This window comes from Rhamphochromis longiceps, linkage group LG22 (genome assembly GCF_057381845.1).
Source record: "Rhamphochromis longiceps isolate RC_006_pf linkage group LG22, R_longiceps_female_GT1.1, whole genome shotgun sequence".
Classification (NCBI taxonomy): Eukaryota; Metazoa; Chordata; class Actinopteri; order Cichliformes; family Cichlidae; genus Rhamphochromis; species Rhamphochromis longiceps.
This window is the reverse complement of record NC_140577.1, coordinates 13,819,150-13,955,699: the sequence shown is the minus strand read 5'-3', so window position 1 is coordinate 13,955,699 and position 136,550 is coordinate 13,819,150. Positions and strand designations below refer to the sequence as shown.

At 41.3% G+C, this 136,550-nt stretch overlaps 11 protein-coding genes across 17 annotated transcripts in view; 7 read left to right on the top strand and 4 right to left on the bottom strand.

The window, feature by feature from the left end:
- Positions 1–32,097, top strand: part of akap9 (A kinase (PRKA) anchor protein 9) — a 68,981-nt gene extending 36,884 nt beyond the window's left edge. For 2 of the 6 annotated variants that reach the window (XM_085397135.1, XM_085397131.1), the window contains 35 exons: positions 1,061–1,293; positions 6,598–6,760; positions 8,893–8,987; positions 10,614–10,731; positions 11,367–11,405; positions 12,185–12,417; positions 14,466–14,585; positions 18,465–18,641; positions 19,090–19,194; positions 20,069–20,221; positions 20,687–20,773; positions 21,196–22,221; positions 22,649–22,783; positions 22,871–22,915; positions 23,034–23,174; positions 23,600–23,644; positions 23,741–24,730; positions 24,890–24,947; positions 25,791–25,906; positions 26,200–26,388; positions 26,618–26,785; positions 26,968–27,073; positions 27,157–27,352; positions 27,524–27,674; positions 27,771–28,115; positions 28,224–28,514; positions 28,617–28,849; positions 28,964–29,069; positions 29,261–29,455; positions 29,760–29,960; positions 30,143–30,375; positions 30,463–30,557; positions 30,642–30,789; positions 31,122–31,252; positions 31,555–32,097. In XM_085397135.1, coding sequence (XP_085253261.1) covers positions 1,061–1,293; positions 6,598–6,760; positions 8,893–8,987; positions 10,614–10,731; positions 11,367–11,405; positions 12,185–12,417; positions 14,466–14,585; positions 18,465–18,641; positions 19,090–19,194; positions 20,069–20,221; positions 20,687–20,773; positions 21,196–22,221; positions 22,649–22,783; positions 22,871–22,915; positions 23,034–23,174; positions 23,600–23,644; positions 23,741–24,730; positions 24,890–24,947; positions 25,791–25,906; positions 26,200–26,388; positions 26,618–26,785; positions 26,968–27,073; positions 27,157–27,352; positions 27,524–27,674; positions 27,771–28,115; positions 28,224–28,514; positions 28,617–28,849; positions 28,964–29,069; positions 29,261–29,455; positions 29,760–29,960; positions 30,143–30,375; positions 30,463–30,557; positions 30,642–30,789; positions 31,122–31,252; positions 31,555–31,598 — 6,911 coding nt within the window. In that variant the 3' untranslated portion in view covers positions 31,599–32,097. The remainder of the gene's footprint in view (positions 1–1,060; positions 1,294–6,597; positions 6,761–8,892; positions 8,988–10,613; positions 10,732–11,366; positions 11,406–12,184; positions 12,418–14,465; positions 14,586–18,464; positions 18,642–19,089; positions 19,195–20,068; positions 20,222–20,686; positions 20,774–21,195; positions 22,222–22,648; positions 22,784–22,870; positions 22,916–23,033; positions 23,175–23,599; positions 23,645–23,740; positions 24,731–24,889; positions 24,948–25,790; positions 25,907–26,199; positions 26,389–26,617; positions 26,786–26,967; positions 27,074–27,156; positions 27,353–27,523; positions 27,675–27,770; positions 28,116–28,223; positions 28,515–28,616; positions 28,850–28,963; positions 29,070–29,260; positions 29,456–29,759; positions 29,961–30,142; positions 30,376–30,462; positions 30,558–30,641; positions 30,790–31,121; positions 31,253–31,554) is intronic. The other 4 variants (XM_085397133.1, XM_085397132.1, XM_085397134.1 and 1 more) reach the window with 4 other exon arrangements.
- A 788-nt stretch (positions 32,098–32,885) lies between these two features.
- Positions 32,886–38,611, bottom strand: cyp51a1 (cytochrome P450 family 51 subfamily A member 1). Its single transcript, XM_085396497.1, has 10 exons — positions 38,344–38,611; positions 38,143–38,241; positions 37,383–37,559; positions 37,141–37,267; positions 36,858–37,032; positions 36,508–36,627; positions 34,675–34,870; positions 34,248–34,343; positions 33,981–34,149; positions 32,886–33,857 (listed from the first exon to the last, which is right to left on the bottom strand). The coding sequence occupies exons 1-10, from the start codon at positions 38,503–38,505 to the stop codon at positions 33,679–33,681; spliced, it is 1,500 nt and encodes a 499-aa protein (XP_085252623.1). The 5' UTR covers positions 38,506–38,611; the 3' UTR covers positions 32,886–33,678.
- Positions 38,612–39,698: 1,087 nt separating this feature from the next.
- krit1 (KRIT1 ankyrin repeat containing) lies at positions 39,699–48,129 on the bottom strand. Its single transcript, XM_085396407.1, has 17 exons — positions 47,931–48,129; positions 45,489–45,658; positions 45,132–45,288; positions 44,942–45,034; positions 44,708–44,837; positions 44,376–44,619; positions 44,177–44,292; positions 43,879–44,022; positions 43,586–43,742; positions 43,265–43,372; positions 41,643–41,799; positions 41,347–41,498; positions 41,086–41,252; positions 40,897–40,984; positions 40,593–40,799; positions 40,087–40,203; positions 39,699–40,001 (listed from the first exon to the last, which is right to left on the bottom strand). Exons 2-17 carry the CDS (start codon positions 45,588–45,590, stop codon positions 39,912–39,914), a joined length of 2,229 nt encoding a protein of 742 aa, XP_085252533.1. The 5' UTR covers positions 45,591–45,658; positions 47,931–48,129; the 3' UTR covers positions 39,699–39,911.
- Positions 48,130–49,536: 1,407 nt separating this feature from the next.
- rpz2 (rapunzel 2) lies at positions 49,537–52,356 on the bottom strand. The gene is made up of 2 exons (XM_085396917.1): positions 52,247–52,356; positions 49,537–50,633 (listed from the first exon to the last, which is right to left on the bottom strand). The coding sequence occupies exon 2, from the start codon at positions 50,584–50,586 to the stop codon at positions 49,900–49,902; it is 687 nt and encodes a 228-aa protein (XP_085253043.1). The 5' UTR covers positions 50,587–50,633; positions 52,247–52,356; the 3' UTR covers positions 49,537–49,899.
- A 10,984-nt stretch (positions 52,357–63,340) lies between these two features.
- LOC146643695 (uncharacterized) lies at positions 63,341–69,620 on the top strand. The gene is made up of 4 exons (XM_085396055.1): positions 63,341–66,404; positions 67,026–67,109; positions 68,342–68,912; positions 69,044–69,620. Exons 2-4 carry the CDS (start codon positions 67,042–67,044, stop codon positions 69,338–69,340), a joined length of 936 nt encoding a protein of 311 aa, XP_085252181.1. The 5' UTR covers positions 63,341–66,404; positions 67,026–67,041; the 3' UTR covers positions 69,341–69,620.
- A 1,381-nt stretch (positions 69,621–71,001) lies between these two features.
- On the top strand, positions 71,002–76,345 carry LOC146643694 (transmembrane protein 272-like). Its single transcript, XM_085396283.1, has 6 exons — positions 71,002–71,122; positions 71,537–71,684; positions 71,767–71,809; positions 71,914–71,964; positions 72,067–72,258; positions 74,885–76,345. Exons 3-6 carry the CDS (start codon positions 71,767–71,769, stop codon positions 75,133–75,135), a joined length of 537 nt encoding a protein of 178 aa, XP_085252409.1. The 5' UTR covers positions 71,002–71,122; positions 71,537–71,684; the 3' UTR covers positions 75,136–76,345.
- A 1,537-nt stretch (positions 76,346–77,882) lies between these two features.
- Positions 77,883–80,634, top strand: mrpl9 (mitochondrial ribosomal protein L9). The gene is made up of 7 exons (XM_085395307.1): positions 77,883–78,079; positions 79,151–79,310; positions 79,407–79,531; positions 79,621–79,674; positions 79,760–79,861; positions 79,946–80,029; positions 80,269–80,634. Exons 1-7 carry the CDS (start codon positions 78,005–78,007, stop codon positions 80,542–80,544), a joined length of 876 nt encoding a protein of 291 aa, XP_085251433.1. The 5' UTR covers positions 77,883–78,004; the 3' UTR covers positions 80,545–80,634.
- A 1,221-nt stretch (positions 80,635–81,855) lies between these two features.
- prcc (proline rich mitotic checkpoint control factor) lies at positions 81,856–86,830 on the bottom strand. The gene is made up of 7 exons (XM_085395306.1): positions 85,542–86,830; positions 85,405–85,452; positions 84,043–84,528; positions 83,689–83,781; positions 83,363–83,509; positions 83,150–83,215; positions 81,856–82,665 (listed from the first exon to the last, which is right to left on the bottom strand). Exons 1-7 carry the CDS (start codon positions 85,845–85,847, stop codon positions 82,579–82,581), a joined length of 1,233 nt encoding a protein of 410 aa, XP_085251432.1. The 5' UTR covers positions 85,848–86,830; the 3' UTR covers positions 81,856–82,578.
- A 3,028-nt stretch (positions 86,831–89,858) lies between these two features.
- Positions 89,859–97,872, top strand: LOC146643691 (hepatoma-derived growth factor-like). The gene is made up of 6 exons (XM_085395308.1): positions 89,859–90,361; positions 92,136–92,212; positions 92,361–92,499; positions 93,646–93,804; positions 93,874–94,053; positions 95,248–97,872. Exons 1-6 carry the CDS (start codon positions 90,275–90,277, stop codon positions 95,266–95,268), a joined length of 663 nt encoding a protein of 220 aa, XP_085251434.1. The 5' UTR covers positions 89,859–90,274; the 3' UTR covers positions 95,269–97,872.
- Positions 97,873–99,622: 1,750 nt separating this feature from the next.
- mrpl24 (mitochondrial ribosomal protein L24) lies at positions 99,623–105,314 on the top strand. Of its 2 annotated transcripts, XM_085396285.1 has the most exons (6): positions 99,623–99,689; positions 99,937–100,123; positions 103,412–103,507; positions 103,938–104,041; positions 104,438–104,568; positions 104,910–105,314. In XM_085396285.1, the coding sequence occupies exons 2-6, from the start codon at positions 99,941–99,943 to the stop codon at positions 105,044–105,046; spliced, it is 651 nt and encodes a 216-aa protein (XP_085252411.1). In that variant the 5' UTR covers positions 99,623–99,689; positions 99,937–99,940; the 3' UTR covers positions 105,047–105,314. The 2 variants fall into 2 exon arrangements, with proteins under 2 accessions (XP_085252411.1, XP_085252410.1); XM_085396284.1 differs by lacking the exon at positions 99,623–99,689 and having other exon boundaries at positions 99,703–100,123.
- Positions 105,315–113,140: 7,826 nt separating this feature from the next.
- On the top strand, positions 113,141–136,259 carry LOC146643689 (brevican core protein-like). The gene is made up of 14 exons (XM_085396345.1): positions 113,141–113,393; positions 119,385–119,467; positions 119,582–119,959; positions 120,415–120,589; positions 121,684–121,811; positions 122,208–122,501; positions 124,579–125,430; positions 125,805–127,649; positions 133,456–133,563; positions 133,769–133,927; positions 134,017–134,099; positions 134,869–135,013; positions 135,148–135,330; positions 135,484–136,259. The coding sequence occupies exons 1-14, from the start codon at positions 113,374–113,376 to the stop codon at positions 135,585–135,587; spliced, it is 4,557 nt and encodes a 1,518-aa protein (XP_085252471.1). The 5' UTR covers positions 113,141–113,373; the 3' UTR covers positions 135,588–136,259.
- The last annotated feature ends 291 nt before the right edge of the window (positions 136,260–136,550 follow it).

Sequence of the window (136,550 nt, the reverse complement as noted above, 5' to 3'; positions counted from 1 at the left end):
GCAGGTCAAAGTGGAATAAAAAGCCAAATAGTATTTTTAAAAAGTATGGTTGTGCTTATCTGGGAGGCATTCAACGTAACACTTAAGTCTTTTTTTTTTTTATTGCACAAGTTTTCTCAAAAGCTTGTTGTCCCATGACTGATATCGGTCATAAAGTCCAGCCAGTCGTGTATGCACGGTAGATCGGGGTTGGTCTTATCACATACTTTCATGCAAAACAGTTGGAGCTGGTGAATCACCGACCTGTGTGACGTTTATATATGCAACCGTGACAGCACTTTATCTCATTTCCCCTTTTTAATGAAAACATATTTAAAACACAGTTGAGCAACAAATGCCTGTAAAAGTCACAAAACACCACACATAAGTGTGCCCGTGTTGCACAGCAACTACAGCGCGTTAAGTGTTTTTGTGCCACATCAATTCATTAACTTTTCTGTTAGTTTGTTTTGCATTACCCCCCACAGTGTGAACTCTTCCAAGTTTTGTTCCCAGGTTGCATAAGAAGTCTTTCATTTAGGAACAGAGCCAGTTGGGTTCCACACATTTTTTTTGTGGTTACAATTAGAGAAACCAGCGTCATAATAAAACCGGCTCGTGTCCTTCAGAAGCTGCTTTGTCCTGTTGTGCTGCATCTTTATGTCGCGCTGCCTTCTTCTTCTGCTGTCATGATACTGTGTGATTATGAGCTTAATAACATAATGTGAGTTACATAATCTGTCAGCTGTGTTACGGGCAGTTATGCGAGTGTGCTGGACCCGGTTTGAACTGGATGATGTGTGCACGCTCACCCTTATTTTGGTTATATATTTAGCACTCTTTGGCATATGACTAGCATTTTTAATGCTTACCAAACATGAAGCTTTAAACTGCTGCGTCCTTACTTAGCATCTGTGAGTCCATGTTGCTTCCCCGCAGTACTTTGGTTAATCTCAAATTAGGCACCACTCAGGCCCTAACTGAACTTTTAGATACAGACTATTAGATTTAACTTAAAATATGCACACGTTGAAACAAACATGATGCATTTCTGCCTTCTGTTGCTCTGGTTAAATTCCAGGTTATACTTCAGGACGTTTACAGGGCGGTGAGACTGGTGCAGACAATGTGAGCATGTGGTCCAGAGAGATGAAGACTCCTGAGGGTCTGGAAGTGTCCCAGCAGATGATGGACAGTCTGCTGCTCGGGCCAGGGCCTCAGCTCGAGAACGAGGAATATTTAATGGGAATCAGCAGCCGACTGCAGACAGCTCTGGAGAAAATGTTGATGGCCATCACTGATACCACTAACCAGGTATACCCCAAGCATTGTTGGTTGTTAATGATTTGAGTTGTCCCCTTCCATTCATTTATTAACTTTTTTATTGGGTAGCTCACCTGTGAGTCTTATCTTAATGGGCAGATTTAGTTATTTTTAACCCAATTATAATAAAAAAAATTATTTAAGCATGCATAATAATAATAAAAAAGCCCAAACAATGCTTGATCTTTTTAATATTTACTGGTACTCTCTGCATCCTGAGACTTGCAAAAGAAGACGAGTACTGCTCCCTAAATATGAGGGAAGAGCTGGCAGGAAGTTAGCTTACCATACAGGCTAGAAACAAGGGGAAACGGCTCATGTGGCTTGCTCCAAAGATCAAAAATCCCCCAAAAGTACCTCTTTAACTAACCGATTAACTCAGTACATTTCATTAATTAGCAAACCAACTCATAAAAACCATTTCCAGGGAACCAGAGGTATCATTCTCCTAATTAAGCCTTCATTAAGTGATAATAAATTAAAGTTTAGCAAGAGACCACAAGCTTTAATATTTGACATTTTTCTTGCTCTGACTCATTTTGACACCTTGCCCTAGCTTATTGTCCTCTGTCCAGTGAAACTGGTTCTCTGTGGGTTCAGGTTTCAGAACAATCCCTCATGAATCACCCTGTGTTTATGTCCCTAAAAGTTACCAATAAACAGAAAGCTCCAGTGACACATGTAGGCTTTGTCAAAGTATTTAAATGCACACACTCAACTCCGTCACCCCGCTCCCCTTCTCTCGTTCTACTCCTGTTCATGGAGACATAATAGGGATGAGGTGGCAGAATGTGACTGGCAACAAAGTTGTCCTGTCTAGAAACTCGTGCACACAAAAGAGCAGCCTCATTCCCAGCGGTTGCCTGTAGATACGAGGAGTATTTACACAGAGCTTTTGTCCGGCCTCCCAGCCTATCGTAGTCCAGTTCCACCAGAACAACTCCATCCCCCTCCCCTTAGGCCATCCATGTAGAGCATATCCTGTGACAACGCGCAGAGACGAGGCCAGTCTAACTAGGCCAGTGAGCGTGTTACAGTAACTGAATGCACAGTGTATCACCCCAGCGGCTGAAAATCATGTGTTATTCATGCTCGAGTGAGCTTTATCGTGGCAATCTAAAAATAGCTTTAAAGAAATTTCAGGCTGTTGTTTTAGCATCCATTTACACCACACTGTTATTTATGGAATCACTGGTTGTTAGGGGTTTTGGCGTGTTTGTTTGTTTTTTCAAAGGGTATATTCTCCAAATTTTGTTAAGAGTAATAATTTGGGTTACCAAATAATTTTAAGCAGCAATACCAGAACTCTTCTAACAGAGAAACATGTGCTCTAGTAATTTTAAATAGTTACTTTTAACCATTCTCTGGCATCATATAGACCAAATAATTTTATAAAGGTAGTTAAGAAACTGCTACAAGGTGAAAATGATCCTTATTTGTTCTCCGGTAAAGAAATACTGAAGTTTCTACAAGCTGCTTTTTAATTTGTGTGTACTTCTCCAAGTACATGCAATTAATCGCTCCCATAAACTTGTAATCAACAAAGCCCCTAATGGCGTCTCAGTGATTTTCCTGCTGCTATTGATCCTGTGTTCATTTGTCTTGTCTCTGGCTGGTGCTAAGTGATCATGTCTTGGATTGATGTAACAAGCCCGATCAGGAATGTTAACTGTCTGTTGAACAACTGCTGTAAATTATTTGCCTGGGGAAGGTGTTTGCGTGGTTATTGCCCACTCCCATTATACGTGGGCGAGATGTGGAAATTGCTCGTGTGCAGCAAATTCAAAAGTTGACTCTACAAATGGAGACTTTACTTTAGGTTTGACCAAGAGGCAGCGTGTCAAAAAGCCTTAATTGCTTTTTTTTTTTTTTCTGCTGTGCACAGGAAAAGGAATCTGGTTTGACAGCTTTCTGAAGGGAGTGTGTTTTGTCTGTGGTTATTTCTGTGTATAGGGAGTGTGTGTGTGTGAGATCTATTTGCAAGTCTACCTAGCCCTCTGGCTCTAAGGATTGAAGCCACACCTGCTTCCCTCCCACTTTTTTTCCCCCAGCAGTATCCTGCTCTCTGTAATGAATGTAGGAAGTGGAAAAAGTGCCCTCGTCTGTTGAAAATGCTTTTGGATGGTTTGGATTTGAATCTTTTTTTCTTTTTTCCCCCCCTGTGGCAGAAGCGTAGAGATGGGTAAAGGAAGTTTAGCAGTGTGAGAGTATCTCTCGCTGGTAGTAATTAAACCTCGCCTGACAGGAGAGTAGTGAGGGATATTATGGTAAGAGCACGGGAGCATGCGTGGAGCGGGAATGACAGCAACCCTAGAAGGAAGTAAGAAGGAAAGAGTGAGTGACTACAGATCTGAGCGCTGTCATTTCACCCTTGGCCGACTGCTGCTCGGACTAAACAATTAAAAAGGGGGCCAGTGGGAGGCTTCCCGGCAGGTTTGGGTTGCTACAGCGGCATAGTATTGTTAATGAATCTCCAGAGAGAGAAAGCGAGTGGAGGGAGAGGAGAGCAGGCGGGAGCAGATGTGGGGGTGTGAGCTTCACTGAGCGGTATGATATGGTTTCACTTCGAAGAAAAAGAAGAGCAGAGAGAAGGCTGGGGAGCTTTAAAGAAGGCATAGAGCAAAGAAATGCTTGTCTTTGTGTTTACATACCTCCTGCAGTCACGGTCAGGAATGCTCTTTAACCTGCTGGACCCAGAAATGACTTCCACCTGCTGCCGAGGATGACACTTTCTAGTAGGATCATAAAATCCTCACCCTCACCGGATGATTTTCTCTCTCAGCATTTACCTGGATTTCTTTCTACCTCAACCAGAAAGTATGTGATTGAGCTGACGTGAATGTCACCTCCAAAGATTGTTTACTCTTCTGCTGAGCGTACCAAACACATAGAAACTGTTGCTTGGAGCTATCCACAACACTATTCACGCCTTCATCCCCCGCTGGACTTCATTGTCATTCTCAGTTTGCCTAGCTCAGCCTGACGGATAACAGCACCTGGAAATCCTTTTTGATGACTTCAGATAAGATTCAAAGTGAGGTTCTCCCATCATCCGTACGTCGTCTACCATGGATTCATATCGCTCTTACTGGAACTCGAGTATGCAGAGCAGCACGTGGCTCGAAGGGGAGGACAAGGATGTGTACGAGGTGGAATCTCGCATACCCCTTCCTCGACCGTTCCCATTTTGCAGCACGCTGAACGAGAAAAACGCTGTGGTGGTGCAGACACAGATTTCACATGTCAATCACAGGACTAGCGGCCACCTTCTTAAAGTCGTCTCCAAAATCTCCCTGCCCACTCCCCCTTATACAGTAAGTTTACACCTGGTAACCCACAGATGGACTGTGTGTAAATTATACTTGTGGAGGTTGTTTGTGCTGCTCTTTACAGCTCAGTAGTTCAGATCTACATATTCAGGTGTGAGTTGAACCGTTCCACGTAGGCACACTTGGTAAACGATTATAACTTCTCTGTGGTAGGATCATGTTACCACTTCCCATAATTTTACAATCAGACCTTTGCTCAGGGAGATATGGAAATCTATGGAAAATGTAGTGTGGAATGAGGTAGTGTGCTCCTGGTTTATTGCGTTTTAATGATTTCATAGCTGTCCGCAAGAAAAATATGCCTTCTGTCACATGACCAGCAGGTCTTTGCACAAGAATGATATAATTATTGTATCACATCCTGCACACAACCACAGTTTATTACTCGCTTTAGCTGGCCCTTTACGCAATGCCAACACACATGTTGAAGTTTATCATAACAACATTGCACAAAGACACTGCTGAACGCTGTTGTCAAAGCATTTGTAATGGTTGTTATACTTACACAACACTTTTTTAATTTGAACATACTTAATTTGATTTGCCAGTTTTTGTTTCTGCTGTAAATCCTTTGAAAGATGGGCAGTGTAGTGGTATGGTGGTTAGCACTGTTGTGTGGTTGTTCTAAATTGGCTTCAGGTGTTTCTGAGGTCAGTAACAGCTGGGACAGCTTTCAGGACCCCTGTGGTGAAATTAAGTTGGACAAGTTGACAATCTTATTCTTAAATAGACTGATGGATACACTTCAAATCGATATCTGGATCTTCTTCTTCTTTCAGCTGCTCCAATTAGGGCAGGAATGTCAAATTCATTTTACTTTGTGAGCAATTTACAGCCCCTTGTAATTGGGCCACATAGGTGAAACTACCCTTTCTGTCTCAGAAAGGTTGGGGAAACCTGCAGGCAGCTGAGACTCAAGAAGTCTCTTGGATGAGTGACGAAACGTTTCTCCCATTGAAAATGCTACGTCCAGATGAACAAAATCAACCTTTTGGGATCCCCTTTCTGTCAGTGTAAAGAAATTTCACTACACATTTAATCCTCAAGATACCTTAATATAAGAAAAAGAAGTATAATTGTAAAGAAATGATGTTGTAATGAAATGAAAAACATCTTAAATTGTAAGAAATAAATATGTAAAATGACAGAAAGTGTATCCATGTGTACAATGAATAGTGTGTAATGGATACAGTGTAGCCCATCCTCCCATTATTAAAAAAAAGAAAAAAAAGAAGATGAATTATTGCCTAATTATTTTGGTGTCTAATTAATGCCCATGTGGGAAATCTTTTATCTGTAAACATAATGCTGTAAAACTTTTGAAAATATAGTTAAAAGTCCAAAATTTATGCCTTCTTTTACCTTCTCCAAAGTTGTTTATTGGGGGTGGATTGAAGTTTGCTGGGCTGATTCTGGCCCCCCGAGCCTTATGTTTCACACCCCTGCTTTAGAGGATCACCTGCCTCCGTCTCATCCTATCCTTAGCATCCTCCTCTGTCACACCAACCCTCTGCATGTCCTCCTTCACTCCATGCATGGATCTTCTCTGTGATCTTCATATTTTCCTCCTGCATGTTCAACATGATATGTCCAGTGTGTCCATTATCCCTCCTCTGCACGTCAGTTCTAATCAATATGTGCATATAGGTGGTTTATCACAATTTGACACCTGTGTAAAATGACACACACATCAGCAGTAAGAGGCTTAAAATGCTTTTATACGTGGGGTACAATTATAATATCACAATAAAAATAATCATCAAGCTGTCCAAACCAGAATTTAACTTTTTCATTTCAATGAGAGATGTCCTGGTCATCATCTTCTATTCACTGATGTAGAAAATTTAAAGTTGTATGTAAAATTAGTGGGCTTTAATGAAATAGTGCATTTTCACAGTAATGATTCGTTACTGTAAAGACGCCTTCATTCTTGTTAAAGATCATCTCTTTCCACTTCTCCTCTCAGGTCGAACATGCCCGGATGACCCAGACTGAGCTGATGCGGGAGTCTTTCCGCCACAACAAGGAGATGAACGAGCTCCTCCAGAAGCAGGAGGAGCTGCAGGAGAGGGTGATGGAGGAGGCTCGGGCACGGGAGCAGCTGGCTCTGGAACTTCACCGAGCGGAGGGTGAGGTTTTACTTTTATTTAGGAAAAATCTTCTAATTTATGTTGATTCTTACAAAGTGACTGAAGGAACTGAGCTATAGCTTCATTTTAATTTAAGTGCTGATCAATTTTAATGTGAGCCAGGGAAGCGTTCGTTCTTTGTGGGCCTTGTAAGGGACACTTCCTTTACAGTAGCCTCTTAGACTCTGATCGATGATGTGATAAAGTGAGTCTGACAAATGATTAGAGAAAATGGGGAGAGCTGCATTAAGTGGAAACACATGTGTGCATGGGGTTGGAGGCTGTCACGGGGAGTGATGGGATTAGCTGTTTGAGAGGCCATCTGTGGTGAGAACTCAGCAAATGGTAATTATTGTTTCTGAGCCTGTCTTTGGGTTTGTGTTTGAACATTTGATTGCATCTGTGTGACAACAACATTATGAAGGACTGTGAATGGTGGTGAGAGTAATCACGAGAGAACAAATTTAAATATTTAAGCTATTAAAGTCCAGTAGAGTAGTTTGAATGCTGCGATGGGCCTGGCTGTCCATGTCAGAGACAGCTGCCCTATGAGGGTCAGCTGTTGCACCCATATGCATGCTCACACCAGAAACTCACGGGACCCACTACATCCACTACACTGTCGTTTAAAGCCCAGTTTGGTAGCAGTAGAGTACAACAATTATTCCCTTCTGATTAGCTGTGTGGACGCTGTGAGCAGCGGTGAGTTTATCGCATTTTTAATCTCACTTTTTTTTTTTTTTTTTTTTTGAAGATCCTGTTGCAGTGTTTGTTTTCAGTAATCCTAGATGAGATGCAAATATTTGATGTCATAAAATAACTTCATACTTTTATAGGTAGGGCTGCAACAGTGATGATAAATTTGCAACTGTACATCACATGACACCTTCTGTCCTTTGACCCCTGATTTAGATGTGGAAAAACTCATTTAGAACTTTTTTTTTAGCAGCAGTAACTTCAAAGAAAATCAACTAATCCTCACTTTATACACACATAAAAGTCTCATTCATCAAAACAGCTGGGAGGTAATTTTCAGTCAATCATGTAAACAAGAGCAGCTGTTCCTTTCTGGTCGTGTCAGGTGCTTCTTCTGTAAGGGAGTGTTTGAAATTTGCTAAGCGTGTGTTTTTTGGACATCTTCTTGTTCACATACCAGTTAAGTGAAAGAGAAGAAAAATCTAATCCCCATTGTGTGGATAAACCATGAAGCTAAAACCTCAGGGCGTGGCCTTTTCAAACTGGTTTTGAATCAACCCAAGAGACAGGTTCAGCATTGACAAAAGGTACTTGACTTGATGGAACATATTAGATGTCAATGAAAACACAAACAGGTCCTGCTTTTGTTATGTTTGAATCAGGGGAAAAATGCTTTGTCAGATTAGCTGTAAGATCACGATGATGTGGTGCAGTAATTCTTTGCCACCTTAAATGTGGTTGCAGGTTCCCAAGACGCTTACGTTTATCTGGTTAATGATGTTTTTTGTTATTTTAAAGCAAGTAATCATGTGAGTTTGATTGCTGATCATGGAGAGATCCCTCCTTAGGCAAACTTTACACACACCTTAAGTTCAATTTGATATGTCTGAGATAAAATCACCTGACAGCACAGGTGACACTCGCCTACTGTCTCTCAGTGCTGTCATCAAGTCAGAAAATAGACTCGCGGAAGCTCTAGCAGGACAAAATAAACATTTCCTTATCAGTTTTGAGTGTGTGAATGCCTCCTTTTTTGCGTCTATGAAGTTGAATTGATTTCCTGGTGCATAATGCTTAGTGACCTGTAGATCATTTAGAGCATTTCATTGTGTTTTACAGCTCGGTCACATATTCATGTCGAGCAAAATGGGTCAGACATTCTCACTCGTGTTTTTGTGCCTCAGCGTGCACATATGCACATACAATGTGTTTTGTGTGCCGGTGTGCGTGCGTGCGTGTGTTGTTGGTAACCTGTAATTTTATTGCATCCTTCTTCTTAATGCTCATTCATCTGAATTGGTGCCAGTATTAAAACCCAAAGAAACTCCTTTAGAGTAGATCCGTCAATTCATCAGAGAGCAAAAAGCTGTGAATATGCATAAATAGCTCTTTCTGCAACCTTTATAACAGTTTTTGCTCACATTGTCCACTGTCAGGTCTGATTGATGGATACACGGGTGAACGGGCAGCGCTGGAGGAGCAGTTGCGTCACAAGGAAGAGCTCCAACTGAGTCTCGAGCAAGAGCTGCAGGTAAGGAGGAAAAATATTAATCCAATTACTAAGTACTTGACACCATGATTGTGTAATTCTGCCTCTGGCACATTAGTGGCTCAGATGTAAGCACAGTGACACGTGACGCAGAAGTTTGAATTCAGTTCAATTGTGGCCAAGTCATTTAATAGTACTGGTCTGCACTAGTGGCATATTCATGTTTTATGTTCAGGTTTCAGCCCCTGAAACTTGAGAGCGATGATAAACTAACTGTAAAAACTGATCCTCTTTGTGTGTTAAGTTAGCTTGTTTGTGTTTGTTAGTGCCATGGAGCCACAAAATGAAATGCATTAATGAGTGACATGTACTGTAGTTCATGCTGCGTCCACCACACTCCCAACAAAGTCAGGCTTTCCTGGAATTAGCTGGTTTTACAAAACCTAAAACTCAGTCACGACGGTGGTTATCAACTTTCTCTGCTAAGCGGGGATTTCTGCATCATGCTTTGTCTATACTCTCATAAAAAGAGGCGTTTTGTGTGTCACATGATTCTTCTGCACAAATTGATCCTATGAGTGCCACCTAGTCGAGTCACAGACATTATCTGATTAAAATGATGATAAAAAAAATCTGTAAAATGCAACACTGTTGCAAATAAAACATGAAATGAATGCTGCAGAAAATCGTTAATCTTGGGATTTAGTGCACAGAGCGGTGAAATAAACATTTCAATTCAAGCTCTGAAGCTTTAAACTTTTCACATTTAAGTATTAAAGGCTGCTGTCCTGTAGTCTAATGAAAGAGATGTGAAAATGTCTTTAGTTTGTCAGCAGATTAAAGTGAGATTAATTATTGATTGTTAGGTATTCTTTGTGTTTTTAGCAGCTGCAATTGTTGCAGTGTAACAGTGACTTATTAGCAAATCATAGTAACAGTGCCACTTGCAGTTTGTTCTGCTGTAACTTTGAAGCTGAGCTTGGTGATGTTAGTGAAAATGAGGCACTTGATTTTAAACTGAAACTCATAATCGTGATGTAACTAGCTAAAAAAGATATATAACTGTGTCATTTCCTTTTGTGTAAGTGAAAACTCCGACTTTAAGCTCGACACATTAATCCCGCTCTCGTAGTACAACCCTGTGTTGATGGAAACATGAGTGCAGCTGAAACAGATCATCTTGGGGTTACTCAGCATGTCTGTGAAGACTGATGATAGTTGTGGTGCAGACTTGAATAATACTTCACTCACTGTACACTAGTAATAATGGTCAATTTTGATTTCAATGTGTGTACCTTGTTTGCCAAGTCTGTTGTTTATTTTATCCCTTTATTGCTGATGTGTGAAAGAACTTTTTATCACCCCTGTGTTTATGCTGCTTCTGATTGTGTTTGTGTTGACCCAGGAAGATTACTTGTTACTGCTATAGTGACTAATATGAGCTCCAATTTAATTAAAAAACAAAGACTGATACAAAGACAGATTACAGCATCCACATCACCCAGTATTTTTAGACAAATACAATAATGGTTATTTTAAAATAAAATTGTAAATTTACATCCTTGAAATGAATCGTTGTCCATTGAACTCCAAAAGTTATGATGAATGAGGCAAATGTAGAATATCAAACGTAAAAAACAGCCCCACATTTTTTGTGTTTTCTTGTAGGTCACTAGTACTCGACTTCATGAGTTGGAGCAGGAGAAGTTTCAGATGCAGGAAGAGCGCGAGCTGCTGTCACGGCAACAAGACGCAATGAAGGAGGACGCCGGGCCCCGTGAGCTTCGTACGTATCCCGGCGTTCCCTTAATGATGACAAAGGAAGTATGTTTTTAAAATGACCCAAAGCAGCTGGAAATAAGTTAACATGGTCTGAACTTTAAACACCAGTTGGTCTGGAGGTCAAAAGGTTACTTGGTTATATTAAATCAATTTTTAATGAGCTGTAATTAGGTAGTGAAAACAATGACAGGAACAGAGATCAAAGATCAACAAGTCAATAAAATGTTTATTTGTTGAATGTTTGATTAAAGCTCCTGAGGATTTCTTAAACTCTTGCTACTGTTTCACGTCACACATTTTCAGGTATTTGCTGAAGAAGTGCTGAAGAAACGTCAATGTTGATAACCGTATTAGCTAATTTTTTGCACTGTATTGTCAAAAAAAGGTGTGCCGTGAGTGTATTCTTTCATAAAAACAAAAAACGTAAGTATTCTGTATTTTAGAAATTAAACAGGGGCTCTTTGAGGAACCTTTCCTTTCACAGCGCACTTTCCACAGCCTTAACCTACTACTGTGGCACAGGCAGATGAGCACTGCTATCCTGTCTCCACCTATTTCCATTCTTTATCTCAAGAGTTTTCCTGTTCATTACAAAAACAAGAGCATGTTAAACTCCTGTGCTTTCTCATTCTCCTGTAGGCCTAGTTGAAGCTGCAATGGTTGCAGCACCTGAAGCAGGTGTGTCCACTTTGAGCATGGCTCAGTCGTGTCTATATGTTCTCTTATTTGTCTAGCTGAGTCACGCTGTTTTACATCTCTAACCTTCCAATCCAGCAACTCACCAGCACAGCTTGGAGCTTGCTTGCTATGGGCTCATAAACTCACTCAGTCCAATCACTAACCCGTGCTTCGGCTGTTCACTTTGATTGATTTTTGTCCTGGTTTGTCATTTTTAAATGTCAATGATGGCACTCATGTTAGCATGATGAAATGGACGACATTTTTATGTAGGCATTGTTTCCTAATCGCCATTCATCTTTATAACTCTACATGGAGTACTTTCCCCCTGCCTGTAAATGCTTATTGGGCATGGATATTGCATTGTCTGGACTGTCCATGTGTTAGACCTGTCATTTGTACTTTTTCACCCTGTTACTTTTGCACTAATCTTCTGGGTTTTGGTACTGGGTGAACCGGTGTGGGTTGTTCACTGGTGGCAGCAGAAGGGCAAAGATGGGGGATCATGTTTGGTGACATGTTTGGAAGTGGATTGAAATGTTGGAAGAGTCTGATTCTAGCCTTTAATTCAGTTGTAAAGGTGACCACAGTGTAGAAAATTAAGACTGGGTTGTTCATTAGATTGTTAGTAGATTATTTTGGTACAAAGCAAGCAGCATTTAATTCACTCCCAAGGCTCTCAGACTTCAGACTCTTCATCTCAACTTCCTTCCATCACCAAAATCAAACCTGAACCAGCGATCATTAGATCCTAACTTTCCGTCCTTCCTTCGTCGCAGACCTGCTGGAGGAGACGGAGAAGCTGATGAAAGAGAAGGTGGACGTGCAGAGGCAGGCAGAGAAGGAGAACTCTGACCTCCTGAAACAGGTGAAGCTGCTGGAGGTGGAGCTGGAGGAGCAGGTCAACAGGGTGATGGAGCTGGAGAGCACTCGAACGACAGAGAGCGGGGACCTCCGACAGCAGATCCAGGCCCTGGAGAAACAGCTGGAGAAGAACAGGAAGTTTCTGGATGTAAGTGACGATGAGAAAAACCTCTAACCTCGTGTATCGTTTAATCGTGTATGTCATTGTTTCTAAAACAAAACAAAGCAAAAAAATTTCCAGCTTCTTAAAAGTGAACCTATGAGCCTGTGTGAACCACTTCTCTTTCTAGAGTAGGGGTCAGAATTTAGTAAAACTTACACACGTTGCCTACAACCAAGTGGTGTCAAGGTATTATTTGCAGTTTTACAGGACCTTTTCCATTTTCACAAGAATCAACACTCCTCCTGGTCAGATTTTAGTGTAACAGGATGAAATTGTCCTGGTTATGACCGTTTGTGAGCGCCATGACTTCTCAGTGGATTTTAACTCATTAGTTTGTGCAGTGCACCCAAACAATGACAACCAGACTACACATTACAATAACCTGTGATGTATCATAACCAGATAATCTACTGCAGTACATCACAGATGTTCTGGTTATGTAACATTTAACTAAATATATGTTGTTTCTGGACTTTTACTCACACAAATTAATCATTTTGAATATTTTAAATTTACCATGGCGTTATTTTACTACTTTTGGGGGCATAACAGACAAAAGAGCTCTATAAAATCCCCATCAGGGGATCAAATGCCCCCAGATTCCCCATCAGCATAGGAGTTTAAGAATTCAGGATTTTTCCTATAAATTGTCACTTGTCTATAGGTGACAGCTGACATTTAGCAGCACATTCATAGTCAAAATTTACATTTTTACAAAAGTAACCCATATTTTAGACACCTGTTCGTCAAATCATTTAAATGTTTCTGAATAGAGACTCATTTTTAATTCCAGGTGAAACACAGGAAGCAGCTGTAAAGATTAAAGCTTCCTGGTGAAAGTAATGCATGACTTTTCAGCTGCACGCCACACTAGATGGTTTAAAATCCAGCCTTAATGTTCTCATGATATTTTTGGCTGAGCGCTTATCATCTCTGATGATAATGAGTTGTGTTCCCATCACAACAATTGGGTCACTTGGCTGGGATTGAAATGTGGACCGAATGCAAATTCTTTCTATTCTGTGCTGCTGACGTTGGGTATTTAATAATCACGTGTTTGCAAAAAAAAATCATTTTCTGTTTTTTGGCAACCAGTAGCGTTTTTTTCTTCTTCTTTATTTTCTGTAAAAATGTTCTGGTGATTTTATTCTCATTTAAATATTTTACTGGAATTAAGTTTTTCCATGTTGCTGTTGTTCCTACATCGTCAAAATAATGCTGGTCCATGATCAACATTGCAAATGACCAATGACAGTGTCTAAGGAGCTTGGAAAGAACGATGACCTGGATGACTGAGAACCTTCACAGACATAGCCTTCATTTAGCATTAGCCAAGAAGTTTGCTAACACTTTCAAAAACTATCACTAACAAACCAACACGAGTAACCTAAATTTAACTAGCAACAGTATTGCTGTTATACTGTATAAATTAATAAAGAAATGCTTACTATTTGTTCCAGAAGAGAGTTTTATATAAACAAAAGCATCTTTTCTCTCGTCCCCGTACGTTGCAAAGCTGTGACATCACAACAGTGTCACTGGTCATTTGCAATGTTGTTTCTACACAATCATGATGTTGGTGCCATATATCTAAACTCAGACATTAATATGAAACATTCTTTCTGAAAGTGAACAAAGACACATCAGTGCTGTGTTTCAGTGCTTACCTTGCACACAAATTTAGCAAAATCCGTGGCAATTGTGCGCTGCCAACTACAGCGAGAACGTGTTGGACTTAAATGTGATAAACTCCTGATAGAAGATTATTAACAACAAGCAGTATGTGATTCAGAGTTAAACTCATCAAACTAGGCCACCAGCTGGCACCTTCCTTCAGCTCACACTTGTGTAATGCAGGACTGACGAGACAATAAAATCTTTAAAACATTTTTAACAAGTGGAAACGATAGAGGAAGCAAATAACACATTAAATACTTGTACTCACAAGTATCAGTGTAATGTGGTGTTGATCAGTATTGGTCTCCGTCTTCATTATTTGTTGATCTTTCTTTCATCTGTATTTTGGCATTTAGGAGCAAGCTGTAGACCGAGAACATGAGAGGGATTTCTTCCAGCAGGAGATCCAGAAACTGGAGCAACAACTGAAGAACCCACAGAAGCTTCAGGCCAGCTCTGAGCAAAGAAACCAAGAGGTAACAGGAGAAAGCTGCGCTTTCTGCCAGAGGACCAGGCTGCAAAAGAGACCTGTGGTTTTTTTTCTTAGCATAACACTGTTGTTGCACGGAGTCCAAGAGCAGAACAATGGAGCTGATAGAATTACCTGCCTGGCTTCGAAACTGACGCTAAAGACAAATGAATTACAGCAGTACTTTGTGTTTTGTAAGATGCGTAATCGGTCGGTTTCATTTCCGTCAGTCAGTCATGACGATGTAAAACTGAAGCTGTTGGAGGTTTTGGCTTAAACGCTAAACATTAACCTGTAGAGTCAGTTAGGCCTCTCTCAGACAGGCCTGCAGACCAGTTGGCAACCCGCTGGAAACCACTAGTGACTAGTTTATTCCCAGACTGGTTAGCAAGTGGTTGCTGGGGTAAAATGAGTCTGAAAGAGGATGCTGTCACTAGCAGGGTTCTGCGCTTGTCTGTATTCTGCATGGAAGGCGCTGACGTGTCTGCCAACACTTGCTAACTGCTCATGGAGAAATACTGAAACTTCAAAAGTGCAGCTGATCGTCCGCCTGCTAAGTAGAAGTAAAAAACAACACGTCAAAAGGTCCAGTTTTGCATTTTTCCCTAGCAACCTATGGTTGCCAGGGGCCATCACTGACCGATTTCTAGGTTGCATGACTGAGGCTTTACATCGTGTGACACTGAACCTGAGTGATTTGCTTAGCTCCAGCAACTTAAAGGCTAAATTCAAATGTCTATGCTAATCTACTTTCTTATAGTAACAGTGACCCTTACAGCTACCTGTTGCGTTAAGGTCAGTCATAAACCCTCACCTCGGTTCTGCTGGTTATTTTATTTTTTTAGCTTTATTGTATCATGGTAGTGCTCCCATCAGTCGTACTTTAAGACTCAAAAGTTGCCCATATCCAGGGAAAACGCTCTGCTGTGACGCCGCTCGCCCAGCACCAAACATCAGGCAGAGTTGGCAACAAACCTGAGAACAGTGAGCAACTGTTTGCTGACATATGTGCTATATAACCTTTAAAGGATATGCAGTAAGTCGGTGTTTCATTTACAGCAGCGGTCCCCAACCTTTTTTGCGCCACGGACCGGTTTATACCCGACGATATTTTCACGGACCAGCCTTTAAGGTGTTGCGGATAAATACAACAAAATAAAACTAGTACCAGTACCGAAAAAAATACGATTTATTCATAACACACTTGAAAAGACCCAGGAAAACCGAGTTAACGATAACAAAATAACGCTGAAAACCGATAAAAACCCTGAAAACTATACATTTCACACCTGAGCCTCAACTCTCGCGGCCCGGTACCAAACGACTCACAGACCGGTACCAGTCCGAGGCCTGGGGTTGGGGACCGCTGATTTACAGTCAGATCCACTGCCCCCAAGTTGCCAAAAATGGTCATTAAATTTTCAGAACACAGACCAACTCAGACTATGTCCACACAATGGAAAGTCTGGCACAGCATAATTTTTGGTGTTTCCTTTTATAGATTATTTTCCCAGATTAAAGTTGTATTTTGCATAACTTTGTGCATTTGGCCGTGTCTTTGTTGTTTAATCAATTTTTGTCATAAAATCTACTTGAGTATGGGAGGTATTGAATAGTAAAAAGCATTAAACAGCCTCCTTGTCAGCAGAAAATAGATTCAGCAGATTGTTTCGTGCAACTCACCACACTTTTTAATATCCAGCCATCATCTGACCTCCAGCTCACTGCTGGCAAGGAGAAATGTCATTTGGATCAACACTGTTGTCAGGACGGGGCAGACATTAGAATCAGTAATTAATGCCTCAAACCAGTCGACTGAGTTATCACACTCCTCAGACTACTTTGCCAGTAACAGTTTACAGTCCTGTTTCCTATGAAAGAACTTGTTTCTTCTAAAAACTCAAAGAAATAACACTGAGCTAACTTTCCATTAGAAAATGTAGAAGAATGGATTTAGGGACAGATCTGTCGGTTTCTTCTTTTGTGTCTCATGCAAGCTTCTCATACTTCATATGTTTTGACCTGAATAACCAGCTATGATCAGAGTAACCAGTTTTCCTAATTAATGACTGCTGCTTTCTCATTACCCAGCATATACAGTTTGAATTTGAAAGTTTACATACACTTATGGATGTAACAGCTGGTCTCTCTCTGTTCTTTTTAAATTTAAACTTTTGTATAAAATTGTTATTTTATTTTTAACTCTTAAAGATGCCTCATGTGCAATCACTCATCCATGAGGAGTGTGTGTAAACTTTACATCAGAGCTGTAGCTCAGGTTTCGGTTGCTCCTCACCCCAAACATGGCCTGCTTACATTATCTTCATAGACAGCTGTAGCATTTTTATCACTAAGTGCTTCTCTTCCTCTGCCTTCCTTTTGCCCTTGAACTCTCCACCCTGTGGCCCTTTACGCTTCTGCCTCCTCTGTCCCGTGGCTATTGCAGGTGGATGGAGTAACCGTTAAGGTATTGCTTTTAGCTACATGTAAAACAAAGTTATCCCAGAGAGCAGTTAGTGCATTTTAGTAACCTCGCCCAACCCTGTAGCAGTTCATCGCCTGTCTTATCTCCCCCCCCCCTCCTTTTCTTCCAGTTTGAGCTTCCTCTACTGTATGTGTCAGAAACCTTTCACTGCTCCACTGTCTTGTCTCTCAATCTGATATCCCACATGCACACTGTATAAAAAGGATGTACGTAGCTTTCAGTGCAAACAGTCAGAGATATAGCTGTGGCTATGTCTCTTTAGTAAATTTGCCTCTTAAAAGTTTTCTTTTAAAAATATATTTTTTGCTGTTGTAGCCTTTATTGACAATCATTTAATCTAAAATCAGAGCAGAGAAAAGGCACAGAAAACTCAAACCTGGGCTTCTACTGTAGCCCTACGCCATAATGGGTGGCCTGCTCAACCTGGTGAGCTATTAAATATCATCTTCAAGCTTCACAAAGTACCTTTAATTACATGTTGAATAATTTTAGGGAAAAAATTATCAGCTGCTCTCTTGCAAAGTTGTTCCAAGAATATAAAGCAAGAAATTTGCCCAGAAATCAGATTTGTTTTTCCCTCTTCTACTCATGAGCCACAAGAGACAGTGAGGCTCATTCTTGGCCCTTGTGATGTGCCTATTCTAGGGTCTAGTCATATAAATATTTAATGAAGGGAAGTCTATGAGAAGATGTGCTTGATCTGTTGAGTTTTGCTTCGATTTGGTTAGGATCTGTTTTTGTGGCATGCAGTGCTTAATTCTGCAAGGCCTGACCTATGAAATGATTGCCAGAAAACTCCAGTTTAGTTTATCTTAAACAGAAATGTATACAGAGGTTAGGGTTAAAATTATATAGATAGATTAAATCACACAGATTCTGTAGAGGTTTCCAAAACTCATCAAATACAACACGCTTGTCGTTACAGGCTTAAAAATGCCTTTTGAAAGTTGCTCAGTCTGTAATGGAAGTGACTGATTATTGTCTTTATTCAGCTAGAAAGGGAGAGCATTAATCTTCTCAGGTTTATCTCTTTCTAATGAAGATGTGTAGGTTTCCCAGTGCGTAGTTCATCCTAACTGACTGTTCCTCCCGTTGATGCCTCTTCCCCCTCTTCATTGATCTGCTGATGTTCTCCCATCTCACAGGTGGATCTCTTACCTGCCAGCTATCTTCTTGGTTTGTTCCCCCCACCCTCCCTCAGTAAAATCTCTATCTACCCTCTCTCTCTGTCCCTGCACCTCTTCTCGCTCCCGGCCCCCTCCTTTCTCAGGTGGATCAGCTGACCTCCCAGCTAGCTGTTCATGCACCAGCTATGCTGTAGCGAGTGGCTTCTGAGAGCAAATCTCACTAACTGATCCCCCCCCTTCTCCTCCTCCTCTCTCTCTCTTTTCTCACTACCAGGTGGACCGGCTGACCTCCCAGCTGAAGGAGAAGGCGGATTGGTGCAGTGAGCTGCTTCTCAGCTCGGAGCAGCTGCGTCGTGAGGTGGGAGAGCGCGACGAAGAGATTGACAAGCTGGAGAGCCGCATCCGTGAGCTGGAGCAGGCCCTGCTGGCCAGCGCTGAGTCTCTGGAGAAGGTTAGGAGGGAGAGGGAGAAGAAGGGTTCAAAACAGAGGCAGCAGCAGAGGAAAAAGCAGTCAGAACAATAGCTGTGGAGCGTGGCAGAGCGAGTGTGTGTGAGAGAAGAGAGAGCATGCAGATGAGGTGACAGCTAGAAGAGGAATGGGAGGAGGGCTGGGACGCTCCGAGAGCGAGAACAATGTGTGGGTGGGTCTACTTCAGCCGCCTACATTGAGATACAACTAGCAGCTGTCAAGTTTGCCCCCCAGTGTTCGTGGATGGCGGCTGCTCAGTTCACAAATTGCAGTGCAGGTTGCGTTACACACGATAACAGTACAGACAGCATGCAATAAGTCATTACAACAGTTCATTTAAAGAGGTTTCCCTTCATTTTCTTCTGCACACATTGCAAAAAAAACTGCTGAGCTAAACAGTTTTTTTGATGTGTGTCGTTTTCTGTCGCAGGTTGAACAAAAGAAGCAGCATGCATCCATCACAGAGACAAGACAGCCCACACTGGAAGCTCAGCTACAGACGGAGAGAGAAGCTCTGGAGCGGAAAGAGAAGGAGGTAGTGGAGAAATCGCCTTTTTTAAGGTTTTATCAGTTTTCAGTATATAAAATCAGATATTTGATGGGGAACACTTTCCTAGAGTCAGTTGCATTAAAAATAGACTTAATTCATTTATTAGTCCTGATAGTCCCACAAATGTGCTGTGTTCATTTTTACTGTCACAATTTCAATTCAATCTTTATTGGCAGACTACATGTCCATAAAAACAAGACAAGAAACACACACACACACAACTCCCCCCCCCCCCACACACACACAACACAAGGTATACCATTAAATATATATATGTATATAAATAAGTATATAAAGCATTTGTAAAAATATAAAACCATAATATACATAAAACACAATTACTTAAAATAAATCAATAAATACACAAACACTTTAACCAGTGCTTTCTGAGACTGGATGAGTAACGGGAACCACTCACTGTCGGATCTGTAAGTGCTAAAATTATACTGTTACTCGAACCATCCAGTCGTTCTCTAAAACTGAACATTAACTTTCTTAAAAGTGCTTTAAAAGTCCAGACACCCACAGCTACAAACATCTGACTGGCACTACCACTTCTAGGTATCCTGCAAAGGATTCTCATCAATATATTTATGTTCAGGGTTATTTGGTTGTGACGTTCAAAAAGGAAAAACTAGACAGAAGAACTATTCTGGACAGAAACATTTGCCATTTTCAGTCATACTGTGGAGTCTAGCGCTACGTATCTGTCAATCACTTTCATTGATTCACGTGCATCTTGTGCATAAACATTTAGTAGCTAACAATGAGCTGAACCAGTCTTTCAGTCCTGAGCAGTGAGATCCATACCTTGCACTGTGTCCTGGTGTTCTCCTCTGAAGATGATTTATCTCCTTAGATCCACAATCTGGAGGAGCAGCTGGAGCAGTTCAGAGAGGAGCTGGAGAACAAGAGCGAGGAGGTGCAGCAGCTTCACATGCAGCTGGAGATCCAGAGGAAGGAGATAAGCAGCCAGCAGCAGTACCTGGAAACAAGGGAGAGCATGCTCCAGGTAAACGGGCACCCAGCCCCCATACATCATCGAACAATGTTTTTACATCTGAGTTTATGCAAACTTTTAAGACGAAGCACTGCTTACTGGTGACATCATAAAAGGTTTATCACTGACGAGTGTGACGTGTGTGGCATCAGTAGATAAGCTTATATGTAACGTTTAGCTCACAGCTGTTAATAGTTCCAAAAATCCTTTTTATGCTTTTATTAGAACAATATTCACAATCTCTAAATAAAACCAATATTTCTGCTCACTAAACTTTTCTTTTATATAAACTTTTTAAATACTTGCTCTCTGTTGCTTATATAATTTTGCACATTTTTAGGCTTTTCCATCACCTCTTATTTTGCTGTGCAGGACTCACTTATTCTTCTTTTCTTAGTCAGTAAATTTTCATCAATCCTCCAAAAACACTTTTTTTTCCCCTAATAGCCATCACATTATAATCTCTGACTTTTAAAGGTGATGGAGGAGAAGGACAATGAAATAGCACTTCTTAATGAACAGATCACTAAGCTTCAACACATGGAAACAACCTCTGACAACAAGGTAATGCAAAATGCGTATGTGAAATAGAAACGGAGTCTATTTCAAGTACGCATACCTCCGTGGAAGTGCATCGGTGTGTTTGGTCTCTTCTCCCCCCTCTGTCTACTTTTATTTTAGTTGGCTCCATTTTGCTATGTTTTTTGTGTGTGTTTGCTTGTTTTGTCCCAGTAAGTAGTTCCACTCCACCATCATTTGTTGTGAGGTGGTCATTTGCTCGTGTGAGGTGGCTTTTTAAACCTCTGAGTCTCTGTTAAGTGCCTACAATCTGATCAAGGCCCGAAAATCAAAATGGCAATGAAAACTTGAAGTAGCTCTAAGCACACCAGGGGCTCAGATGTTTAATGAAATAGCGGCATAGCCATGGGATCCTCAAATCTATTTATTTGTTAATGGGGTCATAACATCTGGATTTTACTCTTTAGGAAATGGATGAGAGGGATGAGCTGATAAAAGACTTGGAGTCTCAGGTGGAGTGCCTTCGGAGTGAACAAGAGCGTCTGAAGAGGAAGAACGAGGAGGAGCTCGACCAACTGAATGAGGTCATAGAAAAACTTCAGCAGGAACTGGCCAATATCGAGCAAAAGCAGCCTACAGAGGAAGAGGAGGACACCAAGGCAGAGTCAGAGGGTGATGCTTGCGGGCCGAGTAAAGACGAGTTTGATAAAATGAAGCAGAGAATGGACTTGGCCACAAAAGAGCTCGAGGCACTGAAAAAAGAGCACAGCAAGCTGCTGGAGACCTATCTTCGCTTGAAAGAGAGCGCAGAAGCCTTGGCTGAAACGGAAAACCTGGAGAGCTCAGAGGGCGAGCTCGAGGAAGCTCTCAGGGAGAAAACTGCAGGGCTGGTTGTCTTACAGGCTCAAGTACAAGCTCTGGAGGAGAGTGCCTCATCCAGAGTGGAAGAGCTGGGCGTTCGAATTGAGGAGCTCGAAGGCTTGGTCAGTGAAAAAGACTCAGAGATAAGCCACTGTCGCTTCCTTCTGGAGCAGTCTCAAAGTCATGCAGAGGATCTCCAGAAGAAGATGTTGAACCTGGAGGAGCATCTAAGGGAAAAAGTGGCTGCAGCGTTGGTGAGCCAGGCCACTCTGGAGGCCTTCCAGCAGCAGTCAGTGGAAACGAGACAGGAGCAGGACCCACAGAAACCTCCAGAGCCACACGTTGAACCACAAAGCTATGAATTTGGTGATTTTGGCATCCCCCAAATGGATGTCAGCAGATTGTGTCAACAAACACAAGTGCCCACCGGGAAGGTGGTTCGTCTGACGCAGAAGCTTCGGGAGCTGGAGGTCGGACTAAGCGGGATGCAGAAAGACCAGGAGCTGCAGAAGCAGCTGCTTTCCAGCTCTGAGGAGGAGGTGTTCGAGTATGAAAGGAGGCTGACTGTGCTTGTAGATCTGCTCAGTCAGATGAAGGCAGGGACACTCCAGAGGACATCGTTGGCTGTGGAGGTGAGTACCATATATCATCTGCTCTAATCTATGTAAATGTTTCGTTATATTAATAAATAAATGGAAAATGCCCGGCAGGATTTCTGAAGCCAGCTCGCTCAGCTTCCAAAATGTGTTTATCTGTACAGTTAAAGTTATCTGGAATAATTCCTAAATACAGAGTGATAAAGTCATTAGATATTACCGATATTTTATTCCAAAAGTTCAAATAGAGGCACAAAACAATCACAAAATTGTGAATTTCTTTGTCCGTGAGTGAAAATCATACACCGTGAGCCCTAACTGCATAATGGATTCTGCATTATATGACTTCCCTGCACTGTAATTATTGATTAAAACAACAAAAATGCAAATGTAGTCCCTGTGATAAAGTCTCACATTGCGAATTGATCTAATAAGTCTGATGATTTGTGACCTTTTTTCACAGGCCTCCTCTGATGACCAGCAGAATGTGTCGCAGCTTCTTCAGCAGTTACAGGAGGTCAGAGATGAGACTTCAGCCACCAAAGAGCAGATGGAGAGCTACAAGGAGAGCTGCAGCAGACTTCAGGATGACCTCTGTGTATGTGCTTTTAAACGGCTTCTCTGGGTTAATTCATACTGAATGTCAAAGTGTTTTCTAGTGTGTGACAAAAGCTTTTCTCTCTAGGAAAAAACTGTAACGATAGAGAGGCTTCAGGAGCAGCTCCAAAAGGTAGGAAGAAAGAATTTTGATCCTTTCATGTTTACATTTTCCACAGCATAAAACAGTAATTTACTAAGAAACAACCATGCTTAGAGAAAAATTCAGAACTTCAACCTCGTTCTTTTAGACATCAGTTGGTGAGAGCGAAGAGATGAAGGTGTCGGAGCTTAAACGCCAACTAACAGAGGCTCAAAGTGAGGCAGCGACCACCAAAGAAGAGCTGAACAGCTGCAAGGAGAGCTTGGAGAAACTGCAAGAGCTGCTGCAGGTACAGAGCTTAGAAATCATGCTTTGTTGTAGCTGCTGAGTTCAGGGAAAACTGCCCAAACTGCACTGCTGCAGAATGATATTTCTTCATATCATAAAAACATATTATCACAGTACACACTTTTCTAGCTTGTGCTGCTCCTATGTATGCATAAAGATCAGGTTTATACTGTGGGACATAAACCTATTTGATATTCACAAACGCACAATAGCACTATTGTGTGTGATTCAATGCAAATGTACAAACGAGAGCCACTTGGATATCTCTCTCTATATTTTTTACATTGATTAATCAAACAGGATATAGATTTTTAATTTATAGGTGTTTGGGTGGGTTGTGTGACCTTTAGACGGAGCTAAATTTGCTGTTTCTACCCTGTTTTCAGTCTTTCTGCAAAGCTAAGCTAAATAATTTTTTTTATTCAGGAGCGGGAAATGACCATTGCTCACCTCAAGGGAGAACTTTTCCAAGTAAGGCGGAAATGTTTTGTCTCAGTTGTAATGTCCAGTATTATCAGCATCAGCATAAATCTATAGTGTTTGAACACCTGTCCAATCATCTTCCAGGTAAAAGCAGACGAAGACAGGGACAGGTGGTCAGAGCTCACCCAGGAGCTCGAGAAGGTCAAAAACAATGCGGCTTCCACCAAAGAAGAACTCAAGAGTTACATGGAGCGTAATGAGAAACTTCAAGAGGAACTTCAAGTGAGTGAAGGTTCTGTTTCTAAACTCAAGGAGGAGCTGCAGGAGGTGAGAAAGGACATGGATACCATCAAAGAAGAACTCAACAGTTACATGGAGCATAATGAGAAACTTCAAGAGGAACTTCAAGTGAGTGAAGGTTCTGTTTCTAAACTCAAGGAGGAGCTTCAGGAGGTGAGAAAGAGCATGGATACCACCAAAGAAGAACTCAACAGTTACAAGCGGCACAATGAGAACCTTCATAAGGAACTTCACACCCGTGAAATCTCAATTTCTAAGCTCCAAGGGGAGCTCCAGGAGGTACAAACAGTCTTGATGAAGACAGCAGAGTCTGGTCCTCCGTCCCCTTCTCCCTCTTCCTCTCCTTCTCCATCTCCCTCTTCTCCTCAGCCTATTTCCTCTACCACCACCTCCTCCTCCTCCACCACACAGCCCAAAAGGAAAGGAAGCAAACAGCCAGCTGGTAAAGGAAGCAGCACCAAAGACAAAGCATCTCTCTCCAGAAAAAACTCCACCCCTTCTAGCCAATCCTCCAACAAATCTTCCAGCCAACTGTTGAGCAGCAACTCAGAGCAGCAACATGCGACTGTAACAGACTCGTTCACGCAGACCGAACCTCTTCAGATGTCTGATCTTAGCCAAGAAAACAAATCTGCCACCAAAGAGGAGATGGAGGAAGTGATCGGAGAATACGAGGAGAAGATCGTACAGATGCAGGAGCTCCATGCAGCAGAAATCCTCGATATGGAGGCTCGGCACATTTCAGAGAGCGAGAACCTCCGCAGGGACACGCAGGCGCTGGAGGACGAATGCAAAGCTCTGAAGGCCGTCATAGAAAAACTGCGGTCTGCTGAGGTGAGGAAACGAGATGTTTTAGATGTCTGTTTGTTTGGATCCTTAGCTTGTTCTACATTTTTATCAGTGTAGTTTGATGCTTTTAAATGGCTTTCTTCTTTCTGCTTATCATAACACAGAAAGTCTGTGATTTTAATCTTTTTTTTTCATCCTCTCTAGGCTCCTACATCAAGACAAGACCGCCCTGCGTCTCAGTTCAAAGATGGCTACACCAGCGGTAAGTTTTAAGTGTTTTAAACAAAACTAGAGTAAATCGTTTTTCATTTCTCTTGTAGGAAAGTTGGTTTCTTAAGAGTGTATCTGTCAGTTTAATGTGAGGCTACAACCTGCTTAGCATGAATACTGAAAGCAGAGAGGCTGGAATTTTGTTTATCCTCAAGAGCTCTCTGAACCAAACCTTGGAGTGGATCTGTTATAATAATTTAATTGAAACAAACCTCACTAGGGTAGCTCTGTATGATCCACAGTATAAAATAAACGACACATATCTTAACTGAGCTTTGCTGGAGCCCTTCTGTTCATCCTGTCTGAACTTTTTTGCTCCTCTTCGTTCGAGCCAGCTTGCCTGTTATTGGCTGCACCTTTCAAACTGAAGGTTTGAACAGCATGTGGATGGGCCTTATCAATGATAGTTACAAAAAATGTCTAAAAACAGTCGTTTAAAGCCTGACATTTGATTCATAGGGATTACTTGCATATACTCTCGTTACCTGGTTTGAGTCCGGGAGGAGAGACAAATCCAGCCTCAGGGGGTCAATGTACTCCTAGTGTCAGTTTCAAGCCAGGATAAATGGGTAATGGGTTGCATCGAGAAGTCTCTATCCAAATTAAAACATGTTTCTCTGTGTCTAGAGACCCCCTTTGGCAAAAGGGAGCAGCTAAAAGTACTCTAACTTCAATTTATTAAAGTTTGGTCATATTTGTAACAGTATACAGAAATCGACTTTTCTTTTTTTACTTTGAGTGCCAAAAAGAGCTCATTTATCCTTAATTTTAGCTTGTTTAGCATTTGTTTTCTTTGTTGCGCTTCACTTTTGTGATTGTTTTTGTCATCATGCAGACAGCAGCTCAGACTACAGCCAGAGGACAGGATATGACCTCCCGAGCCTGCAACAGGAGTTCAGGACGACTCCAGAGGGAGCCAGGAGAGATGAACCACTGCCAGACCGGATCAAGGTACAGCTTTCACTTACTAATGAACCATGAGTGATGTCATAAAACTACAGGTACTGTGTAGTATGTTTCCCACCATGTGAAATGTATATAACAAAATCCAGAAGGTAATTGTTTTCATCTGGAGGCGGCGTTTTTATCACTCATCCAAGTGACTGAAAATGCTGCCTCCAGATGAACTTTCCCGAATGTCCTTGCCTGTATTTGTGAGCATGCAAAAATTTGAGCAATATTTTGTTTTCTATTCTTCAGAAACGTTGTAAAAGTTACACTTTTTCTGCATTGCTTGTCTCTAGACGTTGCTCCGTGAAGTGCACCAAGAAGGCATGCAGGTTCTTTCTCTGTCAGAGCTCCCACTTTCTGAAAGCGAGCCAGGCGACCGGTTCAACGTCCAGGGCTGGGTGAAGGAGCGAGACGCCCTGCTGGATACTATAGAGTCCCTAAAAAACTTCATCAGCCAGATGCAGACACACAGAGAATCACAGGTAAAGAAACCTCACCGCAAAACACTACAGCAGCCTAAAGAGTCAAAACCATTAAAGTTTAAAGCACCAGGGGGGTTTTGAAGATCCCGCTGTCGTCTGTTTGTCACATCAAAGTCAGTCAAGGGGCTTTACGGCATTGGCATCCTCTTCAAAATAACAACAACTGCCCTAAAATATAAGAAAGCCCTCTTCTGAATTTGCCTGAATTTGTGTGTTTGATTCACCGCAGATGTCCGGCAGTGTAGACTGGCGTGGAGAGCTCCTGGATGCAGTTCGGCAGGTGTTTATAAAGGAGCGCAACGTGCTGAAGAATGCCCTCTACAGCCAGCTGGACCTGCTGGACACCAGTGACGCCATCATTCACCTGAATCAGCTGGAGCGGAGACTGGCTGAGCAGGTCTGTAAAGAGTTCACCATAATGACTTCAAAAACTGTTGTAAATGTTCATCAGCTGCAAGAAAAAGATTGTAGAATTTTGTTAGCCTGAGTATAAGCTGCTCGTTAATTTGTTATAGTTTGGGTCTCTGTAGATAGTTATTTGAACCTATCATATGGCTGTGCTGTGTGTCTCAAATACAGGACGCCCAGCACAGAGAGGCGATGGGTTCACTCCGCACTGCAGAAAGGTCCAGTCTCATCTCTGAGATTCATCAGCTCCGTGGCCAACTAGAGCAACTCCACCAAGGTGATCCCAGTTCAGAGTTCATTTTGCTGAAAATAAGTCTTTTTGTATTTTATATCTGTTAAATGTCTGCCTTCGTCCTTCAGGTGCCCGGTCTGCTGTCTCATTGGCTGGTGAAGGTAGCATAAAGGAGCAGAGGGAACGAGTTGGAGCTGATGGAGCCGGGGGGGCTGACAGGCTGCTAGTGGAGGAGCTAAAGGGTGAACTGTCTCAGACTAAACTGGAGCTGGAGACAACCCTCAAAGCTCAACACAAACACCTCAAAGAGCTGGACACACTCAGGTTAGACCAGACATTAAAGTAACAAGCAACGCTGGAAAACGCAGAAAACATATTAAATGTTTAAGATAAAAATCACAGTTTTGGATATATTTGCATAATAAGTAAAGAGTTTAAAAAGATTTTATTTAAAAGTAGTACAGTGAAAATGTAGCCTTAAAATGATGTCAACAGGGCGGAGGTATCCCAGAAAGCCGCAGAGGTGGATGCACTAAATGATGAGCTGACAGAGGAGAGGAAGAAGAGCAGAGATCTTCAATGGGCCATGGAGAAGGAGAAGTGTCAAACTGGGAGGACCGAGGAGAGCAGACGAGAAGAGCTGGAGGTAAGATGGCAGGAGCATTCAAGCGTGACGTCAAAGTTTTTTCCCAAAGTTTGAGTATTTTTGAGAAGAAATTGTGTTTTTTAAATTTCCCACTAGGATCTTCAGCTTTCTCTGGAGGAGCAGAAGAACCACGTAGCACAGCTGAAACTGACTGTGGAGCAGGAGCGACAGGCCTCCTCTCAGCTCTCCCATCAAGCTGAAGAGGAGCGTCTCAGCCTCCACAGGCGCCTGCAGGAGCTCCAGGTCCAGCTTGAAACAGAGCGAGCTAAGGCCCAAGAGATGAGCACTGCTCTGGGGAGAGAGAGAGATCTGCGGACTGGCGTTTCCTCTGATGGTGGTCACCTCCATGAGGAGCAGGTTCAGAAGGATGGGAGAAGCTCTGAAGAGGGAGGAGGTCTTCTGGAAAGACTGCAAAGGGAGCTGGACGACAAGCACGCACAGGTTCGATGCTACAGTTGCTTTAACTGTCTAATGACACCAGACTTCAAGGCCTTTTATCAGTGGCTAGGATCTGACTGTATCATGATTAAACATGGTTTCCCTCTCCAGGTGGTGGATCTACTCAGTCAGGTTGAGGCCCAGAAGCTTGAGGTGGTACGAAAAGAGGAGGAGCTGACGCTGGTGAGTCAGAGATCCAGAAGAGACCAAGAGGCGCTGCTAGAGGCTCAGGCCAAGCTGGAGAGGCTGGAGGCAGAAATGGCAAAGGTCCAGGAGCAGCTGAGAAGAGAGCTGGAGAACAGACAGAGTCTGGAAGAAGAGAATGAGAGACTGGAAGGAAGACTGAACCAGTTAGGAGAGCAGAGGGAGGGGATGGGACCTGTGGAGGCTGATGGCCGGAGTGTGAGTGGCACAGATTTTACTTTAAAAAGACTTTTAGTAACATTTATTGTTTCTGATCATGTTATCAGGAGCATTGAAGCTCTGTTGTTTTTATCTTAACAGCAGGCTGTGTGGCACAGTGACTCCACGGACCGCACCAAAGACTGGGTGCTCCAGCAAAAGAGCGGAAACCTCCACACAGAAAGCTCCAGCGCGTCCCCTCACAAAGAGGTCTCTTCAACAGGCCACAGCAGTGGGCCGCATCATGGCCCGTGGCGCACGGTGGACAGGATTGTGAGCAAACTCCAAGTCATCTCCTCAAAGGTCCGCAGCATGCCGAGCAAAACCACTGGCAGGTAAACAAAACTGCTGTTTACTTTTTTCTTTTATATTTATTTCAGAAACTGTGCAGCACAATCACACCACACAGACCTCCTCTGTAACAGCTTTACTGCATTTCTTCTGTTCAGGCTTACTGCAGAGGTGGACAGTGAGGAGTTGTCCTGGGTCCAGTCCAGTCTCGATGAGGTCATCACCCTGCTGCAGCAGTCCCCTGGTCTACCCTCCGTCCCTGAGGTCAGCACACGGTCTCATTTTTGTTTTCCCTTCTACGCCGCATATTTCTGGATAAATAAAGAAATGTGAAAAGGAGAAACACCCACTCACTGCTAGTCTCCAGCCAGAATCAGCTGTTCGCGTCTGCGTTTACTAAACAACATCTGCTGAGCTTTACACGTGGTTGTGACTGCTTGTCTTGTTTCCCTCAGAGTGCGTCCCTGCTGGCAGGAGGCTCCTCCAGCTCCTCCAACACGCTGACTGAGCGGCTGCTGAGGCAGAACGCTGAGCTGACAGGTTTCGTCAGCCGTCTGACCGAAGAGAAGAATGATCTGAGGAACCACACGCTCCGCTTGGAAGAAGAACTGCGACGCTATCGGCAGGTTGGACTGGGGTCAGGCGACAGTGTGAGTACACCACAGAAAAACCTGCTGATTCTGAGATGGAGCACAATACTACAGTGCTATTTTTTCTGTAACAGTCGCGTGACCGTCCTGGTTGGTCTAAAAACGTAATATTACATACACATGACATGTGGTAGAGACAAATACCACAAAGATAATGACCAAGGTATTTTTATAATCCTATGTTTCCTTCATAATGCCATTCAGAACTTAAGTAAACGTTCAAACTGGCTCGCATAATGATACATATTATTGTTTCCACCGTCTGTCATTTGCCTCTGACTAAAGAGTGTTTTATCTTCTGCAGTCCAGCAGACGAGGAGCATCAAAGATGGACTCTGCAGGGTTGCTGCTTTCTCAGGAGCGGGAAGCTTGGGCTCGAGAGAAGATCCGTCTGGAGAAAGCTTTGCATTTAGCTCAGTCTCAGGTGGCTAGACTCAGGGGAGAGATCAGGTCCGAGAACCTGCGAGAGATTACCGGGCCTGATGCCGACAATGCTGCCCTCAAGGTCAGCAGATCACTGCTCATAAACTGCTTTGTATCTGAGTAATGAGTTAATTGTACTAACCCAAAGAAACGATGCAGAAGCATCGCCTAAATGCTGGAGTTCAGTGTTAAAAGACATTTGATGGCCTCTGAAGTTAAACTGCTGTCTTCTCTTCTCCCTTCATCTCTTTTTTTAACTTCCAGAGGATGTATGGGAAGTACCTGAGGTCAGAAAGCTTCCGTAAAGCACTGATCTACCAGAAGAAGTACCTGCTGTTACTGCTGGGTGGTTTCCAGGAGTGTGAGGAGGCCACGTTATCACTCCTGACCAGGATGGGCGGTCGGCCGTCGCTCTCCAGCCTGGAGTCCCTCAGTCAGCGGTGCAGGGGTGCGATGCGCTTCCGCTCTATCGCCAGAGTCTCTATCGCCCTCTCCAGGTGGGATCTGAAGCTTTGGGGTTTTTTTAAAAGGTTTTTTTTTTTTGTTAGTTTTTTGTCTAAAACCAATTATATTTGTTCATCTAGAATGCGTTTTCTCGTGAAGCGATGGCACAGGGCGACGGGAATGAGCTCCACGGCCTCCTGTGCTGTTAGTAAGAACGGAACAGGACAGATCTTAGGTAACCAAAGCATATAGCAGCTTGTAACCTCTCTATATTGTCATTTACATGTGATACTCATAATATTTTCTTAATTTCCGGCAGGTACAGAGGCGAGGGATTCCCCTTATCTTCACCCAGGTGGTCCGGAGATGTACAGAGATAGAGGAAGCAGCGGGGGAGGAATGTCTAGCAGCAGGGGGAGAAGTGGGCGGGAATCCCCTCGATTGGCTGTCTCCTCCACACATCACAGGTACAACTATCAATCAGGATGCTAACAATATTTATTATTAAACGGTTTTCCTTTTTTAATGTTTCCAGTCTACTTCTTATTTTATCTCCTGATTAAAGGAAAGAAAATACCAAAATTATTGAGAATAAAGCTTCAAACTTAGTCTGAGTAATTAAAATAATGAAACTGATTTGTAAAGTTATGATGAAGGATCACTTTGGACATCAGTTGTTTAGGCTAATGTATACTCATGAGTACTGTAGAGTAAACTGATTTTTTTTCTTTTCTCTTTTGCATTAATGTGGAGTTCAGATCCTTTCCGACTTTCTTAAATCTGTGTTTCTAACGTGCAGGTTTCACATGTCTGGAGACCACGGACCGCTCACCTGTTCCCACTTGCAGAACTACGACCCCGACCGAGCGCTCACCGACTACATCTCCAGGCTGGAGGCCCTGCAGAGGAGGCTGGGCAGCGTGACATCAGGTAACACGAGCAGCCCAGCTCACATGCATTACGTGTGATCGAGTTACAGCTTTCTTCGTCATCTCAAATTCTATTGGAGAAAAACACTTTCATCTATATGTGGAATATACATAATTACAAATTTGGTTATGTCTGCTTACAGTACAGTACGTGTTTGCCCTGTAAAGCTGAGAAGCAGTGAACTCACATATTCTGATTGTTGCACCCAAAGCAAGCGCTGTGAAATAAATGCATGTGTAAAGGTGTGATCCGTACCCTGGGTTTGGCATATTTACTCAACAACTCCTCTTTTCTCTCCCCAGGTGCTTCTTCATATGCTCAATTGCACTTTGGCTTGAGAAGATAGATGCTGACACGTTAACTTTGGCTTGAAGAAACTCAGTTGCCTTTTTCTCGTGCTGAGCGCTCTGCTGTTTTCTACCATTCTGGTGTGGACTGTATCTTTCCATGTGGACCAAAACACATTTTTTATCAGTGTACGACATGTTGTATTCAGGCTTTTTGTTGGTCGCCGGCACTTGGAAAAACAGCTACGTTTGTAATTTAATCTGCCTCTTTGTTGTGGATGATCTACAATCATGTATAATTTGTCTAATGCTAATTTAAGACTTTGTGATTAATTTATATGTTTGTGTTGTATGGGTGGAGCGTTATGTAGAGGATGTTTGGGTTTACTGTTAAGGAGGCTGCTGCTGGATATTCTACACTACACTGTGTTTTGTTTAGGCCGGACAGACTACAGAGGACATTTGTAGAGAACGTATTTTTGTAAACCGTTAGGAGCTTTGAATTTTCTGGGTATTTTGTCAAAAACTGAAATAAAGAGGACTACGTTATTTCAAAAAGGTTTGCTTCATTTCTTTTTTTCTTTTTGCATCTTTTTTGTTAAACTTTTTTTGTGGAAAAATTTAGCACCATCAAGCTTCATTCAGATAAACCAGCAATAGAAACAAAAACTCAGCTGAGGACATCTTTAGTCCTTTTGAAAGCGAATAATTATTTCTTTTAACACTAAACAAATGTTGCATAGGGAGCTGTTTAAAAAGCACAAGGGGGGGTCAAAGCTGTAAAAATGAGCTTAGCCTTCCCATGAACCCATTTAATGGTCTTCCTTTTTTCCTCCTGCCTGGGAGATTCATATTTAGTTATTATTAATATTTTAGTATCCTTTGTCCCAATCTCCTCCAAACCATCTTACAATCACTCACAATGAAAACCTTATTCTTCCTCTCTTCCACCTCCTCCCTACTCTCACTACAGATCAGTGTCATCTGCAAACATCACAGTCCACAGAGACTCCTGCCTGACCTCATCTGTCAGCCCGTCCATCACCACTGCAAGCAATAAGTGGCTCAGAGCAGATCCGTGATGTCATCTCAATTTAGGTGTCACCACAGTTATTCCCTATTCCCTAAATATAGTGAAGGAACCCAAAGTACTGGACAGTGCATGACTAAATGTACACGGCCAAGTCTATTTAACCAAAATGATGAAAAACAGCTGTGTTGGAAGATAAACTGTTCATCCTCTGGCATTAGCTGACACGAGGCTCAGTATAGATCTCATCATCAGTGAGGTTTGCTTGTAGGTGGGAGATCTCCCATCCTGACGCACACTCTGTAACACAGCAGGGTTCAGAGGCTCATTTTCATATTTTTATTGATTTTTCACCCAGTTTCACTTGTTTGTTTGTTTTTTCTTTTGTCTTCACAGCAGGAAAACTTTAACATACATCTCAGGAATAAAAGATTCCCCACAGATTTAGTAACCCACCCCAGAGCTTTTAATTAAATCACATGGTCTTCCTCAGCAGATTATTCAGATAGCACAGGGTTGTTTTCTCTCTTCTCAAGTTTAAACCCTCATACTGAGTAATGCTCAGGACAAGGAAAAATATATACTGTATATACACAACTGGTCACAACTCATCTGCAGATGAAGATCATGTGACTAACCTTATAGCTCCAAACATCAGAGAGCTGTAAATGAACCTCGTGGTTTTAACCAAGTTTCCAGTGTTCAGAACTTTTAGCTACAGGATTTTAAAGTTTGCTGCAAAATCGATGATTAACTCTGGAAAACAAAAGTAAATACGTCTTCCCGGGTTGACTCAAAGGCTTCATTCAGTCTAAAGACGTCATAAGGCGCTAGTTATTTCTCCATTTGTATTGTTTTTAAAGAATTCACATTGTGAATAAGAGCATCAGCTTTCACGCTGGAGTCTCACAGCCCCTGTTTTTCTCTGCAGAAAGTCACACTTATCTACAAACATTCATTCATGAAGAGAGCCGGACTCTAGACGAAATACAGGAAGAATAAAAGCACAGCTTGGGCATTAAGAGCAAAGTGCACTGATGTCAATTTTCCTCGATTCAAGTCCCCACAAGGTTCGAGCTTTACTTCCGATGCTCGGATGTCTCCGTCTCTCACTGCTTCCTCCTCTTGTATCTGATGACGGGGTTGTGAGGCGTGTGGATCATCGTGGTGTAGTTGATTGTGGGGAAATATCCGTCCACCATGTCAAAGTCGTACATGCGGAGCAAAGTGGACCAGATGGTTTTGATCTGGACGTAGGCAAAGTTTTCCCCAATGCAGCGATGACGGCCTGCAGGCGGAAAACAGGATGGATTTGATTTCATTGAACTCAGTTTGACTGATGTCTGGTTTGGCTTTGAGGTGTTTTATGTTTACTTTATTTTACAGCAAACAAAAAAGCGCTTCTTCATACCGGCTCCAAAGGGCACATAGGCGAACTTCTCCCCTGCGGCAGGATTATCGTTGAGGTAGCGATCAGGTTTGAACTCCATCCTGTCCACCCAGGTGTCATGGAGCCGGTGGTTAACAGTCGGGGAGACGCACACCTGGTGGCCCACAGGGATGGTGTATCCTGCTGCAGTCTGAGAAAGCAGAAGAGAGAGCAGGTACAGCAGTCAGCTGAGGTTGTCTGCGCGTATACATGACATCATAAAATCCAGTGCTGAGGAATGACCCATACCTGAGGAGAGCGAGCCATCCTCATCATCGTCATGATGGGTGGGCGGAGCCGCAGGGTTTCCTTTAAACAGCGCTCCAGCAAGCTGAGATCCTTCAGCTAAAGATGGCGACATGAAAGTTTAGAAAATATCTGGAGCATCAGTCTGGTTTTGAGGAATAAAATAACCTCTTTCAGCTTTTTTTTTTAAATTTATGTAGACCTCCACCTGAATGCAGCAGCAAGGGGGCGCTAAAAACATCTTTACTCCTGTTACCGCAATAATTTTCTACAGCCAGCAGGGGGAGTATCTCTCACAAATCAGAGGTAACATCTGAGGGAGAATACTTACATTTCACATTTAAACCCTGCACATTTTTTTTTTTTTACTCTTCACTATTATTAGCAGTAATGAACCTCATTTTTATCACAGTCCACGGGCGACTTTTACCTGATCGAAGTTGAGTGGAGGCAGGTTTTCCCCGCACACAGCCTTCTGCTCTGCGTAGCAGCGCTCCTGCAGGGCCTTGTCTTTGGCCAGGAAGAAGCCCAGCCAGGCGCTGGTGGTGGAGGATGTGTGCTGACCCGCCAGGAGGAGGCCGATCAGCATCCCTGCAATTTCGTCATCGGTCAGCGGCCGTCCATCTCTGAGGAATGAGAAAGTTTTTTTAGTTCTCAATCCTTCATAGAGTTAATTGTGATTTTTATTTCTTTTTGATAATAAGATCTGAATATTCTGGGTTAAACCAAGTCTCCTTTGAGTCTTTCAGGGCTGGACCATGACATTAAACATAAAACTGTTTCTTTGCATGTTGACTTGCACTGTCATTATGTAATCGCAGGTACATCAGTTCAGTAAGAGTTGGGCAGTAAGTGTGTTACCTCATTTGACAGAAATTTATGGATTTTTCTCTTATGCTCACAGACCTGCAGACAAACCTGCTGCTCTCTGTTTGTATCAAGGAAGAGGCTCATTAGCAGTAATATCTGACACACAGGTTGATTCCTCGCTTATAAACACAGTATGTAAGTCTATAGTGGCAACTAGGGCTGGGTATCGTCACTGATTTCTAGAATCGATTCAATTCCGATTCACAAGGTCCCGAATCGATTTGATCCACGATTCGATTTAATTCGATTTGATTCGATTCGATTCTGGGAAATTTTGACAGTCAGAAATATTATAATTCAGATCAGTACATTTACATATTTTTGTATCTATTAAAAGGAAGCTGACACACGCAAGACTTTATCAAAGGTGTGAGCATCACAGCAGATGCCTTTGTGTCAAAGTAGCTGAAGATAAAACACAGAAAAACATGAAGGTGATTTTCCTGTTCTGGGATTTTATAAAAATATTCTGCAGTACATCAAAAACGAAAGAAAACCATTAATCAACATATGAACATCACCTCTGAAGTTACAGCGGTTTTATTAGAGACACGGCTAAGCGTTTTGCATTTTGCTTAATTTTAAAAAGTTTAAATTTGTTCAATATTGAACGGCAGAAATTAGGTTTACTTTTCGGAAGTAAGTAAAAGGGAAAAAAAAATGTCGGCCGACAGCGCTGTAAACAACGGTAGACTTGTGTGTAACAAGCAAGCGAATAATGCAGAAAAGAGAGAGAGAGAGAGAGAGAGAGAGCTGTGCATGAAGTGTGATTTTTATCCTGAAAAGTCAGCAAAAGTCAGAGGGAATTCATGACGATGTTTATGTGAAGCGTGGTTTGGATCTTCTTTTGCTGCTGGTTCGGTCAATATTGTTTGGAGAGAGATAAAACTAACAGCCATATGATCAGCGCAAAAAGGGCGTAAACACACAGCGCGGACCCGCGGATCAGAATCAGCGAGCTGTCGGCTTTCAGCCCCGACCGTCAGCTGAGAAAAGCGACATCTAACTGATCCTGATCCGTCGGCGCTGTGTGTTTACGTCTTTGTGCAGAAGCCGTGCACCTGCTCTCATTTACTGTCTTAGCTGTTTGGTGGTTGTTGAAATTTTGTGATCTTTCACCTGAGATTCTGGCATTTCGGGCAAAATAAATTAATATTAAAAAATCGATTCAGGATTTTAATGAATCGATTTTACGTTATCCAAGCCAGAATCGATTTTAATCGATAAATCGATTATAAAAACCCACCCCTAGTGGCAACTGTGCTTTCTCCTCCAGCTCTTTGTTTACTTATACAGCAAATGTCCACACCTGTGGTCTGGTTTTGTCCTACTCTTTGACCCTGGGCTGTTTTGTTGTTTTAGCGCTTGTTCTGAGCCGCTGATGTCACCTTACTTGTATGTGGAGTCCATGAAGGTCTGCAGGATGTCATCTGCTTTCTCTTCAGAGCTCCTCCGTTTCTGAATCACTTTGTAGAAGATGTTCTTGATCTCTCTGTGAGCTCTGTCCCTCTTCCTAAACAACAAACAAACAAAAAAACAGAGGTAAATATTTCCAAACAGTATTGTGCTGTTTGCATCATATCACATTGAATCCCTCTGGTATTTCTTTTGCCTGTGTGATGCCATCTTTTTTTTCCAGTTTTGTTTTTTTTTAAATCTGTCTAGTCAAATTAAATCCAGTGTTGTCTTCACCCTGTGTGCAGACGCAGCACTGTACTGCATGAAGATGTGTGAGAGACCTACCTGAAGCTGGGCAGGGGCAGCCAGCCCGGCAGGAGCCACGCAGCGTGGGTAAATCCTCCGTCCAAGTCGGCGTAAAGCTGGGCCACGCGTTCATCCAGCATGCTGCGGATCTCTTTCCCGTGCAGGCAGCTGCTGGCTGTGAGGATAATCAGCTCGGACAGAGCCTCGAACAGGTCTGAAACAGGTCAAAGTTCATTGACAAACGTTTGGTTTTTGATCTAATCTGTATCAAGTTTTATGGTTAACTGTTTTGGACTCAGCGTTGCAAATATCGGTGTCTTACTTCTCTCCCCGCTGTCTCCCCATTTCTGAAAATACTCGATCGTCTCTCTCTCAATGATCTCGATGTGTTCCCTAAAACGAGCAATGTTCAGCCCCGTCTTAAACATCTTCTTCTGCTCCAGAAAAATCTGCAGCAGATTAAAAGGAAACATGCATCTCAGCTGATCTTAGCATGCAGAAACTCTTTAATACATTTCCACCTTCCTTCTGAGGCGTGAACTTCTCAGGTTCTGGGATACTCACGTGGTTCGGCACGTCGTAGGCGACTCCTTTGCCGAACACCGGAGTGGTCAGTCTCGAGTAGACGTCCTCTGCGTTCAGGTCTTCGTTCTTGCTGTTGAACATCAGCGCGGCTGCGTCGCTGCCCAGCAGGTAGGTGAATGTTTTGCCCACCATAGTGAAGCTGAATACAGGGCCGTACTGTGGGGGGAACAGCAGACACGCAGGAGTTCAGACCGCAGGGGTCAAAGTAAAATAAATCTCTGACAACTGAGTTAAAAAAAACTAAATAATATATATACAGATTAAACTCTAGATCAGTGGTCCCCAACCCCCTAAATATATGATATGATAAGATATGGAACCTAAATCAGATTAGGGATATTGTACTGTATTTAGCTTTATTTTGTATCGTGCTTTTTCTTTTTCTCGCTCTCATTTTTCATAAATGACTTATACTGTTTACAAATACCAAAACTAGAGCAAAATCAGTCAGGAGCTACAAGGAGAGAGCCAGAGTTGCCTTGGCCTGTTGTCGCTTTCATTTGCACCACAGGAGCTGAAATGGACTCACGATGGTTTAAAAGCATTTCCTCATTTTTAAAGCAGTTTATCTTCATGATCATCTGCTTTGTTCAAACTTTGAACCGCTGTCAATGTTTAGAGTTAATAACTTAAAGTAATTGGAGGGGGGGGCTAATCTTCATATTTTAGGACTGATTATTAAACTGTTTCATTTCTTCTGATTGAAAACAGTCGCAGGTTCATTTTTCAAAACACTTACTTTGTTATAGGCATTTTCCAGAAACTCAATGGGGCTCTTTCCAAAAGCGACGGCATGTCCCAGAAAGGGGATGCTGGAGGGTATGTAGGGTGGATGTTTCTGCGCAGAGAGACATAAATAAATAACAATAAAAAAAAAATAACAGTGACTTGAAACTAAAGCTTAGATAACGGTAACTGTTTTTCGTCTGAGCACACTCACCACGTCCACGTCTGTGGACTGTTTGAGCAGCAGTTTGGAGATGTATCCCAGAGTGAGGGTGAAGACGGACGCTGCTAACACCACGGAGGTCAGGTTCTCGTTCATTTTCCCCATAGTGTCCCCGAGCAGTTTAGCGCTCATCTGATAAATGTGCATCGACATTTTTCCTGATAGCCCCCGAAAACAAAACCTTTAAAAACTTAACCCCGAAACGGCCCCGGTCACCGTCCACCTGCTGAAAGGCTCTCGGTCGAGAACAGTTGGTGATATTTCCCCAAAGTCTCGACCTGTCAACACTCGTCCTGCCCCCGCCTGACCAATGCTGGATTTTGATTGGTTGCTGACCACGTGTCAGTCAAGCAGCTCTCGCTGTGAATGGTTGAGGCTACCTGAACCGATGTCTTGCTACATGATGTCACACCAGCAGGGCGACCATCGATTTTAAGACCTTTTTTTTTTTTTTAATTTAAACTTTTTCATGTACCTCCAGAATTCAACAATACGGGACGTTAAAGTCCTGCAAAGATAACGAAATATATTATAATGTTTAATATTATATTATTATATAAACGTTTACAGCAATTCAATTCAATTTTATTTATATAGCGCCAAATCACAACATAAGTCGCCTCAACAGCAATAAATGAGCTGGTTTGCAGTTTGTTGTGGGTGTGTCGGATCATTAATGATTGTGACTGCTATCATGAAATTAGCAATACATGAGCGTGCACAATAGCAACATTTTCCTTTCAGTAAAAGCATAAAATCAATTGCGGAACCTTAAATAAATAAGTAACTAATAACCACTTCAAAATCCTGTGATGGAGTGCAACTAGTACAGGAGCTGGGCTACAAATATGTTTTAAATGAGGTTTATTTTCATCAGTAGCCTTGAAAACCTCATAAGTTCAGTTCTTTAATATACATTATTTTAAAATATATATATGCCAAGAAAATATCCTCCATAGCTTTACACCACCAGGTGAGACCAGGAAATGTTTGGTGATGATGCACAAACTGTAGGTTTCCTGTTCTTAACTGGCAAGAGAAGACCACCCAGTATGGTCTTCTGCTTTAATGTTTGATGTAGTGTGCATTGAGAGATGCTCTTCTGCATATCTTGGTTGCAGCCAGCTGTTATTTGAGTAACTGTTGCCTTCCTTTCAGCTAAAACAGCCCAGCCACTATTCTCCAACTTCTGGCATCAACAGGGCATTTTCACCCAGTGAAGAGAGAAGAGAGAGTGCTCCCCATTTATAATAAAGCAAATATTGATTTTCAGCCTCCATCGAATGAATTCCTCTAAAAAAATAACATTGTCATTTCTGCCTAAATATGAAAAACACATCTGATCATACAATCAATCACTTTATTAAATAATAAACATATTTACATGCCATCAAAATCCAGGAAACATTAAAATAGAGAATGTGAAGTATATCACTAAGCCAGTTGTACAAAATGAGGCTCTTGTGGAAAGGCTTTCCAGAGTTACTGCAGTCAGATGATGGTCGGAACAAACAACCCGAACTGGGAATTTTTTTGGCAGGTAGTTTCTTCAACAGTTTTCAGCCATAGGCGTATTTGTCTGTGATGCCTTTCTCATTTGGAGTTATCTGCCCACTCAGTTTCATTAAGAGCTTCACAATAAGGCCAGCCTGAAGGGAAAGAATAGACCTTAAAGGTTAACAACCATATATATTTCAATAAATATTATTTGGATTTCAAGAAAAGCTTTATTACCTGTTTTGTGTGCACGATGAAGTTCATTTTGTTGTCACCACTGTGTATCTGGAAATACTGGTCTGCATGTCCAAGCTGCCATATAAACGTGCTATACTCTAAACTGATGAGAAGGACCTGCAAGAGAAGAAGTGTAATAAAATGTCACATCAAGCTTCTTCAACTAAAACTTAAAAACCAACAAAAATACAGCATTATCGTTTAATCTATCCTATGGTAATCCCAGAGGGAATATTTAAGTAAAAATCTAACTAATCTAAGAATGCAAGTTCAAATACATTCTGTAGATGCAAACGGCTTTGTGCTATTGTGCTTCAATCGAGCACGTATTGCATATGCTTTAAAAACAGGCAAATTCGTGTGGGAGGGCCCATGCTCATAGTCATCTATCCATTTGCTCCACCAAGCTGAAGAATAAGTAGCTTTGTAGCTTTACATTCACAAACTAGAGCTTAAAACATAAAAAAAAAATAAAAATTTAAAAACCCAGCAAAACGGCATTTTACCTTAGTTTCCATGTTCATGAGATGCAGTCCCTTTGTGTTCACCCCCACGTAGACACGGATGACTTTGTGGTTGCTTGCGCTGGCCTTGGTGTAGACCTGGCCTGTGAAGAAAGCTGCTCCGTAGGTCGGGATGTCCCAGCAGTTCTGCAAGAAGAGCCGCTGCAGGTGGTGCATCTCTTTACTGACCCCCTCGCTGGTGCTCAGAGCCTGTTGGTGAGAGAGGGACAGGACCTGATGTCACCTCAGGGAACACTGAAATGTATTTATAAGATAAAAAGCAATTAAAATAAAAACACAAGTGTACTTTATACTCATGAAGAATCCTGTTGGTCCAGTGGTATGCTTTGCTTTTCACCTTGGATATCGGCACGATTGATTTGAGGTTTTCCTCACTGTTTACATAAAGCACAGATTTTATCCGAATGCAAATAAATCAGTTTGTTAGAGCAGATATTAAAAGTGATTTAAACACAAAATATGATTCGTCTCTTACTTGAGGAACCCTTGCTTGTGCTTCTTACTCTCATAGTTGCCATAGATGATTTGCAGGAGGAGGCTGGCCAGCGTGATCAGCTTGTTGTCTGGAGCAGGGAAGAAGCCCTTGAGAAGGCAGTGCCGGGCCTCGTCAAACAGGATAAGGATGGCCAGCGGATCCTCCACCTGAAACAAAGCCACCAGCAGGAAGCTGATGAAGAGCTCTCAAAACATTTCGAGTTGAGCTGTCACTGATGCTTAGGTGGTGAAAGTGACCTACCTTTTTCTCAATTTCAAGGGGCAGTCGGACATCCCTGCGGAGGAAGAGCTGTGGCGTTTCCCTTTGAGGATCCAGCACTGTGAGATCTGTCACAATCTCAGTCCAGATCCGGAGGTGCTGCAGGGGTTTGTGGTACGGCTTCAGCTGCAGGTCTAACACACAAAACCACACGCACACAAATCTTTCTGGGATCTTGCAGTGACACCACTAACTACAGCTTTTGGTCTTTATTGCATTGATGTTACTAAATTAAATAAATAAATACATTTGGAAAAAAAAGAAACGAGTGGACTCACGGAGGTTCTCTGAGCAGATCCAGATGGTGAAGTATTGCTGGGTCTCCTGAGACAGACGCATCCCCTCCATGATCTGCTGCACAGTTGTGTTGTTGCCATGCTTGAGCTCTACAGAGCGATACGAGCCGTCCATGCGGTAGATGCGCACCTTCTCGTACTGTGGATCACAAACAGCACAAATGGTGGATTTCTTAATATTAAGTTTAAAGTCAAAAGACACGACGCTTTATTCTTTATGCCATCTTACACCCCGTACACACCAACAAAAACTCGCGGGCAACAGTACTCTCGCGATATAACAGAAAACAAGTTAACAATCTTTCTCTTAAAAATAAAAGTATAAACCTCTCTTTAAAACATTTGTATACATATATATGTAAACAAAAAAACTTGTCAACATTGTTGAACATTCAGGAAATATTTCAATACACTTCGCTTTACTTAAAGCATACTATAACACTAAAAAGTGTTATATCAGAAGGAAGCTGTCATGTCTGCTCTGTGTTGTTATAACTGCACATGTGCATGTGTTTTACTGGATACCCCTTTTCTTCAAACAAGGAAAAAAAATATCAAAATGAGTGAACGCATCTATGCCAGACTCAATATCAACAACATATAAGGTTAATTAAACATGGCACGAGCAAACAAACTAAACAATGACTAGCTCATTATGAAAAAGCATGAAAAACACAGCTACAAAAATCCACAAGCTTTGCTGCTATAATCCCAGAGCTTTCATGACTCAACCCCTCAGGGCCATTCCTTTGCCCAATATCAGAAACATAATTCTTTATGGAGTGCTGGTTTCTATTTAAGGAAAAGACAATAATGACATGCAAAATAAGAGTGAAACATGGCTTAGTCCTGGGAATGTCTGACACCTTTGACTGTTCTTGAAGGAATATCACCAACAGGCGATCAAAAAAAAAACAAACAAAAAAAACAAAACAAAAAAAAACAAAAAAAAAAAAAAAACTTAACTGCCAGGGAATTACATTCACAAGTCACTTTAGGTACAACTTTCCAATTGCTTATCAACACAACCCATTACATGGGAACAAGTCATTGCATTAAGACAAGTAGACATGGTCAAGATGACCTGCTGTAGTTAAAACGGGGAAGAATTGTGATAAAGGTGACTTTGAACGTGGCATCAGAGATCAACTTGGTTATTATCTTGCCCAAGGATCCTCTGGCACGCAGACTGGAGCAACCAGGGATCAACCCAGCAACCTTCCAATTGGTGCACGACGTGCTCCTGAGCTACAGCCACCTCATCTGGATTAGGATCTAAAGCAGCATTTATATTCTCATCAAACTCCTCAATTATGTTTTATTGTTTATTATTTTTGTTATTACCATTTTATGTACTGTGATGCCTTTAGGATGCCATATTTGTTTAACAACTATTATGTTACATTAAAATACAACAACAACAACAACAACAACAACGCCTGCAAATCAATCAGCAAAAATATATGCATTGGGAAGTCTATACTTATGGGCTTAAGTATGCTGAAGTGTATTTAGAAATAATTGCAAACTTTATCTCGATAACATCCTGAAAAGGCTGTTGTTCCACACAAAGGAATAACAAATAGTGTAACTGTGTGACTCACTGGTTTGCTGTTGGCTTGCTGCAGAAGTTTCACAGTCTCCTCCCACTCGTTCTGTTTGTTCTCCTCGCACACTTGGAACGGCGATCTCTTCTGCTGGTCTTCTATGTGCTATTGGTGGAGGAGTCAGTATCATGACATAGTGATTAATGTTTACCACTTTATTATGTAGTATGTGGATACTGATAAAAGACAAATCAGCAATTATTATTATTATTATTATTACTACAAACCAATAAAAAAAAAAGTTACATTTAGCTGCAACAGGATTTCTTTGAAGTAATAATAAAAAAAAAGAAAAAGAAAAAAGTGTTAAATTTGTACCCGGTCGATCTCAGGGTGCTGCAGCAGCAGTTGGACGATCTCTGCGTGGCCTCCTCGGGCTGCAAAGTGCAGGGGGGAGCTGAGCTGGCCGTTCAGCAGGTTGGGATTACAGTTACCCTTCTCCAGCAGCAGCTTGGTTGCCTCAACTTTACCGTGCCTGGATAGAACCACATAAATATCAAACTTAAACATAAGTAATGGGAAAAAAAAGAAGAAGAAAAAAGACCAGGAAAATAAGAAATTTTGGATACTTTTAAGCCTTTCTTGAGCTGTCAGATGAGCAGGAGACTCACCAGCAGGCATAGTGTATGGGAGCCCAGTGATCGTTGTCCAGCTGCTTGACTGAGAAACCGCTGTCCAGAAGCTTAGAGATCAGCTCAGTGTCTCCTTCCAGGGCACTGCGGTGGAGAGGAAAGTCGTCCACCCACTGGTGATCCCTGTGGAGACAGGAATTTATGCTGAAGAGAACAGTGACTAAACATGACTTCAGTTCAAGGCATCCACGTTGTTAATCAAGACTGTCCAGTGCGCCCCAAAAAGAGACAAAGTTAGACACAAAGTCGATAGCAGTTAACCAAAACAAGCCCTCACTTGTCTTCTGTCACACAGTTGGGTCCATGCTGCCATTTCTCCCTCTTGGGGATCTGGATCTTGGAATAGTCTGGTGCCCCAAGCCCAAAGTATGGGTTGATGATAACTTTGTCCACCTGCAGACAAAACGAAAGGAGGGCGATTTAAGTTTCCAAATCCACCAGAAGAATTATGTTTCTTTGCATATATAAAGCCTTACCCTGTTGGTGTACTGCAGATCTGAGCCGTAGAGTGGATTCAGGATGCACATGTCAGCCTTCTCCAGGGACATCATCTTGCTCTTGATCTCCAGAGCAGTGTAGCCCATGTGCAGACCCTCATCACTCAGTTTGCCCTCGCTGCTGTAAGCCGGATTGCTTACGTTGGTCTTCACCCGCTCCACGGGTGCTGGTCTGAATAAAGCAGGGATGGCATGAGGCACAGTGTGCTGCTCTGCTAACCATCTGCGGAGGGGAAAGAAGCAAAGGGAAGGGGCGTTTACCTCTGACAAAATCGCAGAGCTAAAGAGCACATTTACAGACTTCTCTTTACTTGTCTAAAGCCAGGAGCATCTTGGAGGTGACGGAGCAGAAGTGAGTGCTGGTCTCACTGCACACCCGCATTATGTCGTGGAAGCAGTAAAAGCTGGGGCTCCCGGGGCTGTGGACAGGCTTGCTGTTGTCTGTATAGAAGGACTCATTAATCTACTGCATGCACAGCTTAAACTTTGTTAAACGTTAAATAAAATTAGCTAGATCAGTTCAGGATGAGATATAGTTTACTTACCTTTAACACTGACTGGTACAACAAAAAGTGAGGCTTCTTTCCCTTCATTGTCACCTTCAAGAATAAATTTCTTCATGTGCACCACACGCTTTCCTGCACAGCAAAAACACTGGTTAGATCAGTGGTTCCTAACTCTCCCCCCAAACAACAGTTTAATAAATCAGCTTGTGCACAAATGCGTCAGCCTCACCAGCGCAGCTTTGGTTACTGGAGAGCGGTTTGATCGTTTCATCAACATAATCCAATATGGATTTGGATTTGTCTCCTCCTGCTTTGAGCTTTGTTGCCAGAAGGACTTTCTTTCTTTTCTTCTCCTTCCCTTCTAAAGGCACTTCTTTTAAAAGGATCTACCCAGACGCCAGAGGAAAAACATGCAAACAGAGGCTCAGTTAGAAACTCCAGTGGGTCTGAATTCACTGAAGGGTGTTTATTATTCATGCATACAGCAGTGATATGCCCAAACCAACAATACATTACAGGACATCAGTGTTCTTTCCACCTCACTGTAAGACGTCGAGGACAGTGTGTTAACTGATTGTCTGCCTACCTCATAGGCTTTGGCTCTGTATTCTTTCGAGCTCAGGCTGACTTGATTCTTCGGACGAAGCACAGCAACAAACACATCCTCGAGGGTGTCCTTGTTGCCCATCGTGGCGTCTTTTCCTCAGACCTGAGAAAATATGCTACATGGGGGCCAAATGCCGTGGAGAGACATGCCTAAAACATGGGGGAAAAAATATCAAAAAAGGTGAAGGTTGCTAAGAAAAGTAATTCAGTGTTTGAGCAGTGACACTCAGTCTATACACAGGTTTAACTGATCACAGAGCGCCTACACTTTAGAAACTTTGGATTCCAACACCAAAGCAAGTGACCGACCTGGAGCCCCACAGCTCTCACTGCCAAAACCAATCACCCATTCACACAATTTTATAATGTCCAACGTTGTTTAATGCTGTCACCACGTGGACAGAGAAAGTGAACACACCCATGTGGGAGTTTGCAGTTACATGCAAACTAAATGTGCTTAACACAGAAGATCAAAAACATAAAACCTGTGGCAGTGAAAACAGCAAAATACAGCAACCCACCCCCATCACCACCTATTTAGTGATTAAAAAGGGTCAAGTCTGTTTTTAAATTTATGCACAGTTGTAACTGATCTCAGGTAAGCTTGTTCCAAAGAACTGGACCACAATAACTGCAAGCACCTTCAACACACTTGGATCTAATTCTGGGAATCTGGACCTGGATCTGGACCAGGTCAGATAGGGTTGTAAACAGTGTGTCTGTGAAGGTTCTCAGTCATCCAGTAAACAGTGGGCAAGTCAGAGATATACCGGGTGTGTTGAGGGCAAACCATTAAAATACTTTTATTAGTTAATAAAGCTTTCAAAGGCAATTTTATAATTTTAATGGGAACAAATTAAGTTCCTTCAATACTGAGGCAATATGCTCAAACTTTCATGTGCCTGTAAGGACTGTGTGCCATGTTGTGATCTTAAGTCATCCTACTGATGAGTTGGGTAATCCAGTGAATAGAGCGTTACAATAATCTAACCTGCTTGATGTGATTGCATGAACCAATTTCCCAGTCAGTTTGAGATAAGGATTTTCTAACGTCAGATATATTTTAAGGGATAGAAAGCACTTCTAGTAACCTTATTGATGTCATAATCCAACCTGGGATCAATGTCCAGAACTGCTGATTTGTTAACTTGCTCACTGTGTATCTGTGTAGGGCTGATGCATATGAACACATTTTCTGTTTCCGTCGTTGTCTCTGGCTGTCTTCTAGCACTTGCGGGTGTAGCACTTATGCTGCACCCAAAGTAAGTGTGGTAAGAACTGCTGCAAACTTCACTCTCAAGTTTGACTTAACAGCTGTGGAGTTGTGAAGCATAGCGGTGCACCATAGAGAACCTTTTAACCCCGTCCTCCTCGATGCCTTTTGTCTTGTACAACATAAAATATTCACAAAGACCACGTTTACCACACTGAGGTAGTACCCCCCTCCCCCAAACCAATCACACAATTTAATGAACACCTCGTAAACACACGAAGTGTAAGATTAGACCTGCTGCCAAATTTACACAGAAATCAGAAAAAGAGAAAATATCCAGTGACCGGCAGTTCTAAGGTGACAATGCCCTGCTGATGCCATAGCAAGGCAACAACAACTCAAATAGGTAAACGGTATGCAGAAGAGCACCCTGACGCAGAAGACCACACCAAGTACCACAGCTGTCAGCTAAGAACAGAACAATTCACAGGGGCTCACCATAATTGGACAACAGAAGAATGGAAAAGCATTTCTGCTGCTACGATCAAATGGTAGCGTCAGAATAATCCACAGTTCAGCCTGCCGCTGGTGGTGTAACAGTGTGGGAGATATTTTACTGGCATACTTTGGCCTCTTTAGTACCATCAGAGCCTCATTTACACTGCACAGCCCACCTGAGTATTTTTGTTGACCATGTCCATCTCTTTACGACTACGGTGCAGGATAACACACCATGTAACAAGCTCAAATATTCTCAAACTGCTTTAAAATATACCTCTACATATATATTCTTTTATTATTTCATATTGTATACCTACTATTTTTAATTTTGTAGTGTATTTACACCGTTTTATTTATTGTATCTTATTTTTAGTCACTTTTGAACTGCATATAAATAAGTAAAATATAATTTAACACACAGTAAAACTAGTAAGAGTCATCTCAGAGACAAACTTGTTGAGTTCAAAGACAGGTCACGCCCCGGAAACCAGGCTCGGCTGTCTTTCAACTGTTATTACACGGACACCTTTACATGTTGTATTTTATACACACACACGGTATACACTGTCGTATTCAACCAGTTGTCATACATTTCCTTGTCCACGTTAAACGACAGAACTTTTAGAGGGGAGTCAGCAGCAGTAGCTGGGATGCTACATTCATCTTCATCAATGTTTTTTTCCGCTTTTCCGAGCAGCTGAAACTTACCGAAAGCGACGTGACTTTCTTTCAAAACCACCAAACGGAGCTTTCCTCGGCTCTCCGCTCGTCTTAATTGGGTTAAATTAGCGGTCTGAAGCCGGGAGGTTGCCCCAGCACCGCTTCCAGGAGCAGTTATTTTTGGGTTGAGGTAGTTGCAGGCCTTTTTAAGACGGGGCAGGGCTGCAGAGAAACAGAGGAATCACGTTACGTTTGAGTGCAGCAGCTGCGGCAGGACGACAGAGGACTCTGCTGGTGAGGGGGACCACGTACACTCAATAACAAAGCATGAGCGTCAGGTAGCGTCTGCTGTGCTCCGTAAGACTTATTTATGGATATATTTAAAAAAAAAAAAATCAAGTCTATCTCTAATTTTGTGAGTTTTTCAGAATTTCAATATGATTTATTGTCCTCTTAAAAGACCGCCTCCCCCGAAAAATCTATGGAAGCTTGTTTAAATATTTTTTTTGAATTGTCATCCATAAGTCAAAATTTCAGGTCATTAGCTCAAATTTTGACTTACAGGCTTTGAAATGTTGAGATATTTTGACATAATAACATAATAATCATTCAGAAGTTTTACAAGTAGTAGTACGAGTTTCGCTTGCTATGAAGGCTATATGCAATTTTTAGGATAATAAAAAATACATTTTGAATTGAATATTATAGCCAACAGCTAATATAGATAGATAGATAGATAGATAGATAGATAGATAGATAGATAGATATTTTAGATGTTTCTCCGCTAGAGGGGTGTATAAAGCAAATAAACGTATGTATTAATTGGATCAGTTGTATAACTTAAGCTAGCGATGTCTTTTATTAACCATAATGAATTAGCAAATTTAACAGATAAATGTGTGTTAAATATATCCTGATCATTGATATTCCTCACATTAGTTCCCACACTTTCTCACAGTCTTCAACCCTGACTGATAAAAAGGGAAAAAATTTTATGTATATATTTGAAGAACTGGTGAAACTCACTGTCAAAAGCGACCTCCCAAATCACTTCGACTTGAAATTTCAAGTTAATTTTTCAGAGGTTTGTGTTATTAAGCTGAAATTTTGAGGAAATCTGAAACTATGTGTTTTGTTTTTTTAATTTTTTTACAGGCAGACTCAAATTTCCATATAGGAAAATCGAAAGCTGACAGGAACTCTGGGAAAGAGTGTGGGGGAATAACACACTGGGGGTGGTTTTGGGGCAACCTTGAACCCATACCTCTACATATGGGTTTTGCATATGGGTCACCTGCTCAACCAAGTGAGCTGCACAGTAGATTCACCCCAGTGCTATTTATGCTTAAAGCGTAATCATAATTCATGAATTATGTAGTCTGTACTCTAACAGGCTTCTTTAAACCCAGAATAATTACTACATTGTTGAACTCAGTGAAAGAAAGGAATGTATTAAATAGACATCAAGTTCTCATGAAGTCAAGTCAATTGTTTTGCTGGTATTATGATAGCAGTTTCTGTTTCAGAGAGCCACTTTTCAAAAGGAACTGAAGTATGGATATAAATAAAATTCTTGTGAGTTTATTAACTGTGTAGTGGGGTTTGGTTTCTAGCAGCTCAGCAGACTGAGTTATTAGAGAAGTTCCAGACTTGCCCCTCATGAATTGACTTTATTTTTTTTGCTGCAGCTTTATTTCACAAATATACAACTTGACTGTATAATAATTCATACATTTTATTGTATAAAATTTCAGCATCTATTGAGGCGCAGCACAAAGCAGCTGAACATTATAGTGGTAACTCTGAAAGCAGTATACATTGTCAAGACAACAAGTAAGATGCTGCAGTACAACCATCCAGTGCAGCTCAAGTGCTCAAATGAAAACATGGCTTTGGTCTTACATATATTTTTATATAATAGCATAATTTATTTTTTTTAAATCCACAGCTGAGAGTCCTGATTGGTCCCCTTGTTAGTACCACCAGACTCAAAGGATGTCCTCTCTCCTTGTGGGGCTTAGGATGCTTGGGGTTTGCACTCGCTGAGCACCTCCTGCATCTTCTCCTGGATGTCCTGCACCCTGCCAGTCCACTTCTCGCGCACTTCATCTTCATCGTCCTCTGTAACAGCTGTGTAGCCCATGAGGGCGATGAGGCCCATGTGGAAGAGGTGGGTGATGTGTGAACAGCGGCGCTCCATGATTTCTCGGTCGCCTTCACAGTGTTCAAAGTACACTTTTAGCAGCGGTTTTCCGAATAGCGTTTGTGTACCCACCACACCACGATAATACACATCCAGGCTCATGTCAGACTTGTCCCTCTCATAAATCTTCTCAAAGGTCTCCATGTGGCGCGTGGCGTTGCCTGGATCTTTCTTCACCAGTGCCACCATGTTGTTGAAGGCATTGTACTGGTGCTTGATGTACTCCTCGTACTTGCCGTAGGTTTCGTTCACCTCGTCAATGTGGATCTTCTTCAGGCATTCCTGGTTCTTCTGAGAGATGCTCTGTAGTTTGGTGTGGATCGCTTGAAAGTCCTTCTCCAGAGGATGATCCTCTTCATCCATCAGGCCCTTGCGAGCCACTCCAACCAGGGAAGAGACAACACCAAAGATGGGGTCAATGGAGGAGGCGAAGGAGGAAACCTTCTCCACACAGCACAACACTTTGGCTGCGGTCTTCTTGATTTGTGCTGAATCAGCCATCACTGCTGTTTTTCTTCTGCCAAGTTAAAAGTGCACACAGAGTGAATCTGGAGAGACAGAACAAAAGATTTTAAGGTTAAACAGACTAATACTTATACAGCACCTTTCTGCTCTATTTGAGCACTCAAAGTGCTTTCTTCTTAAAAGCTTCATTCACCTAATATTCACACACTGACACTGGATCGAAAACATCTGGAGCAATTAAGGGTTTAGTATACTCCCCAAGGTTGCTTTGATATCCAGACTAGAGGAGTCAGGGATTGAACCACCGATCTTTCAACTGGTAGATAGCCCTCTCTACTTACTGGCCCTTTAAAACTGCATCCACACTGTGCTAGATATAGCATATGACCACACCAGCTTTAACTCTGAACTGGGTCGCAAATCCCTCTTTTTCTTATGGCTGCTCCCGTCACTCATCCAAGTGACCTCTTCAGAAGTCATCTAAGTGCTACATCAAGATGAACAGAATCCACTTTTTGACATGTTTTGTTAACTATTTTATCATTTGTTTGCCACTACAATTAAATACCCTTCCAAAAAAATTCCCCGCTGGAATGAAAGCCTGCCCACGTTTTGCACCTAACAGGTGTGTTAAGTCACAAACGTTTCCCCCCTTTTCACAGGCCAACTAAAAGCAAGCTAACTGCTGGCATACACACATGTCACCAGCTGCTGCCTATGCACCGTATCGTGTAGAGTAATACTTAAAGGTGTCATCTTACACTTAATGTTATGGGCAACATGTGACAGGGAAGGCATGTGTCATTACTGATAAACCTTTTGGTGTTTTCTAAGTTTTTCATGTAAAAACACAAGGAAGAATTTTGTTAACAAAGTAAAAGTCCAGTTCAGTGATACTTCATATGTGACAGAGCACAAAAAAGACCCACAAATAATCACGTCTATGATACGTGAGCAAACTTTTGTCATTTTATGTCAAAAAAAGTTAGTAATTCTTAGAAAACTTGTAACAACATATAGTTTAAGTTTAAAGAGAAGTATTCAGCTAAAATGAAACAAGCATGGTTTTATAATTTCAATCACTGGCATTTTGTTTGCAGTAAAGCACAAAAAATACATTTTTATGCAAAATAATATGTTAAAGACTCAAAGATGATCAATTCTTAATGACGTAAAGAAGGATATAAGCGAATCCTTTCATTTAGGAAGCATAAACCGAGACAATTTACTGAATGATTACTTACCACATCAGTGTAAATGTTCATCTGTGAAACTATGCATCCACATCTAATAGCAGTGCATCTTTGTCATACTTCTAGCATTAATCATCAATCTCAATGTTGTCGTGCTGGAAAAATAACTCAGGGATAACAGTAGGTGTGTCTATTTGTAGTAACACTAGAAAGACTGGAAACAAAGAAATGGCTCCAGGTTGTGAACTTCAGTAGATCATCTACTGAGCACTTTCAATCCCAGAAGCTATTTCTTTTGGCAGCTTCAACCTAAACCCAGTCTCGGGATTGTGTTGCTGTTTGTTTCCAAGCTTGTTTCTCTCATTTCCTGATTCTCTGCCTCTCCTACATGAATCACCCTAGCATGCTGCTACCAGTCCCCCCTATCAAACTCGCTTTCAAATAGACTCTAAACACCCTTCAGATCAGAGACTGTGAAGCACAGAAGGCAGATGTTTACTCACCAAAGATAAAACTGCTGGTTATCCTCAGTCTACTGCAGCCGTCTGGCTTTGCCTTCCACCATTTTCCACCCTATAGTCAAATAAGGACAACCCCTTCCTGCCAAATAAGGGAGCAGATACAAGGAAGTGAGTCATGCGTGCTCTGTGCTGATTGGCTGAGAGAGTCCATCTAGAAACACTGTGGCTGAAGCTCCAACCACATGCTGGAATACCAGCCCTTGTTGCCTTTTGTCATTGTTTTAATCATATGGTCACACACCTTCCCAACCAGTTTGGGTGACGAGATACTACAGAAATTATCAGTAAAATGAAGTGAAATGCATCATCGCGCCTAATGAGCAGAAACAAATGTCTCCCTATTGTCTTTGCTGCTTATGTGTGTTAGTATCAGTATCGTCATGAAAGAAATATTTATTCATTGTCTTTGCATTTATTCGTTCATTCATTTTTCAGGATGTGAGTTGAGACGAATAACAAAAGAAAACCTGTGTTTCTGGAAATGGCTTTGTTTACTAGTGAAAAAGAACATTTCAAGATACAGTATCACTGCCTGCTGACAGCAGCTTTCATTTGAATATTTTTCATACTAGTCACATAAAACTTACGTACACACTTTTATTTTTTTGGTATGTTTTCTTTTTAGCATTTCACGACATTTGAGACACAAAAATATAAAAATAAATGAATAAATATTGGCGCACTAAGAGTTTAGCAAGAGGAAATGTTATTTAAACCTAAGAGTTTTATGTTTATTTAAAATTACATCTGTTCACGAGGAAGTCAAATGGAGGAAGTCAAACAAAGTGTTACTTTTTGACCACCAGAATTGAGTCTAAGCTTTCGCCTCCTCTCTTATTTACAAAGGTCTCTCCATATTTTTGATTTGGTTGACTTTTTACACTGGAAATTCAGATACAACCCCAAAGGGAAGAGAAAATATAATTTTTTACAACTTGGGTAAAGTGACCCTCTAATTATCCTAAAAAGTCTACACAGACTGAGTGCGCTTTTAGGAACAAGGTGACACACATACAGAAGGATCTTGAGTTTTACCAACATAAACAAATAAGGAAAATGTCTGCCTTAAACAAGAGGCTGGTCTAGGTTCAGTTTCAAAACTTGCCTTGCAAAGCCTGATTTTCCTGGTACGATGTCTGCTGGGAAAAACAGCCAATGACAGCAACAGGACTGGCAGATTTAAGAGCGTGATGAAACTGATTTCATTCATAATGAAGAAGATAATGTTAAAAAAAATAGTGTCAGATATGTACAGATCGTGTAAGAGAAGCCATTCTGATAATCAGAGTCATTGGATCAAAGTCTCAAGTATCCAGAGGATTCCTGAGGTCATTATGCTGTCATTAAATATTAACCACTTTTTGAATTTGGACATCTGCCCTTATAGAAAACTTTATTTTTAATAGACCGTCTGTAGGTCCCAAGAGTACAAAGACCCAAGGCTACGCATCTCACGGTGAGATGAGGGAAAAGATAGGTCCAGATGAAGTGCCTACAGCCAAAGGCCAAGAGCCCTACACAACCAGAGGCAGTGGGCAGACTTCTCTGCTATTAGCTACAAAGATCCACTCGTAAATTATTCTTTTTTTTCCTTTGGTATATAAAATAAAACACTGACACTAGAGTGTGTGTGTGTGTGTGTGTGGCCCCTCGTCATACCATACAAGGCATAACTTCTTATCAACCTCTCCAGTCACCCCATACAGGATGCGACCTTTCAACGAACTAAGGTGTGTAAAAAGCAGAAGTGAGCAGTCCTGCACCTCAGATGAACAGAACCTTGTGGTTTCTAAATGTGTAAGGAAAAATTACAGCAACAAAGCTGCTTCTTCCATCATAGAAGGAGAAACATTTTATCAGCACACACACACAAGCAGTGGTTATATATATCTTAGCACAAATGACAATCTCAAAAGCATCAACTCTAACAGATACAACAGTCAGGAGCTCAACAAACAAGTCCAAGTGTAACCCACATCAGATTTGTGGGTTGTGCTGCTGCATAAGGTTGGAGGTGTAATTTTCCCTCCCCGCCGCTAGGAGGCGAGTATGCCTTGAGATGACTTTCTGTTAGTCAACATTTCCTGTTGTGGAAGCCATTACTCACGAGGCAACCGCTACTCACGAGGCAACCGCCAAATTAGCTGAAAGATCCTGGATCTGAGATCTGTGAAATACGGCCGTGGGAAGCTGCGTCAGCTGGACGAGCTATCTCACCACGAGCTCCGATTGGTTTTTGACCAGGACTGGATCATTTGAGATCTGAACCCTGTGGGTTCAGTGGCGAGCCAATCCCGAGAGAGTGACTGTCGACGGACCCGAGTGCGGTGTGGCCAGCCGTGGGATCCATCTTCAGCGAACCTCAGGACTATTACTACCTTCCTTGATACAGATAAGACTAACACTTTAAAAATCTACCCGGGTAGTGTTCGAACCAATGGACAGAAACACACACACAAGGAACTCTAATTTCTCTTTCTAAAGAGAAGTGGACTGAGCAACGGGAGCGGAAGCTCTTTAATTGAAACTCTTTGGAGAATTTCCTTAAAGAGGATGTTGTTTTGATTTTATTTTTGGGCCCTTTAATGTGCGTTTGTGCACTGTAGGAAGCCGGCTTTAGACAGGCAGGGTTTGTAAACTTTACAACTTTCAATACAGTTTCTACTCAAATCACATCTATTCTATCATTGTGTGGTTCCTTCTCTGCTGATCCTTTCAAGGCTCCATAGTCTTACCTAGAACTTTCTGATACTGGTCCAAAGTCGTCGAGACAATAATTTAATGCATATCTCATGTTGTTTAATTGTAATACCTGTTACAAAAGTGGCGAGCCAGCCAGGAGCCTAGTTAAGTGTCAGCAGTGAAACATATCTCAAGTTTGGGGAATTGTATAAAAAAAAAAGTTGTTTAAAAGTTGTTTGTCATTGCCAAAGATGGAGTTCATAGCTAACTCAGGTATCAAAGTCCCTAATGCAGTGATTGTAAGTGGGTTGCTTGAATCGCCAGAAGATGAGGAGATTATAGACTTTCTGAAGAAATTTGGTTCTTTTAGGCTTGTTTCAGTAACTGATGCTGAATCAGAGTTTTATAAAAACCTGATTATTGAATATCAAGATGGTACCGCCATTGAAGCCTTATCTTCTCTTTTGCCTTACACACATGAACTCAAAGAGAACCCAAGTGTCAGGTATCTCGTTCAAGCTTTGGCTAGCATTTACACTACGAAGGTTGGCTGCAATGTTACCAAAACCTACCTCAATGAGATAAAGAAATTGGCAAAATTAAGTGGGAAAGACTACGAAGAAGTGCTGAGAGACATGATGTCAGAGATCAGTGAGGCAATTGGAACTGACAGCATTGATGAGGCATCTGTAGCCAAACCGTTCGACACATCTCTTGAAACAGTTGAAACCTCAGAGCACCGGATGTTCAGAAGTCCCTCCTTAACAGATTCCGGTCAAGATTGCCCCAAACCAAAGCCACCCACCATCCTGAGGCAAAATCTACCCATCAGGGAGAGTGACCTCCATCCACCTGAAGTTCAAAAGGTCATCGTTGAACACATTGTAAGGAAAAGTGACTGTAACACATATCCACATTTTCCCATCAAGCTTCACCCATTTTCAGGAAAAACCCCAAGACCCAGTAATGAGACCGACTACGACACATGGCGATCACATGCTGAGCTTCTCAGGAAAGATCCCACTCTGTCCAATCTTCAGAAGTCTCGGAAAATGGTTGAAAGCTTGCTCTCCCCTGCAGCAGATATTGTTAAAAGGCTAAGTCCTGAAGCTACCCCTGAAACTTACCTTCAACTGCTGGATGCAGCCTTTGGGACTGTTGAAGATGGCGAAGAACTTTTCGCCCAGTTTATGAACACTCTTCAGGATCCTGGTGAAAAGGCTTCGTCTTACCTCTGCCGCCTCCAGGCTGTTCTAAACCTTGCTGTTAAGAGGGGAGGAATTGCTGCTGAAGAAGCAGACAAATATATTCTCAAACAATTCTGCCGCGGTTGTTGGGACAACATCTTGCTCTCTGACCTCAACCTAGAAGAAAAGAAAAGTCACCCTCCAGCGTTTGCAGAGCTCCTGTTACAGATCCGTACTGAAGAGGATAGACATGCAGCCAAAGTCACACGCATGAAGAAGCACCTCGGCTCAAATCGACAGCGGGCCATTACTAGCTCGCAAAGCACATGTGCCTGCAGCCAGCAAGTAGTGATCCCACCCGAGTCCAACACGTTGGCGGAACTCAAACAGCAGGTCGCATCTCTTCAGAGCCAGCTTACCGCATTGATGTCAAAGAAACCCCAAAAGACCTCGAAACCCAAGGGGAGCGCTGAGCACACATCCAGCCAACCACTACCACCTAAACTTAACCCTAGAGCACCAAGCTGGAAGCCCTCCAACCCAAAACAGAATGCAAGGCCAAAGGCTTGGTATTGTTTCAAGTGTGGTCAGGATGGCCACATTTCCTCAACTTGCACTAACGAACCAAACCCCACTCTCGTTGATGAAAAAAGAAGTCAGCTAAGAGAAAAGCAGCGTCTTTGGGATGCAACCGACCATCTAACTCCCAATGAAAATTTTTAGATGTAGCCTCAGTTGTAGGGCAAACTGAGGCTGTAGCAGCTCACCAGCGCCCTGTTAATAAAGACGCTACACCTAAATTAAGTGCTGCTTTGAATCAGTGTAATGTAAGGAAACACCTTTCGAAGGTTTCCCCAAAACTGATAGGTACAAAGAGTACATGCCAAGTGATGATCCAAGATAAACAGTTTAACTGTCTGATGGACACAGGTTCACAAGTGACTACGGTTACCAAGTCCTTCTTTGATCAACATCTGTTCAAAACACAGATAGAGCCACTGTATGATCTATTGGAAGTTGAAGGTGCCAATGGGTTACCCGTGCCTTATTTGGGCTACATTAAAATCACCATCACCTTCCCAGAACAATTCCTGGGGAAGGAGTGTGATGTCCCAACCTTGGCCTTAGTGGTCCCAGACAGTGGAACATCTGGCTTTCATGTACTGATTGGTACTAACACCCTTGATGTGGCATATAACATGCACAAAGAGAAAGGTCCAGTGATCCACCACACTTCAGCAGATGGCTACAAGACTGTGCTGAAAGTATTACAACTGCGACATGAACAATGTCATGACAGTAACATTGGAGTGGTGAGGATGCATGGGAAAGACAAGAAGGTTGTTCCGGCTGGAGAAACTGTTGTTTTAGAGGGAACTGTAGCAGTCAAGGGACTCCAATCGGAGAAGTGTGCCATTGTGGAGTACCCTACATCATCTCTGCCTGGAGGACTTCTAGTAAAGACCTGCCTCCTTAACATACCGACCAGATCCCCATGCAGGCTACCAGTTGTGATTTCTAATGCGTCTGAGCACGACATCACTATTCCGGCCAAGAGCGTGATTGCTGAGCTCAATGCAATCCAGGCTATTCTACCGCACAAACAGAGTGCGACGGAGGGTCAGGAGCCAACCAAGCTACCTGGATCCAAGTCCCCTGATCAACCTAAGCTGGTCTTTGACTTTGGGGAATCTCACATTTCTCCAGAGTGGAGAGACAGAATTGTGGAAAAGCTAAATGGCATGCCTGAAGTCTTTGCCATGAATGATATTGACTTTGGGAGGACAGATAAAGTAAAGCATCACATCAAGCTGTCTGACCAAACACCATTCAAGCACAGGGCCCGGCCAATCCACCCAAACGATGTGGAAGCCGTCAGAAAACATCTTCAAGAACTTCTTGATGCTGGAGTGATTCGTGAGAGCGAGTCTCCATTTTCATCTCCTATTGTTGTGGTCAGGAAGAAAAATGGTCAAGTTCGCCTCTGTATTGATTACAGGAAGTTGAACCTGCAGACAGTGAAGGATGCGTACGCACTCCCAAGGATGGACGACACTTTCACAGCACTCTCTGGTTCCAGATGGTTCAGTGTTCTCGACCTCAAGTCTGGTTATTACCAGATTGAGGTTGATGAAGCTGATAAGCCCAAGACTGCCTTTGTCTGCCCGCTTGGTTTTTGGGAGTTTAATCGCATGCCTCAAGGAGTGACGAACGCCCCAAGTACCTTCCAGAGGCTGATGGAAAAGTGCATGGGCGACATGAACCTGAAGGAGGTTGTAGTTTTTCTGGATGACCTGATAGTCTTTTCAAAGACTTTAGAAGAACACGAAGCCAGACTCATCAAGGTTCTCAACCGGTTGAAGGAGTACGGGCTGAAGCTGTCTCCAGAAAAATGCAAGTTCTTCCAGTCTTCGGTTCGTTATCTGGGACATGTGGTGTCGGAGCGGGGAGTGGAAACAGACCCAGAGAAGATAGCAGCATTAAGGACCTGGCCAGTTCCTCACCGCCTAAAAGAGCTGAGAGCCTTCTTGGGATTCTGCGGGTACTATAGGAAGTTCATCAAAGGCTATTCAAGCATAGTAAAGCCTCTGAATGACCTGACATCGGGGTACCCACCTGTTCAGAAGCATCCCAAGTCAAAAGACAAGAGTGGGCAGTACTACCACCCAAAAGAACCATTTCTGGACCGTTGGACACCCGCTTGCCAGCAGGCCTTCGAAATGATTATAGACAAACTGACAACATCCCCAGTTCTAGCCTTTGCAGATCCCACGTTGCCCTACATCCTACACACGGATGCAAGCTCCACCGGCCTCGGAGCGGCCTTGTATCAGGAGCAGGAGGGGCAGCTGCGTGTTGTTGCCTACGCTAGCAGAGGGTTATCACGTAGTGAATCCCGCTACCCGGCTCACAAGCTTGAGTTCCTGGCATTGAAGTGGTCTGTGACAGAGAAGTTCAGTGACTATCTGTATGGCAATCAGTTTACGGTGGTCACTGACAGCAATCCTCTCACTTATATACTTACTTCTGCCAAGCTCGATGCAACCAGCTATAGGTGGCTGGCTGCACTCTCCACCTTCTCTTTTAAGCTCCAGTACCGCCCTGGGAAACAAAATGGAGATGCTGACGCATTGTCGAGACGCCCTCACGGCAATCTGCGTGATGACCTACCATCTCAGAAAGAGTGGGACAGGATACGTCGTTTCACTCAACATCACCTATCTGACCCAGGAGACATTGAAGTGGTTAATCCAGAGGTCGTTCAAGCCATTTGTGAGAGACAACTTATCTATTGCACCGACAATGCAATGGACTGCGATGGTAGTATCTCCCTGGTTGAAAGCCTGGCCATTTCTGCAGATGCGGTGCCTGACAGTTTTGGTCATGAGGACGGGCTTGGAGGACTACCCATCATCCCAAACCTTTCAGAAGAGGACCTCAGAGACAAGCAACGAGCTGATCAGTGCATTAAGCATGTCATTTCCCAGATTGAGCACGGAGTGAAACCACCATCTAGTCTAAGAACCGAGCTTCCAGATCTGCCTCTCTTGTTGAGAGAATTGAACAAGTTTGAGCTCCGAAATGGCATCCTCTATAGAACACGCCTAGAAGAGGGAAACCCCCAACATCAGTTAGTCTTGCCTGAGGAACTTCGGGACGTGGTATTGACCAGTCTGCACGACGACATGGGTCACACGGGAAAGGAACGCACAGTGGATCTAGTCAGAGCTAGATTCTACTGGCCAAGAATGGCTTTGGACATTGAGAAGAAAATAAGGATGTGTACCAGGTGTGTGTGCAGGAAAGCTCTACCCGAGAGAGCTGCACCTCTGGTGAATATAACAACGACGCGACCACTCGAATTAGTATGTATGGACTTTTTGTCTGTTGAACCAGACAGAAGCAACACAAAGGACATCCTCGTGATCACTGATCACTTCACCAAGTATGCTGTAGTTGGACCGACACAAAATCAAAAGGCTCGAACAGTTGCAAAGTGGTTGTGGGACAATTTCATCATCCATTATGGATTCCCAGAGAAGCTGCACAGTGACCAAGGTCCTGATTTTGAGTCGCGGTTGATCAAGGAACTCTGTCAGATTGCGGGCATCCGCAAAACGCGAACAACACCATACCACCCGAGGGGCAACCCAGTGGAACGCTTCAACCGCACTCTATTAGACATGCTTGGCACTCTGGGAAGTCAAGAAAAATCTCACTGGAAGGACTTTGTAAAGCCGTTGGTCCACGCGTACAACTGTACCAGAAGTGAGGTGACTGGGTTCACACCATATGAACTAATGTTTGGACGCCAGCCAAGGTTGCCTGTCGACCTCGCATTTGGGTTACCAGTGAAAGAACAGCGACACAAGTCACATTCCCAATACGTACAAGACCTTAAATCTCGCCTTGAGCAGAGCTACAAAGTTGCCACAAGAACTGCTGCCAAGGTAGCTGAGAGGAATAAGATTCGGTTTGATAAGCGAGTGAGTCCTTCTGCTTTAGGCGTTGGCGACAGAGTACTCGTCAGAAACGTGCGTATCCGAGGAAAGCACAAGCTCGCTGATAAGTGGGAGTCCACAGTCCATGTGGTAGTAAAGAAAGCTGGAGACCTCCCAGTCTATACAGTTAGACCAGAGAACGGCGAGGGTCCCAAGCGCACGCTGCATCGTGACCTCTTACTCCCATGCGGATTTCTTGCCGCACCAACGGAGGAGCGTGCTCAGCCCAAACGAGCTAGAAAGCCTAGGACACGTCAGAATACTCCCAACAGGACAACGGAGCTTGACCAGTCTTCAGACGAGGAGGACATTGTTCCCATTGCCTGGTTCGAAACACAGCCAGTCTCTGAGACGACTGGGGGTGCTGCAAGGCAAAATGCCCCAAGAGACCTAGGTTCCAGTCACGCCAAGAATAACCTGACATCAATCTCCACTGAGTCAACGGATGTTCCGGAAGGTGCCAATGTTATGCCTGATGCCACATCAATTTACCATGAAACAGATCAATGTGGCGATGAGCAGACTCCAGATGATGGTCAGACCTCACCTCCTGCTGCGGACGTACCAGCACCTGAACTCCATGAATCTGTGGGAGAAGCAAAGATGGATGATAGTGCATCCACTGAATCTGAGGGACAAAGGATGCTGCTGGATAGCAGTTCAGGAGAAGATGAGTTGTTTAACGAGGTCAAGGATTTGAGTGAGGACCAACCTAAAGAGATCCCAGTCCTCCCGGACAGGTTGGAGGATGTGATGAATGATCCTGGAACTGAAGGACAAGAGGAGAGTGGTGAAGTAGAGGAACGAGCTAACGCTGATATCCATGTCAGGAGGTCTGAGCGGGATCGTCAACCACCAATGAGGCTCGACTACACTGAATTGGGGAAACCAATTGTCACCGTGGTGAAGTCTTTCTTCCAAGGGTTGACCGATGTGTGGAATGACATGGTAAATGAAGGTGAAGCACCTGCTTCTTCCCTTGCCTTTCCCCCCAAGAAACATTTGTGTGAACCTTGTCATGCACAGGGACGTGCAAGAGTTCAGGAGGGGAGAGTGTAACCCACATCAGATTTGTGGGTTGTGCTGCTGCATAAGGTTGGAGGTGTAATTTTCCCTCCCCGCCGCTAGGAGGCGAGTATGCCTTGAGATGACTTTCTGTTAGTCAACATTTCCTGTTGTGGAAGCCATTACTCACGAGGCAACCGCTACTCACGAGGCAACCGCCAAATTAGCTGAAAGATCCTGGATCTGAGATCTGTGAAATACGGCCGTGGGAAGCTGCGTCAGCTGGACGAGCTATCTCACCACGAGCTCCGATTGGTTTTTGACCAGGACTGGATCATTTGAGATCTGAACCCTGTGGGTTCAGTGGCGAGCCAATCCCGAGAGAGTGACTGTCGACGGACCCGAGTGCGGTGTGGCCAGCCGTGGGATCCATCTTCAGCGAACCTCAGGACTATTACTACCTTCCTTGATACAGATAAGACTAACACTTTAAAAATCTACCCGGGTAGTGTTCGAACCAATGGACAGAAACACACACACAAGGAACTCTAATTTCTCTTTCTAAAGAGAAGTGGACTGAGCAACGGGAGCGGAAGCTCTTTAATTGAAACTCTTTGGAGAATTTCCTTAAAGAGGATGTTGTTTTGATTTTATTTTTGGGCCCTTTAATGTGCGTTTGTGCACTGTAGGAAGCCGGCTTTAGACAGGCAGGGTTTGTAAACTTTACAACTTTCAATACAGTTTCTACTCAAATCACATCTATTCTATCATTGTGTGGTTCCTTCTCTGCTGATCCTTTCAAGGCTCCATAGTCTTACCTAGAACTTTCTGATACTGGTCCAAAGTCGTCGAGACAATAATTTAATGCATATCTCATGTTGTTTAATTGTAATACCTGTTACACAAGCATGTCTTTTATTTTTACTTTTTTATATTGAAAGACTTTTGTGATGTCTTGTTCTGTATAAAGTTTTACTTGATGGTAGTCAGAGACAATATTACCATTTATTTAATTTTAACATTAAACTTTCAGGATTTTCTGTCTCTGTTCGCATTCACCTGAAACTTCCTCTGGACACACCCTGAAGTCTTTGGTTAACTTTCCTAAGACAACACAAGTTTATTCACACGGTCACAGCATATGTGTTACACACATTCTGTATGAAGTACTTTATTTCATGTTTAAGTTTACATAGGAATACCTAAACCTTGAAAATAACTTTGGCACAGGTGGTCATATGAAGGATGAATTATTGCCCTGAAGATAATCAGCTGTCCCATCACAGATAGACTGGGCTTCTTTAAAAAAAAAAAAAAGGCTAAAAAAAACCCCATAATAATATATGATTAAAGAACCCACAATCTCTCAAATAGCTGACATGTGCTTTTTGGAAACTAGTTTTTACTGGAAATAACGTTATTCATAGACAACCTTACTCAGAATAGCCATATTTACTCACTGACAAATTTAGTCTAGGTTAATAAGTGATGGATGATACCTTAAAATGGAGAAAAAAAAATCTGTAATATAAAGGAACAAGAAGTATCTTAAATGTCTTTTAATTTAAGCAGAACTTCCCCCTGTAACTTTTACACCATATTTAAATGATGAATTAATGTCTATGCTGCTTTTTACTCAAATAGTCAGCGGAGGTGGAGTGTTTAATGTTCAGTGTTTATAAGATTTTATCACTGTCAGTGTTATGTGCTGTTTTTATTAGATACTGTAAGAGTATTTACATAATCCTTGGCTGTCCTGATAGTTTCCTTGTGAAAACAAGCAGAAAATATCAAATGGAGCCAAAAACTGCAGTTGGTATAATGGCCACTCAATGGCTCCAAATGCAAGTCAATGGTCAGTGCCATTCATGTCAGCTGTTCATGTTTATGGACAAATACAAAAAGTGGTTTGGGTCTATAGCTAGTATGCTTGTTTATAACTTTCAGTATAACTTGTATATTATTTGCCCTTGCTGAAAATATCTGGCTTTGACCCTCCTGTTTTTATCAAACTTCAAGCCACCTTTCAAGTCTCTCTTTTTTTTGTCTCCTCCTGGAAAAAAATATCTACACCCCATTAAAGTCCTTCCTGTATGAACAAAGCAATTCTGGAAGTGTTCCAGTCTGAGTTTAAAACTCACCGCAGCACCAAAGCCACTCTTGTAAAGCTTTTTAATAATATTCTTTTAGCAACTGATTCTGGTGAATGTGTGCAAGTTGTGCTTTTGGACTTAACAGCTGCCTTTGACACAATGTACTGTGAAATCCTCATCTCCAGGCTGGAGCAGTGGGTGGGCATTACTGGCTCAGCTCTGTAATTGTTTAGGGACTAACTCTATGACAGAAATTTTGTGTCAGCATTGATGGTTTTACCTCTACCTCTGCTGTCCTCCCCTGGGGGGGGGGGGGAACCACAAGGCTGCATTCTTGGGCTGCTCCTTTTCTCTTTGCACCTGCTATCACTTTGCACTATTTTCTGGAAACACAATATTTCCTTACATTGTTATGCAGACAACTGTCAAGTTTATTTTCCACTTACACACACTGGTGCATACTCTGTCCACTCTCTGCCTTATCAACATCAGGAGATGGTTGTGTCCTTTAGAGTCTAGAGAAGTTGCAGGTACTACTGGGTCTAAACTTTAGACACTCCCTGTATGGACTTTTGCTCTCTGGCCCCATATGAGAAATCCATTATCAGTAATTATTAAAATCCTTTTATTTGTCTTGAAGTCTTTTAATGGTTGTGCCCCATTTTGTCTGTGTGAGCTGCTGCACCCATATATCCCACCTCATTGTCTCAAGTCAGCAGAACAGATGCTTTTGCTTGTTTCAAAGATGCAACTCAAACTCAGAAGGGACAGAGCTTTGAAGTTGTGGCTCAAAAATTGTGGGTTCACTTGTTGGTTTGCAATCTGGTTTAAAAACACACTTTTATTCCCTGGCCTTTGACCCAGTGTGAGATGTTGACTGTGATCTTAAGTTACTTTGTATGTACTCCTAGTGGTATTACCTGATAAGATAGCAGTCCACCTGTGGCTCCAAAACAAGCTAAAAAGGCCGATTCCAGGTTTTGGACAGAAGTCTACATCCCAGTGGGTGACTTTATGTTGACTTCAAGGATGTTTCAAATAAAGTCTAAGGTGGAAATGCTTTTTTAATCTTTACAACTGGACAGACTTCAAAAGCGACAATATTGTAATGCTCCTTTCATTTTTGCATGTTCTTCTGATCTTCTTCTCGTGGTTGCATTTATTAATAATTCTCCACCCTTTCTTTCACTTACAGAGCTGTTGATGCTTTCCTGGACTACATTCAGTGTATGCTGGATAAGCAGCTCCTCCTATAGTTATATTTGATCTAAATCTTGAGTATATTTACCAGTCTGTGCCAGGTGAATTTGTTATGTTTCGCTCAAATTCACCTGGCGTCAAATATTTATTCAAAACTGCAGCAATTTCTGTTCTACACACTCTGGATTGGTGACATGTAGAGACAGCTAAGCAAACATGATTAAACAAGACAAAGACTAGGCTGTTGTGCAATGTTTGACTGTGATATGAGACAAACTGAGCAAACATCTGCATTTTTCCACATGTTTACACACTACCAGATACATCTTAGATTGAGTTAAAAATATATTTGAGTAAAAATTCATCTGTTGTGTCTAAAGAGACCCTAATAGCCTAACTTTCAACACTATATAGTGGTAATTCTTGAAATTCTCAGAATAAATTATGTTATACTGGCCCTGTGTGTGGCCCTTAAGTCCATCCACTGCATGAAACCAAAGAATGTTTGGGCTCCTCCCTCTTTAAGCCTACTTTCTTTCTATTGGCTGTTTCTTTTAAACAGAAGGTTTGGACAGCTCCTATAGCCTGACAGCCAAAAATGTGTGGATGTGATGTCCTCATTAGGGTTATCCCCCTAAGTGACATCATGCAGAACCATGATAATTAAAAATAAAATAAAATGTTGAACCGGAGTGTTTGTAGCAGTCTTTTGGCTCACAGTGGTCATCATTTTGACCATGTCTGACATTAGCATCTGCCACTGTAACAGCATATATTTGACAGAAAATAAGGACGTTGCATAACAGTTCTCCTTTAAAGTTTGACAATTAAAAACTTGCATTTTATTCGAGGGTACGATGTGCCTTCTCTTCTTAATAAGAACTGGAAGTGACCATTATTAGGCTTCCTTAACTGAATTAAAGCCCACCTCACAGCCTTCGATGCAGTTTGTGTAGATCTTTCCTTGTTAGCATTTTCCATTCAATCCATTTAAGTTCCCCTGAAATTTTCATTCCAATATTAACACTGGGCTTATATTAACTTATGAAGACTGATAAACGCTGTGAGAAATCACTCAGCTGTAACATGACTGCATACAACTGACTTGTACCAAAGAAACATGATAATTTCTGTGTTTTTATTCTCTATTTTAAACCATAATTCAGACAAAAATTAAAGTTTTAAAATATATAAAAACACATATAAAATTGGATTTTTCATCTACTTCTTTGGCATTATTTTCATTATGTATATTCAGGGACAGCTACCCCTCGCACTGACGCTCCCACCCACCCTCACACATGCACAGTACTGCACTCCCACCCCTCAACTCCTCCTCTGTATTAGTTCCCACAGTAATCTCCCAAATCACCAAATTTTGCCTCTGACACCTCAACTCCCCGCTCTCCCTGTTCGACACTCCCAGGACGTTTCTGGACTGGACCGAGGACGGCTCCCCAGCTCGTTTCAGGTAAGAACAGAAGCAAACAGCGAGGCACATCAGCAGGTTTGACACAGTAGCTGTGGATGTTTGGTTCAGCTTTGGGATTAGAAAGCTTTAAGCCTGCCATTGAAATGGGCCACGGGGTTCAGCAGAGGTCGACCTCGAGCTGGTTCAGAATCAGTTGCTACTGTTCCACTGTTACAGTTTTACTGCTTTTTAGATTGGCGTGTTTTCATAATGGGAACAGCTCTTCAGCTTCTGTTTTCTCTGTTGTTGTTTTACATGTTTGTCATCCAACAATACATAATTGACCATAAAAAAAAAACCTTGTCCTTCAGACAATGGATTTAAGTCGGCACTTGTAATGAGGAGTTTATTACAGACAATATTTTAAATAAATTTATTTTTAAGTGAATTTTTTTGTGGAAAAAAGAGCTTGCCTTACTTTAATGAGCACATTTTTAATAAGTCAGCGTGTATATTTGGATGACTGCTCCAAACACGTCATTGTTTACATGCAAGATTTTGTAAGATTTTTCTTTAAGTTTTTGTTGCACCTCTTTTCTTTTTTTAAATGGGTCAATTCTATCATTACATTAAACTGGATCTTGTTATTTTTCATGCTCTTAAATTTTAATCTGTTTCCAGGACTGGAAAATCAGAAATGAGGAACAATATGAGACAAGATTCAGTGAAAATGCACAAGTTGTTAATCGAGCTGGTCCTGCTGGGGTGAGTAAGTCAAAGAGGAGCTACTTACCCACAACAAATATATTTCCATTTTAGGTTTTAGTCCAGTTCAGTGCAACTTTTATTTCTTATTGCACCAACAGTTCAGAACATCAAGCACACACAATAAATCAAAAGAAAAAGTAAGTAAGTTTAAGTGCTTCTCTCAGTAAAACTGGAAGAGAGTCAATATTTCAAAGGTTCTGTCATGTTTAAGCCAAAGACATCCTTGGAAAATAGAAGCAGTTAAAAGATTTATTAATACAGCAGTATATTTAAATAGTAGCAGGAATTGCACATCAAGGACAAAGAAGAGACAGCATGAACAATTGAAAATGAAGACTGACACAAGAATTGAGTTTAAAATCTAACAAGAGCATTACCACTGACAAAAATTGACCAACGTGGTAACAGTTGAGAAAGAAAGCTGTTCTAAATGCTGTGGTGAAGATTAGATGATGGGAGACAGCTGTGCCGCCCCACTGCAGCTGGGCACTCCTCTCTGAGGTCCTACAACCAACCAGTGGAACTTCATGAGAACTGGTGGTGAGAAAGACAGAGAGTTAGAGGTACAGAAAGGGAGAGCGGCCAGAAGAAGGCCACTGGCCTCCATGACCATGAAGTTTTAGAATCACATATATAAAACAAGAAAAAAAAAGTAAAATTATTTGCAAGAATGAAAGAATAAAGTTTTATCTACGATTCTGTTTTCATTTGTCTCGTCTTCATCTCCTCACCCCTGAATGGCCATGGCAGATGGTTGCCCCTCCCTGAGCCTGGTTCTAATGGGAATTTCTTCCTGTCAAAAGGGAGTTTTTCCTTTCCACTGTAACCAAGTACTTTCTGATAAATGGTCATCTGATTGTTGGGGTTTTCCTCTGTATTAATGTAAGATTTTATAATCCTACAATACACAAATACTTTGGTTGCTATTGAAAATGATTTAGAACACCCTACTTTCCACTTTCACTGGTCAGTAGTTGATGATTTCATACCTTCGGATTTTAATCTTTATTCTGGAGTGGCGATGTACCACATCCTCCTGTGTAGTACTGAAAATCCAGGATTAATCCTGAAGTTACCTGGATAATTTTAAATACTGGTGTAGTGTAGGCCTAAGGACTGTCCCATGGGGCAACTGTGGCTCAGGTGGATTGATTCCTGTCTCTGGACCTGAGAGCAAAAATTTGAAAAGCCCTGTACTAGATAAGTTATTTTATCTGTCTGTGTTTTAGAGTCATTAGTTCGAGTAACGGTGCAATCCAGAGGCCTGACTATGATGACACACCTAACCCAGAGTTCCTCAACCTGGCCTGGATGGCCAGCATCCCTGATGATCGGCTGCTGTCAGAGATCACCATGCCTGGGACACACAACACCATGGCCCTATATGGTGGTGTGTATGCAGAGTGCCAGACCTGGAGCCTGGCCTCCCAGCTCCGTGCTGGTGTTCGCTTCCTAGACATCCGTGTGCGTCATGTCAACGGAAACCTCACCATTCATCACGGGGTGTCCTACCAGCGAGCGCACTTTGGCGACGTCCTGGAGGGAGTGACTGACTTCCTGCAGGAGTATCCAACTGAGACAGTGCTAATGCGTCTAAAGGAGGAGTTCAGTGAGACGGGTGACATCTATGGTGCTGTGGTAGACTACATCAATCGCTACTCTCACTGGGACCTGCTGTGGCACAGCCGACTCGTGCCAACCATGAGTGAGGCTCGAGGGAAGATCATCATCCTGCAGAACTTCAATGGGCCAGATCTGGGGATGCGTTATGATTCAATGGACACAGCTGATGACTGGAAGGTCTGCCTACATTTTTATACTCAAACTACCTGTGATGTCAGTAGTGTTTTATATTCATTACCTTGCCTATGTTCCACGTGATCCTACTTGGTTTCTGCACTATTTTAAATTACACTTGGTGTTCCCTCCAGGTGCCCACACTGGCACATGTGCAGGAGAAATGGCAGAGTGTCTACAACCACTTGGAGGCTGCACCTTCAGGAAACAAAGCCCAGATTTTTCTCACCTACAGCAGTGGAGCCGGAGTGTTCGCGCACCCCAGGGCCGTCGCACAGCTCATCAACCCACAGCTGTACGAGTACCTGAGGGCCAAGACGGACCTGAACCAGCGCTTTGGAATCATATGCATGGACTTTCCCGCTGCCCCTATTATTCAAATGATCATTGACTTCCAATTAAAAGAGGCTTTTAAGACAGAGCAGGTCTAATAACACAATTCTTAGCCACTTAACTTCCTCACTGACAAAGTAATTAATCAAACGTTTCGGTGCTAATATCTGACCGAGCTCGGCAAAAGTAATTATGATGGAAAGTTTGCCTGGGATGAAATGTCTCATCTGCAAAAGATTTGGGGAATAAAATAAATGCAACTCAAAAATAAATCAGAGGTGGCGCCAAGTGTTTGAGTTTTTGACAGTAATGAACTGCTGTGAAAACTGCTGACATGTGTTGTAATTGCTGTGGGGACACTGCAGTGAACATAAATCACCAGTTAGGTCATATGGAAATTGGAATAAAGCTTAAACAAGCCAACTGAGTAACATTAATGTTCTTGAACTCGCAGAGTTTAACATGAGTCCAACACTTGAGCTGATATTGAGGTCTTTAGAGAAGCTTGAAACAGCCTCCTCTATGACCTCTAACCAGCACCATACTACCAGGAGCTGTTTTCATCCAGTCACATGGTGGCAGCATTGCTTTGTTAGTGGTACTTCTATCTTCCTCTGGCTTACTGCTTACTGTAAGCAGTGAACAACTAGCTTAACCTTTGCATCTCAGACCCATTCCAGCTGTCCAAATTTGCAGAACTTGAACCACATTTCTTAATTGAAGCTCCATTAAACAAACTCCACTGATTTTTATGCAGCAATGTTTGTTTACTACTCTTGCTTTCATGTAGAAAAGCATAGATAAAACATACTTCTGTAATAAGTGTCTGGAGATCAATGCACTACATCACTTGGGTGGAGGTAGAAACAAGGAAGCCTACGGGACTCTCATTTGCTCCATTCTCATCTCTCCAAGTAAGGAGCAGTACTGCCAACTGCACTCTCTATCACCCACAATCTCAGGCTTAACGTTTGGTGCAGGGATTGAATCATGGGTAATGTAGGCTCCTGGATTTATTTGGAATTTGATCCTTTGGTCCTACAGCCTCAAAAGGCTTTGTTTAAAAAAATTAAACAGTTTTTTTTCTAAATACTTCCCCTGTATAAAAGTGCAATAATAAATTGCTGGGCTTCACCTTTAATTCAGGGATAAGAACAAATCCCCAGTTTAGCACCAGTGGTTTTAAAATGCTGCTTGAAACTCTAAACTGAAAACAAGTAGCCAGTGAGCCATAAAGATTAAACTCACTTTAATCAACTTTTTCTAATATTCAATATTCTGTTGAAAGCTCAGAGCAAAAAGACATAAATCAACAGATACCTTGTATTATTCAAAGACAATCTTTGTCTGGCAAATATTTTATTTTATAATATTTTGTCCTTCTATAAAATGATATACAACAAAATTTGTTGCACTTCTGCTTAAAAAATGGTTCTCCCTGTAGTTAAAAAGTAAGAGTAATAATATAAGAGATGAATAAGAAAGAAAATAAATAACAATAAAGTAAATCTCATACAGTCTGTAATTCAAGGTGCTAACGCAGGGGTGAGCAATTCCAGGCCTCGAGGGCCGGTGTCCTGCAGCTTTTAGATCTCACCTTGGGTCAACACACCTGAATCACATGATTAGTTCGTTACCAGGCCTCTGGAGAACTTCAGGACAGGTTGAGGAGCTAATTTAGCCATTTAAATCAGCTGTGTTGGTTCAAATCAGCTGTGTTGGAGGCCTGGAGTTGCCCACCCCTGTGCTAATATATGGTTTTAAAGCAGCATCAGGGTGGTGACGCCCTCTGTGTTAAAAAAACGATTTAAAAGTCTGTTGCTGTGTGTTTTTAGTGTCCTGTATCATTTGCTTGAAGGCAGAAGTTTGAAGAAATGGAGGTGAGGGTGAGATGAGTCCTTAATGATGTTTGTTGCTTTCTGAAGCACAGTTTTAATGTTCAGCTTCTGTACACAAACTGTTTGATAGTTGAAAGTGGCAGTCGGTATTTATTGGCACGCGAGAAAAAGCTGATAGTTATAACAGGAAAGCTGATTTTCCTGTGTGCACCACATAAGCTGTCCTGTGGCTTACAATGACCTAGCCCTTGTGCTGCTTCATGATTTAACATGTACCGATTATGTCACTTCAAAATGTAAATCATTTTGATATATAAATATATAATCTAAGAAACAGTATGGTTTACAAGATCAGTGGAAGGATTTCATGTAACTACTTTGTCTTAAGGAAATCTTAAACTGCACATAAACCATGTCAGATAACAGAGGCTGATTTTTATCATTATTTCCTCTTAGTGAGACAGTGTTGCAACAGTCGCTGAAAGGCTCGAACGTGTATGTCTTAACATCCTGCACTTTGCTAAGAAGTAGCTAACGGCAACTCGTGTAGTTCTCCTCTTCTGAATACTTGAAGATTAAAAAGGCTCCACTCACAACTGGACAGGTACCGTAGAGCTCTGCTTCTGCTTCCTCTTCATGTTTTGGCTGTGACAAAACTGACTGTAGATATTAACCTCTCTCCACAGATGGATCTAAAGCCTCAAACTGCCTCACAAGTCACAGGAATTGGTTAGATTAGTTTCTGCATCTCATTTTTGTCTCACTTTTTCATAATTTAACCTGTTTTACTGTTAAACCAGTCCTTTACCCTCTTTCTCTTTTTGTTTTTGCAGTGGTGGTGAACATTATATGGTGGATGGTAATGATAGCAGCCATTGGACTGGGTAGGTTTAACAGCTTTAGTTATCCAGTTGGTGAAAACGGCACCTTTAGCATTTCACCTATGATTGATGATGATCTTATATGGTTGTTCTGTTGCATCACAGGGGCCACACACCTGACAAGTTGTACCATACAGCCCCACATCCCCATTTACCTGATAGTGCTGGGGGCAAACAGCATCCTCTCACTAACTCTGACCTACACCAGCAGCGCCTTTGATGATGGAGCAATCCACGTCCTGTCCACAGCCTGTATGACAGTTCTTCACATCTTCAGTTTTGCCTGGTTCATAGCAGGTGGGAGAAAAAAAACTTTCTGAACTCTTCATTTTGCATGAAATTAGACACAAAACTCACGTGCACTTACTGGCCAGTTTATTAGATACAACTTTTTAACTGCTTGTTATCACAAATATCTAATCAGCCAATTATATGGCTGCAACTCAGTGCACACAGAAATGTAGACTAGAGATGGACCGATCCGATATTACGTATCGGTCCGATACTGACCTAAATTACTGGATCGGATATCGGAGAAAAATAAAAAATGTAATCCGATCCATTAAATATCACGAAAGCACCTCGCAAAACTTGCAACACGCCGTAACTCACCTCAGAACGTTAGCAGTCGGAGCAGTATGCATCACGTGATAGAGCAGCTGTGGCATGCCGGACCTGTCGGTGGTCTGGATAGCATGTGGAGCTTCGCTAGCAACCTGGCATTTCATCTCCGACAAAGTTATCCCCGAGAGAAGTAAAGCAAGTGTGTAAGTCCATCTCTGAATGTTTGTAAAGCATTCCCACGTTAAGCTTAACAAGCGACTGCCTCTCGCTCTCCGGCTGCTACTTCAATCGTGAAACTGCTTAACGATCAGCTGATCGGCTTTTCTGTTGCGAGTCCGTGTCTCTTGTTTGTTTTTGGCCCACTTTGCACCAGAAAGAGGAAACCAGCGGCTGAACAACAGCAGCACGTTTAAGCTTGATAAGCTGTTGTTAGAATTTATTTAATATTACTTTCTACACCAGGATCTTTTTCTACGTAGCTGACGCTGGTAACTGTGCAGGGGCGGATCTAGCAAAGTTTAGCCAGGGGGGCCGATAGGGCGTTAACAGGGAAAAGGGGGCACAAAGACATACTTTTCTTTCTTATTCTCATTTAAAATGTCTAGCTTTTAATAAATAATTATCTGACACCCAAAGTTTTAATTTGATGTAAAATGAATAGAAGTCAATTACTGTATATAGTGACTATTAAGTCTAATATATACCCTAGTAAGCTATAGTACTTTTTACTTTGGGAAGGTACCATCTGTGCAGTCTGCAATTTTGTTGAAGAAAGATGTTGAATCTATTTAATATTTCTTGAAAAATAATTTATTTCTGTTCATTTTTTTTCACACTGCATCAAATTAAGGTTGATTACGTCGATTAAGCATCATGAGGTGGCGCGTGAGGGGTGGTTCCTTATTTTTTATTTCTTTTTGTTGTTGCTGGGAGTTGGAACCCTATTAGTTAGGTTGCTTAATATTTACGCTAAGTACTCTTTAAAATACCAGAATAGGGAGGATGGTGTAGGTCTAAGTTTATTAGATTGATCAGTATTGCTGAACTATGAAATATTTTTTTTGTATACAGGTATAACAGAATAGCTTTAGTGTAGTTGTTGTTTTAAACTTGAGTATGAACTTGCAAAATGCAGCAAGATATTTTAAAAAACAGTTTTGTTGATTAAAAAACACTATATCGGATTCATATCGGTATCGGCAGATATCCAAATTTATGGTATCGGTATCGGACATAAAAAAGTGGTATCGTGCCATCTCTAATGTAGACATGGTTAAAACATCCTGGTGAAAATCAAACTGAGCATCAGAATGAGGAAGTAAGGTGATCTTAAGTGACTTTGAATACAGCATGGTTGTTTGTGCCAGTCGTGCTGGTCTTTTGAGCATTTCTAGGGATTACAGAAAACGATTCAAAAAGGGAAAATATCAAGTGAGCAGCAGTTCTCTGAAAAAATACCTCGTGGATCCCAGAAGTAAGGGGAGAATGACCAGACTGCTTCAAACTTATAGGAAAGCAACAGTAACTCGGATAACTATTAGTTAAAACAAAGTTATGCAGAAGAGCATCTTTGAATGTCAAACCTACAACAGCAGAAAACCACACCAGATGCCACTCCTGTCAGCTAAGAACAAGAACTCAAATGGATAAATATTGCCTGGAATCACGAGCCTTGATTTCTACTAATCAAGACTTTGTAATGGTGTAGGGGACATTTACAAACTGAGGTCCTTTCCTTTTATGACCACATTGTTTGTGTCATAATGTGTCCAATGAGTGCATCTATAGTAAAATTGTTAATGTTGGAAATGGAAGTATTTAATCTTATTGGCATTGAGCAGACAAAAACAAATTTAGGAAATGCTGCATTCACAACCTGGTAGTAATGCCACACAAATACTTACACCCTTCCTTATTAGATATCAGAGACCAGCGCACACAATGTGTGGTTTTCAAGGCTCAGTGAATCTATATTTGTGGTGAAAATAAGAAACCACTCTGTCTTGCAAACACATCTATCAGTAACAGTCCCCCCCCCTTTTTTTTACATTTTGCTTCATGATGCTTAGTTAAAGGATCGTGTAAAATGTTTTTGCAACTTTTACTGAGTTGTGGATCAGTTTGGGGAAAAAATGGTGACGTAATTGTGTGTAACGAATCAGCACATAGTATCTTCCATGGTCAAGAAACTGATGACAGTGGGTTATTTGGCTTTGCCAATCAAATCTGACCAAACCACAGCCTTTAAAAACACAGTGAAGTAGTTCAAACTGTTGCTGCTGCGACCTTTAAAGTGAATACATTGTTAAGGTTTCACTTAGAACTGAAGACCTGTGTGTTGTCTGTCTTCACCTTACAGGCAGCAGCTGGATTTATTCTGTCTATCCTCCAAACTACTTACCTGGAAAAGATCCGTACTGCCACAAGGTGACCTACCAGTTTGCGTTTGTCGTCACTACACTGGTGTGGGTCGCACTGGGTCTCATTTTCTTCTGCGGTTGTTGCTTCGGCATGCTGATCTGCTGCAGGACTATGTGTGCTAGACGTCACTTGACACCCAACCGAGGCAGTTTCTATGGTGCAATAAGTGAGTCTGCTGGTGATGTGTGATTTAAATTCCAGATTATGTCCTCAGGTATTTAAGGAAATTGTCTTTTGGCCAGTGATGCAGATTTTGATCCTCTTTCTGAGGATTGATTTTGTTTTATCACTGTGAGGGTTATTGAAGCTTTCCTCTGCAGCTGCAAACAAGAGTATTTAAAAAAGCACATTTCCAAAAGGCTACTTGATTTTTGTTTTTCTGCAGACTTCTCCCAAATGCCATAAATAAAGGTGGCTTATTGCACCATACACCAAAAAGTTTAAGGTGTTTGCTTTATGTTGCAGCACCTTGGGTTTTTTTTTAAGCCCTTGTTTTCCACACGCTGATGAAGTCAGACCTATTAACTGCTAAAACATCACATCCCTTTTACACGCCACCGCCACCACGAGTGTGAAACTTCCTGTTTGTACCAGAAAAAACTGTCAGTGACTCAGCAGTAGCATCTAACAAAATGTTGGTGGTACTGGTATTTTGTGTTTTTATTTTCAGCTCTGCCATGTTTCTGTGAGTCATTTTTAGTGCATCTCAGTATGGTGCACAAAGACTTAACCGAACAGTGTTGCTTGAAAATAAAAGCTTTTTTTTTTCTTTTTTTCTCTCTCCATATTGTGCAATTCAGCAGTGGTAACCTGCAACTGAATCCTCTAATGTAGCTGGATGTATCACAGAAATAGTTTTAACTAAAACCCATTTAAAAAAAAAAAAAAAAAAAAAAAAAAACTACATTAGGCTGGAAAAACTTCCTCACAGGTTCAGAAGTTTTCAGAGAGTTGAGCTTAAAACTTGTGTAACTGTCGTTGCATCCAGCAAAAACACAATGTGGACCCTGTGGGGTGTTTTGTTTTGTTTTTTTTGTTTATATCTATATAAAAATGGTGGTCAATTACAGCAGCAATTCAAGCTGGTGCTCCTACATACAGTATATAGGGTGTGTATGTAGAAACCAGCGGTAGGAGCCAAATATTTCTAGGTCCAGTGTGTTTTGTTTGTGGGTGTTTGCATGTATCCAGGCATCTCTGTGAATGTAGTGGCTTTATATAGTAAATGTATTCTAAACGACTGAGAAAACAACAAACCTTGAATATTTTTTTTATTTTTATTCTTCTGCTTATGTTTTGTTAACTATCTACTGCACTGAAGTCTGTATTGCAAGAATGATATTAAATGTTGTTTACAATAAAATTGAATAGCCCTTTTGTTTGGATTTAAGAGGTTTGCCTTGATGAACACAATAAAAATGCTTTTGCAAAAACTCTTACTGCAGAGGGGGTGGACTCTTTCCTATTCTGAAGTTGGTCTTGGTGAGAGGTGGCAAGCTGCTGTGGGTATCTTAATATGAAGATTGGAGAATTTCCCAGAAGAGAAGGTTTATTGCCTGTGCCTTCGGGTACGGGAACCTGCCCTGACTGTTGTCTGCACTTTAGAGTTCAGTTCAGAGTACCCAGCCTTTTGGAGTCCCTGGGCTTGAGGGTGCTCCCCCTGTCGCCCTACTAGCAGACTTCAATGCTCATCTGGGCAACGACTGTGAGACCTGGAGCGGCATGATTGGGAGAAACGGTCTGCTTGATCTGAACCCGAGTGGTGTTCTGTTACTGGACTTCTGTGCAAAAAAAACAAATTGTCCATAATGATCAGCATGTTCAACCATAAGGGTGTCCATAAGTGCACATGGCATTAGGATACCGTACGCCACAGGTCGATCGATTTTCTAGTAGTATCACCAGATCTGCAGCAGTATGTTCTGGACGCAAGTGAAGAGAGGACCTGAGCTGTCAACTGATAGCCACCCGGTAGTGACTTGGATCAGGTGGTGATGCTGGAAAGACCTGGTGCGCCTCAGTGTTTAGTGGCGTTGTGCTGGCAGCACCTGGCAGAGGCCCCAGTTTGTGAGCTCTTCAGCTCATAGAGGCATAAAGACTTTCTGACTGCCTCTAAGAGATTCTGGGAAAATGTGAGATGACTCAGCAGAGGAAAGGGGTTTCCCACCTGCACTGTGTATAGTGCAGGTGGAGCGCTGCTGACTTCAACTGAGGATATTGTAGTGCGGTGAAAGGAATATTTGGAGAAATTATTTAATCTGACTGATACATCTGCTATTTAGGAAGCATAGTCTGGGGACGAGAGGGACGACTAGTCCATCACTGGGGGTGAGGTCACTTAAGCAGATAAACGTGACAGTCGCAAAAAAATGTTGAGACATTTTTTAGAGTATGTTTGAGAACAAAAATTTCCTTTGGAGACAAGAACATTTACATTCTAGATCTCCAAAAAACTGTTTTAAAACACATGAAAAAAAGGTCTCTTTTGTTGCGTTAAATCATTATTGTGGAAAGTACAAATTAAGTAAAAAGGTTACTGTTGATTAAAATGTGTTAATTTACAGATTAATGATTAATCTCATAAATCATGACGCACTGCTTTATAAGTATCGGTATCTGTATTGTATCTGCAATATTGGCAATGCACTTGGTATCGATACAGCACTAGCAGGCGATCCTGAGGCGACCTCTAAAAAGGGAGCCGCTGAAAGAACAGATTGCCCTTTAATATTGCCTGATTAAATGATTGCCTGCAAAATGTTCAGTCTTTACACGTTAAAATAAAAATATCATGAATCATATGACGAATATTTGCGTTATTAGCGTTATTGCGTTCTATCCATATTTACATTTAAGTTTTTTTTTCTTTTTTGAGTTTGAGGTCTTTTGTAGTCAGGCTTTTTTCTGGTCCTCTGTGCAGCTGGTGGGGTCCTCCTACGCCACACAACAAGCGACGCTGTCAGGCATGCTGTAGACAGGCTAGAGGTGAGTTTACAGAGACCGGAGATAAACTGATGATAAACTGCCGCAGGAAGACTTTCCTCTGATTTGTGGGAGCATGTGGAGCCGCCTCGTCCTCCAGGCTCTGCTCGGCCAGCCTGCCGCCAGGAGCTTCTCTCTGACTGCTGCTCAGGTCGGTGTTTCCAGGGGCTCTGCGCTCTCCTGCACTACCGCAAATCTCTGTGCTCTAGCCCGCACATTACATCCACTGTGCTAAAGCACAGAGATTTGTAGTCTCTACCAGGTTGTTTAGATTTTGTATAACAAAGTTGGCACCAACTACTTTTAGTTAGCTTATAATAAACTGGGTTGAGACATACCAATAAAATGAATGCAATTTTATACAGAAATCCCACACTAAGACTCTCATAGAGGTTTAAGTCTGAAGTGCTATTGTGGTAGAGGCAATTAAATTATCTAGAAACCTGCTTCTAGATCCGTCATCTATGCTCCTTGGAGCATAGATGCTAAAAACCATCTAAACACCCACCTACGTGCCTTGAATGTACTTTATTTTTGAGAAAGCCAATGACAGTAGGGGCTAGAGATTTAGCATAATGCCCATTAATACGCGTGTCTTTCTTCTGCACTATTTTCAGGTAGATCTTTGATGGGTAGAAGGTTAATTTCTTGTTGTTAAAAATATTTACATAAAAATATCCTCAGGATGTACAAATTACAGTTATTATCAGTTGGCTCAGTTATTTTGTGGATGGATGTGACGATTGGAAGGTTGGTGGTTGATGTAAGGAGCTTGGAAAGAAAAGCATCTGGACTTCTTAAAGTTTCTTGAAGTCCAGACGCTTTTCTTTCCAAGTTCTTTAGACTATGATGACCTGGATGACTGAGAACCTTCACAGTCATGTTGGAGGTTGATCCTTGGCTCCTCTAATCTTCATGTTGAAGTATCATTGGGCAAGATACTGAACCCCAGATTGCCCCTCATGCATCCACTGCACTGTGAGTGTGTGAATGTTAAGTTAAAAGCACATTAGCACAGGGGGGAAAAACCCTTGTTTGAATGTTTGTTTGTAAAAAGTGCTTACCTGAGGGATAAAGCAATATATATGTATGATATATATGTATGTATAACAACCTTAATAACATTCTCAGTACATGAAATTAATGATTTGAAGTATCACAGAAGCTAGAGTCCACTTTCAAAATGTGTAAAGTCACGTGTGGTTGCTTGATGTTTCTGCAGAACACAGTCGTGGTGGAGCGATGGTGGCAAGTGCCCTTGTCCAAAGTAGGGAGTCCACCGAGGCTTCACCCTCGAAGACACAGAATCTACAAGCTGGTCGAGGATACCAAGCATGCTCCTAAGGAGAAAATGGAGCTCATCCTGACTCAGACGGTACCAAGTGAGTATCACAAGGAAGTTTAAACTAGTAACGATGTGTTTTCTAAAATTCTTTGTAATATGAAAACATCTTTTTGTTTTGTTTTTTTTGTGACAGAGCTCGGCGGGCGAGGAGACACCGTGTTTGTAAGAAAGTCTGTTGGACGAAACAAGCTGCTGCCTCAAGGCCTCGCAGTGTATCCATCACCAGAGAACAAAGAGATGTTTGCAGAAGAGCTACGTGTGTGTACTCCATTTATATTCCATCATATATTTCAAATGTATTAAAGAGCAGTACTCAATATCACCTTTGTTGGTTTTTGTTTACACAGCTTTTGCGTGAGGGGAAAGCAGGAGACAGAATCCAAACCCGCACAGGACAACTGGTAAGTTTCATGTCAGGCGCTTTTGCTCAGTACAACAAATAGTTTTAAAACCAAGATTTTAACAGGGGTTTCTTTCTGTTTTCAGACTGTGGAGCTCCTGAAATGCTCCAAGCTAAAGATAAACAGAATGCCCTCCGAGGAGTTTCAGCTCAATAAAGAAGTAGTCTGCAGACAGTTTGCTAAGAAGGTGTGATGCCTTTCAGTTTTTATCCATGTTTCTAATTAATTCTGTTAACCAGATAAGATACTCATATTGCTTTTGTTCCCGTAGTTGGGGATAGTGGTGCCACCTCATGCACTGAATCTTCCATTTGAACCTATTAAGGATGTAGGTGACTACTGGTGCGATGTCACGGTAAGATAAACTATATCAGTGCATCTCGTGGGCAACCTTTTGCACCAAGTGTAGCTTCGTACTGTGTCTTTGCAGCAGAAAGAAGTTGTAGTTACTCCATGTAAGCTCCATGCTGCAAAAAACAATTGTTTTCCTATTATTCTTATAATAAATAAACCCTTAGTTATGCATTATTTATTTTTTGGACTGCTGTTTTACCAGATAACATAGAAACATGAGCAGTGTGTTATTTCTTTCAGGTTAATGGCTTGGATACTGTTCGCGTTCCCATATCTCTGTTCCCATACGAGGATCCGTCTGCAAGCTCTCAGCGGCAGTTGAAAGCCCAAAAGCGGCAGCAGGCAGCTGCAGCTGATTCAGAAGCTGCTGATGAGGAGGGCGCTGTTTTAAAGGCAGTTTCTGACGCAGCGGCAGAGGCCGAGGCTGGTGAAGAGCCTGCAGGATCCACTGCCGCAGCTACACAGACAACGGCAGACACAACAGCACCACCAAGTGGAAGCCTGAAAAAAGATTAAAGGACTCAAAATGCAGATGATGTTTGGCTGTAATGCACATGTGTGCGTAGCAACAGCTGTCTGTGTGTCTATTAAAATTGCTCAGTGTCACATTCTGATTATTTTGAACAGTGTTAAAATAGCCGTCCATCTTGTACTGCTTATCTGGGTCCTGGTTGTCGGGGCAGCAGTCAGATACCAACGCTCCTCCCTCTCCCCATCCACTTCCCAGGGACACTGAGTGGTTCCCAAACCAGCTAGAGGCATAATCTCTCTCCGGTGTGTCCTATGTGTGACACAGGGTCGCCTCCTACCCAGGAGGAAGTATACTGGCAGTGTGGAGGTGTAGCGTCTCCACTATAGAGTCCTCCCGAATGACCAGGCTCCTTAAAGCTGAGAGTCCACACACTTTAAAGCACAATGTTTATAGCAGTTTTTAAAATCAGTTTTCAGGATGAGAATAAATAACACAAAACTGGTAAAGAGCCATCAGGATCAGCAGCTACACAGGAAACCTTTGAGTGGGAAAGTTTGTTTTACTGTATGCAGCATGAGTATTATTGTGATAGTAGCAATAATGAAAACTGCCCATAGACATACAAAGTGTAAGCAGTCAGGAAATCAAAAGTTTATTGATCAATTTTAACTCGACAATGCACAAAAGTAAATGGTAAACCAAAAACCAACAAATTATTCCGAGGAATGCTGTTTAATGTCATGTTAGTGGAGTGCCAATACAGTTGTGTGGTTTGCAAGTCGTTGCATGAGATTTGCTGAAATCAAAGCTCTGCAATTTATTTTCCCGTCTCGGCGTAAGGATATACGAGCAGCCTGTCGGCTTCTTTCTTCTGCTCGTGTTTAGAATTTAGCTGTAGTATTTGAGGCAGATCAGATTGTGTAATTGTTTCTGATAAGTTGTTTTCTGATAAGAGTTCACATTTAAAGTTTGACAACGCAAGATGTATGAAATGTATTGCATTTAGAGGAAATCTGGCTCAGGTTTGAACACTTCTGCTGTCGGGACAAAGAACAGAGGACTCGTGGAGGCTTGACTATTGCTTTGGTAAAGACAAAATGTAGTTACATAGAGTCTGGAGATATAAAAAGCATATTTTTACTGCTTTCCATCTGAGAAAGTTGAACAAATCACTAAATTTCCCCCCCCAAATTTGATGTTTAAAAAGAAGAAGAAAAAAATACATATAAAATGTTTAAAAAATGAATGTAATCTCCATTTTTAAGGTGGGTGTTTTGCTTTTAGCACCGCCCGCCAGATGCTGCTACCATGTTAAAAATCATATTGATTTAGAGTCTTCAATGTTTCCTCAGAGCAAGAAGACAATGACGTTCATGTTTGGTTCTCTGGTCTTTTTCAGTTTTCCAGTGGGAGAAAATGAAACGCACATTAAAAAAATAAGAAAAATAAAACTTTTACAAACAAAAGTAGGTATCAGTTATATAATAGCAAACTTCTTATTACTAATGAGCAACTGCAGCAAGTACATGTTTATCAGAAAACAGTCGATCCTGTGTGCAGATATGTAACACGTCACAGCTTTCCAGTGACTCCAGCTTGTTTAAAATGAATAACATCCAGATTTCATTAATAACTTGCATCATTCCCAGAGAACCAAACCTTTGTTTCTGTAGATCACAAAGAAGTACAACATGAACAGGAAGCATAAACATTCAAAGGAAAAACATTTAGAATAATGGCCACTTCAGAGTCACTTTACATCTGTTCTGCCAATGACTGAGCAAAAGTACCTTAAAAATACTGTTACATAAGTATAGTGCCTCTATTTAATATAAATGACAGTGAATGGGGAGTGTAGCGGTTGTGGCTGGATCTTAGATATAAGAATAACACCTGGTCAAACAACAGAACTACTGAATATTAACAGGTCAACACAAATACAGGATGGAGGGCAGGAAGGAAAATCTGTATCCAGACTGTATGCTTACTGTTTCTAAACATGTTTCCTCTTTGTGGAAGTATATTTGGAAAGCTCTACTCTAATTTCTGTATGTCACCACAGTCCACAGTCATGATGTTTAGAAGCCATATTTGGCCTGGGTCTGTCGGCGGGTTAACCTGTTTTCTGCCCAGTTGTTTTTCAGCTCCAGCTCACGTTCCTTTGCCTGTGAAACGACAGGGAAAGTAAAAAATGTTGTTTATTTGAACAGATTTCCAATAAGAAGACAAGAGATGCAGCTACGGTGAGCTAAACCATGTGGGATCAGTAAAGTATGCAAACCTCTCTTCCCTCTCTTGTCAGACTACAAGAGAGGGAACACCTGTGCATAACAAAGCTAACACTAGCATTCTGGCAGAGATAAGGGCAACTATTTAGCTTTTCCTAATCCTTTGTGCAGGCTTCTTTCTTGCAGCTTATTGTGCTAATCACTGGCACACTGCAGCTGACAACTAGACTTTAGGATAGCTCTGTACAAACAGGCCACCAAGCAGAAGTATTACGTGTCTACACATGCCGCACAGAGTGCAGATTTCCACTCACTTTCAAAACAAGCAGAAAAATCATCTGTGACGTTGGACTGCAGCTACAAAGTCTTGAATTAAATTTACATCATACAAATGCACAATGCGTGTTTTAGCAGCACCCACCTGGTGGATGAGATAAGTTATCTGATGCTTGCGTCGCTGCTGTCCTGTAGGTTGTTCTCCTCTTTTCTGTGGAAAGGTAAAGAAAAGCGGGTGTTACAAAAAATTAAAGAAAATATTCCATCTTAAAATTATGCTGTGCATCAACATTTTAGTGAGAGGAACATAGGACAATCTGTTGCAAAAACAAAAGAGGAAGCGAGCCGATCGGGTCACCTTGCTAAAAGACTGCCGATGCTGCTTCTCTTCGGTCATGCTCTTGGTCATCCACTGCTGGTTGCCGCTCAGCTGGTCGTCGCCTTTGATCTCCAGAAACTTCACCTCCTCTTTGCCCCTGTTTCTTTTCCCCTGCAGCCGCATGAACTGCAGGACAAAGAAAATACCGGTTAACCAAAACCTTTTCTTAATTAACAGCCTCTAGTTGAGGACAAAACAATGATAACACCATAGAGCACAGGTACAAAAATCAGTCTGTGTAAATAATAGAATTTGCTCTGATAACAAATAAGAAAAATGAGGCACACAAGTAGCATAGTTCTTACCGCTTCATCATCAAACATGGCTGAGTTGCCGGGCTCTTCAGCCTCTGCTATTCCCGGGTTGGGATCTTGGTAATATGGCTCATTGTAGTATCCCTGTTCAAGCAAAAAGACATAGGATAACAATATAATTCATTCATGTTAGCTACATTGTGACTCTTGTAATTGAGAGTCTGACACAGCATTCATACTTTAAAAGATATCTTTATCTTAACTGGAAAACACTGAAATGCAGGCATGTCTGAACTAACATGATTTATGACTTATTAGGAAAAGCTGGCATCATCTAATTGAACATAATGACTCAAGTTAACAGCATGAATCTGATACATATGTACAGTATAAAGTCATTATTACCGGAGGAAAAGCCTCTGGGCCCGCTATGGGTTGTTCATATTCATTATATTGACCTCCCCATGCGCCACTTGTCTCATGTTTTCCCCCAAAGTCGAGAGGGGCATCCGACTGCCCCGGTTCATCAGGAGCTGCAAAAGGAAGGGGCTCTGCAAGGGCTCCTGGCTCAGGGTCCAAGCTGGGGACGACTGCAGGTAGAGGTTGAGAGCTCTCGCCTAGAGAAAAGTAGTTCTGTGGGGTTATGTCCTCTTCATTATCCTGGTCATCTGAAGCTATCTGTCTAGCCAGCTGGAGGGCAGCTGACTTTGCTGCAGCTTTGATGGCGGAGGGAGATGCACTAGAACCAAGACCATGTGCAGGGGTTCCAGGTTTGGGTGCTTTCGGTTCTTGCCGTTTAGTTAGCGAATGAGGGATCAGAGGTCTGTCCGTCTCCTTCACTGTCAGGTTTTTGGGTTGTGGCAGAATGGAGGACAAGCCTGTACCTGCACCCTGACAGAGAAAGGAGATATGGGTTGAAAGAGAGAGGAAATGGCAGCTACATCATAGGAGAATGTTGTTACACTATGAAATCTGAGGAAAATAAGATATTCTTTGTCACTGGTTCCTACTTTGTTTTTATTTAATTTAAACCTCAATCAAAGAAAGAAACAATGAGAAGAGTGAAGTGGCAGACCTACATCTAAGCTAGAAACCATATAACGTGTATTTACATGCGAACCACTGTGCAAGCCAGGTTAATCTGCAGTATTTTATAACAAATAAGCATTTAGAGTTTGTGTACACAAGCCTATAACATGTTTACGAGCTCATTACACTGAGGTAACATTTTATTCAAGAAACAGCATAGGGACCTTTCCCCAACACCAACATTGGTGCCTCACTGGTATATATGCATGTTGAACTATATCAATGCCTGTTTTGTATTTTTACTATTTACTACCATTTTATCTAATTCAGAAATACGTTTATTCCACATTCCCAAGGTTGATTGTGTTCATCTGGATGAGCGTTTTCAATGGGAGAAACATTTCGTCACTCATCCAAGTGACTTCTTCAGTCTCAGCTGACTGCAGGTTTACTCAACCTTACAAACAGTACATCTGCACAATAACAAACCAGCCGACTGAATGAACAATGGACTGTGAGGTCAATTCCTTGATCGTTAATATGCAAATTGTCATGACCATTGACCAAAAAACCACTGATCAATGGCCATGAGTACTGCAGTCAGCTGAAACTGAAGGAGTCACTTGGATGAGTGACGAAAGGTTTCTCCCATTGAAAACGCTCATCCAGACGAACACAATCAACCTTTTGGGAATGTGGAATAAACTTCACATAACTGCATGTGTCTGATTTCCTTACCTGATTTTGTAGTTTCTTCGTTGCTGGTTCGTCATCATCTGAGTCTGACTATGAACAACAGGGTTACAGATGATGAATTAAAACCTTATTTTATGCAAGAGGTATGAGCAAACAGCTTGAAGTAGCTCAGTACTCACATCCTGCCTCTGGATCTGCGGCACGGTGATCTTGACGGGCTCTGTCCGTTTCCTTGGCTTGGGTAGGCTGGAGAATAAGCTTCCTTTAGATGGCTGAGGATCTGGATCATCGGCTGATGAGCTATCCTCTACTGCAGTGCTCAATGCTGTCTTCTTGGCTGGCCCTTCGGTCCCTCCTGCCGATACCGTTTTTTTAGGAGCAGGCAGGTGTGAGAAGAGCCCTCCTGCGCTGGGTTTGCTCTCCAGCACGGCAGAGGTTTCCTCTGAGTCACTCTCATCACTGCTGCCATAGGCGACTAAAGACATGTTTGCTAATGTTATTAAAGATGAGCAATCTGCAGAAACTCGTGGACATGGATAACCTCTTCTCCTTGATGATCGCAAGAAGCCGTACTCACACTGGCTTATCCGACGAACTGACTTCTGTTAAAAGGTAAGGGACTCTCTGATCGCTAAAGCTGCGATGATAACGACATGAAGCCGAGCGAAGCTGTAGTAGAATATAGCGCAGGGAGTTAAAAGGGGTCGCCGCAATGAAACGACTGACTCAAAGCTCTGTCCAAGTTCGCAATGCTAGCCAGTGTTAGCTAGGCCACCGCAACAAACGATATCAGCTAGCTGACCGCTGTGTTCCAGAAAAAAAAGCAGCTCTCCTTAAAAGTGCTATTATAAATAAAGCAGCAGCTATGTTGTTTCACACCACAATGCGCAACTTTGCTGTGTTGTTTCGCCAACAAAATAAGCTCGTTTAGTCCCTTGGCTCCATCAAAACATTCGCCTCTATCGTTCGTGATCGAAAATGCGACAACTGCGCAGCTTTTTGCGCAACACTCTTCTTCTTCTCCTCCTACTCCTCTTTCTTCTTCTTCTTCATGTTTAACGGCGGTTGGCAACCAACGTAAAGGAGCATTACCGCCTCCTACTGTTCCGTAGTATGGGTCAGACAGTGAGCTTACAATCTGTATCCAAAAAACAACACAAAACCAAAAAAAAAAGACCCTACAGTCTTTCATAAACACCTATATCCTTCAGAAACCCCACCAGTTCTCTCACCTGTGCCCTACTACCCTCCAACACACTCTTCAGATTAAATTCCCCAATTCCCCGCTCCTTCAATCTATTCTGCAGAACTTTCCTCTCCACATCATAACCCTTGCACCGCAGTATTACATGCTCTTCCACTTCTCCGCTTCATTAATCACATTTTAAACAACTTCAGATCACTGTCGCCCCATATGGCTCGAATAGGGAAACAATATGATTTCGAAGCACATCTATACTTTTGATTATCAGGACTGTACCGACAACTGGCGTCAACCTTTAAAATATATATATATTTTTTGCTTTAGATTTGTAGTAAACTGTTCTGCTTCAGTAATTTAAATGTATACATAATTAGAGCAGCAAAATTATACAGACATCATAAAAAGTGAAGACTTGAGCATTTATACATGTTGTCCTCTTTTACTCTTGCCCTTCTGAAGAAAATGCCAAAACAGTCTTTAAACAATAATGCTGAAAAAAAGAAAGAAAAGAAAATCAGTGACCTCAGACAAGATTCATGGGTGTAGAGAAGGATGATAGACAGGGGGCTAGTGTGACAGAGGAAGACAGAGAGAGATAGAGGCGACCCTCAAAAGGGAGCAACCAAAACAAGACAAAGAAGAACAAGCCACAGTAATGTGTCTGTGAAGGTTCTCAGTCATCCAGGTCATCGTAGTCAAAGGAGCTTGCACAGAAAAGCGTCTGGACTTCTTTAAGTTACTTGAAGACGTTTCACCTCTCATCCGAGAAGCTTCTTCAGTTCTAAGGTCAAATGGTGGAGAGTCCCTAGTGGGAGTATCCCCCCACAGAGGGACAAAAGGACCCCCTGATGATCCTCTAATCACCTGAGCCAAGGTGTGAAACTGGGTGTGGGTCCCAATCAGCCAGAGTTTCGGGTGAGTTCATTGTGAAACCTGGCCCCACCTTATCATGCGAAGGTGATAAGGTGGATCTCCCACTAGGTTTATATCTGGGACTCTCCACCATTTGACCTTAGAACTGAAGAAGCTTCTCGGATGAGAGGTGAAACGTCTTCAAGTAACTTAAAGAAGTCCAGACGCTTTTCTTTGCAAGCTCCTTTGACAAGCCACAGTAATGTTATCGTTTAGGGACGACCGTGGCTCAGGGGGTTGGGAAGCGTATCTGTAACTGGAAGGTCGCCAGTTCGATCCCCGGGCTCTCTGTCCTGGTTGTTGTGTCCTTGGGCAAGACACTTCACCTACCGCCTACTGGTGAGGGGCCGATGGCGCAATATGGCATCCTCGCTTCTGTCAGTCTGCCCCAGGGCAGCTGTGGCTACAACTGTAGCTTGCCTCCACCAGTGTGTGAATGTGAGAGTGACTGAATAGTGGCATTGTAAAACACTTTGGGTGCCTTGAAAAGTGCTATATAAATCCATTGTTATTTAATTCAATTTTATTCATGAACTGACACTTCATGACAATAGCATGAACTACAGGAAAAACTAGGCAAAAGCTCATGAAATGCAGTATATTCATATTAACACACCTGAAGTAAAAATAGGTGAGTGGAGGAGAAATGCTCAATGTGCAGCCTCTCCAGCTCCAGGGTTATCCTGTTTTTTTCTTCTCATCATTGTCATTGTCTACCCACGCACATCACAAAATTGCAGCAAACTGTGTACATAATAATATTCACATCATCAAATGGGCGATTAATTGAATGTCATGTGGTGTGGTCTAAGCCTATCAAAGAACCGGATGAGAAATATCATGTTAGCTAGAAGTCAGAAACAGGATTTAAACCTTTAAGCTTCAATTAAAATGTGACAGTGGAGCTGTCTGCTTGTTGAAGTAACTGAAAGAGTTTTTCTCCTCCTTTATATAATTGATTTGTGGCCATTAATGGAAGATTTTGTAGGTTTCCATGAGTGGATTGTGAAATGAGAATCGATGATTAATCTTTGATGAGTGTGTCAACCTTTACCAGACAGCCTGCTGGGCTCATACTTTTGCACTACAGGAACTTTAGTCATATTAAATTTGAACACTGTGGTATGTTCACAGGACTTTAATCTCTCTTTACATTTTTTGGTTAATCCAAGATGTGCTGTAGTATGAACCACAGTTGTGCTGAATAAGACCTTCACAGGATCACCAGTGTGACCACCAAGGCCAGCATTACACAAGTGTGAGATAAACATCTGCCATCAACGATGATAAGATTGCACAGGCTCTTGGTCTTACCCAGTGGAAGGATTTGAGAGAAACTGTATTAAGTAATTATTTTAACTAGTTTAGAATTTAGAGCCTGTTGGAGTGCCTGTGTTATCTAATTTAGCAAAAGTTTGTAAAATTTCCTGGTTACTTTAAGCCTTTGTTAAAGCCCACTTGTTAAAAATCACAGTCCTAGTGGGTGTGTTGTTTTTCGAAAGCCAAAACCTCCTTGGTGGACAATTGAAAATGTCAATACATAGGAAACCCCCTGAATCTGGTTGAGTAAGAAAAATAATTAAGTTACCCATCATTACTTACTACTAATTATCTTGGACATTTGTACTTGTTTTTAACCAGATATTTAACTCTTAGTTAAGTTCCTCAGGTTGTAAAGCATGGCCTTTTTAAAGACCTTTTGGTGAAGTCTGAATTGTAGTCTCAGTTTTCCACCCAGTATAGGTGCTGCTATAGCCCATCTACTTTAAGGTTGCTGTTCATTCAGAGATGCTCTTTTGCATACCTCAGCTGTAACAAGTAGTTATTTGAGATTCTATTGCAATCTTATCAGCTGAAAGCATTTCTATCCAGAGAAGCGCCATTCACTGGATATTTGTTCTCCTTCAGACCATTGTCTGTAAACCATAGAGATGTTTGTATAGGAAAATTACGGGATATCGGCTTTTTCTGAAATATTCAGACAAGCCCTTCTTCTTTTGGCTGCTCCCTTTGGGTTCTCACAGCTGATCACCTGTCTCCTTCTCACCCTGTTTCTTATATCCTCCTCTATCCTGCCTACCCTCTGTATGTCCACCTTCACTACATCAGTGAAGCTCCTCTGAGGTGTCCCTCTTTTCCTCCTGCCTGGCAGCTCCAAATTCCAAATGTTTAGTCCAGTATATCTAGCAGCCCTCATCTTCACATGTGCAAACCATCTCACGCTTGCTTCTCTAACTTTGTCTCCAAAATGCTCAACATGAGCTGTCCCTCTGATGTGCTGAGCTCCTCCAGCTCAGCTTCTTGTCTTTTAGTCAGCTGTTGCTGTTATGTGATTGGCTGATTAAATATCTGCGCTAACGAGCAGCTGTACCTAATAAAGTGGTCGGCGTTGCTTTTAGGTGCGTTAATTACTGTGGTGCTTCGGTCAGCAGGGGCGCTGTGCCGCTTCAGGTACAGGGGGCGCGTCTGCAAAGGGAAGCGGGTTTCAATTTCAAACCCAAATAGTCCGAGGGACGAGCCAGCGGCTTGTGGGAAAGCGCTAATACGAGATAGTTACACTACCGCGTTTAGTCATAGCAACTGTGACACTATTCAGACCACATCTGTATATTTGCCCCACGTCGTGGCAAAAGTGCGTTACCCGCCGTGTCTCCGCTCCAGTTTTCCGCGGGTTGATTTTATTCTGGATAACAAACCGTCGCCTGCCTGGCTTGTTTGCTGCAGGTGTTTTTGACCACTACGGATAGTTTACCATATTAGTTACACACGCACATATTTACATCTTACATTTTCAACATGCCGAGGTCCAACAGGCAAAAGGAATACAAACCCGGAGATCTTGTGTTTGCTAAGATGAAGGGCTATCCACACTGGCCTGCAAGGGTAAGTAAGCGCTCGTCGTTGAATATCTCATTTCCAGCGTAGGGGTTTGGTTTTCATCTCGTTGCGCCTTAGCCGCTCGGCTCCAATCACTTGTTTACCTGCGAGGCCTGTAACAGCCGCTAGCTCCACGAGTTAGCCTAGCGCGGCGGTGCCGACCATCCACATACATACAGCTAGCCTACTGTAAACCACTGCGAATTTCTTTCTGGAGATTCATCGCAGAGTAGACACCTCTTTAACCTCCCGGGCTAACAAAATATTAATGTTTTTGCCAGTTGCTCTTTGCCGCCTTTAGTGTGCTGGTCTTTTTCGTCCCTAGGGGCCTTGTAAGGCTAACTTTGAGCTGTAACGGTTAAAACCAGCACTGTGGTAACACAGCATTGATTACTAGTTAACGGTCATGTCGTACGCAGCGTTAACGTGTGCTTCGCTGCAACGGTGGGCTGCTACTAAGCCACTTTGTGAGTTAGCAGCTCGCTAAATATAAGTTCAAACTGCCCCCCTTTTCTTTTTAACTGTTGCTTTACAGACTAATGGCTACTTGTGAAGCCAAATGCTGTGGTACTTTGTAAACACGCCTGCCCAAACGTTTCGAGAGATAGCAACTCGTAAAGTCGAAATTAGTTCCATTACGTTAAAAAAAATGCTCCATGGTAATAAAAATAGTCACGTAAGACTATAACGTAATGTCTAACTGGCACTGCGGTCGGCATTTTCCTTGTCATTCAAAAGAAAAAAGTGAGAAAATGAAGGGAAAAGCTGCTCTTGGAGCATTTTTAAGTCATGCTTTATACCAAATAAATAAAAAAGATGATTACTGCAACCAATACGTTAGTTCTGTGCATGCTGTATTACAGCTGAAGCAGGAAAATGTAAAAGCGAAGCAGCATGTAATCCCATCAGCCACATCTGTCTTGTGCAGTTGAAAAGGAAAACTTAGATTGCAGTTTTCAGTCAGTGTTTCTGCCCTTTGGTGTTGCAGCCATTCATAAAAGTCAACTAACTATGTCTACCTGCTTTAAAAAAAAATCACTGTTCATTCATTTAAAGAATAAATATATAAAAAGAAATGCTCTATAATCTGCACTACACCACCTAGTATCTGTTTTGATCTCTGCATCTTCCCTCCTTTTTCTCGGTCTTATCACCCCTGTCTCATGTCAACAGCCCTGCCCCACCTATCCTGACACAGTAGTCCTATCTGGGGATGCCAAAAGGCCTGTGTGGCAGAGGCAGAGCCACGCCACGATTGTCTATCATAAGAGTGATTACCTGTGCCGCTGCGTAGTGCTGTGCTAATTTAAAAGCATGTAAAAAAAAAAAAAAATTGGCATGTCCGAGCCAAACACTGTGCTGAAAGATGGTAAACAGTAAAACTTTCACCAGGGAGTTTGTGGGTGCATCAAGGTGTGTAATATATTTCAAAAACTGCTTGTTATTTAGTACTGTACAAGAATTTGCAGGTCTTTGAACCTAATTTAGCTTTACTGTTTAAACTGTTTCTTCATAATGAATTATTTGGAGTATTTATCCAGGATCTAACCTAAAGGCATCATTTGCACAAGTTTTCCACTCTTATATACAGTGCATTATTTTATGATGAAATACATTTGTGTAGTAGTATTACTATTGTTTGTATTTGTGGTTTTATAGAGAAATGACCTAACTCTTTTGCCTATTGTTTAACTTTAGAATAATTTTAGTATTTATTAAAGTATTGAGTTGGTTTTTTTACCAGCTTTCCTTTTAAAACAACTGTGTTGCTAATTCACAGATTGACGAGTTACCCGAAGGAGCTGTAAAGTCGCCTTCAAACAAGTACCAAGTGTTCTTTTTTGGAACACATGAGACGTGAGTATTTTTCCATTAATGTTGTCACTTTTTAATTTTTTCACGTGGATGCAAAATGGGAAGAAACTTGGATCATTTGTCAAAACTTTTTTTAAAAAAGGGGTGTGTACATATTTTATTTTAAAAAAGTAATAACTGACTGTTGTAGGGCCTTCCTGGGGGCCAAGGATTTGTCCCCATATGATGAATGCAAGGAGAAGTTTGGAAAAGCAAACAAGAGGAAAGGATTTGCTGAGGGACTCTGGGAGATTGAGAACAACCCCACGGTCACGCATGAAGGCTACGAGGTAAGTAGATATGAAGGCCACTGAGGTTAGATTTACACTGTGTTGATTGATGTATCCTATTTTAGCTTGAACACCTGCTGATTCATACCAGTGATTATCACACTTCAGCTCATCTAATTGTTGCCAATTTGGTGATTATCGACTTTATAGCCCACAAATCCAGTGACTTTGTGAACAAGGGTTTGCCAGTTGTGACCTGTAAGTGCGCCTTTGGCGGGAGAGCCAAAGGCGCACCTCTGTCTGCTCTGCCCAATGAGTGGCAAAGACGAGCAAGCAGCAGCACAAGTTGTGGTTTGTGGTTTATACTGTGTGAGAGAATATTGAAAGGGGGAAATAGCATAAGCGGGATGTTTTTCTAAACTGGCTTGAAACATAAAGAGCTGGTTTGATTCTACACCACCGCCTTTTCAGCGGCCACATTTGCTGCTTTGTTTTGGTTTGCTGAATTTATTTTCAACATGTAAACAGTTTCCAGAAGTAATTTGGGAAGAAGGACTGCTACAGAGATGGGTGAGAGCAAAGATTATTATAAGTAACTAAAGCCAAACTAAAAGTGGGTGTGAAAAAATATCATAAATGAAAAGTGAAACAATGTTATGTGCATAATTACTGAAATAGCTTTGTACAGAGAAAATATCTTTTAATTTTAATCTGAAATATGTCCTCTCAGCAAGCACAAACAGGCTCTGGTGCAACTGTTCATTGAGACTGGAATGTCTCAGGGATTTTTAATATTATGTATTACTGTGGTGGTTTAAACCTATTAAATTTTACAATCTGACAAATACCCAAATACACCCATGCTATAGTAAACTAAAACTAGCACTGAAAGTACTAAAAAGAACTGCTAAAATTAAACAATAAAACTAAACAGCAACTAAATCTCATTGAAAATGAACTGAAACCACATTGAGTTGAAAGCACAACTGAAAATACAAAACTGTAATGACTCTGATCAGAGCACACTCTGCTGGACAAACTATGTAATGTAACCATTTATCAGTTACTCTCAAAGCTCACTCAGCTGTTTATCTGGAAGTTTAACCTCTACTACGTCACTAGTGATACTGTCACACCTCGCCATTGATGGGTAGATCTAGACTTAGTTTCCCCATGTTTCACTAATGTGCAACTCTTTGCCTGTAGTCATCGAAGAAGGACAACACATCAGAAGGAGCAGGAGATACGGGCAGTTCAGAAAAAGCAGATGCAGAAGGCAGTAGTGACGAGGACGAAGGAGCCCTGGTCATTGACGAGAAAAATGAGAGGGGAGGAACCAAACGAAAAGCAGAGGAGTCCACAGAGGTGAGGTTAAACCTGACTCACAGTCCAAGTTCACTGTAAAGCCGTCTGATGCTTATCAAACTTTTATAGACCTCTCCGAAGCGGCCAAAGGATTCAGAAGCGGAAGGTGATTCTAAAGTAGACGGCAACCAGTCTAACGTGGAGCCCAAGCTCAACGATGTGGCTGGACCCAAGGCGACTGCTCCTAGTGAGTCGAAACCAGAGGCCCAGGAAAATGCTCCAGCAGGGGGCCAGCAAACAGCAGAGAAGGTAAAACCCTCTTATTCGTTTTGGTTACCTGGGAAACATCCCTTAAAATGAACTCGTGGTGAGTTTTCTTTTTCATAAGAGAGGAAAAATACATGCATATTCACATCAAAAAGTGGGGCAGGTGCTCGGCCAAGAAAATGTGTCAGCAGTTCAATTTTACCTGAACATACCTGGCCTTCATCAGACCATCTGAATCAAAATAAATTAACAACGAAAAAACAAAGTAGAATACTAATAATTCAACAAGTTTGTCTGTTTTGGCAGGTGTTTAATGGACAAAGATGGAAACTTTTCTGAAGCCACCAAAACACCAGCAAAACTAGAAGCCATTCCACATGAAAACGTAGCTGTTTCCATGTGTTGTGGCCTTTTGTCCACATGTAAACGCTGTTATATAGCAGTAAAAGCCAGTTTCTGCATTTACACGTGGACAAGGAAGAAGTCAACATGTGCCTTCTTCCTCATTTTACGTACTTTTGAAAGTATTGGAACACTGTTCAGGTGTTTTCAGTCCAACTGCCATAAGTGCATAAAGTCAATGTCCTAGTCATGCAGTCTGCTTTTGCAAACATTTGTTAAAGAATGGCTCATTCTAAAGATATCACTGAATTAGTGTGGTACTGTAATAGGATGTCACTATTTCAACAAGTCAATTTGTGAAATTTCCTCCTCTCTGGATATTCTGCAATCAACTGTAAGTTGTATAAGTGCAAAGTGAAAGTGTTTAAGAATCACAGCAGCTAAGTCATGTGAAGATGGAGAGCAGATTGCTGAATGTGGAGTGCATAAAACGCTCTGCTGATTCACTAACTTCAGAGATTAAACCTCCTCTGGCGTTAACATCAGCACAAAACCCTTGCACTGGGAGCTTTGTTGCCCAGAAGCTGCTGTAGGTTTACTGTTTTGGTGGAACAGCACTTTTGTCCATATAGTGTATTGTTGTTTTGGGGGGTTTTGTTTGTTTTTTAAACATGTGGACAAGTTCTGAAACTTCTGAAAATTAGTTAAGGAAACTGTCTACACACAAAAAAATTATTAATGTAAAAAGCCAGTGCTTACCATCATGTATTTTAAATAAACTTGATGTATCAGTAATATAAAAAGTACATTCCCCACGTCTTTTTGAATTTCAGGCGGTGGATGAAAATAAAATGAAATAAATTCTTTAATTGCTTTTCCCTCTTGTTCCCACAGCCTGCGACAGACAGCGCTTAACATCGACTCAGAAGAAAACCACGAACCTTTGACGCTTTTCTCTGGAATTTAAGCATCAACACAATTACCTGCAGGATGCCAGATTTCAGCCGTTTAATTAATAAGAGAATTTTAAAACAAACAAATAAATAAAAAAAAAACAAAACAACCTAAATGTTTGTATTGAGAGACAAACAAATACTCATTTGCCATTTTTTGGGATATCATATATCCCAGAAAGAAAAAGTTTGCTAATCTGATTTCAAAACAATTGAATTGAGCACTTTAGGGCTCATTTATAAATGGGATTTTGGTGTGTATATATTTTTTATTTCTAAGTGCAATTACAACGACTGAATGCTAGGTGTCAAAACATTTTTCAGCTTAGAGGGGATAAACACTGAATATATGGTAAATTTAAGAAACAAACAAACATTAAAATCACAAGGAAAAAAACATTTATTTGACAAATGCTCCCATTTGATGGTTTTAAAAAGTAGATATTGTACAGGCGATAGAACAAATTTTCATCAATGCTCTTAGCTTAAGTTCATAATTTTACTGCTTCCATTTGTATCACCTAGCTTTTCAGCCTCATTTAAATCATTTATTCATTCATTCGAAATATGATTGAATATTCAGAGGTTTTCTGTTTGTTTGTTTGTGGTTTTTTTTTTCCTGCCCCCATTAATCGTCGTCTGTTTTGCCCTACAACATTTGTTGTTTCGGTGTGTATGCTTGATTGCGAGTGACCAAAGTACGTGATTCATTTCACAGGAACCCATATGTGGAATTAATTATGTAAACCCCTTTTGAGAAAAGCAAATTTAGGATTTAAGCCCCTCTGCTACTCAGTTTAGGCCTCAGTCATGCAGGCCTAGAAACCAGTTGGCAACTATCTGGCAACCACTTAAATGTGTATTCCCAATCACTTGGTGAGAAGTTGCTGGCAGTTGCAAGGTGAAACTGATTGCAAAGAAATATACGGAGCTGCACTGAAAACCTGCTTTGCGTGCTCTCAAGTTGCTGTACTTGTGTAGAAGATGCCGACTTGTCTGCAGACATTTGTCACCTAGTTGCGTAGCTGTAGTAAAACACAACTCAGAAACGAGACTGTTCCCCAAAGATGTTGGGTGCAAACTTGTATTCTGAAGTCGGAACGTTCTTTATTTCCTGTTTGTGTCAAATTTCAAAAAGTTTCACTTCCGCAGAACCATTAGTTGGCAAGTGTTTGCAGACAACTCGGTGTCTCCCTCCCAAACTACAGTAGACTGTGGTAATCTGCTAGTAACCAAATTAATCACAAGGAGGGATTAATTGTAATTCTAACAGATCTAGAATTAGTGACTAAGCCCATGAACATAAGAGTCAAGAAAGAAAGCTGTTCAATGGGACCAGAAGTCTATTTATAATTACAGTTCAGATAGAATGCAGATTTAGGGCACTTCCACGTTAGCTTCATCCATGTCTTTTACTGATATCAGCTAGCAACAACCGCTCGCCAAATGGTCAGAGAGTGCACGTTTCTTCTTGGTGACCGGAGGTTGCTTGGTAGTTACCGACTTGTCCGTAGGCCTGTGTGACTGAGGCCTTACGTAAGGAGACATTCCTGAGTGATGTTCTGTCTGGGCAGAATCTTTAAACTTTAGCATCAGGTTTCCCAAACATCGATTTATTCTAGTGGCAGACTTGGAAAAATTTTTAGAAAAAAATGCTGGTGTAGGCTTAATCCTTATCTGGGGAAATTGAGCCTTAAAGGTAATGTGGAGCAGTGGTAATGACTGCAAGGGAAAGGTTGTTGGCATCACCCCTCCATGTGGAAATTATCTGGAAAAGTCTTCTAAAACTCAGTTTCATGTTGTGATTTCATGTTTAGCTTACAGTAGTTCCACTGTTGCTTGAAGCTGTTGAAAAAAAAAACTTGTGTTCAGAAATGTATTCTCGACACCTTTGAAACGAGTCGCTGATCTGGACTGCACAAAGTGAGATTCATTGAAAGAAACAAGAAACTGAATATGGGTAAATACAGAGAGTGAACCTTTTGTAAATCTTCAGTTTATGACTTTCTTTTCTTGGTTTCCCACCCTCTTAACTGGAATACTAATCTGTTTTACTTCAGTGGTCTTATTATTTTGACTGTGAAACAAAGTTGTGACGTGTTTTATTCCAACATCTGTTTAGACGACATGTTCAGAATATGGTGTTATTTTCCACTGTAACAGTATCCCAAGGGGTTCGGGCCCTTTCACCCACGCCATTTGGATGTCATCGTCATCGCTTCAGTGTTCTTTCATGTAATTAGCAGCGTTAGCTGATAGTTTATCACACTATGAACTTTTAAGGGAAAGCTCAGCTCTGAATGTTGTGTCGAAGATGGCCACCTTCCTATCGTCACACCGCTGATTTAAAAACCTTAAAATGGTCAAAGGCCGGATCTGGAGGTTATTCAAAAGTTTAATTTGGAATTAAAGTGTAAAACTTTGTTTTGTTGTTGTTGTTTTTTTTGGGGGGGGGGGGGGGGTTAGCCTTCTGTTACCTTTGGAAGCTGCCATTCATCTTAATCTGCTGCTTTGTTTACTATTGTAGTTGCCAGACCATTTAATAAACATGTTGATTACAAAAAAACACTTGTTTCTGCCTTACTTAAACTAATCTAGGGTATCAGCTTTCTGGAAAGAACCCAAAACAGTCACATTAGTTGTGTTTGGTTTTAATGATCAGGATTGTCTATTTTTATTGAGTCAGTACAGTGCCTGCTGAAAACCAAGTATTATGTGGGATCTGTTGCTCTAAATCAAGCTCAGAGCATGGGAAAGGCTACCATAACTTTACAGAACAACTAAAATTAATTACTTGTTTCACATCTAATTATTGTCTCTGATTTGGAAAAAAAAAAATGCAGGAAATTAACAATGGAACGTGTTTTGTGTCTCTATGCAGCTGCCACAAATAATTTGCTGCTGACGCAGAGCCTCTCTGTGGGGTTCGGCCCCAAAGGCTGTGGTAGCTGAACTAGTTTTGTTGTTACGTAACATGTCCTGACAGCTCTAAGTTTGCTGTGGGGTTAGGTTAAGCACAAGTTGTTTTAACTACTGTATTAGGGCGTAGATCCAACCGTGGGCTGAAACTGATTTTGGAATGCGGTGTGGTGTCTGTTCATCCGGCTCTCAAGATTAATGACTGTGTCTGTGCTTACACAGATTAGCTTTATTGTCTGTCTTTGTAACCCAGAAAGGTAAAAATCCGTCTTTCGCTTGCAGCAAACATGGATGTTTACCAAAATCCAAGGTCAAAGACAAACAGTCACATGTATGATTGCAGGTTTTCATAAATGACAGCCTCCTCTCATGCTTAAATATCACTCGTGCTTGTCACAGTGACATAGCAGCGAGGCTTGTAATCACGGCCTGCATCTGCCTCAGTGGGTGGCCTTGAAATTAAATATTTCCACACTGAGCCATTCAGGTTTTACACATAACCTTTTGGAATCAGCAAAAATGTAGTAGCAAATCCATACACCCACCAACCACTTCATTAGGTACACCTTGCTAGCACCAGGTTGGACCAACTTTTGCCTTCAGAGCTGCTTTAATTCTTCGTGGTATTAATTCAATGAGGTGCTGGAAGCATTCCTCAGCTGCTCATCCATGATGTGAATCTCCCCTTCTACCAGTGTTCAGGAAAGTGGTCTGAGATTATTTGAATGTTGTGAGATGGTGCATTAAGCTGCTGTGGTTGTAATAAGTGGTTATTTGAGTTACTGTTTCCCATCAGCTCAAAGCAGTATAGCTGTTCTTTTCTTTGCTGCTCACTGGATATTTTCTTGTTTCTTGTTTACAGATGGTTGTGTGTGAAAATCTCAACAGATCAGCAGCTTCTGAAATACTCAGACCAACAGTTGTGCTATGTTCAAAGTCAGTAAAATCACCTTATTTCTTCATTCTGCTGCTCAGTTTGAATTTCAACCAGTCATCTTGACCATGTCTACATGTCTAAATGAGTTGCTGCATATCAAGCCAGGTCCAGACGATCTGTATTCAATGAACACTTGAACAGGTGCACTATTGAAGAAGCTGGAATTGTTGAAAATGGCATTCATTCAAAAACATTTTAAGTTTGTCTTAGACACATTTGCCTTACTTAATTTCAAAACGTTTCCTCTTGGTGTTATATTTTATTTAAAAATGTAATAAAATATTGCGTTCTTTATTGAGTCACTCTTAGTATTGTATGGCTTGAATATACTGAGCAGCAGCTGCAGCAGTGTGAAGGTCATCTTGCCCAAAGCAGCCTGCTCTGCCTGCATACTACCCACATATCGGTCAATTTAACAACTGCGCATGCGTGAGGCCTGTTGCGACCCTCCTGTCCAGTAGGTGGCGCTACCGGTAGGTTCCTGTAGGTGTCAGCTCCGCTACATGTGTCATTGACATCAACAGAGGGTAAGTGATTTCTGCATGACGTTCTTTTATTGTATTTTAATACATCTACTTTTAGGGTTGTACTTAAAAAAAATTAGGCAGCAGTCTCATTTGTGAAATGTTTGTGTGTACGTAAACGGCGGCGAGTTAGCCGCTCTAGGCTAACGTTATTGATAGCATAATTCATATTAGCCTAGCTTGCGTTGCTCCTGTGTATGGCTGCCAGCCTCTTGGAAAAAAAACCTCAGCACCCTTGTTTGACTTGCAGCACAATGAGGCTGACCACTCTGCTGTCGATGGCAGCCAGGGTCATTGTGCCCAAAGATTACCGTTACGGCACCAACAGGCCGTGGACAGCCGCTGCTAAAAGGTTAAATCCACCGGGGAAGAGGAGGAGGAAGGTGTTTGTTGAGCCGATAGCGCCAGAGGAGTGGTCTGTGCTCAAAGGGGACACGGTGAGAAAACATTTTTTGGGACTCAGCTGTCAAGCTTTCATCTGACTCATATTGTGCAAATATTTTTCTTTATATTGATAGGTTTAAATTGTCTAATATTCAGTGTTTGGTGTAAAGCTTTCCAAAGTTTCACCCCACAATTGAGTGCTAATAGAAAAGCACAATATAAAAAGTATATAGAAAGTATGACAACTGTAATTGATAATTTACTAGAATGTATAACAATTGAAATTTATAAGGAAAAAGAAAAAAATGTAATAATTAGCTGTATATATAGAACACCTGGCTCTAGTATTCAAGTATTTAATGACTTCATAGAGGAAATATTCTCTAAAACAAATCAAAAAGTTATGTTTATCTGTGGTGATTTTAATATTGACCTGTTGAATCCAAAAAAGCATAAAATGACCGACGAATTCCTAAACACTATGTACAGTTTGAGTTTACATCCTAAAATAACCAGGCCTAGCAGAATTACACCACATTGTGCCACCTTACTTGACAATATTTTCACTAACAATATGGAAAACAACATTGTGAGCGGAATATTAATTAATGACATCAGTGATCACCTACCAGTTTTTGCAGTTTATGACACTAATTATAAGAAAAATCAGCATGAAGAACAACTGAGATACAGACGTGTAAGGACAGAAGAAACTATGACTGCATTTAAGAACGATCTATTAAATCAGGACTGGGACAAGGTGTACAAAGAAGCTGATATTGATATTGCATATGGCATATTTTTAAGAATATTCATGGAGTTGTACGATAAAAACTGTCCAACAATAAAATACAACAGAAAGCACAAATATTCAGATAGACCATGGCTCACTAAGGGTTTACAAAATGCATGTAAAAAGAAAAATACACTCTATAGGGAATACCTAAAACAAAGAACAAAAGAAGCTGAAAATAAATATAAAAAATACAAAAATAAGTTGACCAATATTATACGTGTATGTAGAAAGGAGTATTATAGTAAAATATTGAACAACAATAAACATAATATGAAAGGAATATGGGATGTTTTAAACGGTATCATTAAAAATAATTCTGGACAACAAAGTTATCCACAATACTTTATCGATAATGGCAATATTATGGAAAACACTGCTGATAAGGTCAACAGCTTTAATCATTATTTTGTAAATATTGGACCAAAACTGGCAGAACAAATTCCTGAGTCACTGCCATCAGTAGACTGTAGTGAAAACCTGATTGATAGGAACCCTAACTCAATGTTCCTCACATCAGTGGAGGAAAAAGAAATAATTGACATTGTACACATGTGTAAATATAAAACATCCACTGATTGTAATGATATTGACATGAAAATCGTCAAGAAGGTCATTGAAGGAATTGTAGGACCTCTAACATATATTTGCAACTTATCATTTCAGACGGGAAAAGTGCCAAACAAAATGAAAATAGCTAAAGTTGTGCCGCTGTATAAAACCGGGGATAGACGCCACTTCACAAATTACAGGCCTGTTTCTTTACTACCACAATTCTCCAAAATCCTAGAAAACCTGTTTAATAAACGATTAGACAAATTCTTAGATAAATATAAATTACTCTCTGACAGTCAATATGGATTCAGATCAAAAAGATCAACATCTCTGGCATTAATCGAATCAATTGAGGAGATTACGAATGCTATAGATCAGAAACAGTATGCAGCTGGAGTATTTCTGGATCTCAAGAAAGCATTCGACACAATCAATCATGACATATTAATTAATAAACTGGAACGGTATGGGATTAGGGGGGTTGTACTGCAATGGGTGAAAAATTATTTAAGTGACCGGAAACAATTTGTGAAGCTGGGTGTCCATTCCTCATCATGCTTGGACATTGCTTGTGGTGTTCCACAAGGCTCTGTACTGGGTCCAAAATTATTTATTATTTATATAAATGATATTTGTAAGGCATCTGATATATTAAAATTAGTATTATTTGCAGATGACACAAATATTTTTTGTTCTGGGGGGAATCTAAAGGAGCTGCTGGATACAATTACTTCAGAAATGTGCAAAATTAAAAAATGGTTTAACAGGAACAAACTATCGCTAAATCTAAGTAAAACTAAAATTATCTTATTTGGGAATTCCCTTAGAAATGCACAAGCGCAGATTCATGTAGATGGTGTGGAAATTGAAAGAGTACTTGAACATAAGTTTCTTGGTGTGATTATAGATGATAAATTAAACTGGAAGTCTCATATAAATCATATACATAACAAAATTTCAAGAAGTGTCTCAATCTTGAGTAAAGTAAAACACATTCTGGACCACAAATCACTCCACATTCTCTATTGTTCCCTGATTGCACCGTATTTGAATTACTGTGCAGAGGTTTGGGGCAATACTTACAAATGTTCGCTATCATCAATCTTTATATTACAAAAAAGGGCCATAAGGATAATCCATAAAACTGGTTACAGAGATCATACAAATCCACTATTCTTAAAATCAAAAATTCTAAAATTCACAGATCTGGTTCATTTTCTCACAGCACAAATTATATATAAAGCAATAAATAACCTGCTTCCTGACAATATTCTAAAAATGTTTTCTAAAAGGGAACGGGGATACAATTTGAGGGGGGAATTAAATTTAAAACATCCTCGTATCCGTACAACATTAAAAAGTTTTTGCATCTCTGTGTGTGGAGTGAAGCTGTGGAACAGACTAAGTAAAGATATGAAGCAATGTCCAAGCATGGCGCAGTTTAAAAAGCGGTTTAAGGATATGGTTTTTACAGGGTACAGGGAAAAGGTAGAGATTTGATAGGGTGTTCTTGTCTAATATTTTCATGTGTGTGCGCATGCACGGGTTTGTTGGTATGGGTATATATGTATGTGTGTATATATATATATGTGTATATGTTGTTCTAAAACCAAGAAGAAACAGAGAGCTTTGCAATACATAGTAGAAAAAAACTATACAAGGCAACCGATAATGAGGATAATATTAAAATTAAGTCCAGTATGTGTTCATGTGATTTATCTGTATGTTGATAAAGTTTTAATCTGTAATACAGCTAATGCTAATAATGTTGTAATTACTTTGGTGTAGCCACAACTGATAGAGTCAGGAGAAGTAACATACATCTGTTGTAAACATGCATGAAAACTAATTTAGGAAAATTCAGTCAACGAATTGGTAAAATATTTTCTGGCCAAACCAGCAAAAGTGGTACAGTAACAAAAAAGTATATTCATTTTATTTAAAGTAGTAAATTTCCTACATAGAGTTTAAATGTTTGCTTTTGATTTCTCAGGTTGAGATTCGGAAAGGCAATGACAAGGGAAAGCAGGGGAAAGTTATCCAAGTCTTCAGACGCAGAAACTGGGTCATCCTGGAGGGACTGAACACAGTAAGGAAGTGTTGTTTATTTTTTTTAATTTGTTTATTGAGAAATGCGCATTATAGATTTTGCTTTTGAAATGTAAGTTACATGCCTTTTATTGAGTGAGCATTGTGTAAGTGTTGGGAGAAGATGAAAGGCTATCTGTTTTCCTACAAAAAATTTTCAGCATACACTTGAACTGTCCTGGACATGATTACATTACAGATTTTTTCATTTCCCCCAAAATTATATTAGCTGTTCCATTTCTTTTTTAGCTCTTTTAAAAATGCTTCATACTTATCTCGTTGCTCCACCAGGTGGAGCCAGATGTCTGGGATGTGGGTGGTCAGGGTGTAGCTGCAGACAAAGCACACCATTGAAAGCCTTTTGGCATTCATCTGTTTGCATTTTGTGCCTTTTAAATGGGAGAACTGTGAACTTTTTTTTCCCATCGTAGCATCACAGGTATATTGGAAAAACTGCAGATTACCGTGGGACGTACATTGCCAGTGAGGCTCCCATCCTGGTCCGTGATGTTGCCCTCGTTGACCCCTCAGACAGGTATGCTGAACTCTGCCTCAGTCCTAACATCTGTTGCTATGCTTATGCAGAACCTTAAACTAGATGGACCACGGGTTAGTTCTCAGTCTTAGTTTGGCTCCTTAAAAAAAACAAATAAATAAATAGTTAATTTTTTTAACCGTAAGTGTTAAAACTTACAGCTGTAATAGATTTTAACATAAGATTTTCTAGTGAAAAAACAGCAATCTGTAATCTCTGTGCATCTGTACAATATTCTTTTCCTTTACAGCACCATTAAAATAATTGTGATAACACAGCAATCTAAAGTCAAAAAATAGTTCACCTTTTCTTTTTCTTTTTCCTTTTCCATTTAAATGCTCCTGCTCTTTGGCATTTTTCCAGACCAGTTTTAACTTACTGATCTCGATCTTACAGGAAACCCACCGAGGTCGAGTGGAGGTTCACAGAAGAGGGTGAGAGAGTCCGAGTGTCGCTCAGGACGGGGAGAATCATCCCGAAACCAGTTGTGGAGCGACGAGATGGCATTGTGCCGCAGCAGTGGAAAGGTAAGGGTCTGTGTGTGTGTAAATTTCAGTAGCCATTTTATCTCAGGGGTTGCTTAGAGTCGTCACATTAAGACCAGCTGTTGTTTATTTTTCCGCCTGTTCAGACTTCTGTTTTTAAGTGATCCAGTTTGACTGTTTTGAAGTGGAAGAAATATTTCTTTCTAAACTTGAACGCACATAGGCAGGACTGTTTTTGCTAGTGCAGAACCAGCACACTATTTATTTCAAGTTCTTCTTGTGTGAAACTAAAAGTCTTCTGTTTGTCCAACAAAGTGATAGAAGTGTCTGATGATTGAAAAAATAGTTGGTGTCAATTGAAACGATGCATTCTGCTTTCACAGATGGACCTAAAGATACCAGTCCCGAAGATGCTCTTGAAAAGACATACATACCATCTCTGAAAACCCTGGAGGAGGAGGTCATGGAGAAACTCGGTATCCAGGAGAACAGGAGGCACCGAACGTCCTACTGGTACTGACCAGACAAATCAGAGACACTTAGCCTCCCCTTTGTGCTGACCAGTTTTCACAGGAGCTCTGGACATACCTTGTTCTGGAGTTGAGCAGAAGGTCAGGTCAAACAGAGACTGTGAAGATACCAAGTGGAGGCTGTACGGACTCTTAACAAACTGCTGCACCATGAAAATGATCTGTAAACAATATGAGGAAGTGAAGTCAGACTGCAGTTCACTTAGGTGTCCCTTTGTTTCTTTATAGTGTTGTGAATAAATGTCAGACTAAAGTGTTTGCATTTTCATGTGGAAAATCACAATCACGGGGTGCAAAGTTTAAAGATTTCATACAAAAAACCCCCAATGATCCTTGTTGCCCATTTTAAGTTTGTGTCAAACTTGTTTGGATACAAACCTATGAGGTAATAATATTAGTGTTTAAGACACGCTCCCTCGTGTGACTAAAAATCAGTTTATGCAGATTTTCAACAGTCAAAGCTAATGATTAGCCAATTGGCATCATGGGTGGGACAACTGATGTTGTCGAGCTTAAATGAAGGATGAGTGATAACAGAAGCACAGACAGTAGAAAGGGAATTCTTGTAGCAATTTGCTGAAACGTGCAAACATACATGAAAATGCAGTACATAAGACACAGTTTGTACAATTCTAACAAGCCCGAGTCAATGTTTTGTGCGACTTCCTTTATTCTTCAACACAGCCTGTTCTCCAAACTTCTTGAAGGACATTCAAAGCTCTTCTTTGGGTGTTGGCTGCCTTTTGTTCTGCTCTCTGTCAAAATGATCCCACACATCTTCAGTAATTTGGGGGTCCGGATTCCAGGGGAGGCCGAACCACGACTGATAGCGAAAGTTTATCTATCGAGGTATGCTTTTGCTGCATTGGGTTTGTGTTTGGGTCCCTTTCGACAGTCACTGTTGTCCTGCTCTTCTGACGTCCTCCATACACATTGATTTGAACCAAAACCTTTCATTTCCTAAGACCTGTTGCCATTGATTTTCGGTCCAGTTCTTGTGTAAGTTGAGATACCTCAGCCTTTTCTTTTCTTGCCGTTTCCCTTCTATCTGGTGAGGCTTCAGTGAACAATAGATTGATAAATTGAATGGCCAAGAGGTAAGTTGTTTATTTGTACAGACCACAATAGTTGGATCCCTTGAGTCAGATGCCTTTTTATCCTTGAATGATTCATACGTCAGTGTTAAGTAGCTCAACAACCAAAAAAAACCACTTCTCTGAAAATAATTAGATACAAGGACTGAACTGAAAATGAGGGAAAAATCAGCCAAGGTCCAAAGAAAAACATTGAAAGACCTTTGGAAAGCCTGGAGAACGGTTTCTCAAGACCACTTTTAAAAATGTCAAGAAAATCTGGCTACCTCAAAGAAGAAACAATGGGCAGTTGAAGCACTTTTCTTTGCTCCCCTCGTACATGATTATGCTGACATGGCTACAGAACATAAAATCACATAAAACCAGGAACTTTGGTGTTGAGCGATTGGGTTGAGAAAATCCCCTCCTTCATGGAAATGGCTAAAGTCATCACCAGAACATTTGGCACTGGTGCAAATTTCTATTATTTGCCAATAAAAATCTTTGAAACTTCTTAAATGGTTATGAATGCTCTTGACTATATCATAGAAAGAATAATATAAATGGAAACCAAAGCAGCTTATTGTAAGAAACACATTTTCTGCCACTGCTAAAACATCTGGCTCTGACTGTAGAGTCATTAACAGACTGGAGATGGAAACGCAAACCTTTTGCTCTTAGAAGCACAAAACATTAGGTAGATAATTAGTATCTAAAGCTTATTTATCATTTCAACTAAAAAGTGTTACATAAGCTTGAACAGGAGCCTTGCATTAGGAGAACAGCAGTGCTCGTTCACAGCAGGCTTCATACATACAGTCTAATGTCAGAGAAGCGACAGTACTCTGGCTTTTGGCAGCATTAATAACGGTGGTGGTTACAGCCTGCTTGGATGACTCGTGAGGCTGAAAATAGCCATATTATTTTACAGAAGCCCAGACACAGAGCTCTCCAAAACTGAAAACCTTCAGACAAATGAGTCTGTCTTTCCAAAGTGTCTGGACAACCATGTGGAGAAAGAAATGGCTCGTCAGGAGCCAACATGGACTGGGTAGTCTCAACAAAGTCCTCACTCACCTCATTTGACATTTTATGCACTGGCACTGTGTCACACCTGCGTTGTGTAACACTTTTTCATGTTTCAATTATGACCTCATTCGCGAACAACTGTAGAAACTGACAAAGGCAGGAAAAAAGCTTTGAAACATCTATTACAGTTTCTTCACTACTTACATATCAATATACTGGTTAAATTACCCCAATCGTGCTTAATCACATATACATGGTTTTAATTTGGTTATTTGTGATGTGGTTTAAGATGTTTAGCTAGCTTTTTTCTTCCTTAACCTCTCAGCTTATTACTACATAGGATTTGCCTCTTGCTGTAATGCTTTAACTGTAAGCTTAATTTGTTTATTACTAAAGCATTTCAGGCCCAACTGATGAGAAGGAGCAAAAACTTCATAGTACGTTGTTTTCTTAGCTACACTTTACACTTAGTACTTTCAAGATTAGGCTCAAAACGTTACTTTTTCAATTGGCAAATTAATGATGATTCATTTAATAAATAATGACACACTGTTCTCACCTTCATAAGCTGCTTTTATAGGTTTAAAGTATTGGTATCTGCAATACCTGGTATCGGATCAATATCAAAATCTGCAGTATCACACAGCACTAAATTTGGCTTCCCATCATTGCCCCTGGTTCCTTTTCCTGTTAAAAGGAAGTTTTTCCTTCCCGCTGTCGCCAAGTGCTTGCTCATAGGAGTGCGTTTCATTGTTGGGGTTTCCTTCTAATATTCTTGAGAATTTACCTTATACTATAAAGTGCTTTGAGGCAACTGTTGTTGTGAATTGGCGTTATATACGTTTAATTATTTGAACTCAATTGAAACGGCTTGTTTCAGACACTACATGAACTGAAGTGTTGCACCAAGATTATTTTGAGCTGTGAATCATGCAATGGTGCTCTCCAAGAGTCCAAGAGGAAAAATATGGAGCTGGAATATATGATAATAGTATAATAGGCCCCATTAAAAGAGCAGTCAGCCCAAACAAAAACAGTTACTTCAGTAAAAAATATCTTAGCATTGCTATAAATATCCAGAATTATCCTTATGAATAAAATCAGCTCTAGTTTTATCACTGATATATAAGTTTGGCAGCTTATGAAGCAAACGCAGTCTCTTTTTCCTCACTGGTTAACCACACATATTGATTTACTAAAAGACCAACTCGACTTGCTTCCAGATCTCCAGCTGGCGAAGCAACTAGCGTCACTGCCAGGCATTGAAACAAAAAAACGATGTGTCACAGATAATATAATTGCATCAAAATTTCACAGTGGCTCTCCATACCCTAATTTTTGGTCAGTGCAGTCAACATCATGCAGAAAGCATGGCAAGTTGATGGTTTGGCCAGTTTGCGGGATGAGTGCAGCAGTTTTCCCAGACTCGTCCCTCCTGAACTGGTTTGCCTCTGCCGCTCTGCATCCAAGAGGGAATAAAAGCAGCCAGTCAGCGGAAACTGGGTTTTGAGGTTTTTTTTCTTTATGGGAGGAAAAATGATTCAAAGGCTCGTCGTCTTTCCTGTCATTTCATGAGTGTTGTACAGATTTTGCTCTGCAACTGCAGCAAGGTGAAGTAGAACCTCTATGCTGCTCCATTTGTCTGAACATTTTCCATTTACACTCACAAAAGCACATTTTTATGGGAATCTTAACTTCTGCAGGGGAGTTTTTTTTTGTCCATCTTATAATTTGTGGTAAATTGACAGCTATGCTGGCAACCCAGTTAAATGAAACCACTGACATGACTCAAGCAGAATTAAAACTACTTTAAATAAACTGCATGGTGGGCTCTGTGTTTTAACTGAGTCACCCTTGCTGCTGAGCAACTTAAACTAATTAATCCCACCTGGTGGTGCAGGCTGTATATGAGTCACGTTCACCATCAGAGGTGTTACTGTTTGTCAGTCTAACAGGTCAGATTACATTAAAAGTGTCCAAAATGTGTCTTAAGCTTATAGATGCTGTAGCAATTGGGCACAAGCTGGTTAAAAATGTGTTTCCCAGAAAGATTTGTAACAGCTCAAACATCTGAAGACACTTTAAAACTAAATTTGAGTGCTGCTCTTGACTCAGTTGATGATCTAAGCTCAGCTACAATGTAATGATAGTGTCTAATTACAGGCTGGTTGTTTGAAGGCTGCTGGAAAATGTTAACGTTAGCTTGTATGCAGGTCTGAGGCATGGCACACATGCATGTTTAACTATGTTTGGTCTAATTTAGCTGGCTCCCAGTGGATTTTTGTGCATGAACTCAATATGTCACAATTAAGAGATGAAAAAGTCGGCAAAACACAGCTCTTCCTTCTCGTCTTGGGCTTTAATTTTCTCATCCATGCTTTGCTTTTAAGATGTTATGCTCATGTTAGCTGGGTCATTTAAATGCCGACCTTTAGTTCACAGAAAAAGCAGCTGCATATGTTTTATTTAGATAGCAAAACAGCATCTCAGCACATTCAACATGTTCTAGGAAATGTTCCTGCAGTTAAACGTATTTCATCTATGCAGAGATGCCAGTTAAAATGTTTAAAGGTAATCTAAAGTAAACATCCCCCTCCAAATTCGTGTTGCAAGAAGATTTTTTTTAGTATATGAGAGCCTAAAGAAATCATTTGTTACCTCTTTAACTCCTTGTCTGAATTCAGTGTAGTCTAAGTGGGAGTGGTGTAGACTGAAGCTCACTCTGTTACTAACATTACATTATTAACCATCTGACGAGGCTCTGGCATCAGTGGTGGAAGAAGTAATTTCATCCTGTTGCTAAGTAAAAGTATCCAATAACAATGCTAACTCCTGCCAGTTTTCAGTGTTTATTGTTATTATTGATATTATTATTATAGGTAGAGAAGAATTGAAATCCTTTTGCTTGTTCAGATGTGGCAAATTTTACTTATATATATGAGTAGGTTTCACTTGTATGAGAATGTACATTTTGTAAAGTAGTCATTTGTTTTGTGTGTAAAATCTAAAAACTGATGTAGGAAACATATATATGGACACAAACACACACACAAAAAGAATAATAACCTTTAAATGTGTCATTTAAATGTTCTAATGCTGTCTAGAAACTGTGCTATTTTGGGCTGTCTCAGACAAAAGAAATCTGATGTGGAAAAAATTGTGGTTATTCCTTAGTCATGATTTCAGGACATGAGGTCATGTGAAGAAAGTTTTAGGACTAAACTGCACCCTTACTGCCTACATGGGAATTAGTAAGGTTAGCAGCAGACAGATACTGCTAATCAAATGCATTTACCATGCAATACTCAGAGAAACCCCAAGATCTACATCTCAGACTCTACAGGCCTAGGTTAGCATGTTAAATTTTAAAGTTAATGACAGCACAATTATAAAAAGACTGAAGCCTCTTCCAAGCATAGTTTAGGTTTGCAAAGTTCCATCTGAACAAACCGCAAGACTTCTGGAACAATATCCTTTCTTTGGACAGGTGATATTGAAGTGGAGATGTTTGGGCATTCACAGCACCGCATTTGGTTAAAACCAAACAGAATGTCACCACAAACCCTTAAACCAAATTCCAAGCACGGTGGTGGAGGCATAATGATTTGGGCTTGTTTTGCAGGACCTGGGCATCTTGCAGTCATTCAGCTGGCCATGAATTCCTCTGTATACCAAAGTATTTTATAGCCAAATGTGAGGCCACCTGTCCGACAGCTAACACTTGACCGAAACTGGGTCATGTAACAAGATAATGATTCAAAGCACAGCAGCAAGTCTGCAACAGCTTCAAATCTTCAGGACTGAAAAGACATTAAAGCTCTGTTTAGAAACAGCAACCCGATCAATTGAGGATCCACTCTGTGTTAAATCTAAATAACTTCATGAATATATTTCTAAAACAATTTTTAAATTGATTTTGTTTTCTTCAGCGATTGGTAAGTCCTTGTTTTGAGTATTCATCAATGAACTGCATACTTAAAACTTTGTTACAAGTAATGGCTGTCGAAAACCTAGTGAAATATAACATTCTTTGCCCACGCCCTGCCTGCATCTTCATTTCATGATTGTGTCACATTTGCCTTGACTCAGAGTGAGTCTCACTGCCTCAGCTCAGCCGCAGGTTTGCTGTATGTAGGATGGATTTCAGAACCTTAAGTGCCAAAGAGCTCAATGACAGACACTCATAGGTGTAAGTGTGACCGCTGTCTGTTCTCCGGGCTTTGACATTTCCTTCCCAGACAGTCCCGCTGTTATCTGAGTGTGAGATTCCTGAGGTGTGCAGCATCGACCGCTGCTGCCGAGTCACAGTATGACCACTACAAAGCATCATTCACTCCCGCTGCAGAGTGCACAAGTATGCTCTAACATTTGCTCCTTTTATGTGTGTGTCTGTTGCGTATTTCATTAACAGATGTTGTAGAACGTTGCTGAAAATACAAATTGAGTGCATCAAGCTTTAACTTTTCCACTTTGTCACATTTTACTGACTGAGATGAGCCAGTGCACACCCCATAAATGGCAGGACCAAAGCCTGATTGTGTGGTTCTCAGTGACGTTCGGTCTATAGTGTTTCTGCTGGTTTGTGTGAAATGAAGAATAGAAAAACAGTTTTTAAATATACAACATTAAAGCACAATATTAGCTGAAACCTCCTGCAGAACCAGGCTGAAGGAAGTGCAGCCATCTGCTGCTTCATGCTAAGGGTGAGGGGATAGAGACAAAACACACACTAATAACTCCTAATTAAATGTAGAGTGATGTATAAACACATAGTGAGTGAAATGAGATGAATGTAGAAGAAATAGTGGATAATGGAAACCCTCAGCAGCTTAGACTTGTTACTAAGATATTGTTCATGGTCACCTGCAGCCCTATATGGTCCTCCTCGTGGTTTTACAGAAGAAGGACCTGAAAGCTGATGGCTCTGCCTCCCATTTAATTTTTTAAATATTCTAGGAACCACAAGTAAGACAGCATTGTGAGAGTGGAGTGCTGTGTTGAGATGATACAGTACTGTGAGGCCTTTAACATAAAATTACCTTTTATGTGAATTTGAAAACAAGAGGAGCTAAAATTGTCTCTCTCTCTAGTCTTTCATTCTTCAGCCATCATTTTGCACTTGTATCACTTACACAACATCATGAATAAGACTGTAACTGTGGACTTTTCAACCTGCCTTTAATTTGTTCATTGAAGAAAAGTTTTATTGTTGCTCATTTTTGCCAGAACCTCGATGAGGAGTAATCACATTTCATAGAAGTGCTGCATATTTGGCCCTATGTGGGCTACTTATGATTCATTTATGGCACAGGACACCTGAAATCTGTTCTTTATAGGGAAGGCTAGTCTGAGGCTAGTCAGCCAAACATGGCCACATTTGGCCTTGAGTAAAAGCCAGATCTTTTTGTTTTATGAATTTATTTATGCATCAATTTCAAATAAAAGTTTCAACTGTAAATAACATACTTTAAAGTGGTAAAAGTGATCTTGTTGTGACCCTTCAGTCATAGCAAAAGCTTCTGGGTTGCATACTGTTTTCAGCTTGTTCCATTCAAATCAAGCATGCTCTGCAGATTCCGATTGTAAATGACAGGGCAATGCTCTTGTGCAGGATTTTCCAGACCTCTCTCTCTGCGCCAGAATGCAAAGCTATTCATGATGATTTAAAAATATACCGCGGGGTGTGACAGATAACGAAGGAGGCGGTACTTTAAATTGTCCCTTATCGTTCTCCGGGATATGTGACTGTGCTGCAATATCAATACCTGCAGCAGCTTCAGCAGCTCACTCCGGACCGCTGCGCTGACTGCTCTCCCCTCACCCTGGTTCATCCAAGTGACGCTCAGTGAGTTCTCCGCTTCCCTGCAGTAAAAACATGCAGGTCATCTCCTCTCTGCAGGCTTCACTTCATAGCCTATAACATCGGTTTCTTTACTTGTCATCCCTCCCAATCCCCCTTGACAGGCATGCGCCATCTCCATCCCGATTGTTGGGTGAAAAAGTGGGCAGTTCAGGGTTTCATATCTGGCGTCACTTTCTCCCAACTCCCTCTTTTCTCCCCGAGCCTCTGAGTGTGCCGGTCCCAGCCACCGTTTACCTGCGCAGAGCATCCAGAGCCGCTTTTCCCGTGACAGGACAGTCGCACTGCAGCACGCTGACAGGCGCTCACGGAAAATACTCTTTACAGCAAAGAAGTGCAACCTGCATCAGCTGAGATGCTGCTGAGAGTCATCCGGTAGGCTTACCGTCTCTGTCTCTTTCTCTCCCTTAAGGTCGATGGGTCAATGATACGCAGTAGATGATGCGATTTGGTCTTTCCAAAGTTCTTTTGAATCTCCTGTGTCAGGTTAAATGGACGTATGATTAAAGACAATTATACTCATTGCCACTTAATTGCGCTGTAGTAATTGATGTTCTCCGAAAGGTCCTAAAATTAATTGTAAACTGCTGTCCCCCACTGTGTTTAAACCGTGTTTCCGTGTTTTACGCATGCACACCTACAAAGGTAAAGGAAGGATAACGGGCTATTTTAAACGCATTTACTATCAATTTGGACTCCTACAAAGCCCCCCCTGCCATTCAAAAGCTTTTCCTGGGATTTCACACTCAGTGCTTTTATTTGCCCTGTGGGAACAAAAAGCTGCTTTTTGTTTTAAGTGCGTATTTTAACTCTTCACTCGCTGTGGTCCACCTCAGGTGGAGTTCAGTAATGGACAGGTAGAAAGACAGAGGGCAAATTGAATGATGAAGCAGACTTTTAAGGATTTCTTTCTTCTGTTTAATAGGTTTGTGGCTCTCTGGTCAGATTTGAGCAGATATAGAAAGCAGTGGTGTGGTTATGCTGTAATTTCATGACAGAGTAATCATGTTATCATCTTCCAGTGGGATGCCATCGAATTGCTGGACCACAACCCTCTTCAAATCCTGATTTTATATTGATCTCAGCTGCACAGCTTAAAGTTTAGTGACTGTCTTGCACAGCTGCAATTCTCTCATGTGGACAAACTCTGTCCACAGACAAACACAGGCAAACATACAACAAGAAAAACCCAAAAAAGTGGCCTTCCCCTCTCTACATGTTAAATTGGTCAGTACACAAAAAAATCACAAAGTCAAAACTAGCCACAGTCACAGCTGGTAAAAATGTGGCTCACAATCTATCTAGAGATCTGACCCAAACTAGAGTGATGAACTCTACACTAAATATAAGATGAAATGTAAAGCATGGTGGAGAATGGACGGCCATCTGCTCCAATTTAGAGCCAGATATGTTGTTGATCCTCCACTGCACCAGTAGGTTGTTCAGCTAAAGCTATAGTTACAGAAGTTGTTCTTGTTTTTGTTGTTGTTGTTGAGGATGAGTTGCACTCAGGTGTATAATTAGATAAATAGCAAGCCTTGCTCAGACCTCTGAATCGCTGCTCATGTCAAAATATTCAAAATGAATGAGCAATCCTGGCAATTCAAACTGAATATTAAGCTACTGCATATGACGGAGGACAACACATTTGTGCCCCGTGACACAAATGTCATGCAAAATAACCCCTGTGAGCCAAAAGTGCAGGCTCCAGGGTGCTTGAATAGCTCTGTTGCCATACCCACCTAGTATTCAGACCTTCTTCTTGAGAGGGGCAGCCAGTCAAAATAAGATTTATTTAAAGGGGTTCTTCTCTAAAAGGGAAGGAGCTTGTTTCAGAAAGCAGGTAAGCTGAAAGACTTTGCAGTGTTTCTAACTATCGCTCATGCAAAGCTACTTTAGTAGAGTCTGTGTATCTGAGTATTTGAGTGCAGATTTGAGCTCAAACTGCAGGTGCCTGACTCCTGGGCATGTTTGCCCTGAACGAAGAAAGTGATGCGTCTCAGAAAGCAGAGCCCACCTGATCCTGAACACAAGCGGAAATTGCCTCCTGTGTATAAAAGGACAGCTGTACAGGCTGAGCTTCATCTGTGGATCCACTGAGTCAAGCCTAGGATCAGGTGTTTGCGCAAAACACACTTTAATTTGTTCCCAGACAAAGTGGGTGGTGAATCAGCTGGTGGGTGGCTCTTCCAAAGTGGTAATCTTGTAGACAGGAGACAGACCACTGATGATGTAGGGAGTTGGAGGTGTGGTGCTGAGTGAATAGCCTCATTTACCAACTCGCTCTGCTGTTAAGTGTACAGTAGCCAGTGTTTATATTCAAAGTCTGGGTTTGATGTTTCTGAACTGAATCACCTCCTTTGACCCTGCCAAGGTCTCCAAATGAAGTAAAGACTGACATTAAGTTTATTTGTTTTGAGCTGGATGTAAAAGTGGTTTCTGTCTGGTTTAGGTCAGGCAAATGTCATCAACATAAATGGATTTGTTATTAAGGCAAATAGCAGCAAGAATGTATACTTGTGGGAGTCAGTTATTCAATCACAACTGTCCAACTGAATATCCAGCTGCTGACCAGAGTTCTGGTGTGTAGGGCCAATAAATAAAATTGATTTAGTTAATATGGTTTAAACTTCTTCCAGGTCAAACATCTTGTTCAATGTTAATTGCATTAGGAAGCAGCTGCTGAATAGAGTATAAACTCTGTGCTTAAATAATTTTTTCATACACTAGAAAAAGAAAAGAAGTTGAAATAAATGAACAGGCTGCTTTATGTTACATTTAACTTCTGTTTACATGTAGTCTGAAAACTGAAATCTTAAATATTAAAAGAAGGAGAAGAAAAGAAGACAACAAATAGACCATAGTTGCAAAAACTGTGCATTTTTATGGGACCCTGTTCTGTTTTATCCTGGACATATCCCTCCTAAAGCCAGTTCCAGCTCAGCACTCCTCCAAGTTTACAGCACATCAGTCAAACTGACATGTCTGAGCTGGCTAAACTGGGATCAGGAGCCTCTTCCTGGTTTGTGTGCATTGACACTGATGCAGGCTGCAGAGGAATGTCTGTGCAGCACTGACAGGGATGTTTGCATAAAGTTGATGAGGTTTATTTAACGCCAATTTCTTATGTTTTCTTTTCCATAAATGCGTTAGTCTGTAGCTGATTATTCCACAGAAGATTCTGGATTAGTTGCCCTTTTGGATAGAGTGCTGGCTGCAGTTTGTGGGCCGTAGCTGCAGTGGGTGGCATTGATTTCAGCTTGACTTGTCTTCACTGCTAACCTCACTAAAACAAGCAGACCTGCAAAGTGCTTGGCGAAGGCGAGGCCGAAAAATGCGATCTAAAGACGGCACAAAACAACCAGCAGCAACTAGGATTTTCTCTGCTGTCATCAATCTGAAAGCACAAACCGGTATTTAAGCACACTGTCACATTATACCATTTGAATCAGTGTGCGGGGTCTTAATGTGGCCCTTTCTTTTGTACAAAGCCTGCCCTAGAATGATTCTTAGTGCTTTTAAACTTCCTTCTCCATCAATGAAAGGGGTGAAAGAAAGAAAAGAGAAAAAGCAAGCAAGTGTGCCAGTGCCCTGTCCTTTAATTTTCCCTGAAGCCCTTTGTAAGGGACTTGGTATGAAGTGAAAGCACAGTGTGCAGCTGTCCTCTTGGCCCGCTCCTCGCTTTTTTTGTGAAACGTCTTCTCAAGAATACTAATAGTGATACCAGCATCATGGAGTCCACCCAGCTGGCAAGAAAACAGACAACAGTTATTCTACCATCAAAGAAGGCCATTTAATGTGACACAAGTTACTGAGCTGTGTGTGCCGACTCCTTACCAGGGATCTACTTGATATACAGGAGGTCAATTCTTGTAGTACCGTACCTTGCAGAAGACAACTAGAGGCTCTGAGGCTCATATTGAGAAAGTTTATGGAAAAAACTAAGTGATGTGATAACATATATGGCTGTTTAAACCATCATCTTTAACGCTCTTTGCAAATTACAGCTTTATTGGATCGGTGGTATCAGCAAAGCACTAATCAGTGCAAAAGCTCCACCTTCCTTAGCTGTTAATGACGGAGATTGTGATCTCCGTCATTACAAGAACAGTAAAAATTTAAGATTATCAGTGGTGTGATTGTTGCTACTGCTGGACTCGATGTGTTGGATTGTCTGCGCTGGGTTGGGGTTTAAAATTTGGCATTGTAAAAACACACTGGTCTTCCACTAAGAAACAGAGATCCTGTTAGGCACCGGATAGTCATGCTGATTAGAGAGCGAGAGGGAGAGAGGAAATTTAAATCCACCAATCAAATGTCCACCAGCTGTCAGTTGCTTCCACCTGTGTCGCTCAAGCCCGGTTAGTTACCATGGTCATGGCATTTTGTGTAACTCAGAGTATCCAACCGTCCAAATCTCTCAAACGAGCTTTGCTCACCTCTTGTGAAACTGCTTATATCCTCTACACAGGTTTAAAAAGCATAAGGATCCCAAGTCATTGCTCCACAGTATCTGTAATTTTTTTTTAATGTTTCTGATGTTAAAATTGTGGTCGCAGGGGTGAGATAGAAATAGAGATCACTTTCATTTTTCTCCAGAAACCCTCGATCACTCAGATGCCTTGAGATCTAAAAGTGCAAGTCTGTTGACTTGGAGGAACAGAGCATTTGAAAAAAGACTAATTTTCCTATGAGTCAGTGATAAAATGACATGTGTGGCATGAAAATTGTGGCCTCTGCCACAATTTTAAGTTTCTGCTTCTCCCACTATGTCATTTAATCACTCGGTATACTGTAAATACTAAACTTTCTTTTGAAAGAAAACACAAGCAGGCGTCACAGGTTTTTACAGTGCTTGAACTGTGTTTCTATGTTTTTTTTGTACAGCAATATACAGTCAGATTGCTTGCTTTGCAATGGTGCCACCGGTTATTACCACCAGCCTCACATTGTACACATCCTCGTCATGGTGCCAAAACAGTTCTGACCCATTTGGGCACAGAAGGAGACCAGGGAATCCTCTGGGTCCTGTGGTTTGTGGGCTGGGTCTTAATGCGATCAGGATTATTTAGGCGTCTGTCGTTGATGCTCAGTCTAGTTATGCTGTTGCAGAGAGCATTCTTCTGTTGGGGGAGAGTGCTGCCATCGTGCTGTGCTGTTCGTTTAGGCTGAGCAGAACATTGCAGTATAATGAGATTATTAATGGTATTTACTCCAACTTCAAGTGTTGTGGCTGAAGTTAATACTATAAAGACTTGTATTGTACAGTGTAAAATTTCTGTTTTATAATAAAAGAAATTTCTTATCCGACAACTTTAGGTAGCAAGATTAAAGGTCTAACCTTGCACTATCAGTGTTTCTGGTGAAGTGTGAGGTTGGTTGAATATGACACTGACAGGAATACTGATGAAACACCTTGACGACTGTTGAAACTGTCCAGTATTTAATTGTTTTTCAATGACGGCCCAATCAGGAGGTTGTGTGAAGTCGCTGTGGATGTCTTGCCACGGCTGCTGGGTTAATAACAGGGCCAGGCTGGTGACGGAGAACTGGCAGGATGCCGCTGGGCTGAAACGCCGTGTCATTAGCTCCTGGAGGTGATGAATGAATTGTGGTCAGGAACCTCTGCTTCCAGCTTCCTTTCGAAAACCAGAGAAGTTGGTCTTTTATACTGTATGGCTGAGCTTTTTTTGGGACACGTGTGTTTTACTCAGAGCTTCTGCTCCAAAGTTACAACTTAAAACAAAAGGTCTTTCTCACAAAATTTTATAGTTATTGTATTTTTTTAATGTTTAAACTCTGTTGCCAGTTTTCTAGTGTGCTCAGCTAAAACTAATCCTGACTTATAGGAAAAAGGCCTGCTGTAAATTGTAGTTTTATGAGAACCATAATGCTCAGTGTTTGTTGAAGCAGTTTCACTGATGTGTTGAGGCCAAGTTTATGGTAAATTTAAAAGCTCTGGTATTATACTGAGACCTGTTTCTGACATTTTATGGGATAGAAATTACATTTGTGCAGCTAATAAAACATTATTACAGCTCCTTTATGTCAGCGGGATAACACCAAGTCTGTTCAATATAATGTGGATAGTTATTTCAGTCTTTCAACTGATATCCTGAAAACTGAAACTGAATCCCTCAGTTTTCTTATGTGTCTGGGACATTTGTTCCTTCTTATAGGTTAGATAAGATAAGATGAACCGACACAACATATGACCTCCGATGTCAGAAATCATTGTACTTATTAAAAATCCATTTTTATTTAATTCTACATATTTGTGAAATTGGAAGAAAAATATCTGCTTTTCTTCTTCATTTTATTTATTTTATTAATATTTTATTGTGTTTGCCTTTTTAATCTCCACAGACATGTGCAGATACTTCCACTTCTTTATGCAGTCTGCCATCTCACACTGGCCTTTCCCACCCAAACTCTACGGTACACATACGGTACGGTGTCTACATTTCCCCTGATCACTTTTTGATTCCATAAACAGAGACTACAAAAGTGCATTGAGAAGTGGGAGCATGATTCACTTTTCTTTTCTTTTTATTAATTTCCAGATGAGGTGGAGCAGCTCCACGTGAGCATCCCCCACTCAGGACCAGTTGTTGCTCCACTGAGCAGCTCCATTTCCATCCCTTGTGTGGTGTCTCTGTCCCCCATCTCCAACTCCACCTCCGCGACGCCTGTTGTACCGAGGGTCAAGTGGTCAGTCATATCAAGGGGGGTTGAAACGCAGATCTTAGTGGTACGGGGTCACAAGGTGAAGGTCAATGAAACGTACCGAGACCGAGCGGCGTTGCTCAACTACACCTCCTTCCCTGATGATGCGTCACTTTGGTTGGGAGATCTGCGCTCCAGCGACTCGGCTCACTACCGCTGCGAGGTGCAGCAGGGCCTGGAGGACGCCAGTGACCTCGTGGAGCTCAAGGTCAAAGGTAACGCGATGAAAGACATGGCTCATTAGTAAAGTTTGGGGTAGATTACACAGAATTATTAGAGACTGTGTTTTTTAACTACAATTCTCAGAAAAAGAAAGAAAAACCACAAGAAGGATACTGACTCTGCTAAAACTCCTGTGTTTTGAAATCATATCGCAGTTTGATTATTGGTTCCACACTGTGATTTTGGTAAGAAAATATCTGAATCTCTCATCTTAGTAGAATCCACTGAAAACTGCCTGAACCCAAAGATACCCAATCCTCTGTGTAATGATAATTAATGAGTTGTTTCTAGTTGTGTAGCTCAGTTTCCAGCTCAGTTTCTTTCCATTTAGTAAGATGTCTTTGTTCCTGGAGCTTTTCCAAATTATTGACTTAAAACAGTTGAAACAGGTAATGCAGTTAATGTATTTGTAGGTATGTTATTATGTGCATGCTGTGTGTGTTTTTAGGTGTTGTGTTCCACTACAGAGATGCTTTGGGTCGGTATGCCTTCACCTTCCATCAGGCCCAGAGGGCTTGTGAGGCCATCGGGGCACGAATCGCCACCGCCGACCAGCTGCTTGCATCTTATTACGACGGATATGAGCAGTGTGACGCGGGCTGGCTCGCAGACCAGTCTGTCAGGTATTTCATCACCTGTGTGCCCTCTGTATCATGCTCACAGTACAACTTATTAAAAAGACAGAGATAGATAAAACATATCTTACAGGCTCATGCAGCTGATATAGATGTTTTTGTTGTTTTACTCGACTTCTTGATATAAGTTTGTAATCACTGACGTCTTCATCGGTCAGACAGTGTTTCAGAGGTTGCTTACTTACAAAGTATAGCGGTACCGTTCTCCACCTGCCCCTCAGGTGTGCTTCACATCTCAATACAAACAAAATTATCTTACTATGGTAGCAACATTACAAAACAATGTCATATTATACTTACCTAACATAAGAAACCACTCACCAACCTCTAAACTGACCCATTTATGCACCTATAACAACTTCATTAGCAACACACTGTCCACCCTCTTTAACTGTATAGTGCAATATTCATTTCTGTTAAACATACACCCATACAGTAAAAGAGGCTCATGACAATAAAATCTAATTTATATGAATGACACCATCTAACAATGATGTAAAAAAACATTTTATATAGTAGAACAGCACCTGAGTATTGCAAGGGACCCACAAAACTAGTTTACTGTATTTAGAGACTATATCAAAAATGTAATGTCAGTTAAATAACTGTATAAATGTACTTAAGGCAATGAGATTTGAAACTATGTGTCAAACCCACAAGATCAAAATGGCATGCCATTATATGCATGTTGTCGATATACATAGGTAAATTGGAGTTGGAGTGGAGTTATGAAATCCTGTATTACCTACCATCCATCCATCAGCATAAACAAAGGAAACAATAAAGTAGCATGGGCATGTAGGCCTTTTAGTATGATAAAAAAAAAACACCCAGACTCTTAAATAACATTATAGTTATTGTATATAGTTATTGTTATATGTAAATACATTATATTTGTGTTGCTCTATAAGTACCCATGTGTGAGCTGGTTATTGAGTGGCCACAGAGTAAACGTGTCATAACATTACCAGTTGGTAATGTTGCAGATTTACCAAGCTATCGCCAAATGCAGCATTGATGTTATGTCACATGTTTGTCGAGTCTTAAGTGAGGATGATGGTTGTTTTGCTGCTTTGTTGCAGGTATCCAATCCAAGTGCCTCGTGAAGGCTGCTATGGAGACATGGATGGGCAACCAGGAGTGAGAAACTATGGGACAATGGATCCAGATGATCTGTTCGATGTTTATTGTTATGTAGACGAAATTAATGGTAGGAATTTAACAGTTTAATAACTTCTATATGTAAATAGTAGGATTTGGGTTTTTTGTTTTTTTGCCAGTAGGCTTAATGCAATAATGATACATCTGGCCTAATTTGTCAGTAAGTCAAATTATACATTTTACATTTGGAAAACGGCATTAGGGATCTGTGATGGACAATAACTATTACAATGATTTTATTTAGTTCAAACATATAATTATATGTTTTTACTTTCTGTAGTGAAATGTCATGTGTCACATCAGATAAAAACATGCCACTTACTATATACAAATATCCATTATAAATTAAGACTGGCACATAATTGCAGTCGTGCCATTATGTGCCAGCATTTTACTCACTTGTATCCAGAAAAAGTAAAAGACTGAACAAATTTTCTGTCTGTAGGGGAGGTTTTCCATGACTTCATCCCACAGCAATTAACATTTAATGAAGCGCAGTCGTACTGCAGAGCTGCAGGGGCAGAGCTGGCTACAACAGCACAGCTTTACTTGGCTTGGAGTGAAGGACTGGACCATTGCAGCCCTGGCTGGCTGTCTGATGGCAGCGTACGGTACCCCATCATAACCCCAAGGGAACGCTGTGGGGGTGCTCTGCCTGGCGTCAAAACTCTCTACCAATTCAGCAACCAGACTGGCTTCCCAGAGCCATCCAGCCTTCATGATGTTTACTGTTTCAAAGGTGATAATGTTGTGCCTTTAAATGCAAACTGTTGATTGTTAATTTGACAAAAACTCTAAAGTGGACCTTTTATGATTTTCCCTTTTTTGGCTCGTATTTACTCAGTTTCTCCCTGGGATTAATACAGTTTCTCTAATTTGATCTGATTTAACAAGGCCACAGTTTGATATAATAACATCCTGCTTCAGATTGCAATAAATACCTGGCTTCAAAAAGGTCTGGTCTGTAATCTACAGTGGCTTGCAAAAGTATTCGGCCCCCTTGAACTTTCCCACATTTTGTCACATTACAGCCACAAACATGAATCAATTTTATTTGAACACGTGAGAAGTGGAACAAAAATCATACATGAGTCCAAACATTTTTTACAAATAAATAACTGAAAAGTGGGGTGTGCGTAATTATTCAGCCCCCTGAGTCAATACTTTGTAGAACCACCTTTGCTGCAATTACAGCTGCCAGTCTTTTAGGGTCTGTCTCAACCAGCTTTGCACATCTAGAGACTGAAATCCTTGCCCATTCTTCTTTCCAAAACAGCTCCAGTCAGATTAGATGGACAGCGTTTGTGAACAGCAGTTTTCAGATCTTGCCACAGATTCTTGGCTGGATTTAGATCTGGACTTTGACTGGGCCATTCTAACACATGGATATGTTTTGTGTTAAACCATTCCATTGTTGCCCCGGCTTTATGTTTGGGTCGTTGTCCTGCTGGAAGGTGAACCTCCGCCCCAGTCTCAAGTCTTTTGCAGACTCAAAGAGGTTTTCTTCCAAGCTTGCCCTGTATTTGGCTCCATCCATCTTCCCATCAACTTCCCTGTCCCTGCTGAAGAGAAGCACCCCCAGAGCATGATGCTGCCACCACCATATTTGACAGTGGGGATGGTGTGTTCAGAGTGATGTGCAGTGATAGTTTTCCGCCACACGTAGCGTTTTGCATTTTGGCCTAAAAGTTCCATTTTGGTCTCATCTGATCAGAGCACCTTCTTCCACATGTTTGCTGTGTCCCCCACATGGCTTGTGGCAAACTGCAAACAGGACTTCTTATGGTTTTCTGTTAACAATGGCTTTCTTCTTGCCACTCTTCCATAAAGGCCAACTTTGTGCAATGCACAACTAATAGTTGTCCTATGGACAGATTCCCCCACCTGAGCTGTAGATCTCTGCAGCTCGTCCAGAGTCACCATGGGCCTCTTGGCTGCATTTCTGATCAGTGCTCTCCTTGTTCAGCCTGTGAGTTTAGGTGGACGGCCTTGTCTTGGGGATCATTTCTGAATGATCGCTTGAACAGTGCTCTGTGGGATATTCAAGGCTTGGGAAATCTTTTTGTAGCCTAAGCCTGCTTTATATTTCTCAATAACTTTATTCCTGACCTGTCTGGTGTGTTCTTTGGACTTCATGGTGTTGTTGCTCCTAATATTCTCTTAGACAACCTCTGAGGCCGTCACAGAGCAGCTGTATTTGTACTGACATTAGATTACACACAGGTGCACTCTATTTAGTCATTAGCACTCATCAGGCAATGTCTATGGGCAACTGACTGCACCCAGACCAAAGGGGGCTGAATAATTACGCACTCGCCACTTTGCAGTTATTTATTTGTAAAAAATGTTTGTAATCATGTCTGATTTTCGTTCCACTTCTCACGTGTACACCACTTTGTATCGGTCTTTCACGTGGAATTCCAATAAAATTGATTCATGTTTGTGGATGTAATGTGACAAAATGTGGGAAAGTTCAAGTGGGCCGAATACTTTTGCAAGCCACTGTATATGATGGCATCTGTATATGAAGATAACCTGGTAATCTCAAACACAGCTTGAAACTTGGCTTGAAGGGAGATGGGCCCAAACATATTGATTTAGACAGAGAATGAACTGAGAGTTCATATCAAAGCCCATCATCAGATAAATAAGCATTATTTTGACTGTTATGACTCATGAAAAGCTACTCTAGAAGGGAATAAAAATATGATGTTGGAACAATATGTAGTGCATATTTAACAAGAAAGAAAGCATAACTAGATTTGTTTGTTCCATATTTCACATGTTACATTTAATTGTTTGTCTGCTCTCTGCAGAAAACAGAAATGCTTCCACTGACTCTCCGATGGACTATGTGGGCACAGAACCTGAAGACATTGAACACAATGTTGTTATTCTTACGGAAAAATATCAAGAAATTCAGTTGAACCAACTAGCAGAACAGGTGGAGCGAGAGGCCCAGAGCATGCTTGAATCATTGCCTTATTTTACTGTCTCTGTAACTACAGAAAGCCCGGTTGATACACACCCAATGCTGATATCAGACACAACAGAGTCTCCCCTCCACACAACGCCTGCACTACACGAGCCGCTCGACCAAACTTTATCTCCCACAGAAATGAGCTACAATTCCCAGCATCCTACAGCACTGATGAGCAGCACTATCACAGAAACCCACAATTCAGCAGAGAACACATCATTTCTGCCCACTGATTACAATGAAACATATTCCAGCCAGAACTCGAGTCTCACCTTTCAGCAGTCTGAAAGACCCACATTTGAGCCTGAGATGCAGAACCAGACAGAGCCAGACACAAATATTGAAGTAAACACAGAGCCATCTGGAACTCTGAATGAGACCAAAGAAGTACAACAGACCACCCTGTCTTTTAACAAATCAGAACCCAACTACAGTGAGACCGACAGCAACCGTACTAAAGAGGACAGTTTATTGGAGGCTACTACTTTAACCCTTAACCCCATGGTTGAAGTGGAGCTGGAGGAGACCCGTGTAGACTCTGAGCAGATGTTTCCCCCAACTGAGGCCTCAAAAGAAGAAGAAGAAGAGGCAACACTTCTTACACAATTATCCCAAACTACTGAATCTACTCTGGAGGTGCTAACCTCAGTGTGGGCTCCTTTGGATGGTTCTGGAGATATTTCTGAAGGTATGTGCATGTCCCACAAAAGTTCAAACATTATTATCTTAGATAAATTACTTTCTTGTCAAGAGTTAGGCTAGCATGAGATATCCATGTCACATTTTATGTTTTTTATTATAATAGAAGAACTAAAAGGGTTATATTCTGGACTACCTTCTGGCTAAGAGCTGTAACGTCCTAGAGTTTGGTCACCTATGTGAAGAGGGCAGATTTTGTTACCTTCTGAAAAGCTAGCTGTTTTCCTGTTTCTAATCGTTTTGGTCTGAAGGTCAGAGATTGACAGTAGACTTATTGTTTCTTCTAATTTTTCTCATCCAAGCAATTAAATATACTTCTCAAAAACAATATGTAATCCCATAATGTTCTATGCTCTTTTCCAGAAAGCAAACTCGATATGAGTCCAGCCAGTTTCATCTCCACATCAGATTCCTCAACTTCTGGCTTCACCACTCACCCGTCTCCCATTGCTTCTGCCAGCAGCACCCATGCTGAACCTCAGACAGTGGTTCCACATTTGACAGCCTCATCTCAGTCACCCCTTTCTGACAAACTGGGCTTGGATATTCTTTCTACAGCCTCACAGCTGTGGGAGTCCCCCAACTCTAAACAGGAGGGAAGTGCAAGCTTAGAAATTGAAGATACGCTCAGTTTGGAAAATGAGGATAAAATGCTGCCCACATCAAAATCTGAAGACCTGCAAGTGTCTGGAGCAAGTTCAGTTACCACTCGCTCTCCAGACGTCTCAAACACTTCTCACTCATCCACCAGTTCGCCCACAGCACTATATCTAACATCAGGCTACAGAATGTATTTGGATACTGTGACCGATACTTATGAAGAAGCAAGTGGTCATGTACCTGATACACTTAGGACCACCCTTCAAGAAGACATAAAATTTGCTCCAACCTTTGAAGGTGAAGTGTCTTTAACTCTTGAAGAGGAAGCCAACATTTCCGTTTCTCTGGAAAAAGAAATAAAAATTTCCCCAACCCTTGCTCTTCAAAAAGAAGCAAATTTTTCTTTAAATTTTGAAGAAGAGAACATTGTTTCTCCAACGGTTGATTTTGAAGAAAATGTTTCCTCAGCCCATGAAAGTAATGCTGTCCCAACTGCTGTTTTTAAAGATGAAGAAGCTAATATTACGCCTACCTTTGAGTATGAAGAAAAGATAAATGCTTCTTTAACCCTTAAAGAGGAAGCTGATGTTCTCCCAACTATTGTCCTTGAAAAAGAACCTAATCTTTCCTCAAACATTAGCTTGCAAGAAAAGGCTAACACTTCCTCAGCTCTTGAAAAAGAAGCCAATATTTCTCCTACCTTTGAGTATGAAGAAAAAGCCAACACCTCTTCAACCCTTGAAGAAGAAGCTAATGTTTCTACTACCTTTGAGTATGAAGAAAAGGCTAACACGTCCTCAGCTCGAGTCTTTGAACAAGCTAATGTTGCTCCTTCCTTTGAGTATGAAGAAAAGGCTAACACGTCCTCAGCTCGAGTCTTTGAGCAAGCTAATGTTGCTCCTTCCTTTGAGTATGAAGAAAAGGCTAACATGTCCTCAGCTCGAGTCTTTGAACAAGCTAATGTTGCTCCTTCCTTTGAGTATGAAGAAAAGGCTAACACTTCTTCAACCCATGTCTATGAACAAGCTAATGTTAGCACAGCTCTTTTTACTGAGAAAGAAGCTGATGTTTCCTCAGCCCTAGAAGAAGATAGTGATTTTTCCCAAACTGTTGTGCTTGATGAAGACGAAGCCAACGTTATCCCAATCCGTGTCTTTGAAGAAGAGGCTACTGTTGCCCCGACCCTCGAAGATGAAACTAATGTTTCCCCGACATCTCAAGAGAAAACTGATGCCTCTGAGGACTTCGCCATCTTTCCTTCCAGTTCTCAAACATCCAAGTGGGATCTGTTGACCAGCACAACTCAACCCCAAGAATCTCGCAATGAGTACAGCCAAAAAACCTCCACAGCAGCTTCAAGTTCTTCTCGAGGTACAAAGCCCACAAAGACGACCACTGTCGCCACCACAACCACAACCGCAGCTACCACCACCACCACCACACACCGGTCCAGACACACCTGGAGCCCAACCACCACCACCCCCAAAATGTTGATACCACCAGTGGGTCACGCTCTGGAAGATGTTGACATTACTTTCACCCAGCCGCCAACTCTGCTTATCATGCCCAATGAGAGGGCAGCCGTAGGCGGTACTGGGAAATCTTCAGGTAATGTTAATGCCACTTTCATCAGTCTAACCGTCCTCTTCCTGCTCGACACAGTGATGCACTAAAACTCCTCGTCTTTCCTCTGCCCAACCTGCCTCTGCTCCATTTTCTGTAAAACACCCGTCCTGCTTTTCAAATGACTTCCCACGTTTTTTTCACCTGTTGTCTCAGCAAGCCCACTCACCCTTCTGACTCTTCCCACTTCCCCTTAAACACTCCTTACTCCTCTCCTTGTGACTCCCCCGCTCTACCCTCCAAGATTCTCACACTGGGACAGCTCCCATTTGACATTTGTCCACAGTCCAGTCTTGTTATGCATGATGTTTTTTCCTCATCCAAAGAATGACTTCTGTGAAGTACTGTATTTACTAGTGTTTTTGAATGACGGGTTTCTTCTCCAGTGAGGACCTGCCAGAGTGATGGTTATAGCTAAATTCATCAGATTTTATTTGTAAATCATCCATCTCTGGACCAAACAGGTGCAAAAGATATTATAAAATCATTTTCTTCTTGCTATCTTTCAATTTTCATAGTATCTTTTCCATTAATTGGGAAGCAACATAATAAGGGACTTAATCGTTCTCTGGAAAGTAACAATTACTTTGAATGTAACAGCACTGACCAATGAAGCTGCAGTAATGCTTTATATTTAAGTCTTAACTGATTTTCTTTCTTCCTTTTCATTGCTGTTTTAGTCACTGTGGTACAAAAAGCACAGATTATTATGTTTACAAGCACAAAACCTTTTCATTGTAGATTGCACGAGTGTTTGCATTTAGCAACATGTTCACGTGTCCTTTTGTCATTAATGTTTCATACTCGACTTAAAAATTGTTGTTTAATCACAGTTGTTCTAGATTTGTATTGTGTTTTTAGGTCTAATAATGATAAAGGCAACAAATCTTTATTGGTTTCTTGTCTTACCACAAGTTGATAAATGCATTACTTTATATTCCTTCCCTTTGGTACATTCGTTTTTTTGACTTCATGTGGCAGCTGTGGATATTGATGCATTGTATGGAAGCTTATTTGTTCCACAAAACAAACAAACAAACAAACAAACATAAAACACAGTTCTCATGGTTTTAAATTCATCTTTTAAATGAAATATTTTTGAATTTTAATTCTCTTATTTAAAACTGCACTTTATTTTTCCATTGGAGCACTTGGCTTCCATATAATCGGGTTTATTGAATCTTCAAAAGAAGCAGCTGCCATTGTGGACTCAACTTCAAGAAATATGGGAAATTTAGGATGGAAACTTATTTAAGAGAAAAGCTGCTTTTAAGCTCTTAACATCCACCAGGTCACCAACAAACCATTTAAGGCTTGACTTGCATTTCATCAAGCACAGTTTCAGAAACTGGAAAAAGTCGACTTCAGAGTTCTTCTATTAAGATTTCCATGTGGGTATGTCAATAAAGGCCACTGACAACCTGGTGTATGTTAATATTGTAAGTCAAACACTATTCAGAATAATTCAGCTTTTGAAAAAAAACTAAGATATCGTGTGGATCTTGAGAAACAAAATATTTACACTAAAAATCTTTACTGAATGTAGAATTCGAGGTAAACGAAATTGAGAACTGTAGATTCGAAATCACAGCAAAAAAAACGTTAAAAAAAATCAAAATCACAGTCGGATCCAACTTGTCTCATGATGTAGCAGTAATGTTTATTGCCCCATGTGCACTCCTGACAATGTCTGGTCATGCTCCTGACTCGATGGCAGGTGGTGTTGTGGGGGATCTACTCCCAGACCTGAATCTCAGAGGCTCTCAATAAGATTCAGGTCTGGGGGATGTGTGGGTAAATCAATGGCATCAACGCATTGGTTCCCCAATAACTGCCTATACACACCGGCCACCCACTCTCAAACCAGAATGCGTAATGTTTGTCACAGCTTTTCCAGACTTTTTCGCCTCTGTCACAGAAGCTCAGTGTGAACCTGCTCTTTTTTGTGAGGTGAAAACGGCTACAGTGGTGGACCTGCCAGTACTGGTGTTCTCTGGCAAATGCCAATTGAGTTGTATGATGCTGAGCTGTGAGCACAAGTCCCAGTAAAAGATGCTGTACTGTCACGCCACCCTCATGGAGTCTGGATCTGATGGTTTGATCAGAAACACGCACATAAGTAACCTGCAGGAGGTTAAGGTTTTTGATAGTGCTTCTCCTGTTCCTCCATCCACATTGGAGCAGAAATTATTTTGCTGTTGGCTTAATGCCCATCTACAGCCCTGTCCAGCTCTCCTCACCGAAAAACATGTGTACTGGTATCTCCTCCACACTCAATAGTCACAATAGTCTGTGGCCGCCATATGCCAAACCTTATTACTTTAATTTGGACCCAAGCGGGCTTTACTTGCTGTTGTTTTAACCTCCTGAGACCTGAACTCTTTCATGGCATGCATTTTTAATTTCTCTTTGCTGTTTGGGCTGATTGGGACCTGATGAATATAAAAAAACAAAGAATTACCAGATTTTTTTTTACCTGATTTTTGTTTCTGAGAAAAATGAGATCCACATATGAGGACATTCATTTTAAATTTCGATAGCGCAGTGGAAGTATAATGTCCTCGTAAGTGGATATTAGGCCCTTGTAGAGCAAAATTTTGTATTTTGGTTTAGACAGCCCAAAATGTGATGTCCACATACAACACATGTGGATGCCAGGTCCTAGGAGGTTAAGTAAAGTTTATATATTTTAAGTAAGTAAGTAAGCTTTTCATGGTTTTACTCCACAAATGGACTCATAAAGATGAAAAATATGGAAAACATGTGCATTCTCCAAGCTGCACTTCTATTACAAGACAATTTTCAAGCATCCAAACTGTTTGCCTTCCCCCCAAAAACCTCAGTATTACATAGATTAGTGCATGCAGAAGCCTTTCCTATTTCTCATACATAATTTCAGCTTCAGCACCATAATTAAGCCTTTTTTGGGGTGAATAATGATCTTTATACAATGGACTCTTCATGGTGATAAAATACTGCAGTCGGCAGCCTAAAGAGGAAAGGAGGCAGAGAAACACAATGAGAAAGTCATCAATCATTCAGTAATTGAAATTACTAGCCTTGCATTGTCGTCTGCAGACAAGTTATTGTTGTGTTGTTTGACAAAAGGGAAGGAAATCGGCTCACAGATGGAGCCGTGAATCTAAACTCTGTTTCTGTTGAAAAGCAAACAAAAACAAGTCTCAGATGTGAACACCGTCACAGTATAAAGTTTCATTTTTTGATAGGTAAGACTTGAAAGGCACCTCAGTGGTTTTCCATCCACCATCTGTGTATTCTTCATCAAAACTGAATGATGGTTTAACTTTGAGTGCACGTGAATCTCATTTGATTCGTGTAAAGCAGTTATTACCTTTCATACACACGATCTGAGCAATGAAAGAGATTTCTGAAGAGAGCAATATGTGGGGATAATGACAGGCAGCACATAGTTCTTGTTTACAGGGTGTCAAAGGAAGCAAACAAACCGAATCCACTTGTAAAATGTTTAATTCCAGCTTGAACACTCATGGTTTCGTTTTTCCTTTGTTTTACAAATTTAGAAAAGCAAAATGAAGCTTCAGAAGTGTTTTTCTCTTTAGATATCATCTGATTGTGATAAATATAACAAGATGCCAGTAGACATTCCCCAACCCCCCTGCAGACCCAGAACTAGATAAGCAGTTAGGAAAATGGATAAATATACAGTACACACGAAGTATTCACAGTGCTTCACTTGTTCCACGTTTTGTCCTGTTACAGCATTATTCCAAAACCCACTAAATTCCTTTTTTGACATTGAAATTCTACATACAATACCCCATAATGACAAAGTGAAAAAAGTTTGCTTGAAATTTTTGCAAACTTATTAAAAATCAAAAATCAAAAATATAACATGTACATAAGTACTCACAGCCTTTGCTTACAACTTTTTTGAAGAACCTTTAGTAGCACTTAAAGCCTCTTTTTGACTATGATGCTACAAACTGGGCACACCTGTTTTTGGACAGTTTTTTCTTTGCAGAACTTCTGGAGCTCCATCGGGCTGGATGGGGAGCATCGGTCCGCAGTCATTTTCAGATCTTGGGTTGAAGACTGGGCTCTGGCTGAACTAATTAAGAACATTCACAGAGTGATCCCGAAGGCACTCCTTTGTTTCTTGAGTTAGTGCCGAGGGTATTTGTCCTGATAGAAGATGTCCAAGGTCCACAGTACTCTGGAGCAGGATGTCTCTGTACATTGCAGTATCCTTATTTCCCTTGACCCTGACTACTCTCCCAGTTCCTGCTGCTGAAAAACATCCCAGCATGATGCTACCACCACCATGCTTCACTCTACGGATGTTATTGTCCATGTGATGAATTCTGTTTGGTTTCTTCCAGACATGGCACTTCATGTTCAGGTTAAAAAGTTTAGTTGCCTTTTAGCAAACTCCAAGTATGCCCTCATGTGCCTCCTACTGAGCAGTGGTTTCAGTCTGGCCGCTCTACCATACAGGCCTGACTGGTGGAGTGCTGCACAAATGGTTGTCCTCACAGGGTAATGCTGTTACTCTGTCAATGTGAACAGAGTGGATTCTTGGTCACCTCAATGATTAAGGCCTGTCTACCCCAATCGTTCAGATTGGCCAGGAGGCTAATTCTGAGTCCTGGTGGTTCCAAATTTCTCCCATTTACGGTTGATGGAGGCCACTGTGCTCATTGGTACAATCCTGATACAATCCTGTCTTGGCGCTCTACAGACAGTTCTTTGGACTTCATGGCTTGGTTTGTGCTCTGGCATGCGCTGTTAGCTAAGAGACCTTATAAAGACAGTTGTGTCTTTCTAAATTGTTTCCAGTCAACTTAATGCACCACAAGTGGACTCCAACTAAGTTGTAAAAATGTCTGACTTTGATGAACAGTGGAAACAGTATGTAACGTAGCTAAATTTTCAGTGTCAATGCAAAGGCTGTGAATACTTTTATGTTTTTGCAGACATGTGATGCAAACAGGGAATTTGCAGAGTGCCTTCTGGTGGACAAACTATGCAATGTCAACATTTAGCACGGCTGAAGGGTGTTTCTTTAGTTTTTTTTCATCTTTTTAAAATTTTCACTTATAAATGTACACAATTCAACATTTTAATGAAAAGCAGCAGCAGGTCAGAAGGTGGTCAGTTGAATATTACTGTCCAATGACTTTAAAAAGGGCATGTTTTTCTCATCTCATCATCTCATCTTTTGATTAAAATGGTAAACAAAGCAAACAAAAGAGTTCATTGTACCACTGGCACACCAGCAAATCAGTGCATACCGCTTAATAAAATGACCAGTGGGCCCTTTGTTAGAACCACAGGGCTCCATATTATAGGAAACAACCCCCCCCCCCCCCCCCCCCCCACCCCCCCAACATTAATACATCCATGTCTAGATTCCCTCTTCCACAAGATTTTTGAGAGCGTTTATTACTAATGAAGAAATGAAGAAGAAAGAGAAGGAAGCATCGCACACATGCCAGAAGAAGATTTGACGATTTTTCCCTCTCAGGCCACGCTGTAAAGGTTCTCCTCTGCTGCCATCTGTTGGCTAACATCGACCCTGATGCCCTTTAGTTTCTAAATGGTTCCTGCTACATTTACTTACAGCTGTTTACCTAATGTCAGCATACGTGCTTCAACTGCCTTCTAATTAACACAGGCACCAATTAGACTTACACATAAATGAAGGCTGTCTTCCTGTACATGTGTAATTATTCAGTTACATAACAAATGAGTCTTTGACCAGTGGTTTCAGGTGCACAGTGATTTAAAGTTGCCCTCTGTTGTGTTTCAGATGCCTGTTTGCTCAACCCCTGTCTTAACGGAGGCACCTGCACGGACAGAGGTGGTCACATTAAATGCCTCTGTTTGCCGACGTATGAAGGAAACTTCTGTCAGGCCGGTGAGCTCGCTTCTGCTCTTTAATGGACGTTACATATGATGGGAATCAGCCAGAAGTTTCCAAACAAAAATAAGCCAAGCAGTAATTTTCTTACAATGCAGCCTGAAGTGAAAATTATATAATTATTCAGTATAAAAGCCTGCAGATACATCTGAAGACTCTTGTTGGTTTGGCTGTCCTGTTCTCTTCTCTGTGATGTTTTCAGACCGGGAGCGATGTGAACCGGGCTGGGATAAATTTCACGGTTTCTGCTATCGACACTTCAGCCAGCGTCTGAGCTGGGAGGCTGCAGAGCAGCATTGCCGCATGATGGGAGCTCACCTGGTGTCCATAATAACCCCTGAAGAACAGGCTTACATCAACAGTAGGTTTCCTTAACACATTTGGGAACGAGAAAACAATGTGGCTTTCATTTCTTTCCTCATAAATTCAATCCCACTTCTTGGTCAACAGACAACTACAAGGAATACCAGTGGACCGGTCTGAATGACAAGACCATTGAGGATGATTTCCACTGGTCTGATGGGAACCCACTGGTGAGGAGGTTTTATTATGTGTGCAAAAAACAAAACAAAACTGCAGAGTACAAAAAAACAAAAACAGGGAAATGCTCAAACTGGAGAACCAGACACCCGGTGTATTAATTAAGATCTACTTTCTATTTATCAAGATTCTTTTTCTTTTGCAGCCACGATAACTAAAATATATTGTTTCTTTGTGTTTGCTTCGTGATTAATTTTAGTTGCCTTGTAGTCTATTTAAGTTACTTGGAAGTTTTGATGTCAGATTGCATGCTATCCAGCACCTGTGCTTAGTTACATTTTTCTGGGTTCTAGAACATCTGAGGGTGACGGGGAATGAAACACTGATGCATTTGCTAGGCAGGCACTGAGATGTGACCGTAAAATTGAACCTAAAAGGCAATTATGTCAAGTGGTAGCACAAACAACAAGGGAAAAAAAAGACAGTGAAAACAGTGAGGAATCCAGCGACCCCTTGTGAATAAGGGAGCATCTGAAAGTAGCACATCTGTAGGTTATTATTTATGATGGCCAGGATGATCATGAATGAAAATCTATTATCATAACGAGTTTTGCTGTTTATGTTTTTCTTTTTGAAACCTCTTATGTACGACACAAACCAAGCAGGATGCAGGAAGGCACCAGACTATTAAATATTAACTACCTCAAAGAAGAAGAGGAGAATGAAAACATTATGTATATTATGCTTTTTCAACTATTTCTATTGTGATTATTGTTTCTTTGTATACACATAAAAATAACATACATAACACATACCTCACAGCTTTATGAGAATTGGTACAGGGGTCAGCCAGACAGCTACTTTCTCTCCGGAGAGGACTGTGTGGTGATGGTGTGGCACGATAACGGACGCTGGAGCGATGTGCCCTGCAACTATCACCTTTCATACACCTGCAAGAAAGGCACCTGTGAGTAACACTAATGGGACATCATTAAGAGCACTTCATTACTCATTAACTCCCTCGTGAGCTTGATGCTTCGAGCTGTTTTCTACTTATTCTAGCCCAGAGAAGGCACTTAAGCATCTTAACTCCTCCCACAGCCTCCTGTGGACCACCACCAAGGGTCAGAAATGCCTCCATATATGGAAAAGCTCGACAGACTTACGAGACCAACGCCGTGGTGCGCTATCGATGCGCAGAGGGCTTCCAGCAGAGGTTTAACCCCCTGATCAGGTGTCTGTCTGGAGGGTTCTGGGAGAGGCCGCAGATCCTCTGCTTGACTGGTGAGATAAGAGAAAAATCAAGAAAAGACATGAAACATACATTTAATATTCAATCGTCTTTTAATAGCTGATATGAAGTGATTAATAAATGTTAAATTAGAAGAAAAAAAGAGCAAATTCAGTCTTAACCACGGTGATTTTTTTCTAATTCAGAAGACGGGGGCCTGCTGTCAACGACCGACAACGATTTTGCTGCAGCCGAAGATGATTTTGAGGCCACTAAAGCGACGCTGCAGTACTGGGACATCAGGTTCTAAAAGTCAGCCGTGCTCTTCTTGTCTTGCTTTCTCAAACTTTGTTACTGTAAAGAATCAGGTGCTTTTTACCAATGAACCAATCAAAACAGGATAAAAAAAACCCCCACAGACGCACAAAAAGACACAAAGCAAAACTTCCCACCAGCCAATGAGAACAAGACTGAGTGCACAGGCAGGGAGATGAAACGCCCTATTTCTTGTCCTTTGTAATATTTTCTACCGTGTTTGGATAAGTATGCTTTAAATAGTTAGCAAAAAAAAAAATCAAAAATTCTCCCAGTGATTCCCTGTTAAATCCCTTTGACTGAAAAGAAATAAATGTGTGAACTGTTTGTTACCAGGTCAGCTCTAAATCTATTTTTTCTCATTGTTATATCAAGAACCTTTTTAACAAAATGGTGCTAAAGTCTTTGAGACATTTGTAAAGTATCCAGTAGAAATGTTTTGCTGTTCTTTGTGTCGTCTTCCTTCTTTGTCAAAGATTCCTAAAACTCCAAAGTGAACCTTCAACAAACGCTCAATAAATACTGTACATAGAGTCCTTTTCAAATGATGTCCGCATTTTCCAGAGAGAAACTTTTCGTGTCCGGCAGACGCAGTTTTGTTCGTCAGCTTTATGTTGTAATAAAGTTTTGTAGAACAGAGCAAAGAATAAAGCTTTCTCCTATTTCACCTTCAGTGCTGTGTGTAGACTTCATGTCATGTATTGTATTTTCTGCCAGTGTGTTACCTGAAACTACAGTCGTGAGAAAGGAAAAGTACACCTCTGTCAGTTCTGAGATTGTCCGCATCAGGACATTAAAAAAATCATCTGGTCCTTAGCAGGTCTTAAATTGATTTAAATACAACCTCAGATGAACATCGTCACATGACATATTACAGTGTGTCAGTATTTATTTAAAAACTAAGCCAGAATGCAGAAGTAGTCTGTGAACATTGCAACACCTTAAATCATTCTGTTGG

Bases quoted from the DNA above. Each gene is read 5' to 3' on its own strand.
- cyp51a1 (XM_085396497.1), bottom strand. From the start codon at position 38,505: ATGTCGATGCACATTTATCAGATGAGCGCTAAACTGCTCGGGGACACT. The intron at 34,344-34,674 runs GTAAAAGTCGCC...CGCCATCTTTAG, and splicing joins CTCCACTCAACTTCGATCAG to CTGAAGGATCTCAGCTTGCT. The intron at 33,858-33,980 runs GTATGAAGAAGC...TTCCGCCTGCAG, and splicing joins CTATGTGCCCTTTGGAGCCG to GCCGTCATCGCTGCATTGGG.
- LOC146643694 (XM_085396283.1), top strand. From the start codon at position 71,767: ATGGATCTAAAGCCTCAAACTGCCTCACAAGTCACAGGAATTG. The intron at 71,810-71,913 runs GTTAGATTAGTT...TTGTTTTTGCAG, and splicing joins CTCACAAGTCACAGGAATTG to TGGTGGTGAACATTATATGG. The intron at 72,259-74,884 runs GTGGGAGAAAAA...TTCACCTTACAG, and splicing joins TTTTGCCTGGTTCATAGCAG to GCAGCAGCTGGATTTATTCT.
- krit1 (XM_085396407.1), bottom strand. From the start codon at position 45,590: ATGGGCAACAAGGACACCCTCGAGGATGTGTTTGTTGCTGTGCTTCGT. The intron at 44,293-44,375 runs GTAAGGCTTTAT...TTTTGTCTGCAG, and splicing joins ATCTGCAGTACACCAACAGG to GTGGACAAAGTTATCATCAA. The intron at 44,023-44,176 runs GTGAGGGCTTGT...CTGTCTCCACAG, and splicing joins AACTGTGTGACAGAAGACAA to GGATCACCAGTGGGTGGACG.
- rpz2 (XM_085396917.1), bottom strand. From the start codon at position 50,586: ATGGCTGATTCAGCACAAATCAAGAAGACCGCAGCCAAAGTGTTGTGC.
- LOC146643691 (XM_085395308.1), top strand. From the start codon at position 90,275: ATGCCGAGGTCCAACAGGCAAAAGGAATACAAACCCGGAGATCTTGTG. The intron at 92,500-93,645 runs GTAAGTAGATAT...CTTTGCCTGTAG, and splicing joins TCACGCATGAAGGCTACGAG to TCATCGAAGAAGGACAACAC. The intron at 94,054-95,247 runs GTAAAACCCTCT...TTGTTCCCACAG, and splicing joins GCCAGCAAACAGCAGAGAAG to CCTGCGACAGACAGCGCTTA.
- prcc (XM_085395306.1), bottom strand. From the start codon at position 85,847: ATGTCTTTAGTCGCCTATGGCAGCAGTGATGAGAGTGACTCAGAGGAA. The intron at 83,510-83,688 runs GTAAGAACTATG...TTTGTCCTGCAG, and splicing joins CCATGTTTGATGATGAAGCG to TTCATGCGGCTGCAGGGGAA. The intron at 83,216-83,362 runs GTGACCCGATCG...ACCTTTCCACAG, and splicing joins ATCGGCAGTCTTTTAGCAAG to AAAAGAGGAGAACAACCTAC.
- LOC146643695 (XM_085396055.1), top strand. From the start codon at position 67,042: ATGAGGAACAATATGAGACAAGATTCAGTGAAAATGCACAAGTTGTTA. The intron at 67,110-68,341 runs GTGAGTAAGTCA...TCTGTGTTTTAG, and splicing joins ATCGAGCTGGTCCTGCTGGG to AGTCATTAGTTCGAGTAACG. The intron at 68,913-69,043 runs GTCTGCCTACAT...TGTTCCCTCCAG, and splicing joins ACACAGCTGATGACTGGAAG to GTGCCCACACTGGCACATGT.
- mrpl9 (XM_085395307.1), top strand. From the start codon at position 78,005: ATGTGGAGCCGCCTCGTCCTCCAGGCTCTGCTCGGCCAGCCTGCCGCC. The intron at 79,311-79,406 runs GTGAGTATCACA...TTTTTGTGACAG, and splicing joins CCTGACTCAGACGGTACCAA to AGCTCGGCGGGCGAGGAGAC. The intron at 79,532-79,620 runs GTGTGTACTCCA...TTGTTTACACAG, and splicing joins TGTTTGCAGAAGAGCTACGT to CTTTTGCGTGAGGGGAAAGC.
- mrpl24 (XM_085396284.1), top strand. From the start codon at position 99,884: ATGGCTGCCAGCCTCTTGGAAAAAAAACCTCAGCACCCTTGTTTGACT. The intron at 100,124-103,411 runs GTGAGAAAACAT...TTGATTTCTCAG, and splicing joins CTGTGCTCAAAGGGGACACG to GTTGAGATTCGGAAAGGCAA. The intron at 103,508-103,937 runs GTAAGGAAGTGT...TTCCCATCGTAG, and splicing joins TCCTGGAGGGACTGAACACA to CATCACAGGTATATTGGAAA.
- LOC146643689 (XM_085396345.1), top strand. From the start codon at position 113,374: ATGCTGCTGAGAGTCATCCG. The intron at 133,928-134,016 runs GTAGGTTTCCTT...CTTGGTCAACAG, and splicing joins AGAACAGGCTTACATCAACA to ACAACTACAAGGAATACCAG. The intron at 135,331-135,483 runs GTGAGATAAGAG...TTTCTAATTCAG, and splicing joins GCAGATCCTCTGCTTGACTG to AAGACGGGGGCCTGCTGTCA.